The 141456-nt window shown below is 44.7% G+C and overlaps 4 protein-coding genes and 3 long non-coding RNA genes across 11 annotated transcripts; 5 read left to right on the top strand and 2 right to left on the bottom strand.

Moving 5' to 3' along the window:
• Nucleotides 1–8565: 8565 nt before the first annotated feature.
• Nucleotides 8566–19133, top strand: LOC144257036 (uncharacterized). 2 transcript variants are annotated; one of them, XR_013344349.1, is made up of 3 exons: nt 8566–8798; nt 12888–12988; nt 19053–19133. It is a non-coding gene; the product is annotated as an uncharacterized LOC144257036 (long non-coding RNA). The 2 variants fall into 2 exon arrangements; XR_013344348.1 differs by lacking the exon at nt 8566–8798 and adding an exon at nt 10730–11738.
• Nucleotides 19134–22518: 3385 nt separating this feature from the next.
• On the top strand, nt 22519–30346 carry LOC113190820 (uncharacterized). Of its 2 annotated transcripts, none has more exons than XM_026400310.2 (3): nt 22519–22628; nt 23985–24098; nt 26495–30346. In XM_026400310.2, the coding sequence occupies exons 1-3, from the start codon at nt 22556–22558 to the stop codon at nt 27670–27672; spliced, it is 1365 nt and encodes a 454-aa protein (XP_026256095.2). In that variant the 5' UTR covers nt 22519–22555; the 3' UTR covers nt 27673–30346. The 2 variants fall into 2 exon arrangements, with proteins under 2 accessions (XP_026256095.2, XP_026256094.2); XM_026400309.2 differs by lacking the exon at nt 22519–22628 and adding an exon at nt 23121–23786.
• Nucleotides 30347–53875: 23529 nt separating this feature from the next.
• Znf688 (zinc finger protein 688) lies at nt 53876–56507 on the top strand. Of its 2 annotated transcripts, XM_026400435.2 has the most exons (3): nt 53876–54325; nt 54635–54748; nt 55380–56507. In XM_026400435.2, the coding sequence occupies exons 1-3, from the start codon at nt 54130–54132 to the stop codon at nt 55895–55897; spliced, it is 828 nt and encodes a 275-aa protein (XP_026256220.2). In that variant the 5' UTR covers nt 53876–54129; the 3' UTR covers nt 55898–56507. The 2 variants fall into 2 exon arrangements, with proteins under 2 accessions (XP_026256220.2, XP_026256221.1); XM_026400436.2 differs by lacking the exon at nt 54635–54748.
• Nucleotides 56508–59974: 3467 nt separating this feature from the next.
• Nucleotides 59975–65510, bottom strand: LOC113190905 (uncharacterized). The gene is made up of 3 exons (XR_003301835.2): nt 65430–65510; nt 64869–65143; nt 59975–62057 (listed from the first exon to the last, which is right to left on the bottom strand). It is a non-coding gene; the product is annotated as an uncharacterized LOC113190905 (long non-coding RNA).
• A 307-nt stretch (nt 65511–65817) lies between these two features.
• Nucleotides 65818–69689, top strand: LOC113190904 (uncharacterized). The gene is made up of 5 exons (XR_013344347.1): nt 65818–65864; nt 66672–66783; nt 68850–68912; nt 69242–69310; nt 69586–69689. It is a non-coding gene; the product is annotated as an uncharacterized LOC113190904 (long non-coding RNA).
• Nucleotides 69690–70020: 331 nt separating this feature from the next.
• LOC113190839 (uncharacterized) lies at nt 70021–83168 on the top strand. The gene is made up of 6 exons (XM_026400332.2): nt 70021–70701; nt 70847–70960; nt 71627–72567; nt 79162–79261; nt 80564–80746; nt 81033–83168. The coding sequence occupies exons 1-6, from the start codon at nt 70506–70508 to the stop codon at nt 82664–82666; spliced, it is 3168 nt and encodes a 1055-aa protein (XP_026256117.1). The 5' UTR covers nt 70021–70505; the 3' UTR covers nt 82667–83168.
• Nucleotides 83169–88165: 4997 nt separating this feature from the next.
• Itgal (integrin subunit alpha L) lies at nt 88166–131741 on the bottom strand. 2 transcript variants are annotated; one of them, XM_026400347.2, is made up of 31 exons: nt 131643–131741; nt 130474–130576; nt 129698–129792; nt 129518–129585; nt 127542–127659; nt 127285–127415; nt 125939–126084; nt 122559–122691; nt 122267–122417; nt 117013–117086; nt 116787–116919; nt 114354–114505; nt 113953–114090; nt 113302–113499; nt 113054–113184; nt 110724–110884; nt 110484–110635; nt 108146–108235; nt 103800–103856; nt 103631–103701; nt 102979–103120; nt 100935–101045; nt 100465–100544; nt 100287–100373; nt 98720–98795; nt 94693–94806; nt 94400–94456; nt 93717–93815; nt 93222–93317; nt 92524–92634; nt 88166–89879 (listed from the first exon to the last, which is right to left on the bottom strand). In XM_026400347.2, exons 1-31 carry the CDS (start codon nt 131707–131709, stop codon nt 89709–89711), a joined length of 3513 nt encoding a protein of 1170 aa, XP_026256132.2. In that variant the 5' UTR covers nt 131710–131741; the 3' UTR covers nt 88166–89708. The 2 variants fall into 2 exon arrangements, with proteins under 2 accessions (XP_026256132.2, XP_026256133.2); XM_026400348.2 differs by having other exon boundaries at nt 103800–103853.
• Nucleotides 131742–141456: the final 9715 nt, after the last annotated feature.

Below are 141456 nucleotides of genomic sequence, written 5' to 3'. Positions count from 1 at the left end.
TCCTAGAGAGGCCTCATCTGAGTCTGATTTGCGACACAACCCGGGGTTCTTCCACCAGATTCTCACCGCACAGGATCTGAGTTTGGGAGGGAGTGGCGGGGGTCCTGAGTTCAAACACCGGAGGTCAAAGACCAGAGCAGGTGCAGCCTCGGACTTCTTTGTTGCACGGTGTCCTGGAGAAATTGGGCCGAGCCGAAGTTGGGAGGAGGTTGGGCATGTTGATCTTCATTTCGTCTGAGTTTTGTATGCTTCTTCCCGGAGGAATGGAGGTGTCCGCTAACCGCAGAAAGGGCTCACCATTGAGGCTCCATTGCAGGAGGCCATAAATCCACCTTAGCTTGCTTGGTGGGGCCGGTTCAGCTTCCCTCTTTGTTCGGGACTCCCAGGAGCCACTATCATGAGGAGCCTGACTGATGCAGACCGTAAATACTCAGGGTTCAGGGATGGGATCTCGAAGCTTGGAGAAACTGCATCATGGGTTTTTAGCAGGAGCCAGACTGTTGGTGGGGAAAAAGTGAGCATATACCGTCTTCTCGCACTGTGAAGGCGCCCTCAGCACCTAATCCAGAAGAACTATTCCCTGTTCCAAAGCAAACCTTGTTTTCTTAATTAAATAAGAGAGCCTGAAGCCTAGTGTCCTGGGTTTAAGATCAAGGTGCAGAGGCACCTCTCGGTCTAGAATAATTTTCTTTCGGGAGATTGAGTGATGAAAGTATTGAAACAATGATATGGAAAGAACAGAATTGGTAATCAGCAGCGTGGAACATAAAGATTCTCCAACTCCGTCCCCAAGGACTCTCTTCAAGATAAAAGTGCTCTCAGGATTACAATGTCTCTTTGTGATTGGAGATCGGCTGGGTCTCTGGAAATCCTTTATGAGATTTCTGGTGTGAGTAGGCAACAGGTCTTCCAGCTAGAGGGATTTTCTCTCCTCCTGGATCCATTTGGCCATGTGGTGCCTAAAGATATTCCCTGGAGGTATGGTGAGTGCCTAGGCCTAGAGTGTCCTGAGTTTAAACACACAGGTCCTTTCTAGGCCCCAGGGCAGGAAAAGCCTTCAAGAGCAGAGCAAACAATCTGATTTTTGATTCTCTAAGTTGCCAGAAGTCTCAACAACACTAAGGGTAAAGGAAGTAGCCTAAGGAAAAGGCCTGGAGGCTGAAAATTTGGTAGATAGGGCCCAATCCTGAGATCCTAACTTAGGGCATAGAGTTCATCAAATTGAAATCTAAGGTAGACTGTCCCAGCCCTCAGCCTAGGCTAGCAAGGGTGAGCACTCATAGCTTCACAAAATTGAACTCTGCCCTTTTTGTGACTCCTATTTCAACTACTCCTACCTAACCCACCATCTGGGTACATATTACAATATGTGACAAGTGTGTGCTGAATGGTTCACATAAACTCCAGTGGGGCTGCTGATGGGCTGTTAGTGCACTTTAGTTATCTTTCCTCAGAAACTGGTCCTCTGGATCTCCCATCTTAACTGTGTTTGGCCTTATATATAGGATAGGAACAATAAGCCCTATCATGCCCATCTCAAAATAGACTTGGAAGATGAAGAGCAAGAGAGAAGACACAAAGAGAAAAAAAGTGAAGCTGGGTATAATGGTACATGCCTATCATCCCAGTGGCCAGGGAGGCTGAGGCAGGAGGATTGCAAGTTCAAGACCAGCCTCAGCAACTTAGTGAGACCCTGTCTCAAAAAAATAAAAAGGACTGGGGATGTAACTCAGTGGTAGAGCAACCCTGGGTTCAATCCCTAGTACCTGCCCCCAAAAGAGGATGATAAAAGCTGCTGCTTCTTAGCCAAGTGCAGTGGTGCACAGCTATAATCCCAGCAATTTGGGAGGCCAAGTGAGGAGGATCACAAAGTTCAAGACCAATTTAGCAATTTAGTGAGACCCTGCCTTAAATTTAAAAATGCCTGGGAATGTAGCTATTAAGCTCTACCATCAGGTAGAGCACACCTGGGGTTCAATCCCCAGTACTGCAAACAACAAAAAGCTGCTTCTTTCTGCTCTGAGTGCCCTGCCCCTTTGGGTCCTCCAGCTAGCTGCTGAAGACCTTTCTGTTAAAACCCACTAGCCTGAGCTCCAAAACAGCCAGGGTAGAGTGGGTGGGGTTGTAGCTGCAAGGTATCAGAGATGGGTGAAATGGGTCAATTTTAGCCCTTTACCAGGAACCACACCTCAGAAATAATAGTAAGCCTTGGGTTTGGGTTGCTGCTCTGGTTTGCATTAATCCATTCAACAAAATTTCAAGACTTCCCAGGTACTATGTCCTCGGGGGAGACATGCCTAACCCCTGAGAGTTTGTATCCCTGCATTTATACCTCTATATACGAGATTGCCCTCAGTTCTGATGCTTCCAGCAACTTCAATCCTCTACTCTGAGGTACTCGATTTAGCCAGGTTCAAGCACATTCCTGCCCAATTTAAGTCCCCTGATGAACATTGAAGCTTCACTTCTGGGGGGTTTTTCTACTCTAGTCAGCTACTTCAGATTGTTATTATTATTTTTAATCTGAAAAATTTGGTCCTGCCTATGGTCCTCCTCCTCTTTCCCAGTGGAGAGAGCCACCTGTGGCCAGTTCCGTCCTTGTCCATCCCCTCTTTTTTTCTAGCAGGGGGATGGTAGACAGGGCTCAAGTTTGGAAAGCTGATGGTAAAACTAATGAAAATGTGGGGAGGGAAGGAGATTGGGAGGGTGGAGAGACAACAAAGAAGAGTGAAGGGAGCTGCCTATTAATATCTGAAACAGTAGTACATTATGATGCCTGGTTTTCAATTTATCCCCTCATCTCCAATTTTTTATTTGTTTATTTATTTAGGGCTGGTAATCAATCTCAGGGCCTCCCACATGCTAGGCAAGCACTCTACTACTGAGCTACACTCCCAGCCCTCAAATTCATTCTCCCCACCCCCTTGCTCTGTGAGAATGGATCTGGTCCATTGAAATATTTTTTCTCTGCTAGCTGGCATTGTGTTAAGGGTTGTCCATATACTGCTAGAAAAACATTGCAGCAAGAAAGGGAGTTGCTTCCTGGTTCCAGTGAACCTACTGGCAGGCTCCTGGGTTCTATCCCCCAGCCCCTGCATGGTGGTCAACAGCATCCAATGGCCAGCAGCTCACCCTAGTACCTTCTTGGATGGCTTTGTAGTGACTCCACTACAGAGTACCTCTGATGAGACATCTTCCCATGAATAGCCCTTCCTGGCAACCTAGAGGAAAGATTTCCAGCAGGTTCCACGAGAAGGGCACTCTAACCATTTCTGTGAGCTCTCCAGAAAGTTCTGGATCACCCCCAGGAAGGATGGAGTATTTTTCCTGGATGCTCTCAGTGTGAGGGACAGCAGCTGCTTCTTATATCTGCTGTTCTTGCAGTTTTTTAAATTGCTTATTATCTGTAGTGAATAGAATTTTGCCCCTCCCCAAAGATATGTTCAAGTCCTAACCCTCTCCCTCAGTTCCTATAAATGTGACTTTATTTGGAAATAAAGTCTTTGCAAATGTAGTTAAAATGAGATCATACTGGATTAGGATGGGCCCTAATCCAGTGACTGGTGTGTCATTAATAAGAAAAGGAACTTGGACACACACATAAAAAGGAGACTGTAATGTGAAGATACAAACATGAGGAGAAAATACCATATGACAGAGGTAGAGACTGAAGTGGTGCTTCTGATACAAGCCAAGGAATGCCAAAGATTGCCAACAAGACTACCAGCAACCTAGAAGAGGCAAAGGAAGACATTCTACCCAGGAAAATGATACAGAATTCAATCTTTCATTTCTTTAAATTACCTGTTATAATTGATCATTTTTGTATTAACTTTTCCTCATTTAAATTACCATATGGTTTCTCCTTCCTGATTGGACCAGACTTAACACATCAACAAATATACTAGCATCTTAGCATGAAATAAAGTAGAATATCTAAGCTAGGTAATGTGGTTGAATGCCCATAATTCCAGCTACTCGGGAGGCTGAGGCAGGAAGGTCAAAAATTCGAGGCCAGCCTCAGCAATTTAGCAAGATCCTGTCTCAAAAATTTAAAAAGGGATGGATACTGGGGATTGACCTAGAGCAAAATATATTCCATGCTTATATAATTATGTCAAAATGAACCCAAAAGTTATGTATAACTATAATGAACTAATAAATACGTGGCTCAGTGGTGGAACACCCCTGGGTTCAATCCCTAGGGCTAAAAAAAAAGGATGCATATAAATGTGTGTGTGTGTGTGTGTGTGTGTGTGTTACACAGTTGAACTGTTAACAGAAGAAAGAAGCAATAAAAAGAAAAATTGCCAGGCTCAGTGGCGCACACCTGTAATCCCAGCGGCTTGGGAGAATGAGACAGGAGAATCGCAAGTTCAAAGCCAGCTTCAGCAACCACAAGGCACTAAGCAACTCAGTGAGACTCTGTCTCTAAATAAAATACAAAATAGGGCTGTGGATGTGGCTCGGTAGTCCAGTGCCCCTGAGTTCAATCCCTGGTACCAAAAAAAAAAATAATAATAATAATGCACACCGGTAATCCCATTGCCTCAGGAAGCTGATGCAGGAGGATCAAAGTTTTCGAACAGCCTCAACAAGTTTGTGAGACTCTAAGCAATTGAGCAAGACCCTTTATCAAAACAAACAAACAAAAAACGTGGAGGGTGGGGGTCGGTGCTAGGGATGTAGCTCAGTGGTAAAGTTCTCCTGAGTTCAATCACTGGAACACAACAAAAACAAAAAAAAAGATAAATGACAAAATAAAAATATAATCCTAAAGGACAAATAAAGAGAAGTTTTTTTATTTTATTTATATCTATCCAGGTATGGTGGTACATGCCTTTAATCCCAGCAACTCAGGAAGCTAAGGAAGGATTATGCAAGTCTGAGGCCAATCTGGGTAATTTAGTAAGTAAAACACAAACAAGAAAACATTCTCATAAATTCACAAAACAACTCCTAGGGGGTGACTCTGCCCATGTTGACATCCACTGGTTTAGGGCCACTGATTTAAAGCTCTAGTTTCAGCCAGGCCCAGGGCACATACCTGTAATCCCAGCAACTCAGGAAGCTGACACAGAGGATCACAAATTTGAGGGTAGCCTCAGTAATTTAGCAAGGCCTTCAGCAACTTAGACCCTAAAATAAAATAGCTGGGCCCAGTGGCACACACCTGTAATCCTAGCGGCTCTGGAGGCTGAGTGAGGCAGGAGAATCATGAGTTCAAAGCCAGCCTCAGCAAAAGTGAGGTACTAAACAATTCAGTGAGACCCTGTCTCTAAATAAGATACAAAATAGAGCTGGGGATATGGCTCAGTGGTTGAGTGCCCCTGAGTTCAATCCCTGGTAACTGGAAAAAAAAGGGGGTGGGGTGGGGATATAGCTCAGTGGTAAAAAGCCCTCTGGGTTAAATCCTTATTATGAAAAAAAAAAATCAGCATCTGGGGAGGTATCATTGAGATTGGGAAATGAAAGGATTATTCAGGGTCCAGTGAAGGTCAATTCAGAAGAAAAGCGTAATCGTAGTTGGAAAAAAGTAGCAACTGCCAATTGTTGTTATGCTTGACTCCATCAAGATTTGTTGAATGGATGAATGAATGATGTTACAGGCATGTAATATGAAACTAATTTTTATATCTCTTTTTGGTTCTGGGTTTGAACCCAGGGGCACTCTATTGCTGAACCACATCCTCAACCCTTTTTATTTTTGTTTTTTGAGACGGTCTTACCAAATTGCTGAGGCTGTCTTTGAATTTGCAATCCTCCTGCCTCAACCTCCAAATCGCTGGGATTACAGGCATGTGCCACTGTGCTTGGCTATGTTCCTTTTTAAATGCTACTCACTGCAAAGAACTAGGTGGCAAAAGTTTGGGAAGTGCTCCAAATTTTTAGTGAAATTGCAAAGAACTTTCATACATTTTGAAATAGCTTTGTTAAGCTAGAACTCATATACCATATAGTTCACCTATTTTTTAATATTTATTTTTTAGTTTTAGGTGGACACAATATCTTTATTTTGTCTTTATGTGGTGCTGAGAATCGAACCCAGTGCCTCATGCATCCTAGGTAAGTGCACTACCACTTGAGCACATCCCCAGATCCGCCTATTTTTTTTTAAAGAGAGAATTTTTTAAAATATTTATTTATTTTTTAGTTTTAAGTGGACACAATATCTTTACTTTGTTTTTATGTGGTGCTGAGAATCAAACCCAGTGCCTCATGCATCCTAGGTAAGCGCACTACCACTTGAGCCACATCCCCAGCTTCTAGTTCACCTATTTTAAGTGTAAAGTTCAATGAAGTTTCACATTAGCACTATCATGTAAGGGAGGAATCCACTTTATACTTTGAAGTATAAACCTTGCTGCTCCAGTGCAGACAGCTTATTTTGAAGCTATGTTGGTTTTGTTTGTTTGTTTCCTGTTGCTGGGGATTGAACCCAGGGCCTTGTGCATGCAGGCAAGCACTCTACCAACTGAGCTATATCCCCAGCTCGCTGGATACCTTATTTTAAAATAGACATCTCCCCTTTCTCCCCCGCTTTCCCTCCCTAACAGCACAGGAAACAAGAGTAAAATTTTTCCTCTCCCAGGCTGAACAACTGTGCCCTTCACAGCCTGGAAGAGTGTCACTGTCCACAAGAAAAAAGAAACTCCAAACTCGGGAACTGGAGCAATGACTCTTTCAAGGACACTTGATGGACACTAATTAATTATATTTACTGATACAATTTGGATCCCAGCCCTTGTATTATTTTTTTAAAATTCCTGTGTTCCCCTTTGCAGGGCGAATCACAGCCTCTGGGACAGGAGTCCCTTGTTTCTTTTTTGCTGACAAATCAATTAAAGTTGTTCCCGGCCTGGGGTTGCGGCTCAGCAGCAGCTCTGGCATGTGTGAGGCACTGGGTTCGATTTTCAGCACCACATATAAATAAATAAATAAATAAAGGTCTATCATCAACTAAAAAAAAAAAAAGGTTTTTCCTTTTTTTTTTTTTTTTTTCAAAATCTTGTCCTCATTATTGTAATGGCAACAGACCCAAGGACCAAGGTTTCAGTATCAATTGCAACCAATTTAGCACATATTTATTATCCCTTAAAGAAACTCCCATGAGCTGGGGATGTGGCTCAGTGGTAGAGCATGCACATGCCACAAGAGTGCCCCTGTGTTCAATACCCAGAACCAAAAATAAATATAAAAATTAAATAAAAAATTAGTTTCATATTACATGCCTGTAACATCCATTCACTTATTAATTTAACAAATGTTCATGGAGTCAACCATGGTTCAATCCCCAGTCCCACAAAAAAAGAGAAACTCTATATCCATTAATATTCTTTCGCCTTTCCCCCACTCCTTCTATAGATTTGTTTATTCTGGATATCTCATTTTAATTTTTCTCACATTTTTATTTGACATCCATAATTATTTTTGTTTGTAGAAATATTTTGCATTGACTTTTTGGGGATCAACATCCTATTTTACAAGAGAAAATGGACTATTACTGAGAAATTTTTTTTTAATGTATTTATTTTCCGGGCGCATGCCTGTAATCCCAGCAGTTTCGGAGGCTGAGGCAGGAGGATCGCAAGTTCAAAGCCAGTGCCAACAATTTAGCGAGGCCCTGTTTCTAAATAAAATATATATTAAAAAAAGAGGGTGGGGGCTGGGGATGTGGCTCAGTGGTTAAGCGCCCCTGAGTCCAACCCTCGGTATAAAACAAAACCAAAAATAAAACATTCCCCAGCCCCTAAGGAGAATTTCTTAGAATCAAACTCTCATGTGGGTTTCGAATTCTGTCAGTACATCATCCGGCTGGGATTCTAGGGGCGAGGGTTTGACATTCTCTGGTAGTGCAGCTGGGATTCGAGGTCAGGAATTGTGAGGCGCTGAGCATGTTTGTGATCTCCTAGGTGCAGAGACCCTGGATTCTCCCCCTGCAGCCTTGGTCGCTCCTTTGCGCCTGAGGATGGACATAGGACTCTTCTCGGCTTTAGGGAGGCCAATGAATGCGTCATTTGGGGGTTTTGTTTTGTTTGCAGTGCCCAGCGGCACTTTACCCCAGAGTTATATTCCCAGCCATTAATTAATTAATTAATTAATTAATTAATTTTTAAAAGTTATAGATGGGCACAATACCTTTATTTTATCTATTTATGCGGTGCTGAGGATTGAACCCAGTGCCTCACATTTGGCGAGACAAGCGCTCCACCCACTGAGCCACAACGCCAGCCCCGTTTAATTTATTTTGAGCCAGGTGTCACTTGCCATCCTTCTTCCTCAGTCTTCCGAGTCGCTGCGATTACGGGCTGTGCCACCTCTTCTACTTGGTCCTCACAACATCACTAACCCAAGGACTTCCCGCTTGTCCCAAGCCAGAGCCATTCAAAAGTCCCCGCCCTCTAAGGCCCAATCACCGACGCACCTTGTTTAGAAATTTGACTAGAACTGACCTATCAGCGAGCGCGAAGATAGAGCCGGCACCAAGCTCCTACGCAAGTCACAGTGGGAAGTGCGATCGTACTTATTTAGTACTGAAGGGCGACCAAAGGGTACAGCCTTCACGGTACCTTATTTGGTAAGGTTAGCTTGACTAAGCGAGGAAAGGACATCATGAGGCTTTTGGAAACAAACGGGGAGGCTGGCAGCGCCATGTTTTCTAAGGGACTTACTCAGCAATCGGATCCAAAATGACAGGTGCTGCAGTGGTTCATAAATATGAATGCCTTCCTGGGACCACGACTGGGCGAGAAGGAGCCTCTTGGCACTCGAACGCCGGCCACTTCAAATCCACATAGGTATTAAAAGAGTCGGGCGCGGTGGCTCACGCCTTGTAATCCCAGCGGTTCCGGAGGCTAAGGCAGTATGATCGCGAGTTCAAAGCCAGCCTCAGAGAGACCCTGTCTCTAAATAAAATATTAAAAAGGTATGGGATATGCTCAATGGTTAAGCGCCCCTGGGTTCGATCCCTGATACAAAAATTTTTTAAAAAATGAACATTTAAATTTGAATTTCCTGAAAGGGAAGCCTGGGATCACTCCCCGACTCCCTTCTCCCTTCTCCTCACTCCCCGTCGCCCTAAAACTGTGTGGATCACCAAGGTTGCATATTCAGTACCTTGCAGTAGTTAAACTCTACAGGGTTGATGCCCGACAAACCTGGATTCTGATCCTGATTGCATCCTTCATATGTAGTGTGGACTTGGAAACGACCTAATTTCTCTGAGCTTCAATTTTCTTAATGTTAGAATGGTTCTAATAACACTTGGTTGAGGATCTGCAGGTGCTGTATCCATCCCCCACTTGGGACTACCTCTGGGTCTCCTATACCAGCTCTAACTCAGCTTTCTTCTCCAGGATTCAAAGAGCCCCAAACCACCTTCTCTCTTAGACAAAAAGTTGAGTTCTATATTTACCTGAATCTGGACTAAGGCAAGGCAGGTTGCAGAAGAGCCTGTTGAAATTAGAGGACTCTTGCATACATAAAGTTAGACTTCTTGGAACGCCCCCAAGGGCTCACTGCTCACAAATATCTCTTTCTAAAGGAACTGTTCAATATCAGTAACTTTTCTAGGCAATTTCACTCTCTTAGATTCCAGGTGGCAATGCTTCCACTTTTGGGGAATTTTTTTTGGGGGGGAGCAGTTTTCTTAAAGTAACCATTAACTTTTTTCTCCACACACCCCCTGTCCACTGAATGTCATGGAGACAGAGGGCTACAATGCTGGGAACCAAATTCAGCTCTATCTGCCTCAGAGAATCACTTTCTTGAAATAAGTACCTACCATAAGCCCCATACTTTAAATTTAAGATGACATTTCTGTGAGAAAAGTAGTATGACCTCAATTTCACAGATGAAAAAAACTTACGTTGGCAAGTTGTAGTAACTTGCTTACATCACATAGCTACCACAAGATGGAGCCAGGATTTAAGAGATATTCCCCTGACTCTGTAACCTAAGCTCTTTCCCCTGAACTAGGAGCCTATCATATATCCTGTGCCTTATGGTCTTTAAAGGGGGTGAATTATGGGATGAGGATGCACTGAAAACCACCAGAAGTAGAAACATGACCTATTTTTTGGAGATGGGGTGGAGAACCACAAGGGAAAGGGAAAGTAAACATTTTTTTCTTTCAATATATTTGAGCAACTGCTGTGCCAAAAGAATAGCCATATAACACAATGGTTAGAACACAAGGGTTTTGGAGTTGGATGCATTGGTTCAATTGAGCACTCCTTGACTTATCAGTGTGACTTTGGAATTTTCTTGCTGGACTAAGTGTGAGCCTCCCCAATTGCGAAACAAGATGATCAGTTTCATGGGATTGTTTTGAGAATCAAATGAGATTTTTTAAATGCTTCTGCCCAGTATCTGGCACATTATGTTGTTGTTTTTATTACTACTGCTACAGTATGAGGTGCTTAGAAGCAATATAGAATACGGTTCTGATTTTACCCACTCTGCCCTCAAGAGTAGTGGAGAGGACACTTCTGTAAGTCACTGAAGTCCCACAGGCATCTAGGCCTGATCTGAGTCGTTCAAGGGCGTGATGGCTTACAAGGGAAATCCCTAGTGATAAGGTCGGTGGGCAGAGCATTGAATGTGCAGCCAGATAGGTCTGGGATAGGCTGTTGCACACCTGGCACGATGTAAAAGTTCCATAAATATGCTCAGCACCCTAGAATTAACTTCTCTCAGCACAGGAGCCCAGTTTATTTTATAGCCAGGACACACTCTTGAAGGCCTTATGGACCAAGGGATCAAAAGCAGCCAAGGGAGAATCACGCTGAACTACATGGCCTCAATACACGATTACCTCCTCTGAACCTCCTCCATCTTGGCATAAACAGCTGTCAGTCGTTACCTAGCAACAGCGTCCTAGAGTCTGGTCCAAGACACCAATCAGCGTGTTATTTCGATGAGGCGAGTTGTCCAATCACCGCGCACTTTCGGAAGCCAAGTCTTCTAGCCTGTCTCCTCTAGAGCCAATGAGGGGTTAGGAATTTTAAGAACCTGGGCTGAACCTGCTTAGCTGTTTCTTATCTGATAAGATCAAATGGAGGAAATGAGTGGCAAGCCTCAGAATGTTTATGAATGATGGTCTTAAAGGGTCGCCGCCATATTCTCTTAGGGTATTGTTTGTTCCGTTGTTCATTTTGGTACCAAAGTGTCGCACGCCGTGGTGATTCCTGCATTCTGGCCGCAACTCGGCCCGTGCGAGGCTAGTTCAAGGCCGGCTCGGATGTAGGGTCCAGCAGAGTGGCTCCCTCTCATCTGGAAAATACAGTGGTGTGATCATGGGGCTGAAGCATTCAGCTGGGGATGGGGATCAGGGAGGGTTCAAGGCGCTGCCTCCAGCCAGGTTCCCCATCCTGAGCCCCCAAAACCTGAATCTGTGCATAGGAGGCTGAGGGTTGTGAGCTTCTTCGTGGCGATCGTGTATTTCTTCTTGCGGGAGTGGTGAAGTCTGGGGCAGGGATAGAAAACCCTGTATTGGACGGTGATACCAGAGATCAACGGCCACTTGGGGGCGCTCAGTGAGGCCGTTTAGGACTTCACTCCGCCCATTTCTGCTCACTCATTTATGCAAAATGTTACTTAACCAGTTCTTGAGCGAGAGCTGCAGATGCAAAGAACACACAGAGGGCTCAAAACTGCTTGGAGAAGACAGGGAACGGATGAAAGAGAATATTGACTTGGGCTGAGGTTTGGGGAGCGACTGTTCCAAATGCCTCCTGGTAACCTTAGTGTGTGTGTGTGTGTGTGTGTTGTATAATTTACCATGACCATATTTCTATGCCTGACTATTTCTTCTCAGCAAGGGTTTTTTGTTTTGGTGACAGCTTTCTTGGGTATTAGTCACATACCATTACAACTAACTCATTTTCAATGCACAATTAAATGGGTTTTAGTGTATTCCCAGAGTTGTATACCCATCACCACAATAAATTTTAACACATTTTCATTAATCTCCCAAAGAAATCCCACACCTCTTGGCCATAACTTCCTTCATTCACCCCTTCTCCAGCCCTTAGCAAAAATTAATCTACTTTATATCTCTATACATTTGCTCATTTGGGGTCCATATAAATGAAATCATAAGGCTTGGATTTGGGCAGTGGGTGGGGGTGCTTGATACTGGATTAACACAGAGAAGCTTTACCATTGAGTCACATTCCCAATTCTACCCTCTATTTTTGTTTTTAAGTCATTCATATTTTATTTCCATCCCCTGGGGTAAGGCCAAACCCACCTGCTCTAAATAACGTTTTTTAAATTTTTTTCTATATTTTTAGTTGTGGATGGACACAATACCTTTATTTTATTTGTTTTTTTATGTGACTCTGAGAATCAAATCCAGTGCTTCACATGTGATAGGCAAGCACTCTACCTTTGAGCTACAACCCCAGCCCTGAAAAACTTTTCTCCTCATTAAAATTCTTCCTCTCAGGACCTGCCAGGTATGGTCTTATGTTGCCATGGCAACTAGCCTGGCCTTTGTCCCAATCTACTTGATGAAACATTGTCTTCAGGATTCTCCAGATTCAGTCACTAATTTTTTTTCCCCCAAAAAAAGTAGTTTCAGAGGCCTATGTTTTCCCAGATGGGCCCAACCTCCTTTCAGTCTGGGAAGAAGGAGCCTATTCTAATTCACCTAGGTTATGCCAGAGGTGGCCCTCAGGAGTATAGAGACTTATAATTCTCTACTACTGCTATGCTTGAAACTCAGTTGACATTCATACATGCAAATCCATCTTCTTTCTGGTTTGGTCCAAATTTCTCACAAATCCATAGAAGTCTCTTGAAGACACTTAGTACACAATTTCTGGACAACCATGCCCTGGAATGATCCACTCACTCCCACCATCCTGGTCTCCCACCTCCAGCAAACCCATTATGATGTGAAGAATGGATTCTGTGACACACTGGATAATCTTGGATTGCAACACCAGAAAAATATGGAAACAAGGCTCTCAGACTTTGTCAGGTAAATGAAAACTACCTGGTTATATTCCCTCATCATGAAGCCCCTGCAACAGAATGGGGGGAAATATTCTCAGCTTCTTCCAAATAAGACACGTGTAGCTGTAAATAACAAGTTCAATTTCTGCCCCAGTAGGCTTTATATGCTTCTGTGTGGAACATAAAATAAGCTTTGAGGTGTTGTAGTCATTATTCAGCTAATCTGGCTTCTTTTTTAATTGCTAAAGGAGATTTCTATTTCAATAACTACAAGTTCCATGGATATTAAAATACTTTTAAGCTTTATTTATGTGAGTTTTCCTAAAACACACAAAATTACCAGTGTTAATTTGAGATAGGTGGGCTCCCATAGAGAGAGCAAAAAACAATCTTAGTAGATGGAGACTCTGATCTATGAGCATGACCACTTGTGCTTATCTCTTTAATTAGATGAATACGATCTCCAGCTAATGCTTGTAGATCAACTAATTTATTTAATCTCATCAGATTCAAAGACCTGCACAATGTGCCCAGAACTGATTTATGGTATTCTTCTTAATTAGGAAGAAACAAATGATTGACATGCCATCTGATTTTTACAATAGCTTGCCTGGGAATCTGCAATTTTCTGCGCAAACAAAATGTATATATAGTCATAGAGCTCAGTCCTGGCTGCATCATTTGTCTTCTCTGAGAGATAAAGACACTTCTCTGAGACACTGTAATTGTGGCATGCATGCTTTGCTTTACTGTCCTATAATAAGTCTTTGTGCCTTGCTCAGATATGTCCTGAAAGTGTGGTATAAGTCAAGAACTCACCTGGGCCAGAAGGTTCCACTGCCCCCTTGATAAGACATCCTTGGACCCTATCTGGTGGCAATTTCATCTCTGGTTCTGAGCCCTGCATCAAGAATTTCCTTTCCATCAATACACTCAGGGAAGCTAGTCTGATTGATAGATAAACAGACATGTGTGGAACATCTTTAACAATGAGGATTAGTAAATATCCAGAGGTCTCAGTTTAATTTACCATATGGAATGTGAAAAAAAACACATGCACATGTATGCCGGGTTTCTGTTCTCGCGACTAAGAGGCTCAGGGGTCACTCTAGTTAAACTGGGCTAACTGGGCTGCACGAAATAACCATACAAGAGACACAAATACCTTTTTCTTTGGGGTCTCTGTGACGGCTCCTCTGACCTTAAGGGTCTGCAGAAAGAGAGAGAGCGAGAGCACGCACCGACCCCTTTTATTGAGGAGAAGCTATTCAAATGAGGCAAGGGGTCAGGTTTCAGGGGGCTGAGTCTATCTTCATGATGTCCACTGTCAGCAGGTTGACTGACACCTGGGTAGGCCACACCCAAGGGCACAGTAAGAGAAGGGGACACACAAGGCACTTCCATGGAAGATTCTATCCTAAACAGGGCAAGGGGTTATATTACAAAGCAACAGGTGAGCATAGCTGCACCCATGGGGCTGTAGGAAGATACACCCATTTCTGTGACTGAGGGCCTCAGCACCCAGCTGGGGAATGTAACTCAGTCACCCATAAGGTTGGCTTCCCACACATGTATACGGAGATATTCATAACAGACCACCTAGTCTGTTAGAGCCATTTATTACTAACACTAAAAACCAAATTTGAAGACTCAACACACAAGATCATGTTCACACAGGGGGCATGAAATGCCCTGTGTGTATCCCCAGGCTACAGTCAGGCTACAGGAATGCAAATTTCACTTCTTTCCCCAGGGGTGAGTTCACATACACCTACTCCACTTTTCCTCCAAAGACTTGTGAGAATGGGCCTCAGGCTACCATGACCACTATGATTTTCCCAGTTTCCCCACTCTACTTGGTGATGAATTGTCCCCAAGTTTGCTATGCTGCTCTATTAAGGAAAGGTAGTTGGTACCTTCTTTGCTGTGTCCAACGAATCTTCTCTTATTCTAATCAGTGGAGGCTTATTCCAATTCACCCATGTCCTGTCAGAAGTAGCCCTTAGGAACATGAAGATTTCCACTTCTGGGTCACTATACCTTCTACTCAGGGGTAGAAACCCAGCATATTTTTGACCCGGTCCCAGATTATCTCCCAGGAATTCAGAGAGAAACCTGTCAGCAACTCAGGTGTCCTTCAACATTCTAAATTCATCTTCTTTGCTACCTGGTCACAGCTTCTCTCCAAGGTTTTCAGATATCCTTTGGAGATCTAGGTTCTGCCAAACCTGACCTTCCGGTGTGTGGAGCCTTTTAGCTCTGGACCATTCTTTTGATAAATCGGGTGTCCTTCACAGCTCCAAATCCATCTCTCCTCACTGGCCTGGCCCTAGCTTCTCTACCAGGCATTTACATAGATCATTCAAGTCCTAGCACTCAGGTGCTTTGTGTGACCAACTTAGGGGTAGGGCTTTGGGTATTTTCATTTCAGTTCCCTTCTCTGAGATGAGTTGAAGAGGACCCAGATTTTCTGTCATCTTCAAACACATAGAACTGCAAGAGTGAATTTATCTGTTGTTTTCAGGCTACGCAGCAAGAAATTTTCTTTCCCCCAACACATTTGGGGACACTAGTCTCCTGTGGGGTGAGACTACGCCCAGTTGTGCTAAAAAACAGTACTCCGCAATAATAAAAATTACTCCTCCAAGGAACTCCCAGCAATGTTCTCAGGCTTCCATGTCCACCAGGTATGCCTGGTGTCCCAATTCCACTAAATAATACATTGAACTAGGATTCCCCAACTTCAAAGTTGATACTCTATTAGGGAAAGGTATTTTAGTGGCCCATGCCTTTCCAGCCTTTTCCAACCAGTCTCCTCCTAGACTGAACAGAGGTGGCTCATTCCCATTCACCTAGATTCTGTCAGCAGTGACTTTCAGGAGTGTGGAGTCTTCAAGATCTGGGATCATCTGCCTGCAAGTCAGGTATCCTTTGCATTTCCAAAGTCATCTTTTCTTGGTGTGACCTGAGTGTGACCTCACCAAGGTCATAGGAGAAGCAGATGACCAAGGGTGTCTTCGACTTAGTACTGAGTTCAGTTTCCTTTTTCTCAAATAAACCACGATGGAGAAACCTCTCCAAAAATTGGCTCTCAAGTTCGCCAGGCACCTTGCATCCTCTGCATGGAAGTGGGGTTGCTTAGAGAGCCAGGCCTGCCCAAGAAAACTAGAGCAAGGGCTGCTCTTGAGTCCCTTTGTGGGTCACCAGTTTTGATATCAAAAGTTCAGTCCTTGTCCCTGATGCCAATTTAATAAGGAGGACATGGTTTTGAGAAAAAGGAAAAAGAAGTTTTATTGCTTTGCCAATAAAGGAGAAGCACAAGGGACTCCTGTCCCAGAGGCTGCAATTCTCCCCCAGCCCTTTTTATTTTAAGAGAGTGTCTCACTAAGTTGCTTAGGGTCTTGCTAACTTGCTGAGGCTGGTTTCAAACTTGTGATTTTCCTGCCTCAGTCTTCTGAGTTGTTGGGGTTATAGGGGTGTGCTGCTGCTCCTGGCAAACATGTGGTCTTTTGTGTCTGGCATCTTCCCTTGGCATAATATTTGAAAGTTTCATCCATGTTGTAGCACACATCATCATATCATTTTTATTATTATTTTACTGAACACAAGGCCACGCATATCCTAAGCACATGCTTTACCCCTGAGCTGGATCCCAGGCCCCCTACATTTAAAAAAATATACTCAATTTTTTACAGCAATTTCAGGTTAACAGCAAAACTAAGTGGAAAGTAGGATTCCTATATCTCTCTGCCCTACCCCCTCAACACACACTTCTTCCACTATCAATATCCCCCACCAGATTGATACATTTATTAAAATTAAAGAAGCTATCAAGACCCAAAGTCTTTATCTTTATCACCTAAAGTCCACAGTTCACATTAGGGTGTATTTTTGGTGTGAAACCTACATCTTGTGGTTTGGAATAAATGAAGCCACCATTATAGTATCATTCAGATAGTTTCGATATCCTAAATAATACTCTGTGTGTTCCACCTATTCTGTCTCTCCCTACAACCCCTGCCTGGCAACCAGATTTTTGTTGTTGCTTTTATGTGTATGTTTTTTTTTTTCTTTCTAGGCATTGAACCAGGGGCACATTACCACTGACCCACAACCCCAGTCCTTTTTGTTTTTAGACAGGGTCTCATTAATCCGCTGAGGCTGGGGACTCATGATCCTCCTGCCTTGGCCTCCAGAATCACTAGAATTACAGTACATCACTGCTGCCTGGATGAGATTATTTTTTGGTACTGGGGATTGAACCCAGGGCCACCATAACCACTGAACCACATCCCCAGTCCTTTGTATTTTGAGACAGAGTCTCTCTAAATTGCTGAGGCTGGCTTTGAACTTATCATCCTCCTGCCTTAGCTTCCTGAGTTGCTGATATTACAGGCCTGTAGTCACCCAGCCCGGTTTGAAAATAACCACTTTTAATGTAATTTCTCTGGTTTTCTCCATATTTCAGTTAGTTAGAGACTATTATTGACTTTTCCCCCTTCACTGATTCACAATGCATTTAGAACTCAGAAGTGAGAGACCCTGAGATAATTCCTGTCAGTGCTTACTAATGTGGCATAAGTGCGCGCACACACACACACACACACACACACACACCTACACCTTTGCACAGTTTTGTGTCTCCCTCACTAGGTTGTAAGCGCCTCTGAGAATAGGCACCCTGACCATCACCTTTCTCAGTTCTTAGCCTTAGGCTTGGAGTTACCCTGATTAGATAAAACCAAAGAGCCAGGCTGGTGCTTGAGGACTAACCTTCAGTGAAGTGTAGTAGAAACCTTAAAATCAGAAAGGTTGTGAGGGAATTTGACCTGCGGGAAGAAAAATTTGTTTAGTTCCCTGTTATACTATATGCCCGGGCACCCAGAACTGTGTTGTCTGTCAGTAGGATCTTAACAATTGCGTGTATGCTGTTTCAGCCTTGGTACAAAGGAAGGGAAGAGTCCCCGAGAGGCACAGATTGAGCTTGGGCAAAGGTGGGCTGAGCTCTGGTTCACTGTCCCCTCTCTCCAATGGCCCAGAATGGTGCTGGGCACATAGCCGGTGAACCTGAATTCTGAACTTGGTGATATTCAGACCTCAGACTAGATGTTGCTCAGGCAGAAGTTCTGCTCCCTGGCTACTGCCAGCTTCCTGCAAACTGGAATGTTTTGCCAAGACCCAATTCAAAGGATTGTACTTTGCTTTCTGCCAAGATCCCAAGGAAGAGGCTAGGCACCTGGGGTCTGGCATAGGAAGGAAAAAGGAGCAAAGGTGGAAGTCAGCCTTTCTTAGGTTCCCCTTTCCCCAGCAGTCCCTGTCCATGCACAGCTCCGCTCTTTATGGGCCCCAGTTGGTAAGAATCCTCTGAACCATCTCTTCCAAAGTACCTTCCCCAAGATTTCGAGTCTCGCTCACATTCAAGGATAGCTGATCACAATGAGGTGGAAGGGAGGTGGCAAAGTGGGGATTGGGATTTTCTTCTTCTTCTTCTTCTTTTTTTTTTTTTTTTTTTTTTTTTTGCTGAGTACCCACAGTATTGCTGTCCAATTGAGCTTTTGTCAACCTTAGGCATGTTCTGCATTGGTGCTGTCCCCCAGAGAAGCCACTGGCCACATGTGGTTATTTAGCATTTGAAATGTGGCTAGTGTGCCTAAGGAATGAATGTTTACTTTTGATTAATAAAAGCCTTTTCTGATTGGCCTCGGCTTGACACTAGAAGCATCACAGAGCTGCCTATTTTTTATTCTATGTATGTGCCTGCGTGTGCGCGTGCATGCACATACTAAGCATGTGCTCTTATCACTGAGCTGCACATCCCCCCACCATAGAACTTCCTTTTTTTGGGGGGGGATACTAGGGATTGAGCCCAGGGCCTATGTAAGTTTGGTAAGTGCTCTATCACTAACTTACATCCCCATCCCTTTTTTAATTTTTTTGAGACAGGGTCTTGCCAAGCTGCCCCAGCTGGTCTCAAACTTGTGATCTTCTTGTTTAATTCAGTGTCTTGAGTAGCTGGGGTTAGTTACAGTTGTGTGCTACCACACCCGGGTTCCCAAAATATTCTTTTTTTTTTTTAATTTATTTTTTAGTTCTCGGCGGACACAACATCTTTGTTTGCATGTGGTGCTGAAGATCGAACCCGGGCATGCCAGGCGAGTGCGCTACTGCTTGAGCCACATCCCCAGCCCCCCAAAATATTCTTTATGTAAAGAATTTGATGATTTGGCACTTAACAATTAGGATAAAAATTGTCTTTTTTTTGTTTGTTTTCTGTTCCTGCCAAGTTTTTTTTTTTATTTTTTAGAAGTCTGTTTCATTGAAATGTCCATTTTTACTATCTTTAACCAGGGAAAGGTGCCAGCTTACCCCTGAAACAAATTCAGCCTTTCCTTATAAGAATACTATACAAGATTGGATGTCAGCAATAAGGAAGAGTCCTAGAAAAGTGATGGTACTATTGTCTGAAAATGGGAAGCTGCTGCCTTTGGTAGGTGGAGTTTCTCTGAATGAGAGATTCGATTCGCACATAGGTCCTACACCTTGAAAGAGCAGACAATCTTGTATGCTGTTCTATCCTCACGTATAGTTGCCCGATTCAAGAACCCAGCTTTCAAAGCACCCTATAATTTTCAGTTCAAATTCTCTTATCTTGTGGAAAGCAAGAGAAAGAAGGCAAAAATAATCAAGAGAGTTGATCCTGGGGCTGGGATGCACCCCAGAGGTAAAGCACTCTTGAGTTCAATCCCCACTACCACCGAAAGAAGAAGAAAAAATATAATCATCCTTACAAGGAGAGTTTTGAATGATATCTATATTAGTGTGCCATGTATTTAGTTAAAACTCAAAACCATTTAGTTATATATTTTTAATTTTTTCTTTTAGTTGTCAATGGACCTTTACTTTATTTATTTATATGCAGTGCTGAGGATTGAACCCAGGGCCTCACACATGCTAGGCAAGCACTCTACCACTGAGCCACAACCCACCCCCCTAGTTTTATTTTTTGTGTGGCTTTTGATGTGTAGACTCCTTGGATCTTCTGTAACCTTCTCTGCAATGGGCCATTTTACTTCAATAGGAGCCTTGCTTCACCTGATGCCCAGTGTGGATCCAGAAATTTATACAGAGGGAGAAGGGACTCTGCTCTCACACTAAGTCCTGGTTACTTCTTTCTCCAACAAGTTTCTCTATAATTAAGAGCATCTGACTCTGCTTATCAACATCCCACCTTAGTGGGTTGGGGATATACCTCAGTTGGTAGAGTGCTTGCCTTGCATGCACAAGGCCTGGGTTCAATCCCCAGCACCACACACACAAACAGATCCCACCTTAGTGGCTCCCACCAGGATGATGGCAAACCTTGCCAAACAGGGCTTGTGCAACCAAGGGCCAGGATAAGTTTGCACCATGAAGTTTGACCTGCCTTCCCACTGCATGGAAGTGGGCAGAGGGCCCAGGACCTTCTGACCTCCATATTTAATCTTTCTTTTCTTTCTTATTCAACTTCATCTTCTGGTTCAGTTGTGTATCAAGGCAAGCTGATTGCAGATTTTTTTTTTTTTTTTTTTTTGGTATTGGGAATTGGACTCAGGTGTGTTTTACTTTTTTTTTTTTTAATATTTATTTTTTAGTTTTCGGCGGACACAACATCTTTGTTTTGAATGTGGAGCTGAGGATCGAACCCGGGCAGCACGCATGCCAGGCGAGCGCGCTACCACCTGAGCCACATCCCCAGCCCCTGTGCTTTACTTTTGATCTACACTCCCAGCCCTTTTTATTTCTTATTTTGAGAGAAGTTCTTGCTAATTTGCTGAGGTTGGCCTTGAACTTGCAATCCTTCTGCCTCAGCCTCCCAAGTTGCTGGGATTATAGTATGTGCCACCATGCCTGGTGACTACAGAGAACTGATTCCTTCCCCACTTCCTTTCAAGTGAAATATCTGCTATTCATTTGCCTTTTTATTCCCTTAGCAGCCTACATTTACACTCATATTTTCCCAACTTAACTGTGTGTACACAGAAGGAGTAGTTCAAACCTATCAGTTCAGCTTGCAAACTTCCTGAAACATTAGTAGGTCATACATTCCTATAAACTTATTTCAAAGCTTCCTAATACACAGGATGAAGTCCACTAATGTCAGGTGCCAACTAATCTTTTCAGTTTTACCACTACTGACTACATCAGAAAATATCATTATTCTCTTCATACCTAGAACTTTCCTGAAGTCCTAGCTTTGTGCCATAGACCTTTGTAGCCATGATTCAACGGTTTATTCAATAAATGTCTATTGAGCACCACAGTCCTCCCTAAATCCCACACCTTCATAGGCCAAATTCATCATACCTGATGAATCAATCTGGAAAAAAAGAAGCGTTGTTTGTTACTTATCCTGGCAACTCTGATATTCCATTAGTTCCCCTATTTAGTTCAACAAACAGCCACTTAGCCCTGAACGAGAACTCAATTAATGTTTTTGGTTTGACCTTTTTTAAATGGGGTCTCCGTTAACCAGATTGGTCTTTGGTCTTAAAATGATCTCACATCATCCTCCCATCTCAGCCTCCTGAGTAGCTGGGATGATAGGTAAGCACCACAGCACTACGATGAAACGGCAGTAATTGCAATTATTTAGTTAATGCAGAATGTTAAGGGCAGGATTTTTTTTAAAATCATCTCTATTCAAATATCTTTCTCATAATTTCTGTCTTATTTTGTGATTCCTGTCTTTACTTTATGAAGGCTAAAGGGTTACTGTTTTCACCACAGTAGGTGCTTTTAAGTATTGATTACTGGATTAGAAAGATGTCTATGTTGCCAGCTAAGAGAGATGGCAAATAGGCCAGGCACACAGGTGCACACCTGAAATCCCAGAGACTTGGGAGGCTGAGGCAGGAGGATCTCAAGTCTAGGTCAGCCTTAGCAACTTAGTGAGGCCCTAAGCATTTTAGTGAGACCCTGTCTCAAAATAAAAAGGGGCCAGGGGTTTGGTTCAGTAGTAAAATGTCTGTGGGTTCAATCCCCACTACCCAGGAAAAAAAGAAAAAATAAAAGAGATGTGGTAAATGGTACATTCTCCTGCCCCCCAGTATCACTGGGTGACGGCATTGAGCTGCAAAACTCTGTACCATAATGCACACTAATGGGAACTGATGGGAAATACATGTGGCTTGTTCTCTCAGCATTTGTGTGTGTGTGTGTGTCCTGTGTGCCTTTTACATGTTAGTTGCATTCGGTTATTACTGGTTGTGAATTTGCTTCACTAGACTGTAAACTCCATTTGAAGCATAACCCACGAGTTATTTCTGTAATTTTGTCTCCCCTAACTGCCTAGCACTATTCTATGAACAATGAATAAATGTTGTTAGAATAATGTATGGAAATTAGGCAAAAGACCAAACCTGAGACCAAGAATTCAGATTGATTCCTGAGTTAGCAAGCAAATCAGGATAGTCAAGTGGTATGAATAAAAAACTTTGTCAATCTCAGGTCTAATTTTGGTTCCCCTCCTTACTAGCAGTATGATCCTGGAAATGCTTAGATTCCCTCTTATGACACTTCTTGAAACTGGGATGGTATCCATCAACTCACGAAAATGGCAGCAAAGGATAAAATGAAGCACCAAGTGGTGGCACACACCGGTAACCCCAGGAACTCCGGAGGCAGAGGTAGGAGAGTTGCAAGTTGGACACTAGCATCAGCAATTTATCCAGACCCTGGGGATGTGGTAAAGCATCATCCTTACGGTAAAAATAAGTAAATAAAAAATATTTAAAAATTTTTAAAAGGCTAGGGATCTTTCTCAATGGTAGAGCACCCCTGGGTTCAATCCCCAGTATGGGGAGTAAAAAAAGAGGAAGAAGAGAAAGGAAGGAAGAAGGAAAGAAGGAAGGAAATGAAATGTTTAGTAGGGCGCGGTGGCACACGCCCGTTTTCCAAGAATCAAAGGAGGCTGAGGCAGGAGGATCCCAAATTCGAGACCAGCCTGGGCAACTTAGAGAGTCATAAATAAAGAAAGAAAAATAAAGGGCTGGGGGTTAGCTCAGTGATAGAGCACTTGACTAGCTAGCATAAGAAAGCCCGAGGTCCTGGGTTCAATTTCTTAGAAACACTGCACTAATGGTCCAGCTTCCTGCCCTTATGCATTCGTTGGCTTCGTTCAAACAGGCCGCCTTCTCCAGCAACCAATCAGAATGTTCGATCTTCAGTCGCAGGCCAATGAACAAGAGTAACAGGGAGACGGGGGTGAAAGGGCGTGAAGCCTAGTCTCGGCGCCATTGCACTTTAGGGCAAAAAGGTTAGGAAGCCGGCATGGCGCTCCGGTCAATAAAATCGATAGCTGGAAGCTGTCTGTGTTACAGGCAAAGGCGGTGCAGTAGCAGGGCCGCCATTTTCCCCGAAGGCATCTTCCGGTGCCTTTCACCCAAGTTCGGGCAGGAGTTTCCTGAATAACAGCGAGAGGTTTCCGTTATCCCCGCAGGCGGCCGATTCTGATTCCCTCCGGGCCTTCCCGGCCACGCTCAGCCCCGGGCTGGCGGGGGCTCCTAAATCTCGGGGTCCGTCATCGCCCAGAGGTCCGGGCTGGGAAGGAAAAGACCGTGGCGCGGGTTTCTCAGGTCCAATGGCGCCGCCTTCGGCTCCGCTCCCTGCTCGGGGACAAGGAGAGGCCGGACCTAGTCGGAGAAGGGGAAGGAGGCCAAGGGCCTTGAAGTTTGTGGACGTGGCCGTGTACTTCTCCCCTGAGGAGTGGGGGTGTCTGCGGCCCTCACAGAGGGCCCTGTACCGAGACGTGATGCGGGAGACTTACGGCCACCTGGGCTCGCTCGGTGAGGCCCGCCCCACTCCGCTTCCGCGGGGCCTAGAAGGGAAGAAGGAGTTTGGGGGCGGGGGCGGGGGCGGGCAGGGAGATCAGGGTCCTGTCCTGCGACCAGGTTTGTGTCAAGGGTGAGGGCAGACTGTCGGGAGCAGAAGCCGTCGGGTGGATTATCTGAGGATAGCTCTCTGACTTGGTTCTCCTTCTCCAGGATGTGCAGGTCCTAAGCCAGCCCTCATCTCCTGGCTGGAACGAAATACCGACGATTGGGAACCGGCTGCCCTAGATCCGCAGGAGTATCGGAGAGGATTAACAGTCCAGAGGAGTGAGTGAAAAATGCCCATGGAGAGCCTGCAGCCCTCCTATAGTGTTCTAGCCTCTAATGACTTAGTACTGAGTTTTGTTCTGGCTAGGGGTACCCATAATCCATTCTGTGTTGCTGCTACACTTAACTCTGTTCATTTTCAGGGCCTCCGGTTGTTTGTTTGCTTTGAAGTGTTGGGAATTGAACCCAGGGCTTGGTGCATGCTACGCAAGTGATATACCACTGAGCTACATCCTCAGCCCAGGGTCTTGTTTTTGATGGTATGAGGTTGGTCCACAAACAAAGATTATCAAGTCAATTTTCACACTAACCCGCTGTACTCCATTGTGTGTGTGAATGATCAGTGAGCTTCTTAAAATAGCCATTCTCCTGCCTCCTTCCCAGGATCCCTGTTGTGGCCTCCTTTAAATTGGACTCTGACCGAAACACCTTAAGTTTCTGTTTTTGGGTTTGGTTGAAGGGACCAAAGGATCTCATGGGGGAACACTGCCTGGGATGCAGCCCAATTCCCCCAACCCCCATGTGAAGCCCAGGGTAGCAGGTGCTCCACCACTGAGCTACATCCCCAGCCCTTTTTATTGTAAGACAGGATCTTCTCAGTTACTGAAGACTCAAACTTGCAATCCCTCTGCCTCAGCATCTGGGAGTAACTAGATTTACAGACATGCATTGCCTCATCCAGCCTCTTTATGCTTTTATGGCAGTGTGACCCTAAGTGGTGAAAAACATTTCTTCTCAAGATCAAGTAAGGCTCTGGTCAAGCCCATTCAGGTAGAACGACCCCAGATCTGCCCACAGGGGCAGAAAAAACTGTTTGGGCTGAGTTTCTGAGCCAGATTCTATAAGGCCACAGGTATTAAGATTTAGATCTGATCATATTTCCTTATTTAAAAACTTTCAGTTAGTTTTTGCCAAGGTTATCAAATGGCTGTTGTTTATATCTAAGTCATTTGAGGAACTTGGTAAAAGTACAGATACCAACACCCCACCCCAGATGCCCTGATTCTCTCTTGTGGATGTCTACGAGTTTACATTTCTTTTTTTAATAGCCCCATTGATTTGGATGTGCACCTAGATCTGTGAACCAGTGGGTAAAATATACTCCAAGGACCTTATTAACAAGACTTACAGCACTGGATCTCAAAATATGGTTCCAGCATTCCAGATTAGCAGCATTACTTGGGAACATGTTAGAAATGCAAATTCTTGGACCCTTCCGTAGTTTAGCTGAATCCAAAATTGGCACAATAAAGTTTGAGAGCCATTAGTTAGAGGGTCTTCTAACCCAGACACTGCCAGTTTACACCTCATTCTGCCTATACTCTTTTGCCACTCTTTTTTTTTTTAATATTTATTTTTTGGTTGTAACTTAACACAATATCTTTATTTTTTTAATTTTATGTGGTGCTGAGGATGGAACCCAGGGCCTCCCACGTGCTAGGCAAGCACTCTACCGCTGAGCCACAATCCCAGCTCCATCCCCAGCCCTTCTTTTTGTTTGTTTGTTTTAAGAAGGGTCTCACTGAGTTGCTTAGGACCTCACTAGCTGGGGCTGACACTGACCTTGAACTTGCAACTCCTGCCTTAGCTTCCCAAGTTGCTGTGGTTACAGGCATTCCCCAGCAGGGGCATGGGCCTATACTTTTTTATGACTTCACAGCCCCTGTAACACTGGAAGTGGAACCTTGGGACTTCATACTTTCTCCTCTGTCTGGTCTGCCATTTTTTATTCCATTACTAATAATATTCTATATTCCATTTTTTCTATAAAATGAACCTTAGAATATATTAAGTAGAAAAAAAAGAAGATGTAATTAATTTTGTATAAAACATGTATGTGTTATCTTTTATGTAAGAAAGGTAAGGGAAGAGAATAATATTGGTACTGCATAAAAAATACTTGAAGAAGCTACACAGTATGGTTTCTACAATGTAGATGGGGACAAGGAGGGGAGTTAAACTTCTCTGTGTTCCTCTGTGTTACCTTTTCAAAAACATGCAACTACAGCCTGGCCTTTAAAAACATTGTTTTTAAAGTCAGCTTAAACTCCTCCAAAAACTCTTCAATGACCTCTCTAAACTGTTTTAGGGGTTCCTAGAATACCATCCACATTTCCCTAACAGTATGTCACTCCTGTCTTTGGCACTAACTCTTAAGAACAGGAGCTGAGTTTATGGGTTTGTTGTTGTTTTTAGTTGTAGTTGGACACAATACCTTTATTTTATTTATTAATTTTTATGTGGTGCTGAGGATCTAACCCAGGGCCTGGCTACATGCTAGGCGAGTGCTCTACCTTTCAGTAGAGCCCCTGAGTCTATGGGTTTTTATAACCTATAACATTGTAAGAACAAGAGCCCAGTATTTCTTAAATTAATTTTTCTCTGTGTCCTTGTAGAAACCAGAAAGAAGAATGGGGAGAAGGAAGTATTCCCACCTAAGGAGGCACCCAGAAAAGGCAAACGGGGGCGGAGACCCAGCAAACCCCGACTGATTCCCAGGCAAACGTCTGGGGGCCCCATCTGCCCGGACTGTGGCTGTACTTTCCCTGATCACCCGGCCCTGGAAAGCCACAAGTGTGCCCAGAATCTGAAAAAGCCTTACCCTTGCCCAGATTGCGGGCGCCGCTTTTCCTACCCATCCCTGCTGGTCAGTCACCGACGGGCACACTCTGGTGAGTGCCCCTATGTTTGTGACCAGTGTGGCAAACGCTTCTCCCAGCGCAAGAACCTTTCTCAGCACCAGGTTATCCACACCGGGGAGAAGCCTTACCACTGCCCTGACTGTGGCCGCTGCTTCCGCAGGAGCCGGTCCTTAGCCAATCACCGGACCACACACACTGGTGAGAAGCCCCACCAGTGTCCTAGCTGTGGGCGTCGCTTTGCCTACCCGTCCCTGCTAGCCATCCACCAGCGCACACACACGGGAGAGAAGCCCTACACCTGCCTGGAATGCAACCGTCGCTTCCGCCAGCGCACCGCCCTAGTCATCCACCAGCGCATCCACACTGGTGAGAAGCCATACCCGTGTCCAGACTGTGAGCGCCGCTTCTCCTCCTCGTCTCGCCTGGTCAGCCACCGGCGCGTGCACTCTGGGGAGCGGCCCTACGCCTGTGAGCACTGTGAAGCCCGCTTCTCCCAGCGCAGTACACTGCTCCAGCACCAGCTCTTGCACACGGGAGAGAAGCCCTACCCTTGCCCTGACTGCGGCCGTGCCTTCCGGCGGAGTGGCTCCCTAGCCATACATCGCAGCACGCACACCGAGGAGAAGCTGCATGCCTGTGACGACTGTGGCCGCCGCTTTGCCTACCCCTCGCTGCTGGCCAGTCACCGGCGGGTACACTCGGGCGAGCGGCCCTATGCCTGTGACCTTTGCTCTAAGCGCTTTGCCCAATGGAGCCACTTGGCTCAGCACCAACTGCTGCACACTGGGGAGAAGCCCTTCCCCTGCCTTGAGTGTGGCCGATGCTTCCGTCAGAGGTGGTCTTTGGCCGTCCACAAATGTAGCCCCAAGACCCAAAACTGTAGCCCTAGATCTGCTATAGGGGGGCCCAGCCAAAGGGGTAATGCGCTTTAGAATGGAAAGGAACTTGTACTTCCTTTCACTTCATGGAGGAATCCAGAGAGGAGTTGTCCTAGGTCACACAGGGCAAAGCAAGAACTAAAATCCAGGCCTTCTGCTTCACATACCTGACCTTTAGTGTATTCTACCACATTGGCTGCCTTACTGTATGTGTCTAAAACAGTCCCATTAGGAGAGGTGACATCATTTTGTTAAATTTTCCAAGCTACCCTATCCTAAAATAATTTATGTGAACAGATCCCAGGGCTAAAAATCTTCATCTATTTTGAGTGCTGTCGGTTTAGTTTGTGCATACAGGATTACCTGTCCCCTTGCATGCTGTCAGGAAAATCCCATTTATAGGGAGCAGGACCTCTCATACTCTGCCTCTTTCTCCAAACAAGGCCAAAAAGCCCATTTTTTTCCACCACTCCTGCCAAGTGATCTACTGCTTGCTTGAAAACCCCCCTTGAGGTAGGGGGCTCACTACCTCACAAGGCAGGTCATTTCATCTATCTGGCAGTCCTTCAAATGATCTAGTTTCTTTTCTTTCTTTCTTTTTGATACTGGGGGTAGATACCAGGGCAGTTTGCCACTGAGCTACATCCCTAGCACTTTTTTATTTTGAGACAGGGTCTTCCTAAATTGCTGAGGCTGGCCTTGAACTTGAAATCTTCCTGCCTCAGGCTCCCTGAGTAGCAGGGATTACAGATGTAATCCCACACTACCCCTGGCAAAGTTTGTTGAATCCTGTAGGCTGATCTCAAACTTGCAATTCTCACCCTCCTGAGTAGTTGGAATTACAGGCTACTTCACTTTGCCTGACTTGGTCAATCATCCATTAAAGTCAGGGTTTCAATTTCCACTTGTGATCTTTCTCCAGTTTTTCCCCCCCAGTATCCCTTTTAAAGGGTCATACAAAAATAAGGCAGTACCCATAGTGTATGCTCTATACCTCTTTTATGTATATATATTAGTTTTCAATGGGGCTTTATTTATTTACATGTGGTGTTGAGATTTGAACCCAGTGCCTCACATATGCTAGGCAAGCACTCTACCACTGAGTTACAACCCTAGCTCTACATCTTTGGTCTATACTTGTTTTAACAGCTCTAGGTTGATGAGTCTGGGGGCAGCTGCGCTGTACCAGGGCTCTCCTGAGCTGCAGACTTCTAAATTCCCTAACCTTTCTTTCTAAATGACATTTGATAAAGTTATCTGGTTCAAGTTGGTATGAGACATAAGCACACTAAGCTTTGGGAGAAAGACTGATTTTTTTTTTTTTTAATTGGGAATTTAACCTAGGGGCCAGGGTGCTTTACCACTGAACTATGTCCTCAGCCTTTTTTTTTTTTTTTTTGAGACAGGGTCTTGGTAAAATTATTTAGGGCCTCACTAAACTGCTGAGGCTGACTTTGAACTTGTAATACTCAACTTTCAGAGTTGCTGGGATTACAGGCATGTACCACCATGTCCAGCAGAAAGACTAATCTGTGATTCAGCAGGTAATAGGGAAAAATGGAACTGGCTTACTATACTTCATCTGGCAGACTTGGATTCACTCCAGGCAGTTAGTGGCTGAAAAATCCAGAACTGGGTCTTATTTCTCCCCGATTCTCATGAGAATCAGCACAGAACCTATGAGGCGTCAGTCAACATTTTTTCATAAACTAAATGAGTCCATTCAAGGAGGGTAGAAAGATAGGTGACTGAACACAAAGAAGAGTGTATGTAATATCCATGCCCACCTCTCCTAATCTCCTAAGGGACCATGGCAGCAGTGTGTCTTAATTTTTGATGTCTCCACAGCACCCACCAGAGTAGGTAGGTGCACAGTAAAGCTTTATTAAATGTGAATGAGGCCTACCACTTTGCCTTGGGCAGCTGCACCAAATTGGAATTGCAAACATGACTCATTCCAACAGTTGGAATGGGTCTTTCTCCTACACTGGCTGTTTTTTCCTACAGTCCTGATCTTCGCTCCAGATTGGAGGAGCAGCTGGGAAACACAGTTTTGTAATTACCTCTGTTCAGGTCTTTAGCAAGTTGCATTGTAACTGTCTTGTTTCTCCTTGGATAATGAGCTGCCCAGTGGGCAGGGGTCATATCAGATTTGAACTCATTAAAATATTTGATGAATTAATTATGTTCATTGTGGAATTACTGTTTATAAAATGTAAATCTAATTCCTTAAGAAATCCACTGTTCCAATGGATATCCAGCCTTCCAGACCAGGAGACCTGCCCTGCCCTGCCCTAGCAGAGACCAACTGAAATGGCTGTTGAGTCTCCTGTGTTAAAACCAGCTCTTTTCCCTACCTATTGTCACCAGGATAGTCCAAGTATTTCCTCATGTAGGAAGCTTATTTATGTTAGGGCTTGAATCCAGGGCTTATAGTTGCTAGTCAAGTACTTAACCACTGAGCTGCGCCTCCAACCCTTTTGTTTTTAACTTTAGACAGGCTTGCTTTCTTCCTCCCTAGCCTCCAGGGTAGCTGGGATCATAAAGCATGTGCTACCATGCCTGGTGGAACTTCCTTTGAGCCTGGATAGTAATTCACAAAACTTGAGATCCATCAATTGCTAAATTCCATCATGTGGTTTGTGGAGAGCAGAAAGAGCAACTTCCTAGACTCCCTAAGACACTTCTGTCCCAGGGACCTTTCTAACTGTGACCTGAACTTATTCAGCATGTGATCCTTCTAATAAATTTCTTTCTCTGTTTAAGATAGTTTGAGTTTCTCTTACTTGCAAGCAAAAGAATTAACTATATGGGTTAACAATATGGGTTAACCTCCCTTCTGCCTTCATGCCTGTATGTAAACTGTAAATGAAAAAAATCACAGTGCTGTTGACAGAAGCCAGAATTCCTTTCCTGATCTCCAACCTCAATTGATTTTCTAGTATTTATATCTTCCAGATATTAACCACCAGTAAGTGTTGAACAGGAACTCCTTCATCCCGACTCTAAATTTGCCAGTGTAAGTACCCAATCAGATTTACTTGCTTTCATGTCATCTCAGGGCAAGTTCCTCATATGCAATGCTACTTGACATAGCTGTGCCTATTCCAAAGCTCAGACTTTACTCCATCTATTATTCTCTCTTTTCTTTAGATTTATAGTTTCAGAGTTCCTCTCATCTTGACACACACAGTCCAGCTCTATAAACACGCTAAGATCTGTCTTTAAAATATTAAAGAACTTTCTTCAGGCCTTTGTTTTCATCTCCTATTTTCACCTAATTTCTCTTTCTTCCCCTCCTTATTCCTTCCTTTGGTTGAATTCAGGGATCTCTACTACCATGGTACATCCCCAGTTCTTTGTATTTATTTATTTTTTAAATTTTGAGACAGGGCCTTGCAAAATTGCTGAGGCTGGTCTTGAACTTGTAATCCTCCTGCCTCACCCTCCCAAGTTGCTGGGGTTACAGGTGCGCACTATCACACTGGGCTTCACCTCAGTTTCTTGCAGCAACAACCTACACTCATGTGTCCACTTCTGGTTATTCTTTGACCTACTGCAATATTGTTAATTGATCAAGTTTTTGTTTTTCTGGTACCAGGGATTGAACCCAGGGCTACTTAGCCACTAAGCCACATCCCCAGCCCTTTTTAAGATTTTTTTCAATTAGAGACAGGGTCTTACTAAGTTGTTTAGGGCCCTCTAAGTTGCTACGGCAGGCTCTGAACTTGCAGTTCTGCTGCCTCAGCCTCTAATAGCCGCTGGGATTACAGGCATGCACCACCACACCTGGCTTGATTTGAGATTTTATGGTGTGCAATGTACTGTATTAAGCACTTGGTATGCATTCTGATCTCATGCTTACAAGAACCCCATAAGGTAGGTGTTCCCCATGGGTCCCTCATGTTCCTTCACATTCTGGTGAATATACCTAAAATGCAAGACTCTGCCCTCCACAAATTCTCACACTTAAGCTAATTCACTGACCTAGATAGAGCCTCTTAGTGAGACCCTATCTCAAAAAGACTAGGAATGTAGCTCAGTGGTACAGCACCCCTGGGTTCAATCCCCAGTAACACAAAATAAATATAACATTTAAATACATAAGCAAACAACTCTTTAGGCAGGCTGTTTTCTCAGAGTTGTGTTTGTAGTAGGCAATCTTGAGGGATGGATAATGTCTCCAAATGGGGAAAAGAGCAGTTTACTCACCACTTACTATAAAATATCAGGTCCCAAGCTCCTTGTTTTCCCCCTATAATTCAATTTCCTGTATGCCTCACATTCATCTGGTCCCCTCCATATTGGCTCTGGGGGACTTGGGAGAATGCAAACAAGTAACCAAGGCGTATGTGCTTGTGTTACTTGAGACTTGAATTATAAGGTCTTTTTATCTCTGACCCAGATATCTCTTGTCTTCTACCAATATCCATGAAACAATAACTAATTTATTAACTTGTAAGGAGACCTCAAATTCCAGACCTGATAGTAGATATTATTTTCCTTTAATATTCAATTGGATGGATAGATAGAAGAGATTCATTAGGGGAACTGGCTTATATGATAAGGAGGCTAAGAAGTCCAACCATAGGCCCTCTGCAAATTGGAGGCCATGGAATGCCAAAAGGGTGGCTCAGTCCCAGCCCTAAGGCATGAGAACATGGTGGTGGTGGGGTCACTAATGTAAGTCCTGAAGTCCCAAACTGGAGATCCTAGAATTCTAATGCCCCAGGGCAGGAGAAAAACATTTACCAATTCCAGGAGAAAGAGACCTTTGACTTTTTGTCCTCTCTGGGCCTCCAGCTGATTGGATAGTGCCTACCCACAATGAGCATCGATCTTCCCCACTTAGTTCATTCAGACTCACACACCAATCTCCTCTGGAACTCCCTTCAGACATGCCAAAAAATAATACTTTAGCAGTTCTCTAGGCATTCCTTAATTCAGTGAAATTGACACCTAAAGTTAACCATCACAAGTCCAGCCCTTGCCAATTTGGTATCTTCCAATAAATAATGAGGTAGTAGTTCTATCCAAGATTATGCAACTGTTTTGTATACAACAAAAAGTGCACTACTATATCTTCCCTCAAAGGGAAAGTAAAGTCTTTGGGTAATGTTTATTCTTCTCCTGATATCTTTTATCTTAAATACTATGATATAGGGCTGGGGATGTGGCTCAAGCGGTAGCGCGCTCGCCTGGCATGCGTGCGACCCGGGTTCGATCCTCAGCACCACATACCAACAAAGATGTTGTGTCCGCCGAGAACTAAAAAATAAATATTAAAAATTCTCTCTCTCTCCTCTAAAAAAAAATTAAATACTATGATATAAATTAACAACCCTTAAGCACTGAAACAAACCCAATAAATCTTTTTTTTTAAATTTTTTGGTACTAGGAATTGAACTCAGGGGCACTTGATCACTGAGCCATATCCCCAACCCTATTTTGTATTTTATTTAGAGACAGGGTCTCACTGAGTTGCTTAGGGCCTTGCTTTTGCCAAGGCTGGCTTTGAACTCCGGATCCTTCTGCCTCAGCCTCCTGAGCTGCTGGGATTACAGGTGTGCGCCATTATGCTTGGCTCCAATAAATCTTACTGTTACACAATAAAATAACAAGAGAAATTGAAAACAAAGATACTGCTTAACATATGAAAACACAAATTCTTAACAGTGTAAGAAAATACTCTTGATAATCATAGTCCTCATTTCTGAAACTAGTCACAATCTATATATGCCCCCAAGTGCTGGGGATGGAATGTAGTTTCATAAACATTCAGTAAGTGCTCTACCACTGAGTTACACCCCAGCCCCACAGCTACCCTCTACTACCATATTGTACTCCATTTACCTTCAGTAAGCACCTCAGCTAGTTTCTTACCTTCCTGAGTGGTCCAAATCTTCATTCCAGATGTCTTGGCTATTTGTAGTCTTGCTTTGAATTGGGTTTTAATTTCCCCTTGATCTTAATCACAGGGCATAGTAATACTAGGAGACGCTTTAAAGGATTACCTACATTCCAGACATATTCTTCCTTACCTCCATTATGGAGGACCAGTCGAATTTCCCCTTGGTAGTCGGGATAAGTGACCCCAACCAACTTAACCTTTGACTCAGAGGCATGAGGAACCCAAAGTGACCTGATAGCTGTCTTAACTTCCAGTTCAATGTGTCTCCTGGTAGAAGAATCCCCACTCTGGCATTAAGACCTCTAGGCCAGAAGGACATGTTACAGAAGCAGGAAGCAAAAAATTACTTGGTCACTACTGATAATGGTGAATTATGTCACTCCCACTTGTATCCCTTGGTTCCTGGATTTGTGAATCCTGGCTATGGGAATACTATAGTACTGTATACATAGTCCCCAGCTTATAATGACTCAACTTTCAATTTTACAATGGTGCAAAAGCAGCATTATGAATTCAGTAGAATCCATATTTCAAATTTCAAATATTGATTTTTCCCAGGCTAGCAATGTGCAGTGATACCCTTGTCATAATGCTGGACAGTAGAAGCAAGTCACAACTCCCGGTCAGTGACATGATCATGAAGGTAAACCAACAATAGTCTCTAATGATAGTACTGTGTTGCTAAGTCATAATATTTAGAATGTTAATTATATTAAATGTACTTTCAATTTGATATTTTCAATTTACAATGGGTTTATTAGGATATAGCCCTATCATAAGTCCAGAAGCCTCTATGTTGGATGCTGATCTGGAACAAACACAGGCTTTAGAAGAATCTTGCCCAAGCCCTGCAAAGTATTTCACTTACCTGGTGATGTGACCCTTCAAAGAGCCATTCCACTACTCCAGATGCTTCAGGATGATGAAGATCATGTTAGGACCAGTGAATCCACAAGCATGAGGCAATTATCTCACTTTTTTTGGCTACAAAGTGTGTTCCTTGATCAAAAGCAATGCTATGTGTAACACCAAGGTAGTGGATAAAGCATTCTGTGAATCCACAGATGTAGTTTTGGCAGAAACATTGTTTTGGCTGGATAGTCAGGGACTTAGAAGGAATAAGATTGGAAAACTGGTGACAAAGAATTTGACAGAAGTATGTAGATTGATCTCTCTAAGGCAAAGGATGTGTCCTGTGTGAATGCTCACCAAAGGATGACTTTTAGTAGTAATCAGGTGGATAGGATGAACTGTCTAATTCATACTAGTCAGTTTTTTTCCCCCCAACTTTGTCATCACCAAATGGCCTTGTGAACTAAGTGACCATGGTGGCAGGGATGAAGATGTTATGCATGCACTAAGCAACATGGACTTCCATTTACCAAGGCCAACCTGGCTATGTCACCAACTGAGTGCTCAATCTGCTGGTAGAAGTTAACAAACACTGAACCTCTGATGTGACACCATCAGTCTCTGGGGTGACCAGTCAGCTAATTGGTGGCAGGTCGATTACATTGTACTGCTTCTGTTTTGGCAGGGGTAGTATTTTGTCATTATTGGAATAGACACTCCAGATATAATTTGCCTTCTGCACACAATTCAGAAGCAGAAACTATGAGATTTGGGGATATTTCTTTATGTAACTTCTTTGTTCCTTCAGGATCTGCTTGGGCCTGATCATGTATGAATTTGATAATGGACTGCTTCTGTACATGCCCACCTGTTACTGGAGTCCTGGGCCAGAAGCCAGACTCTAGGGGTTCCGAAACTAGGTCCAGCCACTTGTCCAGAGAACCAAACAAAAAAGATAATGGTGAAAAGCAGGAAAAGAACTTTAAACAATATGGCCATATTGAGATGGCAAAGTGAGATCCATCATCTTAGCCCCGTCTTCGGTGTGCTGACAGAAGCTGTAAGTTTAAATAGAGGAAGAATTGTAGGGTGAGGTAAAAGGTATGCATAATTAAGCAGTCTTAGACTGTTGTCTGGGCTGATCATTATTTCAGTTTTGGTTCTGTGATGTGCTCTGGAGTTCTTACTGCTTGAGAAGACAATTTCTACTTGTTGTTCAGAAAAGTTATCTACCAGACTTGTCATCAAGTACAATTCAGTTCCCATGGAATGAAATGATTGTTCCTGTTTAGGATGGCAGTCTCACAGTGGGGCAATTTGTCTATAAGATTCTGTTGTTCCTGGAAGGTGTAGAACAATCACTGAAGATTTCTAGGCACCACTCCAGGAATCTGAAACAGGATGTTATATAAGCTGACAGTTGCATGTCCCTGAAAATCTCATCTCAGGGGGGCAAACTGGTTAGGTAAACTTAGGGCTAATTGACCCTATATTACTAGTTTTTAGGTCAACACTCCATAAATAATTAATATGCCTACATATAGAGCTAAGCAGGTACAAAGTTTAAGGTAATAAAAGAGATACAAGGCAGGGATGCCAAGCTTTATCCTGCTTTCAGTTACCTAATGGGCATCTACAGACTGAAGTAAAGAGTCAGTGCTTTTAGGAAAGGCAACTTCAAGTCCCTGTTGAACAACTTTCTTGGCTTGGTGGGTCAAATAACACCCAGTTCATGATGGGCAGTTCAGGTTGCATGGTAACTTGGTAGCCCATGAGCTGTCTTTTAAAAGGAGAGTAGTTATCTGCAGATGATGGCAGGCTCTTGCTCCCAAATCCTAAGGATCTGTCTATAATTCATCCAGAGACCTACCAAAGGATCCAAATAACTGGAGTCTGCCAGTAACACCTCAAGTGTTAGCAACAAGTACTATTGGATCTGCTGGATCTATGGCTGAAGTGGCAGAGTAGCTTGCACAGCAGTTTGGACCTGTTGCAGCTGTCTCCAGTTCTCACTTAAAACTAGTAATTTTTAGGTCACCTGATAGAAGGGCCACAGTAGCACATCAAAATGGGAAGAGTATTGCCTCCAAAATCCCAACTAGGCACTGTACCTTCTTCTCAGTTGTATAACCCCTTTGAAGGGATATCTTTCTTCTTTTCTTTTTTCCTTTCTTTTGTAGTGCTGGGAATCAAACCCAGGGCCTCATGTGTTCCAGGAAGCACCCTACAACTAAGCCACATTCTACACCATTGGACCCCTAGAAATCTCATTGATGTAGACAGCCCCTGAATTTTAGTCTGATTTATTTCCCATTTTCTGATATACAAATGTCTTACCAATAAGTTCAGAGTACTTGTTATTCATGCTCACTAGGTCCAATCAAAATAATATCACTAATGTAATGGATGAGTGTGATACCTTGTAGAAGGGAAATGCAATCCAGATGTCTGAAAACTAAATTGTGATACATAGCTGGAGAGTTGATACAGAGTAAGACAGTGAAGATGTATTGCTGGATTTGCCAACTAAAAGTAAACTGCTTCTGATGGACCTTATGGACAGGGATGGCAAAAAAGTCACTTGCCACATCGATAGCTGCATTCCAAGTACCAAAAATATGTTAATTTGCTCAAGCAATGAAACCACATCTGATACTGCAGTTGCAACTGGTGTCATCTACTGCTTAAGCTCACAATGATCCATTCATTCTATAGTATCCATATGTCTTCCACAGAGGCAAAGTAGGAATGGGGATATGGTGGGAATCTCAATCTTGCATCTTTCAAGTCCTTGATCACGACAATAATCTTTGCAATTTCCCATTTTCTTAGGTAGAGGCATTTCTAATAATTTCCATTTGGCTTTTCCTAATTAATGTTAGTCAGCTTTTTGTCACTGGAGAAAATACTGGAGAAAAATAATATATAGGAGGAAAAGTTATTTTGGTTTACAATTTCAGAAGTTTCAGTCTATTGTCCCCAGTTCCACTGCTTTGATCCTGGGGCAAGGCAGAACATGATGGCAGAAGGGTGTGACAGGTAGCCAGCTCCTGGTAGCCAGGAAGGCAGGGGGTGGAGGAGGAATGATATAGGGGCAGGATATAGTTCTCTGACCTATTTCTTCCAATGATGCCCTGCCTGCCTCCACCACCTCCTAGTAGTCCCCTTAGTTTATTAATCAGATGGATTAATCCACTGTTAAGTTGAAAGTCCTCCTGATCCAATCATTTCCTAAAAGCCCCTGAACATCACAACATGGAGGACCAAGCCTTCAACACATGAATCTTTGGGGAACACTTATAATACCCACCTCACTCCAAAGGTAGGGAATCCAATGTGGGGATCTGCCAGCTACTAAGTACATCAATTCCAATTATGCACTCTGGAACTGGGGAAATGATTAAAGGAGGGGTTTGGGACCCTCTGTGAGTTGGATCTGAACTACAGCTTCATCTATTACCTGACGTCTATTAGCTCCTACTCTAACTAGAGAGCTACAGTGATGTTTTGGGTCTCCTGGAATCGGTGTCCATTCAGAGCCAGTGTTCACTAATTCCCCCCAAAAGGCCTTTTTATTTCTGTTTACCCAATGTACAGTTACACTCATAAAAGGCTGTAAGTCCCTTTGGAGAAGGATGGGAGGAAGATTAATAGTATAAGTTTTTAGTAATATACCAGGGTCCTTTCTGGATGCAAGCTGGCCTACACCTCATTCAAGGGGAAAATTGACTTAAGGGCCATGATTCTATTTTTATATTTATTTTATTTTTTCAAGGTATTTTTTTTATCACATTTACTATGTTTCCCTACTATTTATATCACATTCAGTAGGGCTCATTTTTGCATAATTAAAAGCTTCTCATTTTATCAGGCATCTCAATGTGCATAGTACATGTATCACATTATTGATTGGCACTTGTTAAAACTATTGACGGATTCTGAAAACAGTGAGAAGTACGGAAACCTCAAATCCCTGTCACAGCAACTTGAAAACTGCAATATTTCAAAGGTTCAATTACATTGTTAGATGCATAGCAAATGATTATACATACAAACTTTGCACTTCAAACGTGCTTGTTTTCATGATTCAAGTTAGACTCTTGTTCACCCGACCTGAAAATTTTCTAGTTATACAAATAAGGTAAGAATTTAGTAGCCTTCCTATCTATTTTACTTCTAAGAACACCATGAGTTCCTAGGAAGAAGCAGCCAACATCACAGATCTACGCTAATCAGACTATTCTAATTGTTGCTTTGCCTCTACTTTCTGTTATAATACCTTTGTTTATCTTGCATTTGATGGTTGAGTGCTGTCACTTGGTTCCTGCCTTGCTAGGATCTAATTATTCCCAATGCATTTAAGTTGTCCAATTGAGTTACTGTGGTTCCCATTGTAATGTCTGGTTTATAGAGAAGCACAATATCATGGAGTTCTACGGGGATGCTGGGGATCCCCTCACATAACTATTTTTATTTCCTTTTTTAAAAAATATTTTTTTAATTGTAGTTGCACACAATACCTTTATTTTATTTATTTTTATGTGGTGCTGAGGATCAAACCCAGAACCTCACACGTGCTAGGCAAGTGCTCTACTGTTGAATCATAACACCAGCCCCATCACATATCTAGTTTTCAAAGTAGATTGGACAAAGGTATATCTTACGAACCCTCCAGTGTGGGAGAAGTCAACCAAGAAGTCATAGACAAAGTGAAAATAAAAGCAAAGATGTTTTAAATTCAGATACAAAATAGGTTTGCAAATCAGGGGTGTAGGTTTGAGACAGACACCATCATAGGGACAAAGGGCAAATGCATTCCTGCACAAACATGACCAAACAGCCATTTAAAAACAGCAAAACATAGCTGGGTGCAGTGGTGCACAACTGTAATCCAAGTGGCTCAGAAGATGGAGGCAAGAAGATTGTGAGTTCAAAGCCAGCCTCAATTTAGTGAGGTGCTAAGAAACTCAGTGAGAACCTATTGCTAATAAAACACAAAATAGAGCTAGGGATGTGACTCAGTGATAGCCTTCAATTCCCAGTACCCCGCCCCCCCAATAACAAAATGTGTTTTCTTTTTCCCCCTCCTCTGCTCTCCTACTCAACTCATAGCTTGTTAAGTAGCAAAAGCTTGGTATGCCTAATTACCCCTTAAACAACTTTACCAGCTTCAGACACCAGGTGCACCATTAGGGGAAGGTTGATCTTGCCATGACTCTCCAAGGACAACATAAAGGAAAAAAACTTTAAGTTGTTTTTGAGAAGCCATCAAAATGGCAAATTCCCAGGGACCTTAACTTGTTACCTGCCATGATATGTGTTCTCTTCCATTTCCCACCTGCCTGTTCTCTTAACAATTTCAACAGCCCATACTTACCACAAGATGTTTATACAGACCATTGTCCCAATGTGAGAAACTAACATTTGGCTCCACAGGGCCTTCCCCAGAAGTTAAAATGTCCTCAAATGAAAAGAAAAGCACACTTTTAAGCATACCTAAAGACAAATCTTAACTCCCTCCCTTGCAAATAGCGCTTTCACATGAATAACTCTCTCCCTTTATTATCAGAGCCAGCCTGACACTGTGCTGTGACACTCGACTAAATCAGTCAGGGTCACTCCAGGTGAATTGGGCACTAAATAATCACACAGACTCGGAAAGTACCTTTTTCTTGAGGTTCAGTGACAGCTCCTCTGCCCCAGCTCCCACAAGGGAGGCAAGAGAGGCAGGCAAGAGAGAGAGAGCAGGCCTGAAACCCTGTTTATTGGGGGGAAAGACATTTGAGAAAGTTCAACCCAAATAAGGCAGCAAAGAATTGGGTTTCAGGGGGTTGCTTGGTGATGTCTTGCAGTCAGCAGATTGACATCTAGGAAAGCCACACCCATCTCAGGTGCTGTGTGGGATGGAAGGCAGAGCAAGGGAAAAGGACACATAGGTGGCACAACCCAATCAGAGCAGCACCATCAGGCCAGTACCCTCATGTGCTCAAATGCTCACAGCACACACACACCCATGGCTGGCTCCCGGCAACACTGTGGTCAGTTCTGTCTACCTTCTCTTAGGAGAAACCCTAATGAAAGCCTTGTCCATATGTTCTCTCCCCTGACTTGCTTTCCTTTCTGCTGTTACTAAGTCAAAGTTCCCATATCCTGCATCAGGCTCACTTCGAAAACCAAACAAATAGGGCTGTGAGTGTGGCTCATGGTATGAGTTTACCCAGCATGCAGGGGACCTGTGTTCAACACCCAGCACCTCAAAGAGAAAAAAAGAAACCAAACAAGTATTTCAAAGCATTTCATCAAGGGTGAGGAAGGCTGTTTTTTATTTTTTTGGCACTGGAGATTGAAGCCAGAAACACTTTACCACTGAACCACATTCCCAGCCCTTTTAATTTGTTAATTTTGAGACAGGGTCTGGCTGTTTCTTAGAGTCTCGATAAATTGCTGAGGCTGGCCTCGACCTTGCGTTCCTCCTGTTTCAGCCTCCTGAACCGCTGTGATCACAGGCGTGCGCCATCGCACCCAGCAGGATTCTTTTTTTAATACGGTAAAAGGGAGACTGTGGGGTGAGGTAACGCAACATTATTATTATTATTGTTAGGTGCGAAGATTAAACCCAGGGATGCTCTAACAACGAGATACACCCCCAGTCCTTTTTATTCTTTATTTATTTAGAGACAGTTCTCGCTAAGTTGCCCAGACTGGCCTCATCTCGGCCTCCCGAGTCGCTGAGATGATAAGCGTGTGTCGCGCCGGGCTTGGACACTTTGTGTAGGGACCCTACACTATGCACTTGACGGAATCCGGGATTCAGAACTTTGGGTCTCGGTTCTGCCGCCTGCAAACAGCACCTTGGCCTCTGCATCTCTAAGAGGGACGGCATCCGTGACCACAGCCAGAGCTAAATCAAAGCGAGGCGGGAACCTGCCGCCGCGGGCCTGTCCAGCCGAGATCGCGAGCACCGGTGGCTCGGGCCGCCCCTCGCTCCCTTAGTCGCTTAACGGCTCCAGTCTTCGCCTTCGGCTTCTACTCACCTCACCGGTCCGTAGGTAGTCTCACCTAAGTAGCGGGAAGGAACTGCGCCAGGCAGTCAGAACCTTTCTCCCAGGCTGCTGTCCGGGAAAAGCGAGTGAGCGCAGGCCCCCAGCCCCGGCCGCTTTCAGACCAGTCGCTCCTTCATCCTCATTCGTTCAAATAGGCCGCTCCAGAAGGACCAATCACAGCCTCCCTTGTCTCCCGGGCTTCCCGGCGCCGTCCAATCAACGCAGGCCATCTCTCAGAAAGTTGCGCCCAGGAGTCCAATCTCCCCTCCGGTTTCTCTACTCCGGTAGGGTAAGGTCGGAGGGGAAAGGCAAGGATGTTGACGCCGGAGAGTCGCCATCTTGGCTAAGGGCAGGACAATGGGTCCTGATGGGCTTTTCTGATAGGAAAGCTACACCATATCTTCGTGTTTCGGAAGCCTATCTTAGCCAAGCACTGAAGGGATTTCTCATGGTGCCACCCCTGAAGAATGTAGAGAATGCGGGCAGTGAGATTCGCGGACGTGGCCGTGTCCTTCTCCCCAGAGGAGTCGGGTGTCTGCGGCCCGCGCAGAGGGCGCTGAACCCGGACGTGATGCGGGAGACCTACGGCCACCTGGGCGCACTCGGTGAGGCCCGGTGATCCTGCCAGGACCCCCCCGAAAAATCTGGAGCAAGTGGGGATTGGTGTTCCCACAGGCAAGTGGGCAGGTGGTGGGGCCATGAGAAAGTGGCAGCATCCGCCCCTCCCGTGGTGGCCATCCGGCCTGTCCCCTGTCTATACCCAACAGAGGTGGCAGATCGAACAAAGGACACCTATCGCTGGGTGTGGTAGCTCACACCCTAGTCCCAGCCGCTCTGGGTCAGAAAGATGGCTTGAGTCCAGGAGTTTGAGAGGCTAGTCTGGGAAACAGCCAGTCCCTGACTCAAAAATAGAGAAGTAAGGAGACTCATTTCTTCACTTTGCACCAATGATCACTGTGGGGAGCCATTCTCACACGTGATCGGGTGCCTCCCATTGAGGGTCTGAGGCACTTTGGCATAAGTCGAAGTTTTTCCCGGCCCTCTCCTGATGAGAGAGCCCATCCGTGTGGGGGTGTGCCTGACCACTGACCCCGGGGACCCAATCGCTGACCCTGACCTTGGAGTGCAGCCCCCCCTCAACCTTCATTGGATGGAATTCTCCCCTGAATCTGGTTCCCTAATAAAAGGCTACTCCCTGGCATGCTCTCTCTCTCCTGCTAGCCCTGAGTAATCCTTGCTGCCCTGCTGGGCGGCTAGAGGAGGGAACCAGAGAGGGGAGCCCTCTCGGACCTAGCAGTAGAATTAAGGTAATTGAGTCTTGTGTTTTTATTTCGATCTCATCTAACTAACTTTATGCCTAGAACCTCATTAATGAAACCACTGCGCAGGCCGAGTGGTAGATTTGGCGCCCAACGTGGGGCATTCTAGATTAGTTAGATAAAGATAAGGAAAAAAGATATAAGGATAAGAAAAAAGGAAATAAAGAAATAAAGGAAAAAGATAAAGATAAAGGAAGAAGTGACATTGGGTCACAAAAGTACCTGGAGTTATTGAAGGAAAGAGACGTTAAATTAATTAAAATGGGAAATTCAACTTCTTCTGATAAGGAAATGTACCTATTTTAGACAGTATAATTAATCAGAAAGGGAAACAGATAAAGAAAACTCAGTTATTACAATTTTTAAAGATTGTAGGTGAATATTGTCCTTGGTTTTGCGAACAGGAATCTCCAAATTTACTTACTTGGGAGAAATTAGGAAGGAAGTTACAGAGAGTTTGTATTTCTAATGAATTACCTGGAGGCATTGAAAATATACAGAAAACATGGACAGCTCTAGAAGTTTGTCTTTTTGAATATATGGGCCAGAGTTCGTGGCCCCCTGAGGACCTTTTAAAAGGCATTCAAGGAGCTGTTAGGTCTATTCAAATGGAGAATCAGCCTGAGGCTAAGTTAATTCCCTTTCCCTTAAGCCATTTAAAAACAAAGGCACTAGGGGCCAAGCCAAAGGTTAAAAATGTGGACTTTAGCTCGCAGGATCAAACTAGCCCGCAGGCTGATTATACAGAGCAACATCATAGAGGAGAAACCTCCCAGATCCTAGAAGGCCCTCCGGAAAAGATAGATGATCTTGCTAGAGAGGAAAATACGGAAGAAACTCCTAGAGGGGCTCAGGGTTCTTCTCAACCACGTGGTGTAGAAACCCAAATTCAAAATGGTGATAGTTCAGATTCGGACCATGACTCACAGTCTGAAGAGGAAGGATCAGATATTGAAATTCAGGACTTAGAGAGAAATTTTAATAGGCTGCGCTTAACACCGCCTGCCCAAGCTATTCAAATTCGGCCGGTACCTGCTAGAAGGACCAAATTTAACAGGTATACTAAATTAAAAATGACTCTTCTTACCCCAGTCCAGCAAGGTATTAAGAAGGCTCAAGAAATGGGGGAGGATACTAGTGGTTTTTACCTCTTTCCAGTTTTTGAGCAAACTGATGAACAAGATCAGAGAGTAAGAGTTCATACTGTAATCCCATTTAAAACTATTAAAGGGGCTGGAGATGTGGCTCAGCGGTAGCACGCTCGCCTGGCATGCGTGCGGCCCGGGTTCGATCCTCAGCACCACATACCAACAAGCATGTTGTGTCCGCCGAGAACTAAAAAAAAAATAAATATTAAAAATTCTCTCTCTCTCTCTCTCTCTCACTCTCTCTCCTCTCTCACTCTCTTTAGAAAAAAAAAACCTATTAAAGAATTAAAAAGTGCATGTGAGACGTATGGTCCAAATTCCCCTTTTGTTCAAAGTCTGATAGAAAATATTTGTTCACAACCCCTTCCTCCTAGCGATTGGATTTTTTTAGCCAGATCTTGTCTGAGCGGGGGAGATTACTTAATCTGGAAAACCTATTGGAGTGATTTCTGTAATGAGCAAGCAGAGAGAAACAGAAGGCAGGGCATAGAAACACCAGTAACTATGTTTTTAGGGACTGAAGATTTCGCAGCGTTAGAAAGACAATTAAATTATGATTTTGCTGTATACAATCAGATAACTGACTGTGCAAAGCGTGCTTGGAAACAGATCGCCCCCAAAGACCAGTCCAATTTAGTCCTTACCAAAATCAGACAAGGTGCCAATGAAACTTATTCAGATTTCGTAGCCCGATTATATCAGGCTGCCAACAGATCCATGGGGGACCCAAGAGCAAGCAAATTTATTGTCAGGCAGCTGGCTTTTGAGAACGCTAATAAAATTTGTCAAGATGTTCTCAGACCACATCGTAAAAAAGGAACTGTTTCTGAGTTTATTCGCCTGTGTTCTGATTTAGATCCCACACAGTTGCAAGCAGTGACTTTAGCGGCTGCTTTAAAAGAGACCTTGGGGCCGCAAAATTTAGGTCAAAAGTCCCGCGATAGATGTTACATTTGTGGTAAAAACAATCATTTTGCCCGGGAGTGTCACATGCGCGGCTTTAAGTTCAGAGCTCCATTTTCTAACAATAATAGATATTACAGGACTCAACGCCACGCGGTGGATTCAGATGGCGCGGATGAGCCTGCCTTCTCGCCGCCGGCATTTCCGCCTAGCCGGAACACAAACTTCCGGTCGGCCCGCCCCTGGGACGAAAGTGAGGAAGTAGGTGGTCGCGCAATGTGACGTCATCGCGCCGACCATGGGGGCCACCATCTTTGATTTTATCGGAGCAGAACAAACAGTTTCCGTACAAACCCCTAATGATTTTCAAGGCTTTTAAGAGAGATTAATTGGCAGAAGCCATCCTTAAAACTAACTACTTCTAAATTAAGTCCTTTATTTCAGATATTACAAGGGAATCCTTCTCCAACCTCTCCATGTCAGCTAACCTTGGAACAACTTTTAAGAGAGTGAAAAATACAATTAAAAATGCTTCTAGCTTACGTAAAAAATTTAGTATTACCAGAGAACAAGCTCGTCAGATTGTAAGCCAATGCCCAAAGTGTGTTATTCACACTCCATCTCTGCCATCAGGGGTAAATCCCCGTGGATTAAAACCAAATCAGATATGGCAGATGGATGTAACTCATATTCCTCAATTTGGTAAGCAATGTTATGTGCATGTCATAGTGGACACTTATTCTAGATTTATTTTTGCCACAGCACGTACTAAGAAAAATGCTCAACATGTAATTTCTCATTGCCTAGCAGCTTTTTCCGTTTTAGGGTGCCCTATGCAGATTAAAACAGATAATGCTCCAGCTTATGTAAGCTCTTCTTTTCAACAATTTTGTCAAGAGTTTAAAATTAATCATAAAACAGGAATTCCTTACAACCCCCAAGGTCAAGCCATTGTGGAACGAGCTCATTTATCTATTAAGCTTCAATTACAAAAATTAAAAGGGGGGAATAGGATTGTCACTCCCCAAAATAGCCTTAATCATGCCTTGTTTGTTTTAAATTTTTTAAACTGTGATGCAGAAGGTCACACTGCTGCTGAGAGACAAATGTCTCCTTCAGTAACAGGCCCCTTAGGCAGAGTTCTGTGGAAAGACTTACAGACTGGTCAGTGGAAGGGACCAGATCCGGTAATAATGTGGGGAAAAGGCCATGCTTGTATCTTCCCAGAAGGTGCCTTCCGTCCTATTTGGGTGCCTGAACGTGCTATCAGACATGGAGGAGATAGAACCCAGATTCAAGCGACTGAGGATCGACCCAGAGGAGCCACTACCCAGAAGGAGGAGATTTCGGAAAAGGATGAAGAAAGACCAGATTGAACCAGTCGAAAAGCTGATTTCGTGGAAAGACGTAAAGAAGCTAACAACCCAGGCTTCCCAAATACTTCGACGCCTAGGAAAGAACAGGACCCCAGTCTTGATGGTAGCGACAGTAATTGCCCTACTGGGCTGTCAGGTAAAAGGGAATCAAGTAGACACTTATTGGACATATTTCCCAGATCCACCCCTGGTACACCCAGCTGTGTGGACTGGAGAATCTATTCCAGTATTTACTAATGACTCATTCATGATGGGAGGATTTACAGATACTCATATTACTCCCAATCATGTGACTAGATTTAATTATTCTGGCTACAGTGCCCAATTACCTTTGTGTTGGTCACATGATAAACATGCTGGCTGTCTGAAAGTATCATTTGAAGAAAAGACAGCGATTGGTAAACCTAGATTGACAAATAATTCTATTTATGGGGACTTAAAACCTAATATTAGATCAGTAATTAAAATGGGACTTTCCCATAACAAGCCAGTCATTTCTGCAAAACCTCCACAGATATACCACTGTCCAAATAGTTCTATAATTGAGATCGGCACCTTTCCTAAATGGATGGATTGTGTAAATGCCTTTCCTGTACAACATAAGGTGTCTAAAGATAGTGGGTATATTTTAGACTGGTCTCCAAAGATTGATAAAAGACAATTACGAAGAAATTCTGCTATGACACCTGCAGGATTTGTCAGTAATATTTTGACTTATAGTGAAGGAGGTATTCAAAAAGATATTTGGCGCTTAATTGCTGCCTCAGAGTATTTACATTTTACAGATAAGCCTTTACCAAAATTTGTCGGCAAGAACTGTAAAGAGGGATCTTGCTATGGCTTAAGAGCTTGTGTCCAATCTCCTTATGTTTTAATTATTGGAAATGTAAAAGTTAAATGGATGGGTGACAGATATGTTATTGCTTGTAATAAGTGCAACCTAACCAATTGTATTACTAGGTATAATGGAGGAAAAGGAGTGCTGATACTTCATCAGCCCTCTTTTGTTTTATTACCTGCTAATATTTCAGAGCCATGGTATGCTGATGCTGGTTTACAAGTCTTGCAGCAAATTCATGCTCAGCTAACAAGACCTAAACGTGCTATTGGAGTCATAATTGTTGGTGTCTTAGCACTGGTCTCATTTATTGCCTCAACTGTCTCTGCGTCTCTGACGTTGTCTCAAAATATTCAGCATGCAAAATTTCTTAATAATTTAGCTCAAAATACTTCCAAGGCTCTGCGTAATCAAGTAAATATTGATGAAAGGATTGAAACTAAATTAAATGCCTTAGAGGCAACTGTTATAGACATAGGTAATGAACTTTCAGCCTTAAAATTTAAGGAGAGGCTTAAATGCCATGCTAATTATAAGTATGTATGTGTTACTGCTGCCAAGTACAATGCTTCTCTCTGGGATTGGGAGAAGATTAAAAACCATTTATTAGGTATTTGGCAAAATAGTAATAATAGCTTGGATATTCTGGAACTTCATCACCATATCCAAGACATTCAAAATAATAAAGCTGATTTTTCAGATCCTTCTTCTTTGGCTAACCAAATATTAGAGTTAAATGGATTCAACCCTGGAAATATTCTTAAACACTCCGCTTGGTACATTATTGAATTATTCTCCTTGCTGTTAATTCTCTTTTGTATTGTAACTATAGGATGGCGAGTCTTCCAATCAAGAATCCAGGAACTCCAGAGAATGAACCGCCGCCTCATTTTTAAGACAAAAAAGGGGCAATATGTGGGGAGCCATTCTCACACGTGATCGGGTGCCTCCCATTGAGGGTCTGAGGCACTTTGGCATAAGTCCAAGTTTTTCCCGGCCCTCTCCTGATGAGAGAGCCCATCCGTGTGGGGGTGTGCCTGACCACTGACCCCGGGGACCCAATCGCTGACCCTGACCTTGGAGTGCAGCCCCCCCTCAACCTTCATTGGATGGAATTCTCCCCTGAATCTCTGGTTCCCTAATAAAAGGCTACTCCCCGGCGTGCTCGCTCTCTCTCTCCTGTTAGCCCTGAGTAATCCTTGCTGCCCTGCTGGGCGGCTAGAGGAGCGAACCAGAGAGGGGAGCCGTCTCGGACCTAGCAGTAGAATTAAGGTAATTGAGTCTTGTGTTTTTATTTCGATCTCGTCTAACTAACTTTATGCCTAGAACCTCATTAATGAAACCACTGCGCAGGCCGCGTGGTAGAGATCACAATGAGCGCAGAGAGGCACCGTGCGCCAGAACTCAGGCCATAAAACCTGAATGTGACCATGAACAGGTGGGATGGCAGAAGTCTTACCTAAAGCCAGAATGTATTGCAGCCATAACAGCCAGTGGAGGCCAGAAAATAGAAATTGACTGAAAAGGCCCTAGTATTGTCTACAGTGAGGAACATTAAACAAGAATGTGAGGTTGGGCCTGAACTTGGGCAGGCAGGAGCGCCGGCCAAGAGTGGCTCCAGGGCCAGTGGGTCTTATTTGTTTTCTCCAGTGACCAGCCCCAAGCTCAGCAAGCAGTCTTCTGGCATCTTCCTGCCTGACTGCAAGAATATTCCAAGTGGGAGGATGTTGCAGTAATTCACTTGCAGGTCAGCATGGGAAAACAAAGAAAAAGAAGAAGCAGAGCAAGCAAAGCAGCAGCAGAAAAAAAGTCCTTTATTGTGTACAAGCAATCTTTTTATAGTATTATGAACAAAGAAGGCAGCCTTCCAACATTAATAAATCAGGTCTTTCAGCTAATTAAACATAGCACACAGAAGTTTTACTTTCTAATCAGAAGTGACCCGCTTCTCATGGCTAATCTACTTTCGGCCTGGAGTATGCTGAGCTCTGCTCTTTGTTTTGAACAGATAAAAAAATTTTTCTCAGCACCCTCTTAGCCCACTTGGCAGAACATCCCGTTTGCAGGCAAGTTCTCCCAAGGTCAGCAGACATCTCCTTTTCAAGCATGTCTGTTGTTACCTATCTAAACCTTGAAGAAGCCTCTCGTTTGCGAGCAGACTCTCCCAGGGACAGCAAACATCTCGTTTTCAAGCATGTCCGCTGCTACTTATCTATACCTTGACAGAATATCCCGTTTGCAGGCAGACTCCATCAAGGACAGTAATAGTAACACAGTCACATCTGATTCTCTACAGGAGGATGAAGGTATCTGGCACTGACAATCCAACTCTACTAGCCACCAAGATGACCCATCTTGACTAAAACGCAAAGAGGAAAACACTGAATCTAGGAAGCAGAGGTTACAACCCAGGGAGACCCTGGGTGATAGATGAGGCCCAGTCCAGTCTGGAGAGAGGAATGAGGCTCAGGGAAGGAGGTTTCCAAAGGGGGAAATATGGATTTGAGAGCTGATGCTACTAACCTTAATAATTTGGAACAACTTAAAGGAGAAGGAGTAGATAACACAAGGAGGGGAGGTAATTAGAAGCCTCAAACAATTGAATAAGAAAAGAAACAACAAGCACATACAGAGAATATATACAAAGATTTCATTAAGTGTGTTGGGAATAGAGGTGAGAAAGGGGCTGGAATCTAAAGCAGCAAGTATGGAGAAAGATTCTCTCCTTGTCCAAACTGAGCAATTTCTCCATTAGCTCAGCCTTGTACTATAAACACTGACATAGTTTCTAACAGCTCCAGACCACACTCACAGGGTGATCCCACCAACCTCTTAAAAGTTCCTGCCTGAGAAAATTCAAGGCTGCCAAAAGAATCTACTGTGGGCTGGGGATGTGGCTCAAGCGGTAACACGATTGCCTGGCATGTGCGGGGCGCTGGGTTCGATCCTCAGCACCACATAAAAATAAAAGATGTTGTGTCCACAGAAAGCTAAAAAATAAATATTAAAAAAAATTCTCTCTCTCTTTCTCTTAAAAAAAAAAAAAAGAATCTACTGTGTGTTCCAGCCAACATCTGGAGACAGGGGACTTTCGCCCAGCCTTTGTGGGAGGGTAGGAGCTTAACTTTAATAAGCATCAGTTAAATCTTGTTAGCAAACCTAGGCATGTTTCATATGGACCAGCAGCCCCTTCCTGATCCCTTCATTCTCCCCTTTAAAGTGCTCAGTGGCAGCTGTATAAACCAAAGCTGAGTTCAGCTCACGTTGGGCTCCTTTCCTCACTGCAGTATTACAGATTAAAATCTACTTTAGAACCTAGTTTTGATTTGTGATAGCATCACAGCAGGATGCCCTACATAATGACAAAAATTGATATATCAAAAAACAGCAGCCAGCACATAATCCCAGCATCCCAACAGTTTTAGGAGGTTGAGGTAGGAGGATTGAAAGTTAGAGGCCAGCCTCAACAATTCAGTGGGACCTTGTCTCAAAATAAAAAGGGCTGGGGTGTAGTTCAGTGGTAAAGCGCCCCTGGGTTCAATACCCTGTATCCCACCCCACTCCCACCCCATCAAATTAAAATTCTAAAAGAAACAACTCAGAGCATTAAAAATGTATTGACCCAACGTGGGAAGATGAAAATGTTCTGGAGATGGTTGGAGTAATGGTTGCACAACGTGAATCTACACTTAAAATGGTTAACTTTGTTACATATATCACAATTTTTAAAAAAGAGAAGTGAAATCCTAATATGTTCTACAAAATGGATTTACCTTGAAATTAAGTAAAATAAGTCAGATTATGGGGCTGGGGCTGTAGCTCAGAGGTAGAGCATTTGCCTAGCATGCATGAGGCACTGGGTTCAATCCTCAGCACCACATAAAAAAAATAAAGGAAAGGCATTCTGTCTATCTACAACTACAAAAAATAAAAATTAAAAAAAGTCAAATTATAAAAAAGGGCAATTATCATATGACTCTATTTATAATAATGGTTGCATAACATTGTAAAAGTATTAAATGCTGCCGGACTGTAAATGATTTAAAATGATTAAAGTGGCAAATTAAACTACCAAACTGAGCTGGTACAGTGGTGCATGCCTATAATCCCAGCGGCTTGGGAGGCTAAGGCAAGAGGATCGTGAGTTCAAAGCCAGCCTCAGCAATTTACCAAGGCCCTAAGCAACTCAAGTGAGACCTTGTCTCTAAATAAAATGGAGGGGGGTGTGGCTCAGTGGTTAAGCACCCCTGGGTTCAAACTCCAGTACCAAAAAAAAAAAAAAAAAAAATAGAACTGGACACTTTAAATGGGTGGATTGTACAGTCAGCAAATTGTATCTCAATAAAGTTGTTAAACAACAACAAAAAAACCCCTATACACAAATGTTCATAGCAGTACTATTCACAATAGCCAAAAGGTAGAAATTCAGATGTCCATCAACTAATGAATGGATAAACAAAAATGTGGTCTCTACATACAAGAGGATGTTATTCAGCTATCAAAAGAAATGAAAAACAATACTGATAAATACTACAACGTGGCTGAACCTTGAGAACAATATTCTAAATGACAGAAATCAAACACAAAAGGTCATGTGGTTGTAGGTCAGTGATAGAGCGCTTGCTTTGCATGAATGAGGCGCTGGGTTTGATCCTCAGCACACATAAAAATAAATAAATAAAAATAAAGATATGTGTCCATCAACAATGAAAAAAAAAAAGGGTGTGGTATGAATGAATTTATATGAAATATCAAGAAAAAGCAATTCCATAGAGACAGCAGATTTGTGGTTGTCAGGGGCTGGGTGGGGAAGGAGAGGATGGAAGAGGCTGCTAAATGGGTGGGACGTTTCCTTATGGGGTGATAAAAACACCAAAGTGATGATAGTGGTATATTGTGAATGTCCTAAGTACCACGGAACAGGAGGGCTTAAAATGGTTAGTCTATCTATTTTATCTATGTATTTTACCACAATAAAAGTTTTGACTATATGGGAAACAAGTTCTGGTGTTCTGCAAGGCATGTTAATTCCAGTTAACGATAATTGTACTGTATGTTTCAAAAAGAATTCTTCTTTCTAGGTTTTTTGAAATATGCAGTACAATAATTCACTGTTGTGAATGTTTTCACTACAAAGAAACAATAGATACTTGAGGGGATGGATATGCTTATCCTGATTTGAATATTACATAATGTCTACATGTATCAAAACATCAGACAGTATTCCCCAAACGTGCAATATTAACGTGTCAATTTTAAAAAGTGGGGCTGGGGTTGTGGCTCAGTGGTAGAGCACTACAACTAAAAAATAAATATTAAAATAAAAAAGACTGGAAAGGGTACACAAGGAAACATTCAGAGGTGACATCCATGTCCCAATCTTGTTTTGGGTAACAGTTACATTTGTTAAAACTCAAGGAATCTTACATTGAAGATCTGGGTATTTTGGGGCTGGGGATGTGGCTCAAGCGGTAGCGCGCTCGCCTAGCATGCGTGCGGCCCGGGTTCGATCCTCAGCAGCACATACAAACAAAGATGTTGTGTCCGCCGAGAACTAAGAAAAAATGAATAAATGTTAAAATTCTAAAAAAAAAGAAGATCTGGGTATTTTACTGTATGTACATTATAACTCAAATTAATAAAGAGTTAGAAGTAGTTTCCTTCAAGAAATGGGGGTTGTGGCTCAGTGGCAGAGCACTTGCCTTGCTCATGTGAGGCACTGGGTTTGATCACATCATCACATAAAAATAAATAAAGATATTGTGTCCATCTATAAGTAAAAAAAAAAATTAAAAATTAAAAAAAAAAGAAAAGAAATACGGGGAGTTTAAGGTACTCCTCTTTACATAACAAACCTCGTTATATTACTTTTTCTTTTGCAGTACTGGGGGTTAAACCCACCGGTGCTCTACAACTGAGTTACATCCCCAGCCCCTTTATTTTTTGCTTTGAGACAGGAGCTCGCTAAGTTGTTGAGGCTGGCCTCGAACTTGCGACCCTCCGGCCCCAGCCTCCTGTGTATCTGGAATTACAGGCGTATCCCAGAGCCAGGGCAAGCGGAATCTCGCATATACAAAGTGTCCTGTTGGCTCCGCAGCTGTAAACACGTACTGTTTTCTTTTTTTTTTTTTTTTAAAGAGAGAGAGAGAGAGAGAGAGAGAGAGAGAGAATTTTTTAATCTTTATTTTTTTTTTACTTTTCGGCGGACACAACATCTTTGTTGGTATGTGGTGCTGAGGATCGAACCCCGGCCGCACGCATGCCAGGCGAGCGCGCTACCGCTTGAGCCACATCCCCAGCCCCACACGTACTGTTTTCTACCTGGTCCGCCGTACCCAGGTTTTGCCACAGTATCTTCCCGCAAGAGCTGGGGTCCAGATTCTAGATCCCGCCGCCGAAAGGCACGGGGGAAACCGTGGAGGACCAATTCTCAGGGACCAACGCCGCCAAGGTTCTTCTTAAGCTCCAGTCGACCACGGAGGATTCAGGTTCTGTTTCAAACGCCCCGCCGATCCGGACCAATCACAGCGCAGCTTCTTCCTGCGGTTACAGCCAATCATCAACCGCTGTGTGTTGGGGGTAAAGAGAGGTGGAGTGAGCTGTGTCCATCTTTCTTGAGGGCAAGAAAGTTTTCCTCGACTTTCCAGTCAATCCTCCTGCCACACCAAAAGAAGGGGCCCCGGGGACAAGGAGGGCGGGGAAAACTCCTGAAGCAGCCATTATATTTAAGGGCAAATGAGACGCTGATGCCAGAGAAGCCAGAAAGCGCCATATTTGATATGCTTAAAAGAAACGGCGCCCTCAAGAACAACCAGTGGTAACTGAAGCCAAATTGTCGCCATATTTTCTGAAGGCACCTTCCGGGTCCTTTAACCCGGGTGTCTATGTCCAAGCGGCCATGAAGTGAATAAACACCAAGGAGTTTTATTTGTCCCCATCCCCGAATCCCTAGTAGCCAGTCCCTACTATTTCGGTTCCCATTCCCGGCAGCGTTCGGACGCCGAGGCTGGGCAGGGCCCGGGCCTGGGCAACCCTTCCCGTGGACAAAGAAAGCTGAGGCCAGAAGCCGGGAGGCGGTGGCCTCAGGGACTAGGCTGCAGCTACTCGGGGTTGGAAACCCCATGGCGCCGCCCCCAGCCCAGCTCCTGGCGCTGAGACCCAGGGAGACCCGGCCAGGTTGCAGGGAGCCCGGGGCCGTGAGCTTCGCGGACGTGGCCGTGTACTTCTCCCCGGAGGAGTGGGGGTGTCTGCGGCCCGCGCAGAGGGTGCTGTACCGGGACGTGATGCGCGAGACCTACGGCCACCTGGGCGCGCTCGGTGAGGCCCCTGGCCAGAGCCCCCCTCCTTCACCGGGTTTCCTGGGGGACATGATACAGAAAGACCCAGTGGATCGTGAGCCCTCACCCCGCACTAGTCCACCAACGGCGGCGCCAGCCACCTCCCATTCCCGGGGGCTTCAGGTACTCCCCCGGGAGTCTTACCCTTCCGCATCCGCTTCATCCAGAGCATTGCAGACTCTGTCCAGGTTGAGCATAAGTTCTGAGGAGGTACCCTCACTGTGGCAGGGGGATGCCATCTTCCAGGACAGCCTCTCAGGCCGGCACTGTGATCCCTGTTCTCTCCCAGGATTCCCAGGCCCCAAACCAGCCCTCATCTCTTGGATGGAACAGGAGAGTGAGTCTTGGAGCTCCGCCGCCCAGGATCCTGAGGAGGGGGAAAGCCTGGGAGGAGCTCTGAGAGGTGAGGGGTTGTCCCAGGTCTCCTCCCACCACCACCCCTTGATACTCTTCCTAGCAAAGTTTTCTTTCAGGTCCTCAATCCCAACATCTCTAATGAAAGAACCAACCTATGTTGGATACTAGAAGAGGAAAGAAGGCAGACCTAGTACAAAGTTTGCAGAACTTGAGTCAGTAGTCATGTTGACGCCAGGAGCCCAAGTCCAAGACTCAAGTTTCCAAGTCCCTCTGATAGAAAGCACCATTCTCCCCTTTTCAAGAACTCAAATGTCCTTAACAATGGAAGTGGCTTCCGGTCTACTTTTCACATTTCTCAAGCAAGGCAAAGTGGTATCAGAGAAAATACTGGTAATTGATTAACTTGGGTCTTTTCCCCTCATCAACCCCCAGGGAAGTGAACTGGAGCAAACTGCTGACTATGCATTATTCATTTAACTCTCCCATGGATCTTATGAAGTCAAGAAACCATTATTGTTTCCATTTGACACATGAGGAAGGAGATCTGTTCACCTTCCACCAAAGGTTAATTACTGGCAGTATTTTTTTTTCAGCACTTCATAAGTAAAAAGCAACCTATAACCTGAGATGGTTTATGCAAAAGTGTTTTAAAATGTACCTTAATACCTGTTTCCCAGGAGACATCCCAAACAAGGAGAAGTTGGAACCCAAGGAAGGTCCTGCGGCCAGAAGAGAGATGACTCCTGGGAAGGAGCAGCATGAAGAGTTAGTTAAACACAACCCTGACTCCACTACTAGCAAGGCCTCTGCGAGAGCACAGCTGCCCATGAAAGCTGCCTGGGACCAGACGGCACGTGCACAGTCCCCAGTACCCGTCCCCAGTGTGGATGCTCAGGCAAACCAGCGGCGTCATGTATGTGCAGACTGCGGCCGCCGCTTCACCTACCCGTCGCTGCTGGTCAGCCACCGGCGCATGCACTCGGGCGAGCGGCCCTTCCCCTGCCCTGAATGTGGCATGCGCTTCAAAAGGAAGTTCGCGGTGGAAGCCCACCAGTGGATCCACCGCTCCTGCTCTGGGGGGCGGCGGGGCCGGAGGCCTGGCATCCGGGCTGTGCCTCGGGCCCCAGTCCGAGGTGACCGGGATCCACCAGTGCTCTTCCGGCACTACCCAGACATCTTCGAGGAGTGCGGGTGAGCAGCTCCCACCAGCTGGACTTCAACTTCACCTTGGCACGGACTGAACCCTGAATCAGGGATTTGAGAACTGATATTCATCCCTTGTGCTTTCCTCAAGGATCCCTCAAGTTTCCAAACTTGTAAATAAGAAAAGTGCCTGTAAAGATCTAAATAGATTAAAACTGATATCCCTCTCCCAGTCTTCTGTTAAAAAAAAAAAAAAAAAGGTGGGGGTGGAGAGTTAGAGGCTGGACTTTTCTCAGTGTTATCATAGTAGCAGGTGCAACTGAGACCTTGCCATCATCTCAGGAAACATCCACTGACTCCCTGTCTACTTCAGAGGTAAATGCTGAGGCCTGGGGTAGGAGAGGCCTGCAGGAACACATGGTCCCCCAGGATGTAGGGCAGGTGGACTGGTGCATGAGTACCAATGCATGTGGCCCAAATCCGTTCTCTAAAAAATTGCCCCAGGGCACTTCTGGTAAGTCATATGCCCTTCCTGAGCCTCAGTTCCCTCATCTGTAAGAGGAAGGTTAATATCTACCTCAAAGGGTTGCTGTGAAGATTGAAATTTTAACAAGATAATATGTATGACATAGTAAATGTGCAATAAACATTTGTTGAAAAGACTGAATTATTGTCAACATTTTACACTTTACAAAGTGTAAAGAAGAGTTGGTTGTGGTGGTGCACAGCTGCAATGCCAGCTATACCAGCTACTTGAAAAGCTGTGACAAGAGGAAGTCAAGTTTGAGGCCAGCCTTGACAACTTAGCAAGATCCTGTCTTAAAAAAAAGAAAAAGAAGGCTGGGGTTGTGGCTCAGCAGTAGAGCACTCGCCTAGCATGTGTGAGGCCCTGGATTTGATCCTCAGTACCACATATTGATAAATAAATAAAGGCACTGTGACCATATATAACTAAAAACTATATATATATATATATATTTTTTTTTAAAGGAGCTAGGATTGGATAAAATGGCACACATCTATAATCCTAGCAACTTTGGGAAGCTGAAGCAGGAGGATGTAAAGTTCCATGCCAGCCTGAGCAATTTAGTGAGACCCTGTCTCAAAAAGTAAAAAGGACTGGGAATGTAGCTCATTGGTAAAGTGCTTGCCATTGGGTTCAATCCCCAGTAAGGGGGTTAGTGGGGTGGGGGATAAAAGGAAATAAAAAGAAAAAAGAAAGAAGTCAGGCATGGTGGTACATGCCTATAATCTTTCTTTTCTTCCTCCTTCCTTTCTTTGCAGTACTAGGGATTGAACCCAGAACCCATAGCCTCCCACACACCAGGTAAGTACTCTACCACTAAACTACATTCCCAACTCTTCAAAAAAAAATTTTAAGGATCTGGAGAAAATAGAGCATGTTCGACCCCCAATACCAAAAGAAGGAGAAGGAGGAGGGGTGGGAGAAGAAGAAGCTTGCTAAGGAGGGTATGGATACCAACAGCCATGTTTTGCAAATATGTAAACTTAAGGTCAGATTTAGTGATTTAGTGATGCTCTTCAGGTTTGACTGTTATTCCACAGCAAGGCTGGAAACTGACATTGAGCCCCAGTATTTCTACCACTTCTTCTGAGAAGTCAGATCTGAGACTCAGGATACAGGACTAGCCCAACCTGCCTGGGGAGTGTGTGCAGAAAATTAAGCACGCCAGCAAAGCTAGTGCCATTTTCACTCCAAAGATGCAGCCAATATTCAGTGACTGTGTTGAAAGCTTTCTTTGGAGAGACTGAGTGGTAAGGGAATTCCAAGATGAGGAAAGCAGACCTCATTCACTCGTTCATTCATTCATTCATTCATTCATTCATTCATTCATTCATTTAGCAAAGGTCATCTGAGGCCTCTGTGGGTTTTGTGCTGGGCTCTGGGGTCACAGCTCACCCAGGTTGGAATGTGGAAGAAAGTGATTGGGGCAGATACCACCTAACTCAGCGTAGCTGATGATAAGCCAGGAAATGCTGCAGGGAGAACTGTCCTTACTTACCATGGCATGAGGAAGAACTGATGTGGGGAGAGGTTCTCCAGCAGAGGAAGCAGCAAAGGAGGCTTGTTTCACAAAAATGATAGAAAAGGGTCATAATATGGGGCGAGGTTAAGAGCACTGGCTCTAGGCAGACTGGGTTCAGCTTTTGACTCACCTGCTCTTTGCTAGGCAATCCTGGGCAAATCATTGCTTGCCCAAGTGCATCAGTTTCCTTGTCTCTAAAAACCTGGAAATAACAACACGTATCTCACAAGATTGGTATAAGGAGCCAGGTGTGGTGATGCATGCCTGTCGTCTCAGCAGCTAGGGAAGCTGAGCCAGGAGGATTGCAAGCTCAAGGCCAGCCTCCTCAACTTAGTGAGGCCCTAAGGAATTCAGTGAGACACTGTCTCTACATAAAATATAAAAAGGACTGAGGATGTGACTCAGTAGTTAAGCGCCCCTAGGTTCAATCCCTGGTACAAAACAAAAGAAAAACACCAAACCAAACCAAAACAACAACAACAACAAACAAATTGGTGCCAGGAGTCATCCTTGAAATGTGTGTGAACCCAATCATTATGGAAGCCACTAGGTAGGAAAGTCTGGAATCTGGGAACTCCCAGAGGCACTCATGCTGGTTCTGAGACTGCCCAAAACATGGAAATTCCTACTTAGCTCTGCCAGGTTCAGCACTGCTCTGGAATTGGGGTGACCTGCTGGAGCTACATAGCCACACAGCCTCTCAGAGATGGGTGTAACTTGCCAAGATGCCAGTCAACCTGTTTGCTGCAAATCCCCTACCACAACACTCCCTCACTGAAACCTTATCCCCTGCTTTTGATGTTCTCCCTTAAACAAAGGACCGGAGCCATTTTCTAGTCCTTCAGTTCCAGCTCCTACCAGGACTGGAAGACCTATCAGGTGCTCTGCTTTTTAAAAACTAATTTCTGGCTCTGGGTCTCTTAATTCTTCACTAGTTATTTAAGACTTTCATTTTCTCAGGTGGCTCATCACCTCTTGAGCAGAAAACTATACTGTCAGGGTGCTGGTCACCCTGTGATAAATTGGTATAAAGATTACAAATAGGTGCTGGGGCTGTAGCTCAGTAGTAGAGCACTTGCCTAGCATGCATGAGGCACTGGGTTTGATCCTCAGCACCGCATAAAAATAAACAAATAAAATAAAGGCATTCTGTCCATCTACAACTACAAAAAAATAAAAATAAAAAAGATTATAAATAATGGAGTCTTGCACATTAGTGGTTTTTTGTTTTGTTTTTATTTGATTTGTTTTTGTTTTGCAGTAGTAAGGATCAAACTCAGGTCCTTGCACATGCTAGGGAAATGCTCTACCACCAAGCTATATCCCTAGCCCCTACCCCCTTTTTTGGTGGAGTCTCACTACTGTGCCCAGATTAGTCTCAAATTCCTAGAGTCAAGCAATTCTCCGACCCAGCTTCCCCAGGAACTGGCTTCGCATTAGTGTTTAATCAACATTAGTTATTGTTATTATAAAATAATATATGGGAGGACCTCGAAGAGACTTGGGCAGGTCTTTTGAATCTAGGAAGGCTTCCCAGAGGAGGTGGAGCACACCGGACTTGAAGAATGACAAAGTTTTCAATAGACTAGGTAGACCTGCATGTGGAATGGTCAGCAGTTCCACTTGACTAAAACATGAAGACCTAGGAGTGGAATAAGGGAAAACATACAGCTGAAGGATGGGGTCATGTTTTAGTCAGCTTTGTGTCACTGTGACTGAAAGACCCGAAGAGAACAATGTAGAGGAGGAAAAATTTATTTTGGCTGAAAATTTCAGAGGTTCAGTCCATGGCTGACCAACTCCATAGCTCTGCCCCCAAGTGAGGCAGAATGTTAAGGGAGAAGGGTCTGGTGGAGGACAGCGGCTGAGACATGACAGCCAGGAAGGAGAGAAGGGGGCAGGGGAGAGAAAGAGGGAGAGGGAGGGAAGAGGAAGTGTTCTGTTCAGGTTCAAAGTATATACCCTAAAGTTAAGCACCCAGTGACCTATATCTTGCAGCCACATCCTACCTATCTTTATGCTGCAGGGACAAACGAGGCAAGGCACCGAAGATAGCAGGAAACACTTTTATTTGGCTGCAGCCAGGTTCAGAGGGTAAAGCCTTTGCTGTAATCAATCAACCCCCTGAACCCCAAGTTCAGGGAGTTTCAGAGTTTTATACCCAGCATGTAAGGGGAGGGGCTCAGAAGTTCACAGTCTGCAGAAGTTCACATAAAAGCAGCTTTTTCTTTCACTATTTTGGTCAAGTTAACCTTTCAAGGACAACACCTGAGAAGGGGAGAGCTTCTTCTCCCCTTCTTTTCTCCTCCTGCCAGCTGTTACCATGGAGCCCAGTTGGAAACTTCTCTTATCTTAAAAATGTAGACATCTCTGTGAAGCTTAGCTCAAGGGCAGAGGCCTTGTTTGCACATTTCTTCAAAGTACTATGCTGGATATTGAAAGGAAAGTGACCACAACACTTTGAGCAACTAAGAGATCTTTATTGCAGCAGTGCAAAAGAGGAGAAAAAGAGAGAGAAAGAAAGAGTGGGGAAAGAGAGAAGAAAGGGGGGGAGAGCAGAGAGAGAGAGAAGAGGAGAGGAGAGAGGGAGAGGGAGAGTGGAAGCAAGAGAAGAAAGAGCAAGAGCAAGAGAGAGGGGCCCAGCAGGAGGGAGTTTTTATAGCCCAAATCTAATGGGGTCTCTGGGTCTGCGAGCTGCCTTGTTGGCCTACAGTGATTGGATCATACAGTAGTGTCATATTCTGCCTTCAGGCAGATGGGGCAGGGGGCTAGATGTGGGTTTCCGTTGCACCAGACCGATGGGGGTTGAGTGTTCAGCCTTGATGCAAACAGGTGATAAAGGACCAGACAGAGGGGGGTTTGAGTGCGTGGGTTATCCTGCAGCTAACATTCGTTCAGCCTGCCCTGCAGATAACTTACTTCAGCCTGCCCTGCACCTAACAGATATGTTTGAGAAAACTAATAAGGGGTGTCCAGCACCTGGAGTGCTGGTATCTTCTCAGCCAGTGGCCAAGTAAAATAGGGTGGCAGGAAAATAGGAAGTTTATCTACACTGAACTCTTTTGCAGAGACTCTTTTGCTGATAGTCCTAAAATCAGTCTGGGTGATGATTTCTAGAGAAGCCCAGCTAAAGTCTTTTCTAGGGAGAAAGAGGGTGCCACTTCAATTATAATCCAGTTAATCCACATCAGTGGATTAATCCATTGATTAGATTCAAGCTCTCATAATCTAATCATTTTACTTCTGAACCTTCTTGCATTGTCTCACACATGACCTTAGGGGACATCTCATATCTAAGCTATAACAGGTCAATCTGAGAGAGCAACCCATCCCAGCAGAAGAGTCTGAAGTTTATTTTGCAGGTACTGAGGAACCATAGGAAGTTCCTGAACAAAAGCAGGACTGTTTGATAGGTGTTGTCAGAAGATGTCTTTGCAAAGCATGTGAAGTGAGATTTGTGGAAGAAGCCTAGACCCTACAGATCTGTTGAGGAGCCATGGGAGTTGGAGAGGAAAGGGTCTCGGGGCTGCGGGTTTTGGGATGGAAAGAGTAGGGGGTACAGGGAACAGCAAGTGAACCTTCTGAACTAGGAATGAGTTTGGGAGAGGTACAGAAAAGACACCTGTGTTTGGACCCAAGAGCAGAGTACAGATTTACAGATGGCATGGAGAAGGGGAAGGGGCAGGTCACAGAAGCTCTGGTTGCAAGAATGCAAAGTTTGGACTTGGTTCTAAATATACCAGGATTGTGTTTGTACAGTGCTATGGATTAAATCCAGGGCCTTGCACATACTTGTCGATTGCTCTACCATTGAGCCATACTCCCCACTCCCACCTAAACTATTTTTAAGTACACAGTACAGTGGCTATAAATACAATCATGTGTTGATTAAGCACAGGGGTTCATTCTGAGGAATGCTGCCTTAGGCCACTTAATTGTTGTGTGAATATCATAGAGTACTTAAACTAAGAAGGATTTGACATCACCTGGCAACATAATCCCTTGAGACAGTTGTTGTACTTGCTATGGACTGAAACCTCATCATGTGGCTTTACATTCAAATTGTTTTATGACTATCAAAACCATCATGGGCTGGGGCTGCAGATCAGTAGCAAAGCGCTTGCCTAGCATGCATGAGGCACTGGGTTCGATCCTTAGCACCACCTAAAATTAACAAATAAAATAAAGGCATTTTGTTAATCTACAATTACAACAAAAAATTAACAACAACAACAACAACAAAGAAATAAAAACCCAATCAGGCTCCAGAACTTCTTCATTTTCCCCAATTAAAATTCTGCACCCATGAAACACTGACTCCATATTCCTCCCTCCCCGCAACCATTGGCAACCACTGTCCCTTTTTGTGTGTGAAGTTGACTCCTGTATGTGCTTGGTGTAAACCACTGGGGGTTTAGGCAGCATGTTAATTAGATCTTTTTTTTTTTTTTTTTTTTTAAAGAGAGAGTGAGAGAGGAGAGAGAAATTTTTAATGTTTATTTTTTAGTTCTTGGCGGACACAACATCTTTGTTTGTATGTGGTGCTGAGGATCGAACCCGGGCCGCACACACGCATGCCAGGCGAGCGCTAGCGCTTGAGCCACATGCCCAGCCCCTTAATTAGATCTGATTTGCATTAAACAAACAAACACACTTTGGCTGCTCTGAGAATGAACTATAGAGGAGGATAGAGGAAGGGTGGAGATGGAGAGTTGCAGATGAGGCTAGAGGTTAACAAGAAGCACCTGCTTCCTTCTTTGGCTAAGTGTGGGGAGCATCAAAGGAGCCTGGAATGATGGTTTCAGGTTGAGTGAAGAGGAAGATGGAGGAGCCAGTTCCTGGGTAGCCCTGGGGTGGGCTTTTAAGCCTCTAAAACTCCTGTGGGTCAGTGTTTTAAGCACGGTTTGGAAAGCAGTGGATGCAGTTCTTTCCTTCCCCTCTCCCTCCCCTCCTTTCTTTTTTCAGTATTGGGGATGGAACTCAGGGCCTCAGACATGCTAGGAAAGCACTCTATCCCTGAGCTACATCCTCAGCCTCATTCTCTCTTTCTGGTACTAGGGATTGAATCCAGTGGTGCTCGACCACTGAGGTACATCCCCAGCCCTTTCTATTTTTTTTTTTTTTTTAAATCTGAGATAGGGTCTTGCTAAGTTGCCCAAGCTGGCATTGAATTTGAAGTTCTCCTGCCTCAGCTTCCTACTTGGGATTACAGACATGTGCCATTACACCTGGTTCTTTCTTTCTTCTTCCCTTTTCTTTTCTTTCTTTTTTCTTTTTCTTTCTTTTTTTTTTTTTTTTTTTTTTTTGAGTAAGAGTCTCACCTAGGTTGGTCTCCAAATCATGGGCTCAAGGGATCCTCCTGCTTCAGCATCCCAAATAGCTGGGACAACAGGCATATACCACCACATCTGGCCTTAGGTTTCTTTCTGAAGACTGCCCTGTATCTTAAATATGTTAAAGGGACTCTCTAAGGGACATGGAGGAAAATTATTATTTTTCCCCCATAGGGCATTTTGTGGGAATACCGTTCCACAGAATATAGTCAGAGAAAGCTGAGGCCCAGAGATAGGAGGGAACTTACTGAAGGTCACACAGTTGAGTCAGTGGCAGAGACAAGTCTGAAACCTAAACCTCCTGATTTCTCATTTCTTTTCACTACAACAGACTGTCACAAAGGATGGATGGGAAAGGCAAAAGGCTAGGCGCCCAGAGACCAGCAAGGAGACCCCAGACTTAAATCTGTAAGGGTCTGAATCAGAGAAGCCCACAGGGCACCTTTTGTTCCTGTCATCCTTCCTCCTGGGCAATTTCACATACCTCCTATACACATGAAACGACTTTCTTCCTCTTTTACATGACCCTTAAATATATCTTTCTTATTTACTTTTCATGGCTTATCATAGCCTATTATTTTTAGCTTTTCTTTTCAGGGTTATAGGACTGTGGAACAGTGCATGAGGCCCGAAGTATCTTTTCTGATCTCTAGGTCCCTGCTTCTTGCACTACCCCATGTTACTACTCTATCTGGCCTCAAATTCTACTTCTCTCTGGTTGTTGAAAAATTGCCTTCTCTTGGGCTAGGGATGTGGCTCAGCCTGGCATGCGTGCGGCCCAGGTTCCATCCTCAGCACCACATACAAACAAAGATGTTGTGTCCGCTGAAAACTGAAAGATAAATATTAAAATTCTCTTTCTCTCTCTCTCTCTTAAAAAAAAAAAAAAGTGCCTTCTCAATTCTGTGTGTTCCAGCATGTGTTCTGGAGTCAGATTGCCTGGATTTCAATCCTGGCTCCACTACTCACTAGTTCTGTAGCCTGAAGAAGATAATCTCTGGTCCTTAGCTTCCTGATAAACGAGATTACCTATCTCTGAAGAGTTGTTTAATGAGTTAACCAGAAAGACCACTTAAAGTGTGTGTGTGTGTGTGTGTGTGTGTGTGTGTGTGTGTATGTGTGTGTTTAAACCAGGAATTGGACCAAGGGGTGTTTAACCACTGAGCCACATCCCCAGCCCTATTTTGTATTTTACTTAGAGACAGGGTCTCACAGAGTTGCTTAGCACCTCGCTTTCGCTGAGGTTGTGTTTGAACTCACGATTCTCCTGCCTCAATCTCCCAAGCTGCTGGATTACAGGCTTTGCCACCTTGCCCTGCAGCACTTAAAGTCTTGTACATAGTAAATGACCAATTAAGGTAAACAAATACTACTAATCTCTTTAGTCATATCACAGAACCAAGTGCAGTTTTGTAGAGTGGGCTATTATCTTCTGTCTGGAGAGCCTGGAATTAGGAAATTCAAGGAAGTGGAGCTTTAAAAACAAACAAGGAGCTGGGAATGTAGCTCAGTGGTACGTTTTCCTAACATGATCAAAGCCCTGGGTTCAATCCGTATCACCCACAAAAAAATTGAAAATAAATAAATGAAACAAATGAATCCTGTCATCCATTAATGCACCTAATTTTTTACACAATCATACCTTAATACACTTAAAATCCAGCTCCTTTTCATATGGTCAGCAGGGGTCAGCATATTCAAAGTGTTCACGTAGCTTTTCTGGCACACACCTGGAGGAGGCAGTGTGAGGCGCTGGGAAAGGCTGAAGACCTGCAATCACTGAAGGGGTATCTGCCTTTGGCTAACAGCCGGGTTTCAGCTTTCTCTTTTCTCAGACGACGTTGAACTCCTAAGGCATTGAGAGATATTCTGCCCAGTGTCCTCAGAGCTAGTAAATATGACTTCTGTTCAGGAATACTTAAGAAACCGATAATAAAGAAATTGAATAGGAAGTGACGTCACTGAATATTCTTCCGCACCTGGTCAATGAAATTTTTTTTTAATTTTTTTTTAATATTTATTTTTTAGTTTTCAGCAGACACAACATCTTTGTTTGTATGTGGTGCTGAGGATCGAACCCGGGCCGCACACAAGCCAGGCGAGCGCGCTACCGCTTGAGCCACACCCCCCAGCCCAATGAAATTTTTAATAACATTTTAAAAGAGTTTTTTTTTTTTTTTTTTAAAAAGATCGCTGGTTATACCTTCTTGCAGAAATTGAGGCGGCGGCGGGGGGGGGCACCAGGTTCCCTGACCCCATCTTTTTCCACTTCTGGATCACTCGCCGCCGCTCTCCCTGAGCTCATAACCCGAAGCAACCGGGGCCATATTAACTATGGGCAAGTGGAGCCGCCAAGGGACCCTCAGGAACAGAGGACAGAGTGTTTCTAGGGGGAATAATCCAGGTTACTGACACCAGGTTGACATTCAAGCTATTCAGGGACTTTTTCTAAAATGAATAGAGCCTAGGACGCAGCCATCTTTTCTGAGGTCACCTTAGTTTTCTAGCCCCCGCACCACTGAGTTCGTGTAACCTGAGTTTCTCGCGGTCCTAGAGCGGACGCACCCAAAGGTATTTCCGGTCGCCGAGCTCCCTATTCCCCGCCTTGGCCCCCAGATTCCTTAGCGTCGCTCTCTGGGTTAGCGGAACTCTTTTGTTTCCCTCCCGTTGTGCCAGTGAAGAACTGAGAAGGGGAGAGATCGAAGGCTGTGAGCTTCGCAGACGTGGCCTGGGATAGTGGGGTGTCTGCGTTATGCGGGGTGCACACGTGTTCGTTAGCTGGTGGGGATTTCTGAAAAAGGAAAAGATGGGTGGCATGGGCAGGGCCTTGTGTCTGACTCGCCTTCACTCCTGCCCCAGATTGATTCCTCCCTCTCCAGGTCAACCTCACTGAAATTCCTAGCTGCTTCCCCCTGCCACATTCCTCCAATGGCCTATCAGAACCCACTGTAAAAAGTTCGGGAGTGTATATACCACAGTGGACGGCATGCTGCATCACTTGGAATTCCAACCAGCTCTCTACCTTCGGAGAGGCAGTCCCACTTAGGTTACACCTCCAAATTTAACTCATCCTTCAATGCTCTCAAATGCTACCTCCAGAAATTCCCCCTGGAGCTAGGTTTGGTGGCTTACCCCTCTAAATCCCAGCGACTCTAGGGGCTGAGGCAAGAGCATTCAGGTCCAAGGCTAGCCTCAGCAATTTAGCAAGGCCCTGTTTCAAAAAATGAAAAAAAGGACTGAGGATATAGTTCAGTGGTAGAGTGCCCTCAGTTCAATATTGGTGTGGGGGGGTCTTATGAATCCCTTCTACCCTATGCTAGAACCCTACTCAGAACCATGGCTCTGTGTCTTATTTGTATAGTCATGAAGTTCTATACAATCTGCCCAGAAGATCTTCTAGAAACTTGTGCCAACGAAACTCATACCTGGTGTCTCTCTCCCTCAGCTTATTGAAAACTTAGAGCAGAAACTTCATTTTGATTCAACAGTGACTTCAACATGCAGAACATCTGCCCTGAATGGAAGAGATGCTCCACTTTCATTCAATTAGTACACAGGTAGTTTTGGTGGGGGTGGGGGGGGGAGTGGTACCAGGGATTGAACCCAGGGGAGTTTAACCACAGAGTCACATCCCCAGCCCTTTTTATTTTTTATTTTGAAACGGTCTCACTAAGTTGCTTAGGGCCTTGCTAAATTGCCCCAGCTGGCCTCGAATTCCTGCCTTAGCCTCTGGAGTTGCTGAGATTATAAGCATGTGCAACCATGCTCCGCTATGCACAGGTAATCTTAGGATAGGTTTCTTAAGTAATGAGTGTTTTCCCCAGGATTCTTAGACCCCAAACCACCTTCATCTCTTGGGTGAAGGAAGAATCTCAGCTGTGAGGCACAGATACTCAGGATCAATAGGAAGGCAGAAACCTGAAAGCCAGTAGGGACAGTGTACTGGTTCCAGCTAGAAGAGAGGATGTTCTGTTGAGCAAGAAACATCATCTACATATTCTTTGCTGCCAGTGTTACTAATTTCTGCTGACCTGAATTTCTAACACACACTAGAGCCTGAGATTTTGACCTTCTTCTCACGTAATTGGCTTTGAGGCTCCAGTGGTACCATGATCAGGCCACACTATATGAATCATTCAAACTTGAGGTCAGTGGCAGAGTGTGAATTCAAATTTAGGTTGGAGGTGTTACACCTTTCCATCTCCACTTCCCTAAGCACTGTAATAGTTGCTCCTATGATCCATCCTAAAATGTGTGATTGGCCCTACCTGGTAAGCCCCTCAATTGCCCAGCATAGTTCAGGGGTCGGGTGGCTCCCAGGGGCTAGCTACCCATCTGAATCCTTCTGCTGTTGTGAAGTTTGATGCTGTTACCTAAATGTAAGTAACCCTTGGGGAGGTCCCAGAGCAGGGTGTGGAATGGAAGATAGATTTTTTTTTAAAATCTTTGTTTAAAAAAAAAAAAAAACTACTTGTTTCTTTCTGAGTAGCCACTCAGGAAAAAAAAAAAAAAAAAAAACATTTAGAAGAGGCCAGCTGTCTGTATCCCAAACCTTCCCCAAACCCTCAATCTGTGCCAGGTTTCAAACACCTGGCACTCACCCAGCAACCTCATGGCTGTTCCCAAGTGTAGTCATGATTTGCCAAAATCTTCAGTCTGGCCCAGTTGGTACTGCATGGAGTGACCTTTTGCCTGTAGCACCTGTTTCTACCACAGGGAGTAACATTGGAACAGTGTTTTTATGTCTTCCTTTAGTGGGCCATACTTCAGTCAGAGGCTTACTGGGGGACCCAATGTTGTGGTCCCATGGCCCTTAGGGGCTCACCTCCAGGGGTGTGAACTCTGCTCCTGGTTCTTCCCTAGAAGGGTCCAGACCCCCCATAAGTCTTCCTAGTCTGTGGGTGACGAGTCACTCAGGGAGTGGGCACTGAGAGGTGACAAAATGTCATTGCTCTTAAGGGAAGTTTTCAATGTTCTCTGTGTCCTTCTGGGGCCTGAGAGACTGGGAGAACCAGGGCTGTTGGTGTAGACCCTTGGGAGCAACTCTACACCCTCACCCTTTCCAGCCCACTCTTCAGTCAGTCTTCCCTGCCCAAGCTCTTTTGTCTCCTCCTCAGTCTGCTGTGATCAACTCTTTATTTGCCCAGCTACCCTGGGTGTGGGGAAAAGCATCCACTAAGCAAAGTGTCAGGTGAAAGCTTCACAGCAAACTTGTTGAAGAGATGAAGTCTTTTCATGAAGCACGCGAAATGCTGTGATTGATTTAGCCTGCCCAGAGAAAAATACCAAGTCTCCCTAGGGCAGGGTATGTATGAAGGCATGTGGGAGCAGAGCTGGCAGTCAATAAATGAGAGGGAGGGCTGGGGCTCTAGCTCAGTGGCAGAGCACTTGTCTAGCACATGTGAGGCACTGGGTTTGATCCTCAGCACCACATAATAAATAAATAAAATAAAGGCATTCTGTCCATCTACAACTACCAAAAATATTTTAAGAAATAAACAAGAGGGAGTTTTAGGGTTAGAGATGGTGACACTTGTTTAAATAGAAGACCTGAGGTTGGGAGTGTGCTTGGGAAAGAAAGTGAGTTCAGTTTGTCAGTTTATTTTGTTTTTGCTTTTTGCAGTATTGGGGATGCTGATAAACCCAGTCTAATTCTCTCAAGATTGGGAGCCATCTCGTCACAAAGGCATGAAAAGTTAATTTCGGCTTTACTATAAATTACTGCAATTTCTAAACCTGCTTGGAATGCCTGCCCTTGCCTTGAACTCACCCATGCCTGGCTTTCCCTGACCAGATAACAACCCTCTCTGAAACATTAGTGGCCCCCATAAATTCTGGCTTTCCCTGGCCAGATAACCACCCTCTCTGAAACTCTAGTGGCCTCATAAATTCTGATGTTGGGATCTAAATTTACTCCTTAAGTGCTGAACCATTTAGACCATTAAATTATTATTATTATTTTTTTTTTGAGAGAGAGAGAGAGAGAGAGAGAGAATTTCAACATTTATTTTTTAGTTATGGCGGACACAACATCTTTGCTTGTATGTGGTGCTGAGGATCGAACCCGGGCCGCACGCATGTCAGGTGAGCGTGCTACCGCTTGAGCCACATCCCCAGCCCCTAGTCCATTAAATTATTATCTGCCTATGTATTATGCTTATCAAAATCCTATTATCTGTAAGTTCTCAAGACACTCCTCTTTTGCAACTTTTTGGTGCTATAAAACTGCGATCCTAGAGAGCTGGAGGGCTGTCTTCTATTCCCACGGGTTTTGGGAGAGACAGCCTGGGCTGATGGGAATTGCAAGCTTGCTTTAATTTGATTTAAATTGGAGTGGGTGGTCTTTTCTTTACATTAAGGTTTAACAATGGAACCCAGAGTGGCACACATACCTTCAAACCCTCTACCATTGAGCCATACCCATTCTCTAAGAGATCAGTTTGAGGCATGTGGAATTCCAGGTGCTTGAATGACATCCAGGCCTAGCCAGGAAGGCAGTCGACCTGTAAAGGTGGGTCCTGCAGGGAAGGTGGGGGGAGTATCAGCTTGCACAAGAGGGTTCTTCTGTCCTTTCTGAGACACTAGGCTAGGCTCGCTAGTGGCCCCATTACCTAGTGTGCCCAGAATTTTAGTCTTGAACAAGTTTCCAATAGAAAAGATTCTCTTTTATTTATTTATTTTTTAATTTTTAACTGTCAACATTGAGAAATGGCTGCTATCATACAATTTTGAGCTAATAACATAACAAGAACGGCCCAGAAAAGCAAACTAACTTCCCAACCCCAAAAGCACAGCGATCATCAGTTCGGGCCCGCAGCGACTCTCCGCAAGGGACCCGGCCTGAACCCAGATAGGGCAGCAGCTCCGCCCTCCGCTCGCGGAGTCCTAGCCCACCCGGCTCAGGGGCGCGCGGCGGGTTCTCGGACTGGCACTTGCAGCCGCCGCGGCCATTTTGGATGAGGGCTGGAAGACAAAGCGGCGGGGAAATACCCGGCTGGCATCACCGTGGGCATGACGGCGTGGGAGCAAAGTTCGAGAGGCCGTGTTGCCGCCATTTTTATGAAGGCAACTCCCGGTTCTGATTATGTATCCGTCGCTCTCAGTTCTCATCCACTCCAGTGGGCCCAGGAGAGGCCCGGTCTTGCCCTGTCTGGGTCCTAATTCCCGCCCTCCGAACCCTGAGCCCGGGCTGGGGAGGCGTTCTTAAGCGCGGGACGCTCCGCAGAGCCAGGTTCGGTAGGGGGAGGTGGCTGGCCTGTCGCCGGAGCTGGCAGTTTCCATGGCGCCGCCTCTGGCTCCTGTCCCGGCCCGGGAACCGAATGGGGCCGGGGCCGAGTGCAGGGAGCCCGGGGCCGTGAGCTTCGCGGACGTGGCCGTGTACTTCTCCCTGGAGGAGTGGGGGTGCCTGCGGCCGGCGCAAAGGGCGCTGTACCGGGACGTGATGCGCGAGACCTACCTCCACCTGAGCGCTCTCGGTGAGAGCCCTGCCTGCCCGCCGGCGCCCACATGCCCCCTGTACCCTGGATTCTGCCCGCGTAGTGGGAGGCCCCAGGTCGGGGAAGTCGGGACAGTGTGGGGTGGCCTCTCCACAACGCGGGGGTTTGCGTTCTTTTTTCCCAGGAGGCGGAGGCACCAAGCCAGCGCTCATCTCCTGGGTGGAGGAAGAGGCCGAACTGTGGCATCCGGATGCCCAGGATCCCGAGGTCGCCAAGTGCCCAACAGAAGCAGATACAGGTGAATATGTACTCAGGCTCAAGGGGACTTACCTGCTTAGCATTTTCTTCCCTGAATTGCGTCTCAGCCGAAACCATCATTCCTGGCCCCTGCCTGGCTTTTGGACTCAGCCTAGAAAGAGGCGGCTGGGCCCACCTGTCTCCACTCCTTTGAGCTCTCACACCTATTTGGTCACTAAGCTCTGTTGCTACCCCCCCCACACACACACACACATCATTACTCTGGCTTCTCTACTACCTGTGTGTTGCAGTTCATTTTCTCTTGGCTTTTATTGCTGTATTTCTTTAGTTCTTCAAGGGCTCAGCCTCCATTACTTTGTCATTGCTGGCCTCATTCATGCCTTTCTTTAAGCTGTTTCTGCCTCTGGGAACATCCATAAGCATCCATTCATCTTTCTTGATCCAGTCCAAATGGTACCTCTCCTGTCCTCAAGTGCCATTTCCCTATCCCTGAGGGACAATATACTGCTCTTCCCTCCCCTCCTTTCTGTCCCTAAAGCTGATGAAAGGTGTTCATTCAAGATCCTCTGCCCATTCTTCACTAAGTCCCAGAGACAGCCGTGGGTCCAGAAAGTGGTGTATGTGAGAGGTGTGTCACTGTGCAGGTTGTGGGATTCAAGGACTAGGATGAGCCTGAGTCTGAGCTCTTGCCTCTGTCTTCCATCAGATTCCAGAAACAAGGAAATAAAAAGGGAAAGGGAAGAGCCAGAAGCGCTGGAGAAGACACTTTCTGTGGATTCTGGAATTCCTGGGCAGAAGGTCCCCCAACCATCCTCAGCTGGGTTCCTTTCCGGCTTAGAGAGGCGGTCCAAGGTCCGTCACCGGGGTCGCCCTCCGCTCCGTGCCCACCCATCTGTCCCACGAGCAGATCAGCGTCATGGCTGCTATGTGTGCGGCAAGAGTTTCGCCTGGCGCTCCACACTGGTGGAGCATCTCTACACCCACACAGGAGAGAAGCCCTTCTGCTGCCCTGACTGTGGCAAGGGCTTTGGCCGGGCTTCCTCCCTGAGTAAGCACCGGGCCATCCACCGAGGGGAGCGGCCCCACCGCTGCCCCGACTGTGGCCGGGCCTTCACGCAGCGCTCCGCCCTCACTACCCACCTGCGCGTCCACACCGGCGAGAAGCCCTACCGCTGTGCTGACTGTGGCCGCTGCTTCAGCCAGAGCTCTGCCCTTCACCAGCATCAGCGGGTGCACAGCGGCAAGACCCCTTTCCCCTGCACAGACTGTGGCCGGGCCTTTGCCCATGCCTCAGACCTTCGGCGCCATTTGCGCACCCACACAGGCGAGAAGCCCTACCCATGCCCAGACTGTGGGCGATGTTTCCGGCAGAGCTCTGAAATGGCAGCCCATAGGCGTACCCATAGTGGCGAGCGACCCTACCCCTGCCCTCAGTGTGGCAGGTGCTTTGGCCAGAAGTCAGCCATGGCCAAGCATCAGTGGGTCCATCGGCCAGGAGCTGGGGTCCGCAGGGGTCGGGGGGCTGGTGGGTTGCTTGTGACCCTGGATCCTGGCCCAGGGGACCTGGACCCACCTGTAAGCTTTCAGCTTTATCCAGAGATATTCCAGGAGTGTGGGGGACAGGCAGAGGGTGAAGATCTAGACCTAGTCTGAAGCCCCAGATGAGCTCAGGGGCATGAACTTCTCTGGTGACGACCAGGGAAGTCACAGAATTTGTAATTAAAAGCTGAACCTGGGGACTGAGGATGGTCTTACAAGCCTCACCAGCTTCATCTGCTGATGCATTGCTCCCTGCTCCCCAGGTTCTAGAAGCTCTCCCCCTCTCATTTGAGGTAGGGCTGTATAACCCTCACTGGACCTCCCTCTGGGGGAAAAAAGGCAGTTTTTCAGCTCAGAAGTATCAAGAGGATTGAAGTCAAAAAGAACCTTGTTTGACCAATTGTCTCTAAAGAGTTAGAAGTTAAAACTCCCGGCTGCATCTTGAATCAGGGCTGACCCAGGCAGCATTTTCAGTGTTATAAATTAGCAACCCAAGATTTTTAAATCTCAAGAGGCTGAGGCAAGAGGATTGCAAGTTTGAGGACAGCTTCAGTAAGTTAGGGAGACCCTGTCTCAAACAAAAAATTGAAAAGGGCTAGCATGGGCAAAGTTCTAGTTTCAATCCCCAGCACCACATAATAATGATAATAAAAATCGGGGTATTTCACACAAAAATCTAGGTTTCTAGCTTCTCTTGAAAAGTCCAAAGATTTGGCAAGTTGACCTAACCTAAGTTCCCATTAAACCATAGCTGGCAGAAGCAGATCAACAGCTGCTTCCTCAGTGAAGCCAGAGCTCTATAAGCACAGCCCACACTCCTTATCAGCTCCTGACTGCTGATAAGCCATTAACCATGGCTTGCTTTTTAGTGTTTTCAGTGTTTTTCTTAAAGCAAAAAGATAAAGTAAATTGTTTCTTGAACCAATCAATGTCTTTGACAAAGCAGGTCTTCTCCCTCTGGACCTGCTGAGCCCCCAAGGAGTCATTTGAGTTTACAAACCAAGGTCTACAGTGTTTGGGTTTTCTTGAATAGCAATGAGTATATATGGGAGAATGTGGCAAGTGGGAAGTAACAGCAAGGATTGTATCAGATCTCTGCTTCTCTCCTGTTTTATGGTTTACAAAGTTCTATCTCGTCCATAAACTCATTTCACTCTTTTAACAGCCTAGGAAAGGAAGCATCTTGCTTGAAGGAGACAGCCTAGTCAGGATGAGGCAGTAAGGGCCGAATCAAACCAAGTGTGACATCTGCCATGCTACAGTACCACTCTCAGGTGATCAGCAGCTCCTGGTTTTTTGGTTTTGGTTTTGGTACCACAGATTGAATCCGGGGGTGTTAACCACTGAACCACATCTCCAGCCCTTTTTTATTTTTTATTTTGAGGCTGGGTCTTGCTAAGTTGATTGGAGCCTCAGTAAGTTGCTGAGAATGGCCTTGAACTTTTGATCCTCCTACCTCAGCCTCCAGAGTCACTGGGATTGTAGGCATGTGCCACCACACCTGGCAGGTCCTGGTTTTGAAGGGGAAGGCCCCAAGATTTCTTCCTAGTCCTCCTTGGACCTTTCTGAGAAACCCTTGGGGCTCAAGCCTTCTTAGCTACCCTAGAAGGCCTCCTCACACTTTATTATTATTATTATTATTATGTGTGTGTGTGTGTGTGGTGCTGGGGATTGAACCCAGGCCTTGTGCATGCAAGGCAAGCACTCTACAACTGAGCTATATCCACAGCTCTCCTCACACTTTTTAATTGAAGATTTATTTTTCTTGACCCTTTGCAATTGGGGACATTGGGATCAGGTGAGGCTACGCACCCTGCCCCCAACGTCACACATACACAGTGAAACTCCAAGGTTCTTAATTGTCCTTTTTTTCTTTCTTTCTTTTTCTTTTTTCTTTTTTTTTTTGGTACCAGGGATTGAACCCAGGGGCACTTAACCACTGAACCAAATCACTAGCCCTTTTGAATATTTTATTTAGAGACAGGATCTTGCTAATTGCTTAGGGCCTTGCTAAGTTGCTGAGGCTGGCTTTGAACTGGCAATCCTCCTGCCTCAGCCTCCGAAGCCACTGGGATTGGGAGATATGGTCTCACTATATTGTCCGGGCTGGCCCTGAACTCCTGGGCTCAAGCAATCTTCTGCCCCATCCTGCAGAGTAGCTGGGACTACAGATGTACACACTGTGCCTGACTGTTGACATTTTCATCATACCATTCATGTGTTCCTTGCCAACTTGTCAGTGAGGGTTTAGAGGCATCTGTCTGTTCCTTGTGATAACACCTAGGCACTGACCTGGTTGGGGATAGTCGATCCCAGTTATAAGATGGGCCTTAGAGAACAGCCATGTGACAGACTCAGGCAAGAGAAAACCCAGCCCAAGATGAGAGTTGCAAATCAACAAAAGCAAATCTTGCATCTTCATTCTTTTGGTACCTGCCATAATGAACAAAGGGGGATGGGGTCAGAAGCCATGTGGCATTATGAAGGAACTGTACCATCTGTTTCCAAGCTTTGCAGAAACTTCCTGATCGCCCTGTGACTCCATTACCACCAATTCCTTTGTGGTTCAAGTCCAGCCTCACGCATGTGGCAGGGAACAGCCAGCATGGGTGAACCCTGACTTCCCTTGGTCAGGAAGACCCTTCACTTCATGGAGTCATGACAGGGCTTATGTCCTAGCTATCCTATGTGCACTTGCTTGTTCACCTGTCTTAGCCCTGTGATTGAGAGGAAGAAAGCAGGCCTGTCAACTTCAAGGAACTTCTGAAAAGGTAGAAAATTTGGAGAAAAGGCACTGTTCTGGTGAAGTAATGAACTCTACCCACCTAATCTTCAAATCTGACTCCATTAAGGTCTTCCTAATCTTAACCTTTTCTGGGGAGGATTGTTTTATGTGTCACCTTATCACAAGGGGAACCAGAGGTGAGAAGAGGCACCTTGGCAGTAGGAGCTACCTTTAAACCAGATTTTAATTCCCAGTTTACAGCCCCAGCCCCTCCCTGGGGCTCAGTGCTGCCTGGGGAAATCCCAGTTTGCAACACCAGTTCTCAGCTCAGATTCAAGCCAGATCTGGCCCCTGCCCTCAGCTTGCCAATTAAAGGTGCCATAATTGCAACTTAAACATGTTTGAGTGCTTTGAAGTTTGCAAAGCTTGCTCAGGGCTCAACTGAGAAAGAAACCAGACTCAACTCCTCTGTTTCCTGCTCTCATGACACGACTTTCCACTGTTTAATCAAGTCTTTAGGGTCATGAAACCCTTGGGCCTCAGCCCCATCTTATTCTCAGCTGCTCATTTCTTGGCACAAATACTTCCACCAAAAGTAGGGCTCCCTTTTCTGCTTTTGTGGGTCTTTGAGGCTCAGCTTCAGAAACAATTTAAACAAGGAAGAGGTGTTGTTTAGTTTTGTTTTTACTAGGAATTGAACCCAACAGTGCTTTACCACAGGGCCACATCCCCAGCCCTATTTTTTTTTTTTTAATTTTGAGATACAATCTTGCTAAATTGCTTAGGGATTTGCTAAATTACTAAGGCTGGCCTCAAATGCGCTCTGCCTCAACATCTTGAGTTGAGGGGTTTCCCAAGGTTTCACAGGTGCATTGGAAGAAACACTTGTCAGCACTAGACAAGATAAGCCCTCTGTGAAAAGCCAACCAGGGTGAGAAGTAAAAGCTACAGCCACATCACTCACCCCTAGCTTGACCAGACCACTTAAAATTTAAGGGCAGGTAAGAGCTTGAATTCCAAAGACCCCCTAAAATTCCTCAGAACATTTGTCTTTCTAGGAATAGGACACATAAAGAAATTTATGATCCAAAGAAGCTAAACCTTGCTCTAGGCCAGTACAGTTGTTTTCAAGGTTGGGGAATTGGTTCCAGGATCCCCATAGATATTGAAATCCACAAATGCTCCAGTCCCCTGTATAAAATGGTGTAGTATTTGCATATAACCTACACACATCTGCCTGTATACTTTAAATCATCTCTAGATTACTTAAATACCTAATACAACAAGTGCTACATAAACAGTTATACTTTATTGTGTGGAGAATACTGACAAGACCAAAAAAAGTCTATACATATTCAAAACAAAAACAGATGTATTTTTTTCCCAAATATTTTAAATCTACATTTGGTCAAATTAGTGGATGCAGAACCCACAGATACAGAGGGCCGATTATATTTCCAAAATAAGGGATCCCTGTCACAATTATCACATGGGGTGCCTTTTTAAAAATGTAGCAAGCTCCCTGGCTCTGGGCTCTGCCTCTAGCCTATTGAATCGGAATCTCCAGGGATGGAATTTTATGTCTGCTAAAGTTCAAGAGAACTACTCCTCTGAACAAAAGGTCATTTTCCAATTACCCTTTTTTTTTTTTTTTTTTTGAGGTGGTGCTGGAGATTGAACTTGTCTTTCCAGGGTCACTTTCTTCAGCATTCAAAACTATACCTGGGGCAGTATTCTTGGATTCTCTTCCTCTCAGCCAGACAGGACTGGAGAGTTCTTAGATCACTTAAAAGGAATTTCGTATATGCTAAGTGAGCACCCTACCATCAACTGCATCCCAAGCCCCTCACTGTTCTTAGTTTTGCAAGAATAGTGGCTGGTTCCAGGGTCTGTCCCAAATGTGTCAGGCCAGGGGATGACCTGCCCTGGTACAAAGACCACATTTTATTTTTCCGGTGCCTTAGCTGGTCTCTCCTGGGCACCTCAAATCATGTTGACTATATTGGGGCATCTCTTCTCATGCCTGACAGAGGCCTTTTAGAGGACTTGTCTTTTGCTTGCAGGAAGAGACAGTTCACGCAGAAGTCCTTCACACATTGAGAAGCTCTTTCTAGCATGGGCCCTGAAATGTTGTCCAATACTTTGTCCCTAAACTGAATGGTTCTGCCCCAGGCTCCTTTACCCTGAGTGGACAAGGTGGCCACTCAGCTCAGGACGTGCACAGGGTTCCTCACTATGGACACAGTGGTAGAACAAGTCTAGTGGACTCCTAAGTTTTCTATGCCTTGCAGTGAAGTTGTAACCCTTACTTATCAGAGGGGACTGCACCATCTGCTAGAACTTCTCACTCTGTGGGTGTGTGGCAAGTGGAGGCTGGATACCCGTTGAAGGCCCTTTGCATAGACAGGACCCAGTGTTGGGGGAGGTGAACTGGAAGTCAGCCACTCTTTTCCTCTAGGGACAAAGGTGGCTGAATTTCCCTGTGGAAATGCTGGTGCCAGAGCAGCTGGAAGTCCTGGCCTGACTTCTGCCACACTTTGGGTTTGTGACTCATGATAAGAAGAATGCAGGCAATGGACTGTGTCAGAGCTGTGGCTGGAGGACCTGCCACACATTTTGTAGAATTTGGTTGCTCTTCTGTGAATCTTCTGGTGAATAAACAAGTTAGAAGTCAGAGAAAAGTTGTAAAGGAAACTTTTGTTTCTTACCTGTGTTCGTGCTTTGGGGACAAGAGGTGGCCTCATGTATAGCTCTTCCCACAATCAGTGCACTTTGTAGGGTGTTCTGGCTATGTGGGCTCTCTAGTGATGCACCACACATATCACTCTTAGCAAAGATTTTAGAACAAACAGATATTGTGATAGGACAGAAGCATAGAACTGGTTGCTGTTTCCCTGGAGGGCAGAAAGGTGCCTCAATTTCACTGTGAAAAGATCTGTAATTCTATTTGTAAGTCTCTCTCTCTCTAGTCTTTTTTTTTTTAATTTTAAGTTGTAGAAGGACACAATATCTTTATTTTTATGTGGTGCTGAGGATCGAACCCAGGGCCTCACGCAAGAAGGCAAGCGCACTGCCACTGAGCTACAATCCAAGCCCTCTCTCCAGTCTTTTATTGTTAGACCATGATGCAAAGAAAGGACCACCGACTCTAATTTAAATAAAATTAAAGCAAGCTTATAATTTGACTGGCCGGGCTGTCTCTCCCAAAAACCGTGGGAACAGAAGATAGCCCGGCAGCTTTCTAAGGAGCACAGCTTTATAACACAGAAATTTACACAAAGGGGGGTTTGAGAACTTACAAATAACAAAATTTTGACAAGCATAACACAAAGGCTAGTTAATATTTTAGTTGGCCCCAACATCAGAATTTATGGGGGCCATTAGAGCTTGAGAGAGAGTTGTTATCTGGTCAGGGAAAGCCAGGCTCCGGTGAGTTCAAGGAAAGGGCAGGCATTCCAAGCAAGTTTAGAAATCGCAGTAATTTATAGTAAAGTCGAAATTAGCTTTTCATGCCTTTGTGCAAGATGGCTCCCAATCTTAAGAAGGAATTTATCATTACCACTTGGTATTATCTAAATAATTGTTCTCATCTCTTTTCAGGAATATTGGAAGATGCCATCTTTCTTCCCAACAAGTTTCTTACCTTTATTTGTTCAGTTAGGCAAGAAAACACACAATCCATGGCCACTGTAACATTCACACAGGACAATTTGGCTCCTTAATTGTCAAGAATGTTACCTAACTTGTTTCAGCAAGAAGGGCAGAAAAAGGACAAGATTGGATGATATTAAGTTGTCTTTTCAGGGTCACTTTCTTCTGCATTCAAAGCTACACCTGGGGCAGTATTCTCAGGTTCTCTTCCTCCACAAACATCCAGTCAAGCCAGACAGGACTAGAAAGTTCTTAGATCACTTAAACGGTCCTGTGGTTCTGTCAATTCTCTTCCTGAACTCTTCATTGTCATCCTCCCCTGCAAGAAATCCTGCTTCCCTGTGAGAAAATTCAGGTACCAGGGACTAAGGTTCCCAGGGATTGAGTTAAATTCAGGCTTTGAGGAGAGTAAAGGGAAGAGACAGGGTAATGAAAAAGAAAGAGGCTTCCTCTCTGCAGGAGGATCTCTGGACTGGTTCCTTCAGCACTTAGAACCTATGGGAAGAAGGAAACTGCTGAGAAAGGACTGCAGGGAGAGAGGGTAAGGAAGTGTATCTATCCTCACATCCCTTGGCTTTCATTCCTCAAAAAGATAAAACATAATTGAGGGCAAATGGGGGTGGAAAAGTTTTGAAAGCACGGGCCGAGGCGCCGGGCATCTCCCTCCCACTCACTCCCCCGGGCAATTCTGGCGGACAGAGGTGCAACCGGCCTGAGTGCTTTCAGCCAATCATAAAGATGCCTCTGGTTCCCTGGCGACCATTAACGCCAAGGCAGCCACCGAAGTCGGAGGAGGAGGGGCGGCGAATGCACTAGCCACATTGACCAATCGTTGAGCTCTTTGGGAAGTTAGGGGAGGTGCTTCTGGAAGCCGGAGGCGGGGCTGTCTCCTTGGCAACGATCCTAGCCTTCCCAGTAGGGGAGAGGGGTGGATTAGGAAGAATGGGGAGGGGGCCGAAGAGGAGTGAGGGTGGGCGCGCTGGTGTGGGGACACGGAGTTCGACGAGGGAGTCCCAGGCTCAAGAGCCGCGATGAGGTCAAAGGGGAGTCCGTCTAGGATTCCGAGGTGCGGCCGGAGCTGACCCGAAGGCCTGGGAGGGGAGGGGATTTAGACGCCGCCCCCGCTGGCGCCGGGAAGCGTCACTCCTTCTCACTGACCTTGGTCTCGCTTGTCGCCTCGCCCTTGGCCACACGCACTGAGGGACACAGGGCTCGGGAGATCGACAGACAGGCCCGTGGACAGACGGAGACCCAGGATATAGGCACACAACTGCCCTAGCCCCTTCCGCTGGCTCCAGCACGCTGCATTTCCCCTCGCCCTAAAGCCGGGGCCATCCAGCCCAGGGTTAATGCCAACGAGTTTCCACCTCCAGCCGCTCCTAGAGAGGCCGCGGCGCTAGCCAGCGGGGGGAACTGGCCGCGGACGGACACTTCCTGTGCGGGGGGAGGGGGTCGGAGAGCCGCAGCCCAGCCCCGGGCCGGGGGGCCAGACCGCGGGGTCTCGGGCGGGGAGCGGTGGTCAGGGGCGGCAGAGTTAGTCGTGAAGCCCCTCATCTCCGAGGCCCCGACGCGCGGGGGCTGGTGAGGGCCACGGGACAAGTCGAGACCTTGGGAGGGGGGCGGGGCCGCGGGTAGGGGAGGGGCTCGGCGGGCCGGAGAGGCCCAGGGTCAAGACGTCCGGCCTCGGGGGCCAGGGCTGGGCAGCTGGGTGCCCTGGGCGGCGCTGAGCAGGCGAGTGGCGAGGGCCCAGGTCCCAGGGCACTCAGGCAGGGTCTCAGGATCGTTCACCATCGCCACCGCTGCTGCACTGGGAGCTGGCGGGGATGGAGCGGGAGGCGTCGCCGTGGGGTCTGGAGCCCCGGGATGTGCAAAGTCCTGACGAAATGGGGAGCCCCGAAGGGTCCCTCAAAGGTGAGGGAGGGACCTTTCCTCCGAGGATTGTACCGGGAGCGGGAGAAGGGGCTTTGGTCCGTGGGAGGGAAAGAGGGTCGGGGGCTTGGACACCTGGGACTTGGTAGGGGGGTGCTGGGGACTGGATGTTCTGGGTCTTCTCTGAAGGGTTGGGAATTTCAGCACCTGCCAAAGGGTCAGCGACCCTGCTTGGGGCGCGGGGAGAGGTTTGTGGCAACTAATGGATCAAATGACCTTCCAGGTCCCCACACAATCTGGATTTTCTGTAATTCTCTTGACCCTGCAGGCAACTCGAGTGAGAATGAGGAAGAGGAAATTTCTCAGCACGAAGGCAGTGGGGACTATGAAGTTGAAGAGATACCTTTTGGGCTTGAACCCCAAAGCCCCGGGTTTGAGCCACAAAGCCCAGAGTTTGAATCCCAAAGCCCCAGGTTTGAGCCTGAAAGCCCGGGGTTCGAGTCCCGAAGCCCTGGCTTTGTGCCCCCAAGCCCCGAGTTTGCACCCAGAAGTCCTGAATCAGATCCTCAGAGCCCTGAGTTTGAACCCCAGAGCCCTAGGTATGAACCCCAAAGCCCTGGCTATGACCCTAAGAGCCCTGGTTATGAACCCCGGAGTCCTGGCTATGAACCCAAGAGTCCTGGGTATGAACCCAAGAGTCCTGGTTATGAATCCCAGAGCCCTGAATTTGAATCTCAGAGCTCCAGGTATGAATCCCAGAGCCTGGAATATGAACCCTCAAACCCTGGAATTGAACCCCAGAACCCTGGGTTCAAAACCCAAAGCCCCGAATTTGAGGCTGAAAGTTCTAAATTCCAGGAAGGTGCAGAGATGCTTCTGAACCCAGAGGAAAAGAATTCCTTGAGTATCCCCTTAGGAGTTCACCCCCTGGACTCCTTCACTCAGGGGTTTGGGGAACAGCCTACAGGAGCCCTGGCCCTGGGGCCACCTTTTGAAATGCCTACGGGGGCCCTACTGGCAACACCCCAATTTGAGATGCTCCAGAATCCCTTGGGTCTGACAGGGACCCTTCGGGGCCGGCGGGGCGGCCGGGCCAGGGGTGGGCAGGGCCCTCGGCCCAACATCTGTGGAATCTGCGGGAAGAGCTTTGGGCGGGGCTCCACTCTCATCCAGCACCAGCGCATCCATACCGGTGAGAAGCCCTATAAATGTGAGGTCTGTAGCAAGGCTTTTTCCCAGAGCTCTGACCTCATCAAACACCAGCGCACCCACACGGGCGAGCGGCCCTACAAGTGTCCCCGTTGCGGCAAGGCCTTCGCTGACAGCTCTTACCTGCTTCGCCACCAGCGTACCCACTCTGGCCAGAAGCCCTACAAGTGCCCCCACTGTGGAAAGGCCTTCGGCGACAGCTCCTACCTCTTGCGGCACCAGCGCACCCACAGCCACGAGCGGCCCTACAGCTGCCCTGAGTGCGGAAAGTGCTATAGCCAGAACTCGTCCCTGCGTACCCACCAGAGGGTGCACACCGGGCAAAGGCCCTTCAGCTGTGGCATCTGCGGCAAAAGCTTCTCCCAGCGGTCGGCACTTATCCCCCATGCCCGCAGTCACGCCCGTGAGAAGCCCTTCAAGTGCCCGGAGTGCGGCAAGCGCTTTGGCCAAAGCTCTGTGTTGGCCATTCATGCCCGCACCCACCTGCCAGGCCGCACCTACAGCTGCCCCGACTGTGGCAAGACCTTCAATCGCTCCTCCACGCTGATTCAACACCAGCGCTCACACACGGGCGAGCGGCCCTACAGGTGCGCCGTGTGCGGCAAGGGCTTCTGCCGCTCTTCCACGCTGCTGCAGCATCACCGGGTCCACAGCGGGGAGCGGCCCTACAAGTGCGATGACTGTGGAAAGGCCTTCTCTCAGAGCTCCGACCTCATTCGCCACCAGCGGACCCACGCGGCTGGCCGGCGTTAACCCGGGACCCATCAGGGGTGGGGAGGCGGTGGGCAGAGGAGAAGGGGACCGGGAGCTAGAGAAACCTTTAGAGAGATTAGTGGAAGGGTTGAAGGAGAATGGAAGAATTGAGCATCCTACAAGAGGGCCAGGGTGCAGGAAGTTACATGCCCTAGAGACTTATGGGAAATGGGCTATGAAGAGGGATTGGAGGGAGGCCAAACAGGCAGCAGGAGGCACTGGGAGAGATCCAGAAAGAGGTCAGCAGAGAACTGGCCTCAGCAGCATGCTCCTTCGTGGGTGCCTGGCTTGGCAAAGTGCTAGATGGGGAGGGGGGGAGGGAGAGGGAGGGCTAATTAGAGTGGGGTAGTTTAGATTGGTAGCTGCTGAGACCCTGTTGAGTTTGGAAGGGGTTAAAAGGGTAGGTAGGGTGGGGATTGGGGCCTTGGGGTAGGGCCTGGGCCTCTTGAGTGCAAACCCCAGCCTGCCTTGTCTTCCTCAGGCTTTGGAGCCCCTGAATTTGAGTTCAATAAAAACCTTATGTGATAAAAGAGACTTGTCCTTAAAATGAGTGTGTGGACAGTGCCCTGGGCATCATGAGCCACTAGTCATGACTATGAACAGCCAGTGAAGCCCTAGGGCCTTGTCTGGAAAGTGCTTTTATAAAGTTCAGTGTTTCCTTGGAATCTTATCTAAAATTCAGGAGGCATGATTTCCACCTAAGTTCTTGTTCCATGCTTTGCATGCTGCACAAATAGAGTGGCCCAGTGTGGGAGGTGTGAGGAAGCCTTCAACTTTATGGAGATTGCTCTTCCTAAACACAGGGTTTCCCCTTGGGCCAGAAAACACCCTGATTGTCATCTCTCCTTGGTTCCTAGCACTCAGTTGCTCTGTCCCTTAAGCTGCAATCTCCAGCCACTATCTTGTGCAGATCCTTTGTCCAGGCTCTGAGGCCAGAATAGGCAGCTGCTATCACAGCTTCACCCAAAGCACAGTGTATATTTGATCAGGTGTGAAGACTGGACCATTTTTCTTACTCTCATGACCCTCCCGCCACACTGGGCTGAATTTGCCACAATTCTGCTTCCTTTTTAACGCCCCCGTGCCAGTTGGTTTGGGACCACCCTGTCCCTGCCCCACTTTTGTGTTACTTTTCCATCCAGTCCTAGCCTTCTTAACACTTGGCCCCTCAGGAATGGATGGAAAGTGCCATCTGAAGTGTGGCCTCTTGTGACCTTTGCTGGAGAGGACAGATGTCACAACTCGGGGAATCACTTGCTGCTGGACACATTTTGAGATAAAGACTACTAAGGGCCTGATAGTTCTCTCTGAAGGTTTACTTATTTTATTCACAGATAAGAAAAGAACTCATAGAGCTAAGTGACTTAAAGTTACTCTGTGGCTAAGAGGCAGATGTGACATTCAGATTATATCTATGTGGCTCTGACTCTCTCCAGCAGCTTGGTTACACAGGCATATTTAAATCTCTTGGGTCTCTGGATCCAACCCCTTACCCATCCTCAGGGCCTTATAACTTGCAAAGAGCAAATAACTTCTTGGAGCACATTTCAGACCAGTCTCTCATTATCTGCAAGCTCTAGAGTTATGCAGTTCAGTTTGTTTGGTTTTCAAACTAAAATATTTTTGGAAGTAGGAGCTGGAGATTTTAGCTCCCAGGCAGAGTTTTTACTTAGCATGCAGAACACCCTGGGTTCAATCCTCAACGTGTGTGTGTGTGCGCATGTACACACACACACACACACACACACACACAACGTAAAACATCATTGTCAAATGAAATCTTAATAATAATTTCAAGATCTTTATGAATTTGTGTGTGTGGGGGGGAACTGGGGATCAAACTTAAGATGTCTTGCACATGGTAGATAAGCACTCTACCACTGAGCTACCTCCTCAGCCCCACCTTTATGAACCTGATGAATATATATATATATATATATTTTTTTTGAGAGAGAATTTTTTTTAATATTTATTTTTTAGTTCTCGGCAGACACAACATCTTTTGTTGGTATGTGGTGCTGAGGATCGAACCTGGGCCGCACGCATGCCAGGCGAGCGCGCTACCGCTTGAGCCACATCCCCAGCCCCTATATATATTTTTAATGGGGTTAAATGTTGCCCACTCAGCCCTCAAACTCCTGGATTCCAGTGATTCTCCTGCCTCAGGTGCATGCCACAGGGCCCAGCTTATGCAGACTTTTTGTATTGACATTCTACCACACATAATTTCAAATATTAAAATATTCCAACTACCACATGTAAAATAACTACGTAGCTATAAGTGTTTAATAGTACTGCACCTGACTACCTGACATATTTGTGCATTTATTTAACCCTTCAATTTCAATTCTATAATTTTATTTTTGTATTTTGAAGTTGATTTTGTATTCAGCTCCCAAACATGTCTATAGACCCTTGAAAACTGGAAGACCCAGGGCACAAGACCTGTGACATTTAATTACAAGTGGCTTGTATGAACAGACCTTCAATATTCATCAGTATCCATGGGTAATTGGCTCCAGGACCCCCTGAAGATATCAAAATCTGAGGATGGTCAGGTTCTTTATATGAAATGGCATACTATTTGCATATAACTTATATAATTTTCCCATACACTTTTTTTTTTGATACTGGGGATTGAACCCAGGGGTGCTTAACCACTGAGCGACATACTCAGTCCTTTTTTGTATTTTATTTTGAAGCAGGGTCTTGCTGAGTTGCTTAAGGGCCTTGCTAAGTTGCTGAGGCTGGCTTTGAACTCATGATCCTCCTGCCTCAGCCTTCTGAGCCACTGGGATTACAGGCATGTGCCACCTTGCCCAGCCACTTTAAATCATTTCTAGATTACTTATAATACCTATATATGTAATTAGTCATTAAACTGCATTGTTTTAAGGAATAATGACAAGAAAAAATCTGTACATGTTCAGTACAAATGCAATTTTTTTCTGAATATATATTTTGTAGTGCTGGAGATTAGACCCAGGGCATCATGCATGTGAGACACATGCTGTACCAGTGAGCTACATCCCCAGTGTCCTAAATATTTTCAAGCCACAATTAGTTGAATTGGCAGATGTGATAAAGTTTGTGGATAAAAGGTCCATTGTATATAAAAGCAGATGAAATAAGGGTGAGGATTTAGGTGATCAAACTCCACCCTTCTCTTCTATGACAGCTCCTGAGAAACTTCCAGAGTAGGGAAAAAAACCAGAAAGGGCAAGTTTCTTTCCCAAGATCACACAGCAAGCTAGTGGGAGAACTCCAACTCCAGATTAGGTCTCTCTATTTGGCTTTCTGCTACAGCCTGCACAAGGAAAACCATTGCCATCCACTACCATTAATAAGCATATATGGGCTAGGAACATTGCTAAGCAGTTTGCAAATGTCATCTCATTTAATGCTCACAGAAGCTCTGAAGTGTGTGTGTGTGTGTGTGTGTGTGTGTGTGTGTGTAATTTTTATTTCCATTTTACAGATGAAAAAACAAGTCCCAAGGACACAACTAGGAGGCAGCAGAGCCTGAATTCAAACCAGGTCTGACTGAAGTTTGACTATTTTCCTTAACAATATTAAGATGTTCTTTGTTCACTCTCTCTTGAAAATACAGCATTTTCTAGTTATGATTTGCAATGACATATGTCATTATTCTGATGGTTCATGTGGAGTATGGGCTTGGATGTTCTTATGTTTTAACTATTTTTTTTCCATTTTTATCTTCTAATTTAATAAATAACAATAGATATAACCATATAAAAATGGTTCTTTGGAAAATCCTCAATAGTTTTAAAAGCATAAAAGAACCCTCATATTAAGTACCGCAGAATTGGACACTTATGGAACAGCCCCTTGTGCCAGCCCTGGGGAGGAGCAGGTGTTGCTAAGACACAAATGAGGCTTTATCCTCCTTGCAGGACCTAACAGTTTGGAGAGAAGCCTGCTCAGAGGCAGCGTGATGGGCCCCAGTGAGGAGGAAGCTCAGTGCTGATGGAATCGAGTGAATGAAGAAAGCTCAAGTGCTTTGAAGTAAGGAAAATGGTATTGGACAGAAAAGAGGTAGAATCCAGGTGTGGTGGTGTGTGCCCATAGTCCCAGCTATTTGGAAGGCTAAAGTGAGAGGATCACTTGAGTCCAGAAGTTCAAGGCCATCCTGGGGAAATATAGGGAGACCCTCATCTCAAAACAAAACAAAAAAATTAAAAATTAAAAAAAAGAAGAAAGGAAAAGGAGAGGTGGAATGAGCATTTTGTGTAAAGTCATAAAGGCAGAGAAAGGCAAGTAGGGAGGACCAGTTAGAAGAGATTCCTAGATGCAAATGATGGCAGTTCTCATCCTGAAATGAGACTTGCTTTTTTGGTTCCAGACTCGATGAAAACAATCTTTTTTTTTTTTTTTTTGTGTGTGTGTACAAGTATGTCTCAAAATATCACCTCCTCAGAGATACTTCCCTGACCACCCCCGGCCTTCTGCATCACTCCCTAACCTGTTATCCTGCTTTCTTTTCTTCCTAGCCCTAATCACTACCTGAAGTCACCGTACTATTTTCCCACTGGAACAAACTTCTTGAGAACAGAGATTTGCCATTTTCATCACTACATCTTCAGATCCCAGGACAGAGCTGGACACAAAGCCCTCAAGACCTACTGAATGAAAAGAACCTGACTTACCTTTCATGAGCCCTGCAGATCATTTCCTGTGCTGTTCTTAGTTCTGCGATATTCTTGGCAGTTAAACATTTTCTCCACTCTGGGAAAATGGGTCTCAGTTCTTCCTTTCTGCTATCTTGTTTATGGGCCAGCCCCAGGTTCTTTGGGGGCTTGACCAGGAGAATGGGTGGTGAGGTTGGAGAGGTTAGGAGGCTTTGAATGACCATCTTGGGTCTTGCATGCCAGGCTTGGGAATGTTTATGTCATCTTCTCTAGGCAGAAGGGGGCAGTCACTGCCTGGGGAACCAAAATATTGCACCATGTTCTCTCTTCCCAGTGCTAGACCAGGAGCTGATCTTAGTCACTCAATATTTCCTTGGGGTCCTACTGAGCACAGGAAGACAGCAGTGACTGGCCCCCTCTTTCTCCTCTAAAGGAGGTACTCGAGGGCCATACCTCTTCCATCCTTGCTCTAAATAAAAGATGAGGAAGGTGTGGGGGATCACTGAACCCAGGGTCTCAAGCATGCACAAACATACCACTGAGTCCTTTTCTAATGTTTATTTTGAAACAGAGTCTCACTTTGTTGCTCAGTCTGGCCTTGAACTTGTGATCCTCCTGTCTTAGCCTCCCAAGTAGTTGGGATTACAGGCATGCACCATTATTACTGGATTATACTCCCATCTTAATAAATTATCAAATGCCCCTAACCTTGTCTACCTTTTCTCTGATTCAGTCTTTCCCTCCCACCCCCTCTCTCTTTGTCCTTTGTGGTGCTGAGGATTGAATCCAGGGCCTCATGCATTTTAGACAAGTGTTCTACCACTGAGCTACACCACCAGTGTCTCTCCTTTTTTAAAAAAATATTTATTTTTTAGGTGTAGATGGACACAACACAATGCCTTTATTTTTATGTGGTGCTGAGGATTGAACCCAGGTCCTGCTCGTGCTAGGGGAGCACTCTACCGATGAGCCACAATCCCAGCCCCTCTCCTTCTCTTTTTAATAAAACCTACAAGGTCAGGCACAGATCAGTATCTGAGGGTCACCATGGTAAAAGAAAAAAAAGAGGGAGGATAGGAAGGAGGGAGGGAGGGAGAGAGAGAGAGAGAGAGAGAGAGAGAGAGAGAGAGAGAGAGAGAGAGAGAGAAGGAGAGAGTCACAGAGAAGGAAGAGGCAGAGCTGACCATTTTGGTTCCTCTTAGGGAGAACTGCAACCTCTTAGGTTGAAAGGGGAATGTTTATCTAATTGAACCAGTCTGGAATGTTGCACCAGCACAAAAACAAAATTGGACCGAATCTCACATTTACTGGGCAAATATGTACAGGCACTGTGCTTGGTGGCAAGGCACCAGTGGAACCCATTCCATTTTGAGCTTGGCTTTCCTCTGAGCAGGCACTGTGGAACCAGGAGAGGGGCAGAACCTGTGAAGGCTGAGCCTTGACAGGGTTCCCAAGGGCCTGTCTAAACATTTTTTATATCTTTCCATAGGTTCCATCATGAATTTAATGAAATTGTGACAAACACCTGCTGTGTGCCCTACCCTGAGATAGCATCAATGATTCTAAGGTGAACGGGGACAGTTACTGCTTTCCTTACATTGATGGAGTTCACTATTTGAGAGATAAAAATTAAATAAATCATTAAGCAGTGAACACATACAACCTGGGGGACAAGGAACAGGTTCAGGATTGTGTAAGTGTGGACAATGTAGAGCTGGATTGAGCCAGGATGGGGGCTGCCTTGAGGAAATGACAAGTAGGCAGAGATCTGAAGGGTAGGAATGTTCCGGGCACAGGGGGCTGTCTGGGCAGATGCAGCAAGAGAGGAAGGAGCTTGGCAGCCAAGAAAGGCTGGAATAACAGAAGCCTAGAAAGCCCTAGAAAGGGAGGTAGGACATCTCCAGAACTGTAGGGACCCAATTCTGCAAGACCTTGATAGTCATCTTAAGGAAGGTGGTCTTTGTCATTTGCTATAGCAATGCAGTTACACGGATCACATTTGCTCTCTGGCAACAGAATGGGGGGGACTAACACTAGGAGGAGAGAGTACAGGGGCAAGTTCTGGCAATCTGAGGCCTCTGGACATCCAAGGGCAAAGGTGAAGGCCAGAGTATCACTAGGTTCTGAGACAGCGGTTCAAATTTCAATTTCAATTTAAATCAGATATTCTCTTCCAGGGGAGGAAACTAAGACAGGCTGGTGGGAGCCAGGACCATCTGAGGACCACAAGGCCTCACCTCTGTAGATTCTCACAGTGAATCTGCAGAAGAGACAGGCAGGAATGAGATCCATGCTCAAAACCAGGAAACTGAGGCCTGCAATGCAGGCAGAGGCTGACTAGCTCCAGGAATCTTAAGTTCAGTTCTGAGTCCTCTGTGCATCAAGCCTGGACCTCAGTCCTTGTCACCTCCATCCTGAGCCTCCTCTCCCTGGAGGGGCTTTAAACAATCCAGATCTATGGACTTTTCCTGAGATGCTTCTCCAGAGTCTTCTCCAGCGATTCCATTTGGAACATTTCCATCAGCTTCCATCTTCTCCTTCAGGTTCCTTTTGAAGAATCCAACCTGAAGGAAGACAGATACTGAGTGAATGAAAGTCCAGGCAGCATTTTGGACCAGTCAGCTCCAACAACGTGTGAAGACATTCTGTCATCTGCAAGCTTGGTTCTTTGGTGGGGGAAAATATATGACATATTAATCTTGAAAAAACTTTTTTTGTATTGGAGAATGTAACCGAGGGGCTCACAAGTTAAGCAAGTGCTTTACCATTGATCTACATGCCCAGCCATTCATATTGTTTGTTTGTTTTGTTTTGTTTTGTTACTGGGGATTGAACCCAGGGTGCTTTACCACTGAGTCACATCCCCAGCCCAATTTTTTTTTTTTTAGTTGTTGATGGACCTTTATTTTATTCATTCATTTTATATGCGGTGCTGAGAATCGAACCCAGTAACTCATGCATGTGAGGCAAGTGTTCTACCACTGAGCATAACCCTAACCACCTCAGCCTAATTTTTATTTTTTATTTTGAGACAGGGTCTTGTTAATAGCCCAGGCTGGTCTTGAACTTGTGATCCTCCTTCCTCAGCCTCTTGGGTTGCTGGGACTACAGGTGTGTGCCACCCTGCCTGGCTGGAAATACTTTTAAAAACTTTAAGTTTAGTAGTTCACTCTTTTTTTCTGCAGTGCTGGGGATTAAACCCAGGGCCTCATGAGTTCTAGGCAAGCACTTTACCATTGAGCTACAGTACAGCTACATCTCCAGCACTAGTACTTCATTCTTTTGGCTCATCAAAATGTCATGTTTCAATCTTTTAAATGAGTGTCTTTTTTTTCTCCCAGTGCTGGGGATTGACCCATGGCCTCCCACACACTACGCAAGTGCTCTATCACTGAGCTATTCCCCAGCCCATTGACCAGTTATTTGACAGTATTTAGTAACAAACATGAAGAGCCAACACTTATATAGTGTTTATTATATGTACACACTTGTTGAAAGCTCAAAACATACATATATTTTCCCCAGTGCTTTCACTTCTAGGAATTAAGTCTAAAAAATATTTGAATGAATGTGCAAGGATATTGGTAAAAAGAGTCTTTGTCACATTGGTTGAAACAGACGGGAATGAGAAACAATCCAAATGTTCATTGCTCATCAATAGGGAACTTGTTTAATCTTGGTGACTTGGGAGGCTTAGACAAGAGGATCATAAGTTCAAGGCCAGTCTGGGCAACTTAGCAAGACCACATCTCAAAATATTGAAAAACAAAACAAAACAAACAAACAAACAAACAAAACAAAACAAAAAAAAAAAAAAACAAAGAGGGCTGGGAGACTCAGTGGTAGAGCTTCTCTGGGTTCAATCCCCAGTATGAGAAAACTAAAAAACAAAATAGGAACTTGTTAAATAAAAAATGGGACATCCAGATATTAGAAAACTAGCCAAGTTCAAAAGCAGGAGGTAAAGCTGACGAACATCAAGATGTAGTATCAAGTAGATACCAGGCACAGTGGTGCATGCCTGTAATCCCAGTGGCTTGGGAGGCTGAGGCAGGAGGATTGCAAGTTCAAGGCCAGCTTCATCTGTTAGCAAAGCCCTAAGCAACTTAGTGAGCTCCTGCCTCAAAATAAAAAGTAAAAAGAGCTGGGAGCTGGGGGAATGTGACTCAGTGGTAAAGCACCCCTGGGCTAAATCCCCAGTACCCCCACCCCCGCCAAAAAAAATTATATATATATATATATATATATATATATATATATATATATATATATATAGAGAGAGAGAGAGAGAGAGAGAGAGAGAGAGAGAGAGACAGAGAGAGAGAGTTAAGTGGAAAACACAAGCTCCCAAGAAGTCTTTACAGTATTACTCCATTTGTGTTCTTCACCTATACACACATAAAATTTCTCGTCTCTTTGTTAAAATATTTTTTAGTTGTAGATGGACACAATACCTTTACTTATTTATTTATTTTTACGTGGTGCTGGGGATCAAACCCAATGTCTCACACATGTGAGGCAAGTGCTCCACCACTGAGCCACAACCCCAGCCCTTCTTTTCTCTTACACTCACATGCACACATATATTAACAATGAAATCGGAATTTGAAGGAATAAAAACAAAAATGGGAGTTTATGACAACCCTCTGGGAATGGAATTAGAGAGAAACTTTGATTTTCTGTGCTCTCTTTTCTGTAATATTTGAGGTTCTTTACCTGGATCATATGTCCTTCACTCTTCATCTCTATCTTCTAGTCATTCTTCAAATCCCAACAAAATGCCACCTCTCTTAGGAGGACTTCCCAGGCCCTCCCAGCCTGAGTGAGGTGCCTGTGTGACAGGTTCCAGAGTACACAGGTCCCCAGTATGGCACTCATTATGCCTTCCCTTTGGGAAGACAGGGACCATATTTTGGCATATGCCTCTGTACTATGGAACTTGGCACCAGGAGGCCCTGCTACATGGGCATCCTTGTCCCTCCTTTCTAGGGTACCTAGTCCTGGCTCTGCCAGTGCTGGACTGAGCAATAGTGGGAAAAAAACCTCACATGCTCTTTAAGACCTCAGTAGCCTTATCTGCAGAAAGAGGAGATAAGTTGACACCTTTTCTGGCTCTAATGCTCCCTGAACACAGTGGTCTCCTCCCTGGCTCCTGCCAAAGGGCATCCCCCAGTCTTGGCAATGCCCATTCCTCCCAGAAGTTCCTACCTTGTATAACGCTGCAAAAATTAGTAGCAGTAGTAGCAGCCCTCCAATGCCACTCAGCACATACAGATAGAGCATCTCCTTTTCGTAAACCACGTCGACCTTCATGAGGACCTGGGGGAGGAGGGGCAGCTGAGTGCAAGCCTTCCCATCCCTAAAAGCTCCCATACCACCCAGTCCCCAGTCTTACCATGTCCATCTGGGCTTATTGGAGCACTGGACTCTGGCTCTAGACCCCCTCTCTCAAATGTGTCACCCACTATAGTCACCACAGTGGCTTGGTCAACCCCACACCACAGTCTTCCCAAAGACTTATATGGCTTCCCATTAGCCCCAGCACACAGTGCCAGAATCTCAGCTCAGCATTCAAATCTGAATCTGACTTCTGCTTCTGCTTTAAGATTCATCTGTGGGGCTGTCTACACTTCTCAATGATCACTCTCTGAACCTCTGTACTGCTCTGAACACCCTCTCTATGTTCACTGCTGGACTGGTGACCCTTTGCTAAACTGCCATCCGATTGATCTTTAGCTGACACCTGAGTCTACCTCATCTCAGAGGGTTGACCTTGGGGTCTGCTTGCACACAAGTGGGATGGATGATTCCCCTGGGCAGATGATTTTGACTGGGGTTGTGGGTGTGTGTAGCTGGCCTGAAAGCCCTCTGCTGCCTGTTCCTGGAACTTCTAAGCAGGTAGATACCTGGGCCATGGAGGCGTTGCTGCCATACAGGTGGAAGTGCTTGCTGCTATTGAAGGAGATGGAGAGGGAGCTGCAGAGGCTGAACGTGGTAGAGGCCTGTTGGAAGGGTGAGGAGACATCAGTACCAGGAGAACAAGGACGGAGAACTCACAGACTTCTGCCCCCACTTCAACACAAAGGGGAGAAGAGGGGAGTGGGATCAGTGGGGTGACCCTCCTCTACCCAGTTCTCTACCATGGGCACCTCCTCATTGCTGGAAGGGAGGTTTTTCCCATCAAGAACATCCCCTTCCGTAGACTCACAAAAACAGCCCTGCAAATATCAAGCAAACCATAGTTCTCTTTCATCTGCGACTGTCTAAACTTGGGGAATTTTTCATCCAGACAGAAAGAAAAATAGAAGTAGACATTTGGGGGAGTTCCCATGCACTACCACCACCCACGGAGGCTCCTAGGCCCTGACTACTCCCCATCACCAGTTTTGAGTAGGTGGTACCTCAATCTCGCCCACCAGCTCCATGGTCCCGGTAACATGGACGAGGATCTCCTGACTGAAGACAAATGGGCAGTGGAACAGGACTCTTGGGAGACAAGGCTGACGGGGTCAGGAATACAGGGGTATCAGAGAGGGCTATTGTCTCTTTGCATACTACCCAACCACAGACTGATTTCTTTCCTTTTTTTTTTCTTTTTTTTTTTTTTGTACCAGAGATTAAACCCAGGGGGCTTTGCCACTGAGCTACACCCCTACCCCACCCCCATTTTTGTGGTACCAGGGATGAACTCAGGGGTTCTCTACCACTGGGCTATATCCCCAGCCTTTCTTATTTTTAAAGTTTTAAAAAAATTTAAATTTGTTTTCTTTCCCTTGCTATTTCTTTTTCTGGGGGGGGGGTGGGGGAGCAGTACAGGGGATTGAACCCAAGGGTGTTTAACGACTAAGCCACATCCCCAGCCCTATTTTATGTTTTATTTTATTTATATTTCATATTTGTAAAATTTATAAATTTATATTTATTTATTTACATTTTGTATTCACATTTTATTTAGAGACAGGATCTCGCTGAGTTGCTGAGAGCCGGTTCTGAACTTGCGACCCTCCTGCCTCAGCTTCCTGGATTACAGGAGTGCACCTCTGTGCCTGGCCCCAGCCCAGTTTCTTAGCTCACATGCTCATACCTCAGCTGCACTGGGCAACTTTCTCAGTTCCTCACGATGGCAGGAGACAGGAGGATCCTAGGAATGAAGATGTGGGGTCTCCAGTTGGTCTGGGGCCTCTTTCCCACCCGAGTAAAGACATTAGCATTCCAGTTTTCTTCCCCAACTGGCCCTTAGTTATTTTAGACATCGCTGAGTCTATGGGACTTGGATCCCTCCATCCTTACCCGCTTCCCATAACCAGCTCCAAGCTTTGAACCCAGGACAAGTTCACCCACAGGCCTGGGCAGCCCCCTTCCCTGGGCAGCACTCACCATCTGTACGTGCCACTGGTGTGTGATGGGCCCCTCGCTGTGAGGCTGTGGCACTCCAACCAAGGCCTCTAGGGTTGGCATGTTGTGATCATGAACAGAAGGCTGGATCCTCACCTGGCATAGAGGACGGGGACTTCAGAGACTGAATACCAACCACGCCAACTGCCACTCCACCCCAGTGCCCTGCGGTCCTCACTGGATGAGTCCACTATTTGTGGGCACTGGGCACTGATGACCCACCCCTGGCCCGCTCTCACAGCTTTTCAGTGTGGCTTCTCTGCTCTTCACATGGCAAACCCTCACACACCTGCTAGGCCCTGCCCCATTATCCTCTCTGAAGGTTTTACTGCTACCCCAAAGAGAGGGCAGTTTCTTTCTCCTGTGTCCCACAGCACTGGTCATCCCTGGGAGGATGGCAAAGTTTCTGTTTCTGTGTCTCAAACTCCACTAGACCTTGAACTTCCTGACTACAGAGGCAATGTCTTATTTCATCTCCTATTCCTTATTGCTTGACGTGGTGTCTAGTACTTAGCAGGCTGAAAAAAAAAAAAAAGGTAGTTTTGTGCTTTTGTTTAGGTGCTGGGAATTGAACTCAGGGCCCTGCACATGCTAAAATATATGTTCTTACCACTGAGCTAGCCAACCCCAGCCAGAAAAGTAGGTTTTTTTTTTTTTTTTTTTTGGTGTGTGTGGGGGGATCCTGGGAATTGAACCCAGGGACTTTACCACTGAGCTATTGCTAAACCTAGCCTAATTCATTCTTAAAATTAGGAGCCATCTTGTCAAAAGTTATAAAAGAATCATTCTGTTTTCTGTAAAATATTAGGATTTCTATTTAGCCTGGCCGTATTTTGATGTTTTAAACTGGCTTGGAATGCCTGCCCGAGCCTTGAACTCGCCCAGGCCTGGCTTTCCCTGAACAGATAACAACCCCCTCGGAAACCTTAGTGACGCCTCATAAATTCTGGCTTTCCCTGGCCAGATAACCACCCTCTCTGAAACACTAATGGCCCCTCATAAATCCTGATGTTGGGATTTACATTTACTCATTAACTTGCTACCTGCCTTTGTATTATGCTTGTCAAAATCCTGTTATCTGTAAGTGCCCAAGACACCCCCCTTTTGCAACTTTTTGTGCTATAAAACTGTGCCTAGATAGCTGGAGTGCTGTCTTCTATCCCATTGATTTCGGGAGAGGGACTGTCCCAGCTAGTCAGAATTACAAGCTTGCTTTAATTTGATTTAAAATTGGAGTCGGTGGTCTTATCTTTGCATCGTGGTTTAACACTACATCCCCAAATCTGTTTTTTGGGTTTTTTTTTTTTTTTTTTTTTGAGACAGGGTTTCATTCAATTGCTTAGGGCCTCACTAAATTGCTGAGGCTGGTTTCAAACTTGCAATCCTCCTGCCTCAACCTCCGGAGTCTCTGAGATTATAGGCAGGAGCTGCCTGGTTTAGATTTCGGGTGTCCCAAATAAACTCAGGTATGAGACAATACAAGAGAGTTTGAGGTGAAATAATTGGGTTATGAGAACTTTAACCTAATCAGTGCGTTAACCCACTGGTAGGGATGACTGTGGTAACCATAGGCAGGCAGGGTGTGGCTGGAGGATGTGGTTCACTGAGGGTGTGCCTTCAGGGTATATATTTTGTCCTCGGTGAGCAGAGCACTCTCTGCTTACTGACTGTCAGGTCCTGGGTTGCTTTCCTTTTTTCTGCCTTGATCTTCTGCCTGATCTTGGGCCCCAGGACAGTGGAGTTGGCAGTCTACTGACTGAGACCTCTGAAACCGTGAACCCTAAATCAACTTTTCCTTCTCCACTTTGATCTTGTCTGGTCTTTTGGTCACAGCACCAAAAAACGCTGACTAAAATATCTGGCTTTTATTTAATTATTTTATTTTATTTTACTTTTTAGGTCCTGGGGATTGAATATCTAAGTCCACTTTAGCATGGAGCTATATATACCCTGGTCCTTTTTTAAAAAATTTAAACTTAAAATTAAATTTGAGACCAGGTATTAATTTGCTGATGGTCTTGCTAAATTGCCCAAGCTGGTCTTGAACTTGTGATTCTCCTGCCTCAGTGTCCTGAGTTGCTGGGATTACAGGGATTAGAGGTGTGTGCCACCATGACCAGCTCTTGGATACTTTTTATTTAAAAAAGCTACCTGTACTAGGGCTGGAGACCCAGAATGTATAAGAAAGTGACACAGAAGTGGCACCAATATGTCTCAGGGAGGTCAAGCAGGGAAATATATATCCAGTATGAAGGGTTCTATTGTTTATTCATTCAACAAACATTGGTGGGTACTTAAAGTATCAGTTAAAGTAACTCGAAAAGGCCTAATGTCAGAGGCAGCAATTGAACTTAACTCTGAGAGTCTGCCAGGGTTTTCACAGGTAAAGATGGGAGGGTATGCAGAAGGAGAAGATACGGAGAGTTAGAACTGTACCAGGTGAGTGTGATTGGTTGGAGAGTGGAAAGGAGACATGGGGAGAATCCTGCCATCATATTGGGATCCAACTATGGGACCCAGAAGGCCTGAGCATGAGGAGTCAAGGTACTGTCAACTAGATGATGGAGAATCATGGTGGTAGCTGAGGAAAGAGTAGATTGAAAGAGGCATAGAATGGAAGAAGTTCAGAAAGGCAGGTCAGGCCCCATGTAGGGCCTGTCTCAAATTTTTATTTTTAATATATATTTTTTAGTTTTTTTCGGCAGACACAGCATCTTTGTTTATATGAGTTGCTGAGGATCGAACCCGGGCCGCATGCATGCCAGGCGAGCGCGCTACCGCTTGAGCCACATCCCCAGCCCCTCAAATTTTTAAATTTTTTAATAATTCTTAATGCTGGGCTATTTAGGCCTTACTAGCCACATTGAAATTGTATGCAACTTTATTTATTTTATTTTATTGAGGTGCTGGGAATAGAACTCAGGGCTCAGCATATGATGGGCAAGTGCTCTACCATAGAGCTCTATCTCCCTGTCTCAAATCTTAGGGCCTGTTTCAACAGTCCAGTTGCAAGAAGATGAGAAACTGAGTCTGAGCAGTATCAGGGGGCAAAGAGAAAAGGGATACAGACTATAGAACAGTGGGACTAGGCACAGAGGAAGAGAAATTCATGCAGACTTGGCAAATCTACTTGAGGAAAAGCTGGTGCTTTAAAAGGATTCCGAGCAAGTCAGAGGAAATGCTGACTTAGGGGAAGATGACAAATTTGGCTTGGAACATGTGGAGACCAAAGCTGCAAGATAGCAATTGTATGCAAAGTTTACTACACTCCTCTGCACGGTACTGTACTGGATTATATTTATCCTAAAAAGTAAAATGAAAATGCTCTTGACTTAGTCAATGCCTCCTACTCCCTTTGAGGTCACCTATAAGGAAACCCTAAATGGGGATGGTGGGGGGTGGTGAGGGTTCGGGGTGGGAATCACTGCCCGGCAATGACCATATTGCAGGAGCAATGACAAATCATGAATTTGGAGGTTTAGCACATGGATTTGGGTATTCAAATGCAAGCCTGAATCCAATCGCTTCCCCTAGGAGCCGTGTGACTTGGGCAAGTACTGACCTGTCTCATCTGTTCAATAAAAATGGCAATGACTATCAAATAGGGCCTTATAGGCTGGAGTGTGAGTGACACAGGTGTATGAATCAGGCACCAGTCGCAGAACTTAGGCTTGGTGATGGGCAGGGACCCAGCACCAAGCAAGGTACCTAAAGTAGAACAGCAGTTCATTAAATGCTTGAGCAAAAATATAGGTTCTCTCTCAGAGTCCTAGTTCTCAAGTTCTGATCCCATAAATGATGTGTCCAGTGGTGGAAAGGCAGTAGTGAGCCTGCTGCTACTGGTGGAAGCATTTAAGTAGAGGCTGTGAAGCTCTATAGGCAGGATGACAGACTTGGATCCACTGAGGATAGACTGTGTCTAATTGGCTTATGCAAACTTCATCCCCAGGGCAGGCCTGAATGAATATGTTCAGGTCTATAAGGACCCTTCCCCCTTTGAGATTCATACCTGGTAGATGTGCTGGACTTGGTGAATCTTGGGACCTTTGGGGGTGAAACTGACATAGAGGGTAGAGTTTTCCTGGCTGTAGAGAGAGAAGAGCAGAAATTGAGGGTGGAGGAGACGTCATCCAGAACTCTAGGAAGCCTCTAAACGGTCAGCAAGGGGCTAGGGATTACAAAGGCACCATCTCATTGAGTTCTTTGGAAACTAAGGCCAGCCTCTTGCCCAAAGCCCCACAGTGGAGAGATAGGACAGGTGCCTAGTGGGCAGGGCCATGCTTTGGGGGCTGTGGTCTCTGTGCTGAGTGTCACCTCATCAGTGTCTCCCCAATCCTCTGAGCTCTGCTTATCTTGATAACCACGTCAGCCTCTGCACCCCTCCTCCACCCCATGTTTCCAGTGCATGTGGCCGGCTCTTCCAGATATCTCTCTGATCCTGATGCTACTACTCAGAACCGGTCCATAGCTCCCTGCTGCCTGGGAGGATCAGGGCCAAGCTCCCATGTCCAGACTGCCTTCCTTCTGCTCCCCTGCACACCTCATCTTCATCAATCTTTTGCCTCTCCCCCACTTACCCTGACCTTGAGTGGCTCATAATTTTATATCAAGTTGGAATTTATGGCCAAAAGTATCAGAGACCTGAACTCAGATACTGCACCTGTCCTTATCTCACTGAGCCAATCTGAAAAAGCCCCTCAACTTTTCTGATTTTCTTCTCTATAAACTAGAAAGTCCAACTAGAGTTCCCTGTGAGTCCTTCCTGCCCCAGCATTCTAAGATTCACTGGTTCTAGGGGTGCAGGAGTTTGGTTTCTCTGGCTTGACTGTAAGCTCCCTGAGGGCAGGGGTCATGGTGGGGACTTTAATCTCTTCCAGCACTGCTGAGCCCAGGAAGAGAGAGACTCTAGCACAGCTAATACCAGCTAAGAGCTGTGGCTTTGGAGCCAGACAAAGTTGAGACCCTGGCTCCAGTGCTTCCTGGCTATATGACCTTGGGCAAGTGCCTTTCTTCTCTGAGCCTCAGTTTGTTTATTAGTCGAATGGAGAGAGGTACAGCTTCCCCATGGAGGTGTTAAAAGCTCCAGGGAAAGCAAACAGCCATGCAGTGCCTCTGGCATAGCATCTGACACCAGGCAGCTGCTGTGAAGTTTTAAATTCCATCAATTAATGCTGACCTGAGTTCTTAGAGGACCCTCCATTTTTGGAATGTGGAAAACCACAGGGGTTGTGGCTGGGATCAGTTCTAATTACTGTGCTGCCCCAAGCTCTAGAAAAGGAAGAGAAGCCAGGCACAGTGGCATATGCCTGTAATTCCAGCAGCTTGGGAGGCTAAGGCAGGAGGATCTCAAGCTTAAGGCCAGTCTCAGTAACTTAGAGACACGGTGTCTCAAATTAATAAAAAGAACTGGGGATGTAGCTCAGTGGTAGGGCACCTCTGAGTTCTATCACCGGAATCAAAAAAGAAAAAATAAATAAAAGAAAAGGAAGGGTGCGTGGGCAGGGAGCTCATGGGCATCAAGACTGGGTGGGAAGGCTGAGGTGGGAGTGGGGGCAACACAACACAGAAGGACTCACTCCTTGATGAGCACGTTGATGGGGTACAGGACAGGGATGCTGGTGGTGGCCGAGTTGTCCTCCAGGAGGAGCGGGTCCTCATTCTCACTACATCAGGGCAAGGCAGAGGGAGTTAGATGGGCTTGGCCAGGCCTGGGTGGGGGCGATGCTGGCAGGGACCCACTGAGGACCTGCTCACCAGTTCACAGTGGCGTGCAATTCGACAAAGTCCTCCCAGGAGCTGTTCAGCAGCGTATTAAACATCACCTGGATACCAACCTAGCAGGGAAGGACAGGGGGCCTCAGGAGCAGTCTGAACACCTCATGGCCCCCAGCATAGTCACCACGACTGCAGTGACCCCTGCAGGTGCTCCCTACATCCCAAACATTTGGCTAAGGACTTCATCCCCATTGTACAGATGAGAAAACCAAGGATCCAGATGGTTCAAAATGCCCATGGTCACAAAACGAATAACCCAGGCCCATTTTGTCTGCGTCCAAGGTCCAGGCTTTCTAACATGACAGAGAACAGCTCCTACACATGCCCCCTGGGGTAGGGACTGGCTTCCTGGCTAATCACCTGCCCCCTTCCTCAGAGCCAAAGTCTACCTCCCCTCCTCCAGCTCAGGGCCCCCTGGCTGCTGGGTTTCAAGCACACACTTCACTCACCGAGCTGCCTGCTTTGAAGATGGGAGAGCTCACGTTGCACAGAAGGGTCCTGGGCAGGAGTCTGGATTCCTCCGGAAGCTCCTCACAGCTCGCAGGCATCTGGCTGTGCGGCTGGGAGTGAGAAGGGAGACCAGGGGTCAGGGTTCCCCAGGGGTCATCAACCTCCTCCAGGACCCCTGCTCTGTCAGGGCAGAGTCAGATGCTGGTGTGTGCTGTAGTTTTTTTTTTTTTTTTTTTTTTATCTACCCAGGAATCTGAGGCAGGAGACTGTTAGAGACCAGGAGGTGGAGCCGAGCCTGGGCAACACAGTGAGCTCCTGCCTCGAAAAAACAAAAACCAACTCCAAACAAAAACATTATGCTAAGTGAAATAACCCAGACCTAAAGGGCAGAGTCATATTGTGTATATTTAACACCATAAAAAATTTTTTTAAACATGGGCGGGGGAATAACTATGTGGAGGGCAAAAATGTCAATTAGTTAAAACAAATACAGAAAAAGTACCCAATGTGGGGGTGTAGCTCAGTGGGAGAGCACTTGCATAGCATGCAGAATGCCCTGGGTTCAATCCCTAGTACCACCAAAAAAAAAAAAAAAAAGAATAAGTACACAGCACTGTGTATGTGTATAAATAAACAGATAATATATAATAAACACCTATGTACATATGCATATATGAAACTATATATAGAAAAGTAAAAAGGATGAACACTAAAAGGTTAAAGTATTAATTGGCCAGGCATAGTGGCACACACCTGTAAGCCCAGTGACTCAGGAGGCTGAGGCAGGAGGATCACAAGTTCCAAGGCCAGCCTCAGCAACTTAGTGAGACCCTCAACAACTTAAAAAGACTCTGTCTTTTTTTTTTTTAAAGAGAGAGTGAGAGACAGTGAGAGAGAGGGAGAGAGAGAGAATTTTTAATATTTATTTTTTAGTATTTGGCGGATACAACATCTTTGTTTGTATGTGGTGCTGAGGATCGAACCCGGGCCGCACGCATGCCAGACGAGCACGCTACCGCTTGAGCCACATCCCCAGCCCCAAGACTCTGTCTTAAAATAAAAAATAAAAAGGAAAGAAAATGTGGTATATATGCACCATGAAATACTCCTCAGCCATAAAGAAGACTTTATGATATTTGACAGTAAAGGGATGAATCTGGAAACTATCATGCTAAGTGAAATAAACCAATCCCCCTAAAACAAGGGGTGAATATCTTCTCTGATATGTGGAAGCTAACTCACCATGCTGGGAGGGGAAGAACAGAAGTTCAGAGGATTAGAATGAAAGGAAGGGAGGGAGGATAGCAATAGGAAAGACAGTGGAAAGAATCTGACATAACTTTCCCATGTACATATATGAATATACCACAGTGACGTACGTCATGTATATCCACAAGACTGGGATCGGTCCTAATTAGAATAAGATATATTCTGTGAATGTATAATTTTATCAAAATGTCTCACTAAAAAGAACCAATACAAAAATAAATAAAAAGAGCCGGGGATGTAACTCAATGGTTAAGCATCCCTGGGTTCAATCCCTGGGACAAAGGGGCGGGGGAAGGGTAGCAATTGCTGAGTTGTAGAAGTAGATATCATGGTCTTCTTTAAACTTCTCTGTAATTTTCAAATTTCCATTGTGATCATATATTACTTTTATTATGTCAAACACTCCAGGACATTGCTCAAAATCACTCTGATAGCCTCTACCAGGGAGGCGGATCCATCTCACTCAACTGTCCATCTTGCTCACCGACTGCATGGGGGACATGGCCCCTGAGTCTCTTCCACATGCTCCTTTTGTATGACCCTCTCACTAACCCCCTGAGTGTCCCCAGTCTCATTTTTGGTTGTGGAATCTGAGGTTCAGAGAGGGTAAACTTTGTACCTCCGATCACAGAGCTCAAGGGGGACCATCAGGCTGGGAACACAGATATGACACTCACGTCCTCCTCTGCAAGCTGCTGCCAACTGCTCAGGATGTAGGATGGAGTAGAGGCGGTGGGAATCAGAGCAGCAGGTAGGTGCTGCCCTCAGGCTCACCTTGAGCACCTTCACCTTCCGGAAGGAGAGTCCCCTGGGGAAGCTCAGGTTCAGCTGGACCCAGTAAGCATCTTCTCCCGAGTTATTCAGTGTCCACCCCACAGTCAGACTGGCAGATGGCGTCAGACGCAGGACTGTGGGTCTGAGGGTGAGGGGATCAGAGAAAAGTTATAGGAACCAAGATTGAAGGAAATAGGATCGGGGTGGGGACTTTAGAACTGAAAGATTTGTAAGGCCACACAAAATGAGCTCCTATGCACTTGAGTTCTCCACAAGGTACCCGCATTTCTCAGAGGCAGTGTGCAGGAAGAGGGGTGTCTTAAGTCCAGTGTTTTTTCCCAGCACATGGGAGCTGCTGCATCAGAAAGATCGAGAATGTGCCCAGGAGACCGCAGCGGTGCACACCTGTCATCCCAGCAGTTCGAGAGGCTAAGACAGGAGGATGGCGAGTTCAAAGCCAGCCTTAGCAATTTAGCAAGGTCCTAAGCAACTCACCAAGACCCTGTCTTTAAATAAAATATTAAAAAGGGCTGGGGATGTGGCTCAGTGGTTGAGCACCCCTGAGTTCACTCCTTGGTACCAAGAAAAGGAAAGACACAAGACGGAATTGAAGGGAAGGCTGGAGGTGGGAGTGGGAGGAAGTCTTCCAGACCTGTCAGCGGAGGACAGCTCCAGGTTAGCCTCACACTTCTTGTCCTCCCCGCAGTTTTTCTCAAAAGGGATCTGAAAGGCCAAGAAGAAAGGACTGGGAGGCTCTCTGGCTCCAGACCCAGCTGGAGCCCGACCCCAGGCCTTGGCATCTGCCCCTCCTCCCCTCTTACCTCCTTGGTCTCAGAGTGTGGGGCGGGTCTCAGAATGGGCTGCAAGTCCTTGTCCTGCTGTGCACAGAGGGAGGAGGACAGGGGAGCTCAGTTGAAGCAGCAGGACTAGTAAAGGTGGGACTGGCCTCACTCCAGCCTCAGCCCTTGCCTGTGTGTGCAGCTGTCTGGCGGCAGCTACCTAATGGGAGCCAGAGGCTCGGGGTGACCCGTTCCCTCCTATGGACAAGAAATCGAGGCCAAAGCAGCCTCACCATTTCTTCCTTGACAGGGGATCCTGGCTGCACAGCCCCAGAATTCACCTGCCTGCCAATCTGAGGTTCAGAGAGGGTAAACTTTCTTGGGGTTCTCCTCTGCCAATTCCTTCTCCCCCTAAAGTGACTCTCCAGCTCTTAGAAGTTCAAGGCTGATTTTTCCAACATTTTCCTCGTTTCTACTCCAGACCTGGCCCCATGCTGGTCACTGGTTATATACCAAAGGACAAACAGACATGCTGCCTGTCCTCCTGTTCTGGAAGGAGAAACGCCCCGCTTTTTTAACTATGAGTCAAAGTTATGACCAGACAAGTTCAGGGTATGTTCAGAGCGTGGAGAAAGGACTCCTATCTCAGACTTGGGGATCAAGGAAACTTCCTGAAGTTCCTGAAACTTCCTGAAACTTGCATTCTGACTGAAATCTAAATTCTATAGTGTAGACCTGAAATGTCCCCCAAAGGCCATGTGTTAAAGTCCATAGAGCAACTGGGGGGCGGTGGAACCTCTAAGAGGTGGGACCTAGTTGGAGGCAGTTAGGTCACTGGGATTGTGCCTTTGAAGGAGATATTAGGATCCCAGCCCCTTGTCTCTCTTTCTTTGATTCTGGCAATCATGAGGGTAATAGGTCACTCTGCTGTGTGCTCCACCATGATGTGGTACGTCACCCCAGGCCCAAAATAACAGGGTCAACGGATCAGGAACTGAAACCTCCAAAACCACAAGCCAAAATAAACGTTTCCTCTTTATAAGTCGATTGTCTCAAGTATTTGTTACAGTAATGGAAAGATGACTGACACATTAAAGGAGGGAGCCAGATGGAGAGAATGGAGAGGAAGAAAGCATAGTGTATACAAAGGCCCAGAGGCAAGACAGACTGTGCTCCTTCAAGGAGCGGAAAGGTGCTCAGACTTGCTGGAGTGCCATGCATCAGAAGGGCAGGGAGGCAGAGCCTTGTGGGCCATGGTAGAGTTGGGACTTCATTCTAAAGGTAATGGGGGCCCCAGAAAGTCAGCCTCCTCTGACTTCAGATCACCTGCCATGAAATCTCTAGATTCTTCCTTGAGGGTCTGGGGTCCTAGTGGTCTCTGCTGACTGCTCCCCATATACCCTCAACATTCACACACAGCTCTCCACCACCCATTTGAGCCATGCGCCAAATGGTGGTCTAGACCTTGAACTTGACCAGCTGCCTTTGTGCCAGAAGTAAAGTCTATCTCTTCATGTCCTTTGATATCTCCACCATACCTTTCCCCTCTTCTCCATCTACCTAAAGTTTACTCATTTGCAAGACCCAGTACCAATGTCATTTCCTCCAGGAAGTCTTTTTTTGACTTTGACTGACCTCATGTCTCTTTTTCCCTGAGTATCTATACTACATAGTTTGGCATTTAATTAATACCTATGGCTGAGGCTGCTGGTGGTACCCACATATCCTTCCTCACCTGTTGCTTTTCAAACAGAGCCTCCACTTTTTGTTAGATCACATGGCCTAGTTCCAACCAATGAGATGTAAGTGAAAGTCTTTTGTGGTTTTTGAGGAACTGTTCTTTTTTTTTTAATATTTATTATTTTTTAGTTCTCGGCGGACACAACATCTTTGTTGGTATGTGGTGCTGAGGATCGAACCTGGGCCGCACGCATGCCAGGCGAGCGCGCTACCGCTTGAGCCACATCCCCAGCCCGAGGAACTGTTCTTAAAGACATATTTCTTCTGTCTTCCTTGGCAAGTCACAAATGGGATGGGTAGAGTCCATGCAACTTTGAGCACATGAAGGCACAAAGAAGGTGACGAAGAAAGAAGATGAAGATGCAATTCAGAAGGAACCGAGGATGCTGACTTAGAGAAGGAGTAACTGGATTATAACAGGAAGGCCAAATCCTGCCCTCAATGTTCAGTTAATAAAGTGCTTCAGAACACAGACACACCCACTCATTTGCCTGTTGTTTATGGCTGCTTTGATGCTATAAGGGCAGAATGGAATAGCAACAGAAACCACCTAGCTTTCAATGCCAAGGACATTGATGGTTTGGCTCTTCCCAGATAAAGTCTGAGAAGTATTTGTTACAGTAATGAAAAGATGACGGACACATTAAACTCCTGATTTAGAAACTCAGAACTGCCACACCAACTCCAACCTGTCTTTTATAGGAAAAAGACTTTTTAAAAGGTACTTTCTTTTTTCTTTATGTAGTTGTAGATGGGCAGCATGCTTTTATTTTATTGGTTTATTTTTATGTGGTGCTAAGGCTCAAACCCAGTGCCTCAAGCATGCTAGGTAAGTGCTCTGCCACTGAGCTACAGTCTCAGCCCCTTAAAAGGGGCTCTTGATCTCAGTGGAACCAGAGATTTACTTTCCATGTAAATTTCTGTGTTTGCAGCTGAGCTAATTTAATGGTACTTTGCCTCTGCTGATAATGAATCCAGTTGCCTCTTGGATGATGCACAGACCCCAAGTGTATCAAGTTCAAAGAAGTTCAAAGCTGAACTCTGCAGCTCACCTTCCTGACATATCTGTGTTCCCTTCAGTGTTTCCTTTGTGGGGCAGGCTCCGTCATCCACCCAGATGCAAGTCAGATATGAGTATCATCTTCTGCCTCTCTCCCCACATCTCAGTCTCTGACAATTCTGCCTCTTAAACTCTCTTGAATGCATCTCTTCCTCTCTACTTCCACAGAAAATGCCATGGGTCAGAGCTTACCATCCCCCAGTGGGACCAATCATTAGAGCAGTCTCCCTGATCCCAGGTTCAAGTCCTTGCAAGGGCTTTGATTGTCCCCATATATCCACCTACTGGGTACACATTCTACCCAGGCCTAGTCCAACAGATTAGTTTAGGGGTGTGACTACGGCCAAGGTTATGACCACAAGATTTCTGCTTTCTACTTGGAGTTGCCAAGTAGTGAAGATAACCTCAGACAATGAAACCAACACAAAGATAGTAAGTGATGATATGAAGAAAAACAGTTCCTGAATGCCCACCTCTCTACCTGGGGACTTCCCGGTCACCTCTGTGGGCAGACTTTTCTTATCCCCTCAAATCTGCTGTCCTGAACCTAACTTGACTGTGGCATCATGGCAGTATGTTGTCACTGCTGATCCCCCAGCTTCTCCAACAGTGGACTGTGAGCTTTTCAATGGTGGAGTCATGCCTATTGGTTTCAGTAGAACCAGTGCCCAGAAAAGGTCTTAGCACAGGAAAGGGGCTCAGTCAGCTTTGCTTAGGTGCGTGGTGAGCATCCGGTAGGCAGGGCTTTATTTCTAGTGAGCACACCATCGGTATCTTTAAATCTCAAGTGGGCAGGGTGCTCTGCTGACTGCTGCCAAAAGCCACAGGAACTTGCAGTCAGCAACGAGAGGCCTCCAGCTCTGGAAGGGGCCTCACAAGGTTGGACTCACCTCATAGGTGGGGAAACAGTCCCAAGGAGGGACAGAACCTGTTCATGCTTGTACCAGGAAAGAAAGCCACATGTTCAGGCTCCCAGGCCCAGGTTCTATCCTCTAGATGCAACCAAACCATCCATTGAGTGCCAAGGATCTCAGAAAAGGACATCAGGCTCTTGGCACTGGGTAGGGAGTGTCTGATCTGGGAATGGAGGGTGGATATTGTTGCCCCCAACTTCCCAATTTGACTTTGAGGAAACTGTCTGTCCCCAACTGAACATGCATAGGTGAGAAGGTTAATCAAGGTGCTCTGTTCTTTCACCAATAAGGGACAAGCCTGGGCCCAAAGCTAGGCCTTCTGAACTTCTCTCCCCGGAATTTATAGGTTGAACAGTGTTGGAACCTGGTGTAATCTGGAGCTGATACCTTGTAGGGACCCAGAGTAGATTCACTGAAGGGGACCTGGAGAGTCTATCCATTATCTTCTCCTCTTGAGAGCACCCAGAGTCACTACCCAGACCCCCTTATTCCAAGAGTTGTGTTTTGAATTTTTTTAGATATCTATTTTAAAATTCCTTTCCTGCTTGAGTAAGCCATATTTGGTTTATGTTGCTTAGAATCACAAACTCCTATATAATCCAGTGACTTCTTGCTAAATAGAATTTCTTCTCTTCCATATTACCCATTAATATCCCCAGCCAATCTCTTCTTACCACACTTTGATTCCTCTGTGTCCCTTCTTCTTCCCAAAGAGAGAAATTCAGGGAGACATTGATGGGGGAGATAAGGTCTTGAATGCACACCTGAAAGTGAAAAAAGAGCACAATCTTTGTCCTGAATCTAACATTTCAATTGAGTGCATTTACATGCCTTGTTTGCATTTTACCAAGAATCAAATGCTAGTAGTTAGTTGTCTAAGACCTTAACAGAAGTCAACATTTTTTTTTCACTGCTTACTAGTAATAAATAAATATGCCATATAGCATATGTTGATATTGTGCTCAGGGTACTTCTCAGCACAAATTTCTAATTGCCCAGCTCCAATTCCATGGAGACATCACTAATCAGTCATAGCACTGTTTGCCATTGAGTCCTAATGAAAGCTACTGAATCTGTCAAACGGTTCTAGGTAGTCATTATCAATGTTTGCCCAAGAATATTCTAGAATAAGCTGAGCATGGTAGGACACACCTGTAATTCCACTCATGAGGCTGAGACAGGGGGATTGCTACTTGGAGGCCAGCCTCAGCAATTTAGCAAGGCCTAAGCAACTTAGTGGGGCTCTGTCTCAAAATAAAAAATAAAAAGAGTAGATGTGGCTCAGTGGTAGAGCATCCCTGGGTTCAAGGTTCAATCTCTAGACACATACACACACATACACACACACACACACACACACACACACACCAAAAAGACAGAGAGAGAGAGAGAGAGAGAGAGAGAGAGAGAGAGAGAGAGAGAGAGAGACTATTCTAGAATAATAGGACTATCCTAATTCTAGAATATTAGTCCCTTGGGAAGTTTTTTTTAAATATTTTTTTAGTTGAAGATGGACACAATATTTTTATTTCATTTATTTATATGTGGTGCTGAGAATTGAACCCAGTGCCTCACACATGCTAGGCAAGTGCTCTACCACTGAACTGCAGCCCCAGTTCCAAGGATGCGTTTTAGTCGTTTGTAATTACCAGTGCCTGACACTGGCACTTCACAGGATGTAAATCATACTTCTCCTAAAATTCTTACTAATTTTGAGAGGTAGGCATTATTATTTTTATATTCAAAATGAGGAAAATTAGCCTTAAAAAGGTGATCCAATTGCTCAAAGGTCTAGAACATGGAGTGACAGAGCCAAGATATGAATCCACATCTGTCCAAAACCAAAGCCAAGGACTTTATGCCATCTTCTCTGGCAAATTAAAGTTCAAGTGTTCAGCTCTTGTAAGGGCTGGGAGGTGAGGAGGCGGAGGAGCAAGACATGAGTGAAATAAGACTGAGTCGACACTGTTGGAAAGCTACCAGGGGATCATTAAACTATTTGCTTCTACTTTCAGGTTAGACACTCCCCATAATAAAAAATGTAAAACAAACTTCAAAATCTCTTCACCCCCACCCTATCTTCAGCCCTTTTTGAAACATTTAAGAGGTATAATAATTTGATGTCAATTCCATTTTTGCACAAGACAGCTATAAGCAAACTGCATTTGAGTATTTCAGTACTTGTTCAAACTAATATAAAAAAAAAAACTTTCTGCAGCCCCATGCAGTGCCTGTAATCCCAGCTATTGGGGAGGCTGAGGCAGGAGGATCATAAGTTCAAGGACAGCCTGAATTACTAAGTGAGATGTTGTCGCAAAAAAAAAAAAAAAAAAAAAAAAGGACCATAGATGTAGCTTAGTAGTAGATCACTCCTGGGTTCAGTCCTAAAAACAAAATAAAGAGACAAAAACACAAAGAATCTTTTTCTTGGATAGACGTTAATAAATTATTACATGTATCTGACAAATAATGACATACCATGATGACTGAATGTTCTCTAGTTATTAAAAATATGAAAGAGCAGTGGTGCACACCTATAATCCCAGAGTCTTGAGAGGCTGAGGCAGACAGAGGTGAAGTTCAAGGCCAGCTGGGAAACTTAGCAAGGTCCTAAGCAACTCAGCAAGACCCTGTCTCTAAATAAAATACAAAAAAGGGCTGGGGATGGGGCTCAGTGGTAAAGCACCCCTCCTCGTACAAACAACAATAAAAAAAAAAAAACTGTGAAAGCTGAGTAGCAGCATGAATATAGGATGTGAGAAAAGAACAGGGAAAAATGGTAAGTGCATTACAGTCATCACCATGTTAAAAATGCTTATGTGAACATAGTCAGGACCAGAAGCAAATATGTGTTAGGGTATTATCCCCGCTATTGCACAGCATAGGAAATGGTAGTACTGAGGATCAGCACGACTTGTCACCCAGCTGGACAACAGCAGAGCTGAGCGCACACCCTCTCACCACAGTAGGCTCATCCACACCTTTCCAGAACACCAGCACTAGCTCCCTTACCGGGAAGTGAAACCAGAAGTTCATGCAGGACTTGGCTGGGGTAACCAATGTGTTTCCAGTGAGTTCAGGTTTCCCTCCTGGGAACAAACCCCGGCTCCTGGTCCTGTGGCCATCGAGCTGCAGAATGTAGGTGAGATTGGCAACCAGGGGACCTGAGAGGGTAAAAGAGGCAGGAGTTAGACTATAGAGGATCCTGAGGTCATAGCTGGGATTCGGGGCGGGTGGGAGAACAGCACTGACCCTGGAACCTGGGGATGAGAGACTTGAGCTGAAAGCAGACTGTGATGTTGACACCTTCCTTCTTCTTGTGACTGGCTGAGTAGGAGCACTCCACTTCGTGCACTGGGATCTCCGCCGGGGAGAAGGATATCACAGTGATAACGTCTACCACAGGCCGGGAGCTGACAGACAGAAAGCCACCAAGTCTCTCAAAGGACTCTTCTTCCCTAAACTGAACTCTATGTCATTGTCACCTCTCAATGATAACAACAATGACCATGACAATTAATTAGGCCACCCTAGTTTGCTTCTGGTAGCCCTGTGACCCATTTTCTATAAAGAAAAGTGAGTTATGTCAGGCTCAGTGGCTCACCCCTGTAATCCCAGCAGCTCGGGAGGCTGAGGCAGGAGGATCACAAGTTCAAAGCCAGCCTCAGCAGATTATTGAGGCCTTAAGCAATTTAGTGAGACATGGTCTCTAAATAAAACATAAAAAGGACTGGGGATGTGGCTCAGTGGCCAAGTGCCCCTGAGTTCAATCTCCAGTACAAAAAAAGTGTGAGTTATAAGAAGAGAAATCACAGCAGCTGAGGATGTAGCTCAGTGGTAAAGTGCTTGCCTACCATGTACAAAGTCCTGGGATTGATCCCCAGCACTACAAAAATAAAAACAAAATGAAAAGAGAAATCATATTGAGCTACTTCCATGCATATAACTGTCCAATGATGACATGTGATATTTAGAATAAAATTCAGATATTTTACAATCACAGCCATACTTCCTGTATCACCAATCTTATCTCCCTACTCTTATCTCTAACCCTATGTCCCCTGATTCTGGGCTGACCACATTCGAGCCACATCAGTCCACTTTTGACTCCTAGGGCCCTGACACACCCTGGGCTTTCTACACAGAATGCTCTTAACCTAGATTTTTGCAAGCCCAGTTCTTTCTCACCTTTCAATTCCAGGTTCAAATATCACCTTCTCAGAGAGCCTTATTTGGCCATCCAATCTTCAAGAGGCCTCCTCCACTATTTTCTCCCATAGTGTCCTGTTCATTTCTTTCACTACACTTACCACAATTTGTAATTATCTATTTATTTGTTTACTACTTTTTTGCAATACTGGGGATTGAACCCAGGGCTGCTTTACCACTGGACTACACTCCCAGCATGTTCTATTTTTGGTTTTGAGGCAGGTCTCTCAGTTGCCCAGAGTGACCTCAAACTTGTGTTCCTCCTGCCTCACCCTCCTGAGTTGCTGGGATTATAGGCATGAGATACCACACCTGGCTTGTTTAATTTATCATATCTATCACTACTCAGAAACTCTGGACCCAATGTCAGGCTCATTGTTCAAGACATAGCAGGTGATCAATAAATAGCTACCATCCACACAAAGAGAGGATAAGGCGGAAAATGTCACCACCACTTCAAATGTGAGAAAAGTTAGGTCCCAGAAACCCAGGACACCAGGTCCTGAAGCCATGTCTTTGTCTATCACATGTGTTGCTTCTCTAAGAAGTTTTAGATAGACAGGTCTTCCCTAGGAAGTGTCAGATAGGACTGAGTTCAAATCGGTTCTGTTGCTGAACGGCAGCTGTTGACTTGGAGTAAGACGTGAAGCCTCTACAAACAGAACCCAGCCAATCACAGTGGAACATGCCTGTAATTCTGGGGACTTTGGAGGCTGAGGCTAGAGGATCACTAGTTCCAGGCCAGCCTGGGAAATTCAGTGAGACTCTGTCTCAAAATAAAAAGGGATGGGGGTGCTGGGGTTGTAGCTCAATGGCAGAGCACTTGCTTAGCATGTGCAAGACACTGGGTTCGATTCTCAGCACCACATATAAATACATAAAGGTCCATTGACAACTAAAAGAAATATTTTTTTTTAAAAAAAGGATGGGGATGTAACTCAGTGGTAGAGTACCCTTGGTTTTTCTTTCTTTCTTTCTTTTTTTTTTTCGGTTGGGGGTATTGGGGATTGACCCCAAGAGGTACTTTATCACTGAGCTACATCCCCAGCCTTTTTTATTTTTTATTTTAGAGATGGGGTTTCACCAAGTTGGTTAGGGACTTGCTAAATTTGTTAAGGCTGGCTTTAAACTTGCCATCCTCCTGCCTCAGCCTCTCTAGCTGCTGGGATTATAGATAAGCATGTACCCCTACACCTGGCTGCAACTCTGTGTTCAATTCCTCAGTACAGGGAGAAAAAAATGGAGAACCCATCTCCCAGGGTTGGGGTGAAGACCAAATGGGCCGGTGCTGTCAGGCATTCAGCATAGTGCACAGTTCACTACTCAAAGGATAAGAGCTGAAGTTATCAGAGGGACTCAGGAATCCATCTTACCGCAGCACAATCACCTGGCCCTCAGCCCCCACAGCCACATCTGCCAGGCCATCCCCTCCAAGGTCCTTCACCCCATGAATGGAGCGTCCAAACCAATGAATTCCTGAGAACATCTGGGACCCTGCTATACGCTGTAAGCAAGAAAAAAATTCATGCTAAAATGGGAACAGGGTCTGTAGAGGCAGGCTGGGGATTCAAGGCTTCAAGGTGCCCGGGAACAGAGTTTGATGGGCAAGTCGGTATCTCACCTGACTCGGCCGGGAGCTGAGTCCACTGTTCCTCCCATTGAAGATGTAAACAGCCCCCTGCTCCTCCAGAGGGGCTCCCACAGCCACATCCATCAGCCCATCCCCATTAATGTCAGTCAAGGCAGCAATGGTGGCTCCAAACTGCCCAAGCGGGTAACCAGGATCTCCCTGAAGTTCTGAGACCATTTCAAACTCCAGCTGGAAAGGAACAAGGAAACAGATCGCAACTCCATCACGGCATTGTGAAGAACAGTTTAGTGGAAAACACTAAAGAAATGTGAGATGTGGTCCCTCACAGTCAGAATGATGCTGTCAAACGAATCTGGCCCTTAGTGCCAGCTCCATCTTGTGTGGTCTGTGTGATCTCATGGCTCCGGAAAGTTCCCTGGTCTCCCTGAAATAGCCTCCGATTTATAAAATAAGGCTTGCAGGATCTCAGGAGGTGATGAAATAAGGTCATGTATATAAAACATCTGGCACTGGGCCTTGCACACTGTCTACCCCCAAGTAGTGCTAGCTGTTGTTTATTGTTCTAAAGGTTTGATTTATACATGATCAGACAGGAAAAGCCCTTTGGAATAATTAGGACCCAGGTAGGCCTGAGAATCTCTGCCTCTCCACTTCCACCTCGCTCAGGGTCATGATTCTCACCTTTTTTTTCTGGTAGATAAACACCCGGCCACCTCTCTGCTCCCCATAGAACAGGGGGGCTCCAATCAGCAGCAGCTCTGTCTCCCCATCTTGGTTCATGTCGATGCCACATAGCTCCCCACCAAAATAAGAGCCAATCTGTAGGGAGAGGAAGATGTTAAAGGAAGAGCCCATAGGGACAGCAGGAGGTGGCAGGTTACCTCCCCCTGTAGTTGCACCATGTCCATCTTCTTACAAGCTGAGTTTGGGAAAGTTCAGTTTCTTAAACTGTAGAGACACAGGGCTTACCTCAGAGAGTTTTATGATAGGGTCTGCCACACAATAAGGGGATGAGAGTTGAAAGGACATAAAGAACATCATTCATGTCCCTATCCTGAAGATGCCTCTTGGCCCATGCTCACCTGGGTCCCATTTATTTTCTGCACCTGGCTCCAGTGTCCTCTGTCCTTTGATTCTTGAAACAGTAGTACTCTCCCCACATGCTGGTATCGAGGGGCTCCTGCAGCCAGCAGTGATGTGGGCCCCCGGGAGGACAGCCAGGTCACAGTGTAACCTGAGGAGAGAGAATGAGGAGCATGGAAATGCAAAGGAAGCTGGAGTCAGGAAATAACCCCAAGGAAAGGGCAGAAGCTGTTCTCAGAAATTGAACTTGAAGCAAAGATGCATCAAAGTGGCCAGAAGACCTTCTCCTGAAATGAAAAATAAACAAATAAATAAAAATGGGAAAAGTACCAACTTCATAGGGTAATTTTGAGCATGAAATCAGGCCAAGCATATAAAATGCTAGCACTTTGCTAATAACTAAAATAAGAGATAAAGGTGAGTAGCAGAATAAACATTCAATGCTATATATATATATATATATATATATATATATATATATATATATATGTGTGTGTGTGTGTGTGTGTGTGTGTGTGTGAGAGAGAGAGAGAGAGAGAGAGAGAGAGAGAGACTAGTGATGTGCCTGCCTCTTTTTCTTCTTTTTAAAAAAAATGTTACTTGGGATCAAACTCAGGGGCACTCTACCTCTGAGTTACATCTCCAGCTCCATTTTTAAATTTTGTTTTTGAGATAGGATCTTGCTAAATTGCAGATGCTGGTCTTGAACTTGCAATCCTCCTGCCTCAGTCTCCCAAGTCCCTGGAATCATGGGAATTCACCACTGTGCACAATTTGACTGCCTCTTCTTTAGTGAGCAAAGTTGCCAAGGATTTTACAGTATATTGAAAAACAGGAAATCCCCTTGAAAGCAGTAATGTGTCGTGGTTTATAGAACAATCTACTTGAGTTCCCCTACTAGTAATGTGACCCTGAGCAAGTTATTTAAACTGTTGTTGACTCGATTTCTTCATCGAGAAATCATAAAAATACTTTCTTGGCCTTGGGAGGTAGCTCAGTGTGTGTGTGTGTGTGTGTGTGTGTGTGTGTGTGTGTCTGTCCCTGCTTTCAATCCCCAGCACCACAAGAAACAAAAAATATAACAAAATAAAAACTCACTTAATAAGTTCTTCTCATCGTGTTGTTGTGAAGATGAAATGACATAAAGTATGTTAACATAATATTTGTTCAGTAAAGACCGTCCAAAAAAAATGAAAGAAAAATAATCACTGCAGGTAACCTGATATAAGATAAATAGCACTAATTTTCTGAGAAAAATTTAATAAGACATTTGTGTTCTGAGACTTTAACAAGGATGGATCCATTTCTAAGCAAAGGGCATGGATGAGAGAGTGTGGAAGAATGTGGTTCTAAATCCCTGAGAAGATCAAACTTGGAAGCAGTCCTATCCCAGGCTCTTGGAGCCAGTTCATACCTTGGGGCATGCTGACTACATGAAGCAAACAAAACAAAACAACAACAACAAAAAAACTACAACCTCAGAGCCCAGGGATTAAGTCTGAAAATGGCATCACTTAGGTAGACTTGCACATACAGAACTGTGCAGGCCCAGACTTCAACAGCGACACCACGTGGCAGAGATCAGCAGCAGCAATTGTGGATTGAGCAGACTCATTTCCTCTGTTTAGTATGATAATAATAAAAAAAAATCTTGAAACGGAGTAAAACTCTAGAATTCTTCAACAAATCAAGAAAAGGAATTCTTGTAAAAAGAACAAGTAGTCCTCCTATTAATAAGGCAGGTTGTTTTAAAATAGACCTGGGATTTAATGTTTAGTTACTACTGAATGATGACAGAGAGTCACTGACATTGAAAGAAGTTTCCTATTCGTTTCCTCAGAAGCAGGAGGTACTGCTCACCACAAAAGAGACAGTGGAGAAGCATCAGCTCAGTGAGGAGGCAGAAGGACCAAGATTGTGGTTTTCGTGGGAAGGAAGGGGAAGAAGGGTTTAGGATTGGACAGACTGAGGAATTTTGGTAAGCTCAGGGGATGTAGAGGTATTTTCTAGTGGTCTGGTACCTGACTGAGGCAATTTAGGGCAGGGGAACTTTTGGCTCGGTGTGTGAATTTGGATAAAATAAGTGATTGGTGCTCTGGGCCCTGGATGGCTGGTATGCATATGAAAGTCATGTTCACAGGCAAGAGTTCACTAGCTCTAGGAATTAGCCAGCCCTGGGAGGGGCAGTTCCTTCAGGATTATCCAGGCCCCAAGAAGTCAAAGCACCAAAAAAATCAAGAAAAAAAAAAACAGATAATTAATACACAGGTAAAAGGTGATTAAGGGGGAAATTAAGAGTGTTATAATCATACTTAAACCCTGAGTTTGCTCAAGCTGGTTGCTTAATTGCTTTCACTATTATTTGGAAAGCCAATCTGAGTTACTCTCAGCATCTCAAACAGAAGAACCCATCAAAAAAGAGAAATACTTACCCAAATATCCTGCTCTCACTTCTGGTGTCAATGGTTCATTTCCAACAAATATGTCATCCTGCAAGTCAGCCTTCAGGTCTAGAAAGCCTCCAGCCCAGTCCTTGGCCCCAACTGCCCCCACAACTGCATGGCCCTGCTCAGGGAAGGAGGGGAATCATGTCAGGACCCTCCCTGATCCAACTCCATCCCCACATCCCTCTGTTCATTGCTTCAGGCCACCAAGCACCTTGCTGAGGTCTGCGCTGATCCCACTGGAGGACAGCTCCATGTTGAAGGATGTCAGGTCCTGATGGTTTGTGCCTGAAGGACAAAGTAGAGGAGATCAGGCCGAGACCCAAAGAGCAGTAAAAACAGTGACACTCGGGAGGACTCAGAAGAAGCCCAGCATTCACCTTAGTGCAAAGTAGAAAGCATGAACATCAAAGTGGGACAGATTAGGGAAGTGGCCTGATGCTCTGAGTCAGCTCTCTCTGTACAATGCCAGGAGCCTAGTGACTCTACCTGAGCATGTCTTGGTACAGCTTAAAAAAAAAAAAAAAAAAAAAAATATATATATATATATATATATATATATATTTATTTATTTATTATTGGTATTGAACCCAGGGGCACTTTACCACTGAGCTATATCGAAAGCCCTTTTTATTTTTTTTATTTTGAGAAAGGGTCTTACTAAGTTGCTTAGGCTGGCCTTGAATTTTCGATCCTTCTGCCTCATGCTCCTGAGTAGCTGGGATCACAGACCCACTGCTGCTGGATAAAGTCAGCTCTTACTTTGTCTTACTTTGCTCTTACTCAGGCTTCCCCCAGTCAATGATGAACATCCCTAACTCCCTAGGGAATAATGCTAAGAAACCAGGAATCAACCTTGATTCTTCCTTTTCCCCCTGTATCATCTCTAAGAATCACCAAATCGTGATGGTTCTGCCTCAAGATAACACCTCCCCCTCTGAAAAGTCTGTACTGACACCACATGGGTCCAAGCCATATTCATCTTTTGCCTAAATGATGTGCAGTGGTGCATGCCTATAATCCCAATGGCTCAGGAGACTGAGGCAGGAGGATTGCAAGTTCAAAGCCAGCTTCAGCAAAAGTGAGGCACTAAGCAACTCAGTGAGACCCTGCCTCTAAATAAGATACAAAATAGGGCTGGGATGAGGCTCGGGGGTCAAGTGCCCCTGAGTTCAATCCCTGGTACACCCCCCAAAAATTATGTAACACCTTACTGATTTGGTCTCTGACTCTATTCTTTCTGTGTTTCTTTCCACAGAGCAAGCCAGAGTAATCTATTTTTTTTTCAAAAATGTATATCAGACCCTATCTTGATATATGATAAAATAGTGCCATTGCTTGTCACACTGAAATCCAAACTCTTTCTGAGTGGGAAGAGAGAGAGAGAGCACACCTGAGACTCTTTTTATTGAGGAGAAAGTTCCATCCAAATGAGGCAAGGGACTGGGTTTCAGGGTGGTGTAGCCCAATCTCATTGGGTGACACCCACTCCCAGAGCTTCATTCCCCTGCCAAGCGGAGGTGAGATCCACCTGCTTCTGCCAAAGTGGAAACCAGTCTCACACCTCCATAGCTCAAGGCTAAGGGTGCTCAGCTCCTATGTGTCAGCTCCAGACAGTGGACCTTTTTTCTATTCCTCCAACATGCCAAGTCCTTTCGCATCTCCTGGCTTTGTGATTGCTCCTCTTTCTAACTAGAATGCTCTTCACCTACATTCCTCAATTGCCATTTGATTCTCATCCTTCATGTCTCAGCTTGAAAGTCATTTTAGAGTGTATTTTAAACAATTTTAAAAAGTCATCTCAACTATGCCTGTAATGCCAGCAACTCGGGAGGCTGAGGCAGGAGAATTGCAAATCTGAGGCCAACCCCAGCAACTTAGCAAGACCCTGTCTCAAAATAAAAAATAAAAAGGACTGGGAATGTAGCTCAGTAGTTTAATTCCCAGTACCAACAATAAATAAATAAAGTCATCTTGAACAGGCCTTCCTCTGAAGTGGCACCCCCTTTCTTCACTGAAAAGTCTTAACTGGGCCTCTCCAGAAATCTTCACCATGGCTGCCTTTAGGACTGTCAGCAAAAGAGTTCAATGTAGATAAACTTCCTATTTTCGTGTCGCCCTGTTTTATTTGGCCACTGGCTGAGAAAATACCAGCACTCCAGGTGCTGGACACCCCTTACTAGTTTTTCACAAACATATCCAGTAGTTCTTTGTAGAAATGTGCAAACAAGGCTTCTGGCCTGGAGCTGGGCTTCACAGAGAGATGTCTACATTTTTAAGATAAGTTACAAATGGGCTCCATGGTAACAGCTGGCAGGGGAGGAAAGAAAGGGGAAAAGAGGCTCTCCCCTTCTCAGGTGTTGTCCTTGAAGAGTTAACTTGCCCAGAACAGTGAAAGAAAAAGCTGCTTTTATGTGAACTTCTGCAGACTGTGAACTTCTGAGCCCCTCCCCTTACACACTGGGTATAAAATACTGAAATTCCCTGAACTCGGATTCAGGGGATTGATTGATTACAGCAAAAGCTGTGTCCTCTGAACCTGGCTGCAGCCAAATAAAACTGTTTCCTGCTATCTTCGGTGCCTTGCCTCGTTTGTCCCTACAACATCTCCAAAAGCCAATCCAAAGTGGCAAGTGTTCTACCATAGAGCTCTACCCCAGCCCAGCTTCCTATATATAAGTCTATCTCATTGCTTTTTTTTTTTTTTTTTTGGAAGTACTGGGAATTAAACCCAGGGGCACTTTACTACTGAGCTGCACCCCCAGCCCTTATTTATTTTTTTATTTTGAAAAAGGGTCTCACTAAGTTACTTGTGGCTTTGCTAAATTGCTGAGGCTGGCCTGGAACTTGTGATCCTCCTGCCTCAGCCTCCCAAACCACTGGAATTACAGGCATGCGCCACCACACCCAGTTTATCCCATTGCTTTATTCATCCTTTATAGAGCAGTTATCACAACCTTTAATGATCTCATTTGTTCAATTGATCACTGTTTTTTCTTTATCCAATGGAAATATGAGTTCTACTTTCAGAAAATCCCTGTCTTAATCACCGAGTCTGGTATATAGCTGTTGCAAGCATGAATCAATAAAATGGAAATAATAACATCAGCCTTACAATGATGCTGAGATAAATATTTAAATATTGTAGCCAAAGGGCCTGTTTCATGTAAATTTTCAAGAAACATGGCAAATATTATGATCATTCATTCATTAATTGAATAAGTAATTAGCAAAACTAAGTATCTGGCACCAGGGATATCAGTGGTGAGAAAGCAGACACAGCATTTGCCATGACAGGTACCTCAGAGGGCAGTGTCGAAGACAGAAATCCACAAATTTAGAAGCCAACATATGCTACAGGGGCCAAGGCAGGGAGCATGCAGCAGTTACAGTAGCACACAGCACATAACCCACACTTGTGACATCTAATAGGAGGAAGTGAAATCTAAACAAGAGCAGAAGGATGAGCAGGAGCAGGTTAAGATAGACGATGACAACTAGTGATAAGAGCTATGACTTATGCACAAGAAAAAATATAGGGCTGGGAGCTGGGGTGCATGCCTGTAATCCCAGAGACCCAGGAGGCTGAGGTAGGAGGATTGCAACCTCAAAACCAGCCTCATCAAGTTAGTGAGGCCATAAGCAACTTAGTTAGATCCTGTCTCAAAATAAAATATAAAAAAGGTTGGGGATGTGCCTCAGTGGTTAAGCACCCCTAGGTTCAATTCCAGCACCAAATAATAATAATAATAATAATAATAATAATAATAAATGGAAAAAAAGGAGGTACAATCTACAGAGAGCCCACAATGTACTGGGTACATTACTAAATTGAGGTTAGGGGTTGAATTATGTCCTCCAAAAAGATATATTGACATCCTAATCCCCAGTACCTCAGGATGTGAGCTGATTTGGAAATATGGCGTTGATAGAGGTCATCAAGTTAAAATGAGGACATTAGGGTGACCCTAATCCAATATGACCGGTGTTCTTATTAAAAAGGAAATGTGCAGAGATGAAAATTGACATGAAGAGGCACAAGAAAAGGTGGCCATGTGATTGGAATGATGTACCTACAAATGGAGAAATGCCAAGGATTGTAGGCAGACACCAGAAGTGAAATTGTTAAGGAAGGGCTTTCTTCTAGAACCATCAGAAAGAGCATCTCCCTGCTCTTCTGGACTTCAAGCTTCCAGAATATTCAGACAATAAATTTCTGTTGTGTTAAGCCACCTGGATTTTAGTACTTCATTACGGCAACTAAACCTTAGAGCACTGTTAAGACTGGTGTTATTATCCCCCCATTTAACAAACAATAACAAGCCTTAGAGACGGAAGTATCCTGACTGAGGTCACACAGCAGGTAAGAGGTAGAGTGAATTTTTTTTTTTTTTTTTTTTTTTTGTACAGGAGATTTAACTCAGGGACACTCAACTACTGAGCCACATCCCCAGACCTATTTTGTATTTTGTTTAGATACAGGGTCTCACTGAGTTGCTTAGCGCCTCCCCATTGCTGAGGCTGGCTTTGAATTTGCAACCCTCCTGCCTTAGCCTCCTGAGCTGCTGGAATTACAGCTGTGAGTCACTGCACCCAGCTTTAGGCAGAGTGAATTTTGGATCAAGTCTGCCCAGCTCCATTCTAGCCATCATATTGCATCTTCAAGTGAGCCAGACTCCAAGGCTGTGTCCTGGCCTAGGGGACTTCCCCTTTGAAACCACATATCTGGAGGCAGAGTAGTCTTCCTGAGGTAATGCCCTTTTATGACCAGTCCTCCATCTAATTACTGCAATAAGAACTTTCTTTTATTCTAGGCCAAGGAAGAGCATCTGTGGGTTCCTCACACTTTGTTTCTACTAATTTAACCTTTTTTTTTTTTTTTTTTTTTTTGGTACCAGTGATTGAATCCTAAGATACTTAACTATTGAATCACATCCTTAGCACTTTTTTTTTTTTTTCCCATTTTGAGATAGGATCTTGCTAAGTTGCTTAGGGCTTCGCTAAATTGCTGTGGCAGGCCTCCAACTTGTGATCCTCCTGCCTCAGCCTCCTGAGCCTCTGGGATTACAGGTGTGTGCCACCATGTCGCACTTTGCCCATCTTAAGTAAGGTGGGGCCTACGCTAGGTGAAAATGAAAGAGTTGACCAAGAGGAGAAAGAATTTAGACGGAAATCCTTCAGGGCTCCCATGACCCCAGATATAGGTCAGATTTGGGCTCCACTTTGAATCAAGCTGAGCTCCCAGAGGAAGATGGAATTTCAGAGAGAACTATCTTATCAGAGCCTGCTCCTAAGTTGCAGGTCTCCTAAATTCCTTCCTGTGGCTGTTAATTGCTTGTTGGTTTAGGAGAGCTCCTAGCACCCTGTAGGATCTCCAGTGCTCTTTATTGTTCAGTGTCTTTTATCTAATGTCCTGGGGAGTTCTTGAATACATCCTCTCAAATTCTCTCCCAGGGACTATCACTCACCCTCTATGTCATAGATCTTCTTTTGCAGCTCAGTGAATAGATCTTTGAGCTTCTCAAATGTGTCCAGAATCTTTACAAACTCCTTTGTGGGGTTTGAGGCAAATTTGTGGAGGCTCTCCTGAGTATTCTTGGTCTTGAAGCGCTTTCCAATCTGCAAGGGAATGTAGAGTGAAGAGCTGGCACCCCCAAACCTCAGACCAAGACTTTGGCCCCAGGGAGAAAAGGAATCAGGTGTCAGGAGTAGAAAAGGAAAGGGGAGAGGTAAGAAGCAGATAGAGCCCAGGACCCATACCCCAATGACATAGCGGATGATGTCTTTGGCCTTGTCAATGTTGCCAAAGTCAGTAGCCTCCCCGTCGGTGATGATGATGAGCACTTTGGTGGCATCTGGACGGGCCCCCTTCTCTTTCCGGAACACCTGTGTCCTGTGTCCAGGAGAGGGGGATGTTAGAGATTTCCCACAAACCAGAGCTTGAGGTCTCCCCACTGTTCTGCTCATCAGTTATGCAAAAGCCCTTCTTGAATCTCCCAGGCAGGTACCCAAGCATTCAACATTCTCTTCTAAACCTTGACCTCGTCTTTCCTGCCACCCATTCTCTTTAGACTAGTAATCTTTACACTGCTCTATTCTGGGCAGCCTGGTGGGTGTTCCAGAGTCCACAGGGGAAGTTTTGTGCAGGGTGACTCAGGGCTTCCTACCCTCCATTTCAACCATGTAGCAACCACCCTTTCATCAGCTAAAGACGTTGATCTAGATGATATCCCATGTGACAAAAGAGCTGCACAAAGAAAATTGGGAAGTCACTTTCAAGAGCAAGCTCACACAGCAAGCAGCTCCTCTGCCTTCTTTCCCTACCTCCCCCAGGCTATCTAGAAAGTTCCACCATAGCAGATAACCTAGTGAATTTGGTGACATGTTTCTGTGTCAGTTTTCGCCCTGCACCATCAATATTCATGGAAAGGACCATATTCATCCACTACCCTATTTATGGCACCCAGTACAGCATAGAGGCTCAATGTGTGTGAGATCAAAGAATCAAAGAAAGGAGCCCTGTGTGGTGATACACGCCTGTAATCCCAGCGGCTCAGGAGGCTGAGGCAGGAGGATAGCAAGTTCAAAGTCAGCCTCAGCAACTTAACAGGAACCTAAGCAATTTAGCAAGACTCTGTCTCAAAATGAAAAGTAAAAAGGGCTGGGGATGTAGCTCAGTAAAAACACATCTCTGGGTTCAATCCACAGCCCATTAAATATTTATTTGAGTTGTAGTTGGACACAATATTTTATTTATCTTTATGTGGTGCTGAGGATCGAACCCAGGGCCTTGCACTTGCTAGGCAAGTGCTCTACCGCTGAGCCACAACCCCATCCTTTCAAAGCACATGTTCAAAAAGGAAAAGAAAGAATTGTATATTTGGCAAAGTTCAAAGTTCTGCCACATCCACAGCCTCCTTCTGAACAAGTCAGCTTGCCCACAGCTCCTGCTACAATAGCAGCTCTTTGTGAACCATTTGACCTGAGGATGCCTGCGCTTCAAGACCTCTGGTTCTATCTTGGATGGAAAATGTTTTTCAACTTTCATCCACATGTCACTTATTTGGATTTCTCAGTAGGCTCATACCGGGCCTCTCTTCTTCTACCCTGGTCCCCTCTGTTGGCTTTGAACTTGTGATCCTTCTGTCTCAGCCTCCTGAGCTTCTAGGACTACAGGCACACTTTTCTTTTTATAGGTTAATTATCTCAGGCATTTGTCACAGTTAAAGTGACAGAAAACTGAGTAATACAAAGTTTGTGTACACCTCCTTCATCAAGTCTCTGCTCAGAAGTAACCCCCTCCTTGATCTGCCTATGGAATATTGCTTTATTTTTCTTTGAATAACTTATGTCTTCTACTGTATTATCTAATTTGCTTATTTATCCTGTTTGTGACATTTCTCTCCCCTACTAAAAGGGTAGCTCTAGGAGAGTAGGGATTTTTCTCTGTTTCATTCACTGCTAGTTTCCCAGTATTTAGAACACAGCAAACAATAATCTGTGGTCCAAATTCAACCTGCACCTTGTTTTGTATGGTTTGTATATTTTTAAAGAATTATAAAATCAAGCAAAGAAGAATATTCAACAGAAGCCATATGTAGCCAAAAATGTTTAAAATATTTACTCTCTGGCCCTTTCCAGAGAGTCGTCAGATTCCTGATAGAACACTGCCTGGCACAACGGGGTGAGATTTAAATGAGACAAAACTGTTTATGACAGGGAGGGTGTGGTGGCGCACAACGCTAATCCCAGAACCTTGGGAGGCTAAGGCAGGAGGATCAAAAATTCCAAGGCCAACCTCAGCAAATAAGTGAGGCCCTAAGCAACTTAGTGAGACCTTGTCTAAAAACAAAAAAGGGGTGGATATGTAGCTCAGTGGTCAAACATCCCGGGTTCAACCCCCAGTACCAAAAAAAAAAAAAAAATGTTTATGACAGACATTTTCATGACTTTCTTTTTGCTCCCACAATTGATCATTTTAGAGGGTCTACTCATTGTATGGTGATCTCTTTCTCTAAGAATTTAGAGACAAACTTTCTAAGACAAATTCCTGCAGAGGCGGGGCTCTAGCATTCATGTTTGTGCCATTTGCTCTGGCACACTACTATAAAGTAGTTCCTGGTCATAGCTGCGTGGAGAATCTCTGCTTTGGACCCAGGAAATCAGGATATGGTAATTTGATTCTCTTTTTTTTTTTTTTTTTTTTTTTTTTTTTTAGTACTGAGCATTGAGCCCAGGGCCTTACACATGATAGGCAAGCACTCCACACACCAAATAATTTTATTTGGAGACAGGGTCTTGCTAAATTGCCAACGCTGGCCTTGAACTTGACATCCTCTTGACTCACCCTCTCCAGTAGCTGGGATTACAGGTGTGCACCATCTTGTCTGTGTAAGATATGATTATTTATTTTCTGTGCTCTTCTCTCTCCCTCTCTTTTTTCTTTTGTGTCTCCTTGGTGGTATTGGGGATTAAACCCTAGGCAAGTGCTCTATTGCTAAGCTATATCCCTAGCAGATATGGTAGTTTCTAATGTGGGACTTGAGTATATCAAATTTTATGAACAATTCAAGAAATTCTTCAAGGATTCTTTTTTGAATATTTGAGGTTTTTGTTCATATATTGATTTCCAAAGCTGATCCCCATCTAAGATGTGACTCTTCATGACTGTGTGTTTCATAATTATTTTCCAAGTCCTGGTTTTAGTCCCTCATGAGATCTAGAAATACTTCTTATTCCTGTATCCTCTCAAGAATTTTTCTTCGGATTTAGTAAGTACAGAGTAGATTACTGTTACTTATAACCAAAGACTAGACTGGACTAGGACTGGGGTTGTAGCTCAGTGGTAGAGTGCTTGCCTAACACATATGAGGTACCGGGTTCGATTCTCAGCATTACACATAAATAAATAGATAAATAAATAAATAAATAGATAGATAAATAAATAAATAGATAAATAAATAAATAAAGGGTTTTGTGTGTGTGTGTATTTAAAAAAGAAACTGGACTAAAGTTGCTCCGCTAGAATCCCTACAATAAACTGCCCCTTGTTGTACCTATCTATTGAGTTTCCACACCTTGAAAGCTTGCTCCCACAGAACAGATGAATGGACATGTTCTCCCCTCAAAAGGGAACTCACGCGACATAGTTGATGGCACCAAAGGTGTTGGTCAACTCGCGCATGTGTTTCACATGGGCTAATAAAACATCAGGGTCCTTTAGTCTCACATAATCCGAGAAATTAAATTCTGTTTTGTGTCTTGTGGAAAACTGAACGGCAGCAAACTAGGAAAGGAAGGAAGAAATGATATGTAGTTATGTATCCCTTCCCACTTGTCCCCTCTAACCTCTACTTCTTATGCAGGACCTGGGTAACCCAACTCTGCACCTCTGCTTAAAATCATTCTTTTGAAATGAAGCAATAATATGTAAATAAATGCAGACATAAAACAAAATAAACCTCTGCTTTCTTTTGCAGTGTGGTATGATGAACTCTTGTTCTTGGGCCTGACTACCTCATCAGTAGGATGGTTCCTGGTAGCCATATTTCTGTGGAGTGAACCTTGCTAAAGGGGATGTATTAATTAGAGATAGTATAATGATTTAGATGTAAAGTGTCCCCAAAAGCTTATGTGTGAGATAATGAAATAGTGTTTAGAGGTGAAATGTTGGATTATGAGAGCCTTAACCCAATCAGTGAATCAATCCCCTGGTAGGGATTAACCGAGGGGTGACTATAGGCAGGTGTGCCTTTGAGTTTTAAATATTGTTCTTGTTGATCAGAGCTCTTTCTCTGCTTCCTGGGTACCAGGTCCTGAGCTGCTTTCCTCCACAACACCCTTCTGCCATGATGTTAGGTCTCATCTAAGACACTGAGGAATGGAGTTGGCCATCTGTGGACTGAGACCTCTGAAACTGTGATCCCCAAATAATCTTTTCTTTCCCAAAGCTGACTAAAACATATGGCCACCGAACTGACTCTAGGCCAGTCAGAATCTCTTCTCTGAAAATTTAGAATTTTCAGAGTGAGCAGTTGGTTGAGAGGAACTTTAACATGTGACTTGGGAGCTTTCCACAGGCCCATTGGCTCACGTGATCCAAAAAAAGTTAGTTTATGGACACAGCAAGAAAGAAAAGAGGGAAGCTAGAATACAGAAAGAAACAGGAATGAAAATTAGGGCCTGGGTTGTGGTTCAGTGGTAGAGCCTAGCATGTGTGAGGCACCAGGTTCTATTCTCAGCACTGCATATAAATAAATAAAAAATAAAGGTTCATTGACAACTAAAAACTTAAAAAGGAAAAGAAAAAATTAGACAGAATACTAGAAGCTTTCTACTCCTGGGTTCTTGTGCTTTCCAGAGGCTAGTTATAGCCATGCCCATAGGCTAGAGAGAGAGAACTCATACCAAATTTTCCTTTAATGACTTAGCTGGGTCAGGTAGGCATCCACTGCCTATAACCAAGAATTCTAACCAGCATATTTACCTGGTAGGAAGAGTTGCTGAGTTTCCTCATCACATCCTTCATGAATTCCACAATTTTCTGAAATTCATCTGGCTGCAAACTCCCTGAGCCATCAAATAGGAACACCAGGTCTACATTCCCTTTTATACATTCTGCAGAGGCCAGATGGAAAGGGGTCTGTTGAAGTATCTCCAGCATTGGGGCCACCATGCCAGTTTCCACGGAGGGGCAGCTACTTAGAGATATTTTTTTACCCAATGGGTCCCCAGTTCATTTACCCTGATAACCAGGATGCCCTTGTAGCACAGGTTCCCCTAGACTTGGGGGAAAGAGGTAACATAGGCCACTCAGATAGGAATTCTGGTCACATGTCCGAGACAACCCAGGGTCACAGGCCTGAAGGAAACAAAAGCAAAAGGGTTGGGGTTTCCTCTTGCTATGTATCTTTTAGGTTTCATCACGATGAATAAGAGCCTACAGAATCCTGTACACCTCCCTCACTCTCTACATCCAAATAGTTACTCCAAAGCAAAGGAATTCTCCCTCTGCAAGTTCTCTCATGTCCATCTCTCCATTCCTATAACTAATACTCTATGCCAGTGGATAGTCACCACCTATGAAATAAAGTCTAAAAGCTTTAGTTTGGCATTCACGCTATGTACAGTTGGGCACATTTCCAGGCACATTCCTTCCCATGCCCAATCACACATTCTGTGTAAGCCCAAATCACAAACTCACTACTCCCAGAATATACAATACTGCCTCTTTTGTTTATGACTATCTTTCCTGCCAGACTGACATTTTCAGACAGGGCTTGGATCAGATATCAAGGTCAACTTTCTATTCACTTTCCTTTCCCCTTTAGAACCCAGCACAATGCCTGATACATAATAGCAGCTCAGTAAACTAGCTACAGTTAAATAATGAATCAGTATGTCACCAGTCTATCTAGCTCTCACACAGCCATGTCAGAAGGATGTTGCAAAGGAAAAACCAGAAAGAACAATAGAATTGAAATCAGTTGAGAATTTGATTGATCTTAGCTCTACTACTTTGCAGCCATGTGATCTCAGGTAAATTTCTTAATTCTTTGGGTTCTCTTTCCTCACATAAAAAATATATATACATATACTGATCCTTATCTCATTCCAAAGTCTTGAGGGTTAAAAGAAATGAAGCAATGCTTCCCAACCTTTAGGCATTTGTATAACACTTTATGATTTCTAACATTTGGCATACTTATTTATTGCTTTCTTTTAAACTTACAATTTTTTTAAACTTTAGCTTCCTCCTCTATATTTATTTATTTATTTGGTACCAAGGATTGAACCCGAGCATTTAGCCACTAAGACAAACTTATTTAAAAATTTCCAATCCTATTAAAAAAAATTTTTTTTTTTTTGGTTACCAGGGATTAAACCCAGTGGCACTCAACCACTGAGCCACATCCCCAGCTGGTTTTTGTATTGTATTTATAAACAGGGTCTCACTGAGTTGCTTAGGGCCTCACTTAATTGCTGAGGCTGGCTTTGAACTTGTGATTCTCCTGCCTCAGCCTCTAGAGCCACTGGGATTACAGACGAGCCCAGTTTATATATTTCTAATAAGCAATTGAAATACATGTAACTGGGCTGGGGATGTAGCTCAAGCGGTAGCGCACTTGCCTGGCATGTGTGGAGCGCTGGGTTCGATCCTCAGCACCACATAAAAATAAAATAAAGATGTTGTGTCCACCGAAAACTAAAAAATAAATATTAAAAAATTCTCTCTCTCTCTCTCTCAAAAAAAAAAATACATGTAACTACTAAAACATTAAAAGTAGGTATACAGGGCTGGGGATGTGGCTCAAGCGGTAGCATGCTCGCCTGGCATGTGTGCGGCCCAGGTTCGATCCTCAGCACCACATACCAACAAAGATGTTGTGTCCGCCGAGAACTAAAAAATAAATATTAAAATTCTCTCTCTCTCTCTCTCTCTCTCTCTCTCTCTCTTAAAAAAAAAAAGTAGGCATACCACTAAAGGTCATATTATATATCAATAGGCATAGATATTTCATCTTTGTAAAAGTAACTGAAGTAAATAGGTTCTTGGAAATAACTGATTTATAACTGGTTCTCGATAAATACGCATAGGATCTGAATCTCTGATGCCTTTAACATTTTATGGAATCTTTCATCCATTTTCTTTCCCCCTCTTTTCAATCTCTCTCTCTTCTAACATATTCTCTGAGATCACCACTATACAAAATTCTTACCAAAAGGCTTCCACCTGAGGGGTCTGTCACCAAGGTCATTCCCAAGTACTTGGAGGTATAGTTGGAACCTGTAAGCACCAGAAGGTTGGTGTGAAGGAACTCAGGCAATCCAGATGTGTTGGGGCCAGCCTCAGTTTCCCTAAGATCCCATTCTTCCCTGCTCCCTTACCAGCTACTCACCTCTCAGGCTGACTGGCTCGCAGTGTCCACTGCTCGTCTGGCACTGATAGAGGCTTCCTGTGCTGTTCCCCTCACCTGGAGCTCCCACAATAACCCTGGTGAGAAATATCATTTGTGAGATGGAGCTGTCCAGGTCTTTACCCACCCACTCCTGCCTATTAAGCAGGATCAGATCCCACTATTATCTCAAAGCCATGTGACCACACCCCTCTGGGGACACTCCTCAGCTCCCACCTCTTCTCTCCTGAATCCCAGAGAAATAATTCCTCACGCATGAATGCTAGAAGATCAGATCCTTTCCATTTACAGTCTAGAAAACTTGAGGCCCAGAGAATGATCTCCCAGAGTGTCACTCATTCAGCCATCCATTCAAAAGTCATTAATGGCTTACCTACTGTGTGCTAGGCTGGAGAATGTACTAGAAAGAGGGGGAGGGACAAAATCTCTGCCTTCAAGGAGTTCACTGTGTAGTCAGAGAGAGTCAAAAGCCCAGGATGGGATGCAAAGTGTTTTAAGGACTGTAATGTCTCCCCTGTTAGGTACTTAGGTGGAGCCTTAATGATTGTCCCCTTCCTACTATTTGATAGCCTTGCTCCTGTCTCCAGAGAACGCCTTCAGAAAGGAGACCTGCCTTGTTTCATTGACTGGCCGGCAGGAGGTAGGTGAAGCATCCCCCAGAGGCAGGGGCAGTCTCTTGGGGGGCACAGAAGCACCTGGTCTTGTGTACTGTGCCAGGCAGGGAGGATTTGGCAGGGGTGGGGGGGATATCAGCTCACCCATTTCCAACCTGTAGGACGCGGTACCCAAAGTGCCTCCCGGCGTGTGGGGTGGAAAAGTGCTGCACATTCTGCACGTCCAGGTTGTAGCTGGAGGCCGGAGCTAAGGGAGGCAAGGGTGCTCAGTTGCTTCTGACCGGGCCTCCCACAATGTCCCCCACACATCAAGAGCCTAGGAACTGACTGGCCACTGATCATACTTCTGGTCCCCAAAACTCGGCCCACCTTCCCCAGGCCACCAATATCCAGACAGAACTAGACAATGTTCTTGGATTTTCCCTCAAAGTCCTTGACTCTGGGGAACAGGAAAGCAGCACACTCTGCCACCCAGAGTTCTGGTAGTTCTTCCCAAGGCGTGAGAAGGACACCACTTCCCTTTTGGCCTGTCAGCAAAGAAGGAAAAATGAAGAGGTTGAGGCCCGTGAGAGAGGAGCAGGTCAAAAGGGGCCCCAAGGTACAGGGGTGCCTAGGCTTCTAGGCAGGAACCAAGATGGGGATTTCCCAAAGCAGGCTGTGCCTCCTCACACACCCACTTCTCCCATGATCAGGGGCCCCAGGTACCCAAGAAAGACCAGCCTCGGGAACTCAACATCTTCTGAATCCTCATCTCAAGCTCCCCAACCCCACCAGAGATGGGTCTCTTCCTGAAATGCTCTGTCTCAGATTCCCCCCCAGCCCATCTCCCCTATCAGGCAACTTGGCATCATCTGCAAACCAAATGGTTCTTTCCCACCCTGTTTTCCTTACGGGCATCAGAACTAGTTCACAGCATCCTGGGATGTCAGGGAGGCTAGTACCTTTGTTTGTTTAGATGAAGGGATAGAGACCCACCAAGGAAAAGGATTTGCCCGAAGACCAGGCATAGCAACTGAATTCCACCGTCTCCTTTAACCCCACATGCCCTTTCTAAGGCTGCACTCTCCTCCTCTCTCACTGGGCTGCCTTTGTCACCTCTCTCTGTCTTTGTCTCCATATTTTGCTCCTACTTTGGGCTTTGGCCTTATTTCTCTTTCTTTCCCCCTCTCACCCTCTCAGATTCCTGGGTCCCACGTTACCTATGGCCAATCCCACCCTTAGAGCAACTCCTCTTTCCCCCCCTTCCACAAACTCTTTCAGTTTCCCTGGTCACAGACACATGTCCCTTCCCCCATCCCTCCCTACTTTCCTACCAAAGAAAAAGGGTCCAGACAGCAGCAGCCTCATTAGGATGATGCAGGAATTCTTCATCTTTCCCATGTTGGAGGGACCCCCCCCAGGTCCAGGCTCAGTCTCCGAAGGCTCTTGGGATTTGCTGACAACCTCCACGGGGTGAAAGAGGGAAATGATAATGCCTAAGGGGCCTCTTGCAGTGGAACTTTCTCACAGAGGCACCAGGCTGGTGACACTGGGTGGGAGGAGGGTGAGAGGGGGTGCCTTAGGGGTTGTGAAACCTCATAGGTTCAGAGAGGAAGTGTAAGCGGGTTAGAGACATTTCCTGTGCCTACTTGCATTTTCACATCATCCAAAAGCAGACAGCAGAGTGGTTCGGTTGAACAGCTGCATCATAGTCTCTCACCAGCCACCAACTGAAGACTCTTCAAAAAGCTCAGCAGAGGACTGGTCAAACAAACTGTGGTACAACCGTTTGTGACGGAATGCAGTGTCGCCATGAAAAAGAATGGGGGCGGAAAAGATAAATGAAGAGAGAAATTTGAGGTCGTTTTCTTCTCGACATTGGAAGATGTTCATGATGCACAAGTTCATGATAGCACAAGTTGCAGAGTGGAGTATTTAGTAATTACTTTTGGTCCTAAAAAGCAAAAAATAAAATCCAGAGATTGGGAGAAAATATTTTCCAATCACATATCATGTATCATATCTGATAAGGCACTTGTATCCAGAACATATGATTCACAACTTAACAATAGACAAATAATCTATTTTTATTTAATTAAATTAATTGATTGGTTGGCTTTTTGTGGCGTTGGAGATTGAATTGAAGGTCTTACATGTTGGGCAATTACGTTATCACTGAGCTACACCTCCAGCCCTTGTTATTCATTCTCCAAATAACCAATTTTTTTTTAAATGAGCAAAGGTTTTGAATGGGTATTTCTTTAAAGATGAAATATAAAAGGCCAAGAAGCACACGAAAATATACTTAGCATCATTAGTCATTAAAGAAATGCAAATCAGGTACTGGGGTTGTAGCTCAGTGGTAGAGCATTCACCTAGTATCTTCGAGGCCCTGGGTTCAGTCCTCAGTACCACATAAAAATAAACACATTCTGTCCATCTATAACTACAAAAAAAAGTATTTAAAAAAAATGAAAATCAAAGCCACATAAGATACCACTTCACACCAACCAAGATGACTAGAATTTTTAAAAAAGGAAAGAAAGGAAGGAGGAAGATAACTGTTGGTGAGGCCAAAATTGGAACCCTGGAACACTGCCAATGGGAATGTAAAATGATACACCTGCTATGGAAAACAATGTGACAGTTCTTCAAAAGAGTTAAAGATAAACCTGGTGCAGCTATTCTGGAGGCTGAGGCAGGAGAATTGCCAAGTTTGAGGCCAGCCTTAGCAGTTTAGCAAGACCTATTTCAAAATAAAATACAAAAGTCTGGGGCTGTAGCTCAGTGATAGCCCCTGGGTTCAATTCCTAGTACCACTAAAATATAAAATAAAATAAAATAGAAAGGGCTGTGGCTGTATGTAGCTCAGTGGTAGAGTGCTCCTGGGTTCAATCCTCAGCAACATAAAATGAACAAAAATAGAGTTACCACATGACACAGAAATTCTTCTCCTAGGTATGTATCCCCCCAAATTGAAAACTGAGCTGGGTGTGGTGACTCACACTTGTAATCCCATTGAGAGGGATTACAAATCTAGCCTCAGCAATTTAGTGAGGCCCTAAGCAATTTAGACCTTGTCTCAAATAAAAAAAAAAAATTAAAGAGATGGGGATCTAGCTAGGGAGTAAAGCATTCCTGGGTTCAATCCCCAGTACCACACACACAAAAAAGGGCACACTTTTTTAAAAAAATATTTTTTAATTGTAGTTGGACACAATACCTTTATTTTTTTATTTGTTTTTGTTTTTATTTTTTTATGTGGTGCTGAGGATCAAACCCAGCACCTCCCACATGCTAGGCGAGTGTTCTACCGCTGAGCTACAATCTCAGCCCCCCAAAAGGAACATGTTTATACAAAAACTTATACACAAATTATTCATAGCAGCCTTATCCATAGCAGTCAAAATTTGGAAATAATCCTCATGTGCCACAATTAATGAATGAATAAACAAAATATAATATATCCATATAATGTAACATTATTTACCCATAAAATTGAATGCAATACTGCACATGCTACAATATGGATAAATCATAAAAACAGGCTAAGTAAAAGAAGCCAAGCACAAAAAATCCCATAGTATATGATTTCATCTAAGAGAAAGATCCAGAATAGGGAAATCCATAGAGACAGAAAGTAGATTAGTGGTAGCCAGGGATGGGGGACAATAGAGAATGGAGGGTTGACTGTTAATGGATATAGGATTTCTTTTTTGAGGTGATAAAATACTCTGGAATTAGATAGTGGGGATGATTGTACAAGTTCATGAACGTATTAAAAACTACTGAATAGGGCCAAGGATGTGGCTCAGTGGTAGAAACTGGCTTAGCATAGAGATAGCCCTGGGTTCCAACCCTAGCCCCACAAAACAAAACAAAACAAAACAAAACAAAACAAACCACTAAATTGTGCAATTTGAATTTTTTTTTCTTTTTCTTTTTCTGTACTGGGGATGGAACTCAGGGCCTCACGCATACTAAGCAACTGCTCTGCCTCCATGCTACACACCCAGCACTTCTTATTTTTTATTTTTGAGACAGAATCTTACTAAATTGCCCACTCTGGTCTGGAGCTTATGATCTTCCCACCTCAACCTCTGAGTCACAGGGATTACAGGTATGCATTCCTGTGCCTGAGTGGAAATGAAGATTTTTATATGTGAATTATATTTTAATAAGTAATAATAATAATGAAGCTGTATGTGTATGTATTTTAAAAATCTAAAATGATATACAACCAAACTCTAAATAGTGGTTGTTTCTACAGAATGAGGTTTATTTTATGCATATCTGTGTGTGTGTGTGTATGAATTGAACATAGGGCCTTGTGCATGCCAGGCCGGGGCTCGAACACTGAGCTACAGCCCCAGTCCTTTTTAAATTTTTATTTTGGGACAGGTTCTCACTAAATTGTCCAGGCTGGGCTTGAATTTGTAATCCTCTTGCCTGAACTTCCTACGTAGCTGGAATCTTAGGTGTTCACTACCACCAGGGTTTATACATTTTTACATCATCTGAATTGTTTCTTAAATGAGGATGTATAGCTTTACATTCTTAAAAAAAGCACAAAAATATTAAAAACACAACAGAATAACAGGAACTATATATGTTATTGGGCAAATGGGAAGAACTTTCAGTTTCTCCCTGTGCTATGAGGAAATCCTACTCAATCAGCAAGGTTAGTTGCAGGGCCACTGCCCAGGGGAAGGAAGGCAGAAGGAAGGCAGACAGATTATCTGTAATCTCTACTGCCAATTAGTTATGTCATGACAAGTTGCCTCCTGGTAATTAGATGATGTCAAGCTCTTTAAAATTTTTCAGTTAAGATTACGTGATTCAGGCCGGTGCTCACCTATCATCCCAGTGGCTTGAGAGGCTGAGGCAGGAGGATTGCGAGTTCAAAGCCAGCATGAGCAATTTAGCCAGGCCCTAAAAAACTCAGTGAGACACCCTGTTTCGAAATAAAAAAATTAAAAAAGTGCTGGGAATGTGAGTCAGTGGTTAAGGCCTCTGGGTTTAAGCCAAAAAAGATCAGATGATTCAGATTGATTTCTTTCATTTTCTGTATAGCAATTCCTATTTACAGCTAACCAAATTCTATGCTGAAATTTCAGAAAGAATATACATTTTAAAATTCAAACACTGTGGAAGTATGCAGAAAAAAAGGAAAAAAAAAAAACACTTTTTAAAGCCCTTCCCCACACCATTCCTAAGTCCCAAGAATAACCATTGTTAACAGTTGGAGCCACACATTCTCCATGAAAACTAAAAAAGGTTCATTTTAATAGTTAACTCTACAGGTTTTACTTGTTTGGGAAAACTGCAATGATCTCACCACAGAACATCTAAACCAAGAATTGATAGTCAACTTAGCCATCCCCAGTGTGAAAATTTTCCTTAAAGCCATCTTTGAAATGCTTGGATTAGGGCTCTGAATTTATAGAAATGTTAAGTGTTTAACTTCAAATGTTTACAAACATTTAAGCAGCAATGAATAAGACAGCTGGGATAAAAGGAATTCAATAAATGATCCATTGCGTGGATCACAATTTAAGTATATGTTATAGCAGGCAAGTGTACTCATTTTTTTTAAATATTTATTTTTTTAGTTGTAGTTGGACTTAATATCTTCATTTATTTATTTTTATGTGGTGCTGAGAATTGAACCCAGAGCCTCGCACGTGCTTAGGCGAGTGCTCCACCACCGAGCCACAACCCTAACCTAAGTGTACTCATTTATAAATTTATCGTAGTTGGTTTCAGATTTTAAAAAAGCAAAAGCCGCTGGGCATGGTGGTACATGCCTGTAATCCCAGCAGCTCGGGAGGCTGAGGCAGGAGGATTGCAAGTTTGAAGCCAGCCTCAATAATTTAGTGAGACCCTAAGCAACTTTGTGAGACCCTGTTTCAAAAAAAAAAAAAAAAAACATAAAAAGGGATGGAGATGTATCTCAGTGGTTAAACACCCCTGGGTTCAATTCCCAGTACAAAAAGTAAGACTAATACTATTTCAGTCCATTTCAGCTGCTGTAGCAAAATCTTTTGTCTGATGAGGGCTTTTTCTGCTTCAAAAATGGGGCCTTCTTGGGGCTGGGGATGTGGCTCAAGTGGTAGTGCACTCGCCTGGCATGCGTGAGACACTGGGTTCGATCCTCAGCACCACATAAAAATAAATAAGTGAAATAAAGGTATTGTGTCCAATACAATGCTGTTGCCTCCCAAAGGTTGAGCCCCTAAATACTATCGCATTAAGGATTAAGCTTCAACATGAATTTTGGATGGATATAAACATTCAAACCAAAGAGTTCCACCCCCAGGTCCTTTTCACTTCAAAATACATTCATTCCATCCCAATAATCTAAAAAGTCTTAACTTGATTCAACATCAACTTTACAGTCTAACTCTAAAGTCTCATCTAAATGTCATTTAATTCAGATTTGGGTGAGACTTAAGATAGAATTCATGCTGAGGCAGATTCCCTCTGCAGCTGTCATCCTGTGAAATCAAACAAGTTAAGTGACAAACGCAGCCTAACTCCCTTTTAAGATCAAGAGCCATCTTGTCACAAGTTATAAAAGATTCATTTCTGTTTTCTGTAAAATATTAGGATTTCTATTTAGCCTGGCCATATTTTGATGTTTTAAACTGGCCTGGAATGCCTGCCCCTGCCTTGAACTCACCCAGACCTGGCTTTCCCTGACCAGATAACAACCCTCTCTGAAACTTTAATGACCTCATAAACTCTGGCTTTCCCTGGCCAGATAACGACCCTCTCTGAAACTCTAGTGGCGCCTCATAAATTCTGATGTTGGGATCTAAATTTACTCCCTAATGTTAAACCATGACACAAAGAAAAGACCACCAACTCCAATTTAAATCAAATTAAAGCAAGCTTGAAATTCCCACTGGCTGGGGCTGTCTCTCCCGAAACCCTTGGGAATAAAAGACAGCCCTGCAGTTCTCTAGGAGTAGAGCTTTATAGCATAGAAAGTTGCAAAAAGTGGGGGGTGGGGTGGGGGGTAGGGGGGGGTTGTCTTGAGAACTTACAGATAACAGGATTTTGACAAGCATAACACAAAGGCAGGTAGTAAATTAATGGTCCAGCACTTAGGGAGTAAATTTAGATCCAAACATCGGAATTTATGAGGCACCATTAGAGCTTCAGAGAGGGTGGTTATCTGGCCAGGGAAAGCCAGAATTTATGGGGGCCACTAATGTTTCAGAGAGAGTTGTTATCTGGTCAGGGAAAGCCAGGCATGGGTGAGTGAGTTCAAGGCACAGGCAAGCATTCCAAGCAAGTTTAGAAATCGCAGTAATTTATAGTAAAGCCGAAATTAGCTTTCCATGCCTTTGAGATGGTTTCCAATTTTAAAAGGGAATTAGGCCTGGTTTATCACCCAGGTGCTGAACCATTTAGACCATTAACCTACCACATGCCTTTGTGTTATGCTTGTCAAAATCCTGCTATCTGTAAATTCTTAAGACACCCCCCCCTTTTTTTGCAACTTTCTGTGCAATAAAGCTGTGCTCCAATTACAAGCTTGCTTTTATTTGATTTAAGTTAGAGTCGGTGGTCATTTCTTTGCGTGTGGTTTAACATTAAGGTGCTTCCAAAATACAATGGCAGCATGGGATAGACATTCTCATTTCAAAAATGAGAAATAGAAAAGAGAAAACAGTGGGATGCAAGGCTGGTTCAATATACGGAAATCAATAAATGTTATCCACCACATCAATAGACTAAAAAATAAGAACCATATGATAGTCTCGATAGACGCAGAAAAAGCATTCTACAAAGTACAGCATCCCTTTATGTTCAAAACTCTAGAAAAATTAGGGATAACAGGATCATACCTCAACATTGTAAAAGCAATATATGATAAGCCACAGGCCAGCATCATTCTGAATGGAGAAAAATTGAAGGCATTCCCTCTAAGATCTGGTACAAGACAGGGATGCCCTCTCTCACCACTTCTGTTCAACATAGTCCTCGAAACACTGGCCAGAGCAATTAGACAGACGAAAGAAATTAAAGGGATAAAAATTGGAAAAGAAGAACTTAAATTATCACTATTTGCAGATGATATGATTCTATACCTAGCAGACCCAAAAGGGTCTACAGAGAAGCTATTAGAGCTAATAAATGAATTCAGCAAAGTGGCAGGATATAAGATCAACACGCATAAATCAAAGGCATTCCTGTATATCAGCGACAAATCCTCTGAAACGGAAATGAGGACAACTACTCCATTCACAATATCCCCCAAAAAAATAAAATACTTGGGAATCAACCTAACAAAAGAGGTGAAAGATTTATACAATGAAAATTACAAAACCCTAAAGAAAGACATAGAAGAAGACCTTAGAAGATGGAAAAATATACCCTGCTCATGGATAGGCAGATCCAACATCATCAAAATGGCGATATTACCAAAAGTTCTCTATAAGTTCAATGCAATGCCAATCAAAATCCCAGCTGCATTTCTTGTAGAAATAGATAAAAGAATCATGAAATTCATATGGAATAATAAAAGACCCAGAATAGCAAAAACAATACTAAGCAGGAAGTGTGAATCAGGCGGTATAGCAATACCAGACTTCAAACTATACTACAGAGCAATAGTAACGAAAACAGCATGGTACTGGTACCAAAACAGGCGGGTGGACCAATGGTACAGAATAGAGGACACAGTAACCAATCCACAAAACTACAACTATCTTATATTTGATAAAGGGGCTAAAAGCATGCAATGGAGGAAGGATAGCATCTTCAACAAATGGTGCTGGGAAAACTGGAAATCCATTTGCATCAAAATGAATCTGAATCCCTATCTCTCGCCTTGCACAAAAGTTAACTCAAAATGGATCAAGGAGCTTGATATTAAATCAGAGACACGGCATCTGATAGAAGAAAAAATTGGTTATGATCTACATACTGTGGGAGCAGGCTCCAAATTCCTCAATAGGACACCCATAGCGCAAGAGTTAACAACTAGAATCAACTAATGGGACTTACTCAAACTAAAAAGTTTTTTCTCAGCAAAAGAAACAATAAGAGAGATAAACAGGGAGCCTACATCCTGGGAACAAATCTTTACTCCACACACTTCAGATAGAGCCCTAATAACCAGATTATATAAAGAACTCAAAAAATTAGACAATAAGACAACAAGTAACCCAATCAATAAATGGGCAAAGGACCTGAACAGACACTTCTCAGAAGAGGACATACAATCAATCAATAAGTACATGAAAAAATGCTCACCATCGCTAGCAGTCAGAGAAATGCAAATCAAAACTACCCTAAGATACCATCTCACTCCAGTAAGATTGGCAGCCATTAGGAAGTCAAACAACAATAAGTGCTGGAGAGGATGTGGGGAAAAGGGCACTCTTGTTCATTGCTGGTGGGACTGCAAATTGGTGCAGCCAATTTGGAAAGCAGTATGGAGATTTCTTGGAAAGCTGGGAATGGAACCACCATTTGACCCAGCTATTCCCCTTCTCGGTCTATTCCCTAAAGACCTAATAAGAGCATGCTACAGGGACACTGCTACATCGATGTTCATAGCAGCACAATTCACGATAGCAAGATTGTGGAATCAGCCTAGATGCCCTTCAATAGATGAATGGATTAAAAAAATGTGGCATTTATACACAATGGAGTATTACTCTGCATTTAAAAATGACAAAATCATAGAATTTGGAGGGAAATGGATGGCATTAGAGCAGATTATGCTAAGTGAAGCTAGTCAATCTTTAAAAAACAAATACCAAATGACTCCTCTGATATAAGGGGAGGAAACAAGGACAGGGTAGGGACGAAGAGCTTGAGACGAAGATTTTCATTAACAGGGTTGAGAGATGGGAGGGAAAGGAAACGAGAAGGGGAATCGCATGGAAATGGAAGGCGATCCTCAGGGTTGTACAAAATGACATATAAGAGGAAAGGAGGGGTAAGACAAGATAATTCAAATGGAAGAAGTGATTTACAGTAGAAGGGGTAGAGAGAGAAAAGGGGAGGGGAGGGGAGGGGAGGGGGGATAGTAGAGGATAATACAGACAGCAGAATACATCAGACACTAGAAAGGCAATATGTCAATCAATGGAAGGGTAACTGATGTGATACAGCAATCTGTATACGGGATAAAATTGGGAGTTCATAACTCATTTGAATCAAACTGTGAAATATGATGTATGAAGAACTATGTAATGTTTTGAACGACCAACAATAAAAAAAAAAAAAAAAGAAAAGAGAAAACAGATCCCAAGCAAATCCAACAGGACAAACATTAACTCCTAAGGTTCCAGATTATTGTGTGTGTGTGTGTGTGTGTGTGTGTGTGTGTGTGTGTGTGTACCAGGGATTGAACCCAGAGGTGCTTAGCCCCTGAGTCCCAGCCCTTTTTATTTCTTATTTTGAGACAGGGTCTTGTTAAATTGCTTAGGGCTTTGCTAAATTGGTGAGGCTGGCTTTGAATTTGTGCTCCTCCTGCCTGACCCTCCCAAGTCACTGGGATTACAGGCATGTGATAGCTTGGCTGGCAGAATATTCTTCTGTGTCTTCATGTGCCACCTTTCAGACACAGGGAATGGATGTTGGGGCCCCATGGCTTTGCTGGGCACAAGAATAGCAGCTCTTGGAATAGCAGCTGAAACAATATGCTGTGGTTCTACCAGTCGGGGCTCTCAGGGGTGGACGTACCCTCACAGCCCCATTAGGCATTGCCCTTGTGACTCTCTGAAATGGCCCAGTCCCTCAGCTTGCTCTCTGCATGGGCCTCAGGGATCTATGTGTTACCCTTTGAAATCTGATAGGAGGAAACCATGCCCCACAGCTCATGCACCTTGTTCACCCATGGATGTGGTACTTTGTGCATGCTGCCAAGGCCACCTGGAGCCACTTTAGTCACAGCTGGGGCAGCTAAGGAGAACTGCATTGGAATGCATGAAGCAGGACCTTGAGATTATAACAACAAATCCTGAGGTCTCATTGGTACCCTGGGCCCTTCCCTTGAGACCAGTTTGCCTTCAAGGCCAGACATGCGATAGGAGTGGCAGCATCAAAGGTCTCCAGAAATGGCTTCTAAATCCTTCTTCCATGTCTTGATGAATATCATGTCTCCTTCTATCCATATCAATCTCC

Source organism: Urocitellus parryii, chromosome 9, assembly GCF_045843805.1.
Source record: "Urocitellus parryii isolate mUroPar1 chromosome 9, mUroPar1.hap1, whole genome shotgun sequence".
Lineage (NCBI taxonomy): Eukaryota > Metazoa > Chordata > Mammalia > Rodentia > Sciuridae > Urocitellus > Urocitellus parryii.
Note: the sequence above shows the minus strand (reverse complement) of the source record. Positions and strands in the feature narration are given on the sequence as shown.

What these genes read in the sequence shown, in the direction of transcription:
- LOC113190820 (XM_026400309.2), top strand. Translation starts at nt 23,582, where the DNA reads ATGGCGCCGCCTTCGGCTCCGCTCCCTGCTCGGGGACAAGGAGAGGCC. An exon ending in CGGCCACCTGGGCTCGCTCG is followed by an intron (nt 23,787 to 23,984) that starts GTGAGGCCCGCC and finishes CTCCTTCTCCAG; the next exon opens with GATGTGCAGGTCCTAAGCCA. An exon ending in AGGATTAACAGTCCAGAGGA is followed by an intron (nt 24,099 to 26,494) that starts GTGAGTGAAAAA and finishes GTGTCCTTGTAG; the next exon opens with AAACCAGAAAGAAGAATGGG.
- LOC113190839 (XM_026400332.2), top strand. Translation starts at nt 70,506, where the DNA reads ATGGCGCCGCCTCTGGCTCCTGTCCCGGCCCGGGAACCGAATGGGGCC. An exon ending in AGGGTGAAGATCTAGACCTA is followed by an intron (nt 72,568 to 79,161) that starts GTCTGAAGCCCC and finishes CTCCCCTGCAAG; the next exon opens with AAATCCTGCTTCCCTGTGAG. An exon ending in CCCCGAAGGGTCCCTCAAAG is followed by an intron (nt 80,747 to 81,032) that starts GTGAGGGAGGGA and finishes TTGACCCTGCAG; the next exon opens with GCAACTCGAGTGAGAATGAG.
- Znf688 (XM_026400435.2), top strand. Translation starts at nt 54,130, where the DNA reads ATGGCGCCGCCCCCAGCCCAGCTCCTGGCGCTGAGACCCAGGGAGACC. An exon ending in CGGCCACCTGGGCGCGCTCG is followed by an intron (nt 54,326 to 54,634) that starts GTGAGGCCCCTG and finishes GTTCTCTCCCAG; the next exon opens with GATTCCCAGGCCCCAAACCA. An exon ending in CCTGGGAGGAGCTCTGAGAG is followed by an intron (nt 54,749 to 55,379) that starts GTGAGGGGTTGT and finishes CCTGTTTCCCAG; the next exon opens with GAGACATCCCAAACAAGGAG.
- Itgal (XM_026400347.2), bottom strand. Translation starts at nt 131,709, where the DNA reads ATGGGAAAGATGAAGAATTCCTGCATCATCCTAATGAGGCTGCTGCTG. An exon ending in CCTCAGGTGGAAGCCTTTTG is followed by an intron (nt 127,660 to 129,517) that starts GTAAGAATTTTG and finishes TGTTTCCTTCAG; the next exon opens with GCCTGTGACCCTGGGTTGTC. An exon ending in TCATCCGCTATGTCATTGGG is followed by an intron (nt 122,418 to 122,558) that starts GTATGGGTCCTG and finishes ATTCCCTTGCAG; the next exon opens with ATTGGAAAGCGCTTCAAGAC.